Here is a 144,179-nt window from a genome sequence, read left to right on the forward strand (position 1 = left end):
AGCACCCACCTTCCTTCAGAGACTGAGTGTAGCCTCTGGAATTAAACTAAGTGGATCGAGACTGACCGCTGGGTGTCCTGGACCTGTTTCTTGGGGTCTGGTAAAGATGAAATGAGATAACACTCATAAAGTCCTTAGAACAGTACCTGGCAAGTAGAACTGATACAATAAATTTTAGAGAAAAAGTAAGAACAAGACAAAATCCAAATAAAACCCCCATGACTCTAGTGTACTGTTTGTCTCCACATTCCAGTCACAGAAACTGAAGGTCAAGGAAATCAAATAAATATGCCCTCGGTGACACAGCTGGTAAATGGCAAATCTGAGTGTTCTAGTCAGTACCAGTAGCCCCCCCACCCCCCCCCAAAAAAAAAAAAAAAAGCCAGTGTGCTTGTCCTCATTCCTCATTGCTTTATTGGGATTCCTAACATGCCTAGATCTGCTCTCAAACTCCCTACTGCTATTCATGCCTTCCTCACTCCAGTAGCCAGTGCTTGGGGTTTGCTCACTTCAGCAGCTTTCCCGAGTCCTTATAGGTTTGGTTTAGCTGTTGCTTCTCAGCTTTCCCCCATGGCCCCTTTTCAAGTGCCCTTCACCATGAAAGAGTAATAATGTTGTTCCTGCTTTTCTACACAGAGCTACATTCATACAAGTACCTCTAGCTTTTAGCACAACAAAAACCTCTACATAGGCAGAATTATTTATTTGTGCATCAAACCATAATGGGCTTTGCAAAGGAGAAACTTGTCTTTGAAAACTTAACGCTATGTCCTCCACAGCATCTAGCTCACAATGGGAGCTCAGTAAGTCTGGAGCAGGGCCTGAGCATACGTGCTGTTGAAACGGGAAAAATTCCCTTGTCCCCCTCAAAGGGCACGTGATTCGGGTGTGGCTCGCTTTTTCAGTGCCCGACTTCTCAAACCTCTAGGGGAGCACGCGGACGGGCAGGCTGTGGGGCTCCGACCCCACCGCAGTGTCTAGGGGTGCATGTTTACAGCTCCTGAAGTCAAGCCCCAGCGGGTATGTGTTACAGGGTGCTCTTTTCGTTTTGCCATCCATAGGTGGTTTGTGCTAACTAGCTCAATTAGGCCCTCTTTCTTGTCGCAAGGACAGAGGGCTTTCTGTATCCTGGGTTCTTGCCTTGGTGTACTGGAAGAATTGGATCACACCTGGGCTTGGAGAATGAGTGCAAGCTTTTATTGAGTGGAGGTAGCTTGGGGTAAGTCAGAAGGGGATGGAGTGGAGTCTGGCTACTCAGCAACCTGGGTTCTCCTCCGACTGCCCCAGCCAAACTCCACATCATTCTGCTTCTGCCAATCGATGGCTTGGTGTCCAGCCGCCTGTGTGTTCCTCCGCTGATGTGCTCCTCTAGACGTCCAGCTGCCTCTGCATCTGCCTGCTAGGGTCCTCTCCGGATTTTGTTTGTTTGCTTGCTTTCTTTTCTTTTCTTTTCTCTTCTTTTCTTTTGTCTGAGACGGAGTCTCACTCTGTCACCAGGCTGGAGTGCAGTGGTGCGATCTCGGCTCACTGCAACCTCCGCCTCCCAGGTTTAAGCGATTCTCCTGCTTCAGCCTCCCGAGTAGCTGGGACTACAGGTGCATGCCACCACGCCCAGCTAATTTTCGTATTTTTAGTAGAGACAGGGTTTCACCATGTTTGCCAAGATGGTCTCGACCTCCTACCCTTGTGATCCGCCTGACTCGGGCTCCCAAAGTGCTGGGATTACAGGCGTGAGCTACCACAGCCCGGCCAGTCTCCAGGTTTTTATAGGCACAGGATGGGGGTGTGGCAGGCCAAGGTGGTCTTGGGAAATGCAACATTTGGGCAAGAAATGCCTGTCCTCACCTAGGTACCTGGGGTTGGAGCCGTAGGCAGAGACCATGCCCTCCTCTACCCAGCACTTTCCTCCTCCACTTCCGTATCATTTAAAGGGACCATGCTTTTCCCTTCCCAGGACTTCCCTTCTGTATCACTTTGAAAGTTACCCAGGTGACATCACTATGTGCCCCTGGTGAAGACGTTCTAGATTCTAGTTCAAAACTCTCATTGTACTGTTGGGGAAACTGAGCCAAAGAGGAGCAGAAACTTACCAAAAATTGTATTCAAAGGACTGACAGCCAGGAAGCCTGATTTCAACTGCAGATCTCTTCCCTCTGACTGCCAGGCCGAAATTTGGGGAGTACCCACCTTGTTCTACTTGGATAATCCAATCTGCATCATAGCCAAGCTGTTTTTGTGAAATTATCTGCTGTCTGGTAGCCCTCTGCTCCTTTTAGAGGTATCATTTTGGAGTAATGAGCGGAGCACTCTCACAAGGAGGCGATATATTATAGTAGTTAAGAAGGTGGAATCTGTAGCCATAGCAGCGGGTTTTAAATCCTGGCTTCATCACTTCCAACTTCTAGGTTATTGGGCAAGTTTCCTAACTTCCCTGATATTCAGTATCCTCATGTGGAAAATGGGTATAATAATGGGTGATATGATGAGTAAATGAGATCGTACATACAAAGTACTTTGAACAATGCCTGACAAGTATTCGATTAATCTAATTAGCACTTTTCATTTCATAACATATTTCAACTTTCTTTATCTCATCATTTCTCAACTTCAAGAAAATGATAGTTACACTTTTCCCACCTCTACTCTTGGTAAAATCATGCAGATCTGGTTGTATATAAATTCAACTGCAACATAAAGCAGCAGTTCTCTAACTATGAGACAAAATCCCAAGTTCTTTGCCACTCAATTCTGCTCAAAAGCTGAGTTGAAATGAACATCTGCTTATGTGGAAGAATTTCTAAGAGCAGACATGGTCCATCCACTCTTCCAATATATCCCTCGATTCGGGTATGTCAGCAGATAGCTAGGCACATAGATGTAATCATACTGCCCATTCAGCAGAATGTCTTTTCCCAAATTATGCTGTGGAATGATGCTACACCTTTAACCTCTATTAAGAGTCATGGGGGCCAGCTGCTGTGGCTCAGGCCTGTAATACCAGCATTTTGAGAGGCCAAGACAGGAGGATTACTTGAGTCCAGGAGTTTGAGACCAGTGAGACAACAAAGTGAGATCGTATCACTAAAAAGAGAAAAAGAAAAGAAAAGAAAAAAATTCCTCAGGCACTGGGCATAGTGGCATGCACCTACAGTCCCAGTTACTTGGGAAGCTGAGGTGGGTCAATTGAGCCTGGGAGATAGAAGCTACAGTGAGCTATGATGGTGCCACTGCACTCCAGCTTAGGCAATAAAGTGAGTGCCTGTCCCAAAAAAAAGACCATGGTAAATAAAAACCCACTGTAACTCACTGTTACATGTAGAGATAGTGTTCGAGACTTTAGTCAGTAGATGACCAATACTACTGTTTACATGGATGCTTGGGAAAAATTCCTGTCCTTTCTCTCTACAAAGAATGATTACATATCCATTGCATAGTTAATATATTTCTACTTCATGGACATTGTGGATTTTGCAGCATATAGATCCTCTTTTTTTCCCCAATGGCTGCTTGGACTCTTGGAGACAATTTTCTGGCCATATCCTTAGTAGATACGTAGAACATCATGATCCGCAATTGTAGTTCACAGCTAGATTACTTTGGCACCAAACTTCTTTTCCCTTTCATCTTTTATCCCTTTTGATTTCAGCTACCAAGTCATAAAGTTTATACATTCTTGTTTCTTTTTCAACATTTAATATCTAACTATGTAAGAGAGGAAAGAGAAAAGAAAGAAAGAAAGGTAGATAAATACAGAAGACTTCCTCTATTATTTAAAACTGAGCCAGTTAGGTTACATACATCGGGATTTTCCCACAAGCCCAAATCCCACAACACAAGGGTGCATTTTCAAAATGCTTATGTAGGCATTCTATTTGAAAAGTCAAAAGCAATAGTATGACTTATAGGAGAGGTCAGCCAGACATCTATTGTGTTGCCTCAGACTCATGGGACCAACTCAGTTCACAGTATGTTTTCCTTCCTGGGCAGTGATGCCCTACAAAGACAGCAAACTAAGAGACATGCACCATTATGGTGATTTTCCTTTCCAGTGTCTGGAGCTGTTCATGCTTTCCAGTTTCTCTGATGAATGGAGGTTTGAGGAGAAAATAACTTAGCACAATCCCTATTGCATCACATTGTATTTGCTTACGATTGCTGATGCTCAGAAAAATATTTTGAAGATAAAATCAGAAGCGTTACGTGTCTTCCCAAATCAATAGTTTAATACCTTGGTTACAGGTACCCCTACCATTAACCTCAGTCTGCTTATAAAGCTATGGGTGATACTTGACGTAGCAAGTAATAAGCATGCTTTTCCAGTGGTTTGGGCTCAGTAAGATAAATATATATTTAGATGTACTTTATTTTAAAGAGATGAGTATCATCATCAATCAATTACATAAACCTTATTTGCTCAGAAATACTATTACATGTCACTTTTTAAAAGTAAATGAAACACTGGCAGCTAGCTTTATGGTGTGTTCAGTACATACTGACGTATGACAAATTTAAATTTAAATACATTGGCTATAGCACTATATCTCAATTCACTAGTAATTCACCTTTAAGGTTTTCAGCTGTACAAAAGAAATAGTAACCTTTTCGGGAAATTCACCAGGCTACACTTCAGAACTTATCAATGTGGAGTGGATTTTGTAAATGGCTATAAATGTTAACCATTACTTTTCTTAATGCCATGATAATCTTCAATTTAGAAACCAAGCAAGTAAAATGCTTCTTTAAAAGCTAGGTGCATGAAATCATATTCATTATGAAAATAGCTCATCTCATTTCCAGGAAGTGATTTTTTACAACATTCATCAAACTCTCTTTTCCAGAGTATAGGTCATTTTAAAAGGGAAGTAGCAATGTGGATATTGGTGTTATGTTTATTCACAGACTTTGAAGTAAAGCATGTTTGAGCCAGAAAGGGTCTTAAAGATCATTTAGTCTAATTTCTTTTTACATAGAGAGAAAATCAGGGAAAGCGAGAGGAATGCATTTGCCTAAGATTGTCCAGCTTAAGTGGAAAGCAGCGCTGTGTATATGTGTGTGTGTGTGTCTGCGTGTGTGTGTGTGTGTGTGTGTGTCTGCGTGTGTGTGTGTGTGTGTTTGTATGTAGGGAGGGAGAGAGAGAAACCAAAAGAGAGACGCACAGAGAGGAGAGACAGAGAGCGCAAAAAGGGGGTAAAAGAGAAAGAGAGGGAGGGAGAGAGACAGAAAGAGAAAGAGTTATTAAACCATGGCTTCATATAACCAGTGGCAACCCTTTCTTTCATCTGAGCAACTAGCGTTTTGGTGACTTAGGGTTTGATGAATATAACCAAATCTATTTGGCAGTAACCAAAGTCAACAGCTATTGAAAGTGTGGGAAAATGTTGTCATGTTATTTATGTTCCTGTTCGTATTAATACCAGCATGGATTTGAAATGAGCCGAATTTAAATACGCACTACACTTAAGACTATGAAGAAATAAAAAAATCTATGAGGCTCAAGTGAGAAAAGAACCCTGGAAAAGCCTTACTGAAAACATTTGCCTTTTCAGACATTATCCATAATAGAGGGGAATTTGTATCACCACTAACTGTTTGCATTATTTAGTATGGCGAATGCCTTAAAGATCCAAAACAGCAATTAATCTTCTTAAAAACAAAATAACTATTTGAAATTTCCTTCGATTAGCAAGAACATTCCATCTGTATGTTATTTGTCTCTAATAATTCATCATAACCTAACATGTTTCAGGGCAATTTTCAAGTATTCATTTGCATGGGTGAGGAAATCTAAGGATCTTTTAGCTGGCTGTCACATTCCACTCACATCTGCTCTTTCCCTTAGAGCCATCGGCAGGGCTGAAAAATGTTTATGAAGACACACAGCAGTATACATACAGCAGGCTGAGGCATGGGCAAAGCTAAGGAATACGTAAGGAAGGAAGAATAGCAAAGGTGGAAATTGACTTTGAAAGGAGAGTGAAAAATATAGATGAGAGAGAAAATAAGAAGAGGATTAAGAAAGGGCATTAGATACCAGATCATGACATAACAGCAAGTTGAAAACCCGTGAACTAGCCTGTTACGAATGCTTTCTTACATTCCAAAAGCTTCTAAAATATCTTTTTAAGACAAATGAATGTTATCTTTTAAAACATAAGCTGTTTTGGAAAGTATGAAATATGCATTTTGCTCTTAAAAAAGCACCACTTTACATCCATAATGCATCAAAAGCCTACAGGATTTTATACATCTTTATAAGGTGAACTTTCACACAATACTAAGAAATTTAGTTCATTGGACAGAAATATGAAATTATTAAATGTGTTTTGAGAGAGATTCAGTGCTTTCAGAATTTTATTTAAACTTGTGATTATCACCCTAGTAAAAAAGTATTATCAAAACCACAAGCAACCAAGCCAATGTACCAAATGGGTACTGTTTCCTTTCTTCCCACCAAACAGCGATTCAATTATGCTGTGTAGTTTTTTTGTCATTTTGGTTATTTTCTCAGAAAGCTCAACTGTCGTGAATAGGACCTTGCCGGTGTCCCAGGAACTTTTCTATATACACACTTTTGGCAACTTAGTTCTAGATAGCATCCAGGAACAATCTGGTTTTAATTCAGAAATAGTTCATTGTATCCCAAGTATCCAGCAACCAATGAAAGGGCAAATGAAAAGTGGTTTATCCATACAATGGAATATTATTATTCAGTTTTTTAAAAAAGGAAATTGGCCAGGTGCAGTGGCTCATGCCTGTAATCCCAGCACTTTTGGAGGCTGAGGCGGGCAGATCACGAGGTCAGGGGTTCGAGATCAGCCTGGCCAGCACAGTGAAACCCCATCTCTACTAAAAATACAAAAAATTAGCCGGGCGTGGTGGCACGCACCTGTAATCCCAGCTACCCAGGAGGCTGAGGCAGGAGAATTGCTTGAATCCAGGAGGCAGAGGTTGCAGTGAGCCCAGATCATGCCATTGCACTCTAGCCTAGGTGACAAGGACAAGAGACTCTGTCTCAAAAAAAAAAAAAAAAAAAAAGGAAGTTATGGCACATGCTACATGCTACAACATGGATGAACCTTGAGGACATCATGTTAAGTGAAAGAAGCCAGTAACGAAGACACATATACTGTATGATTCTACTTATTTGAGGTTCCTGGAGTCATCAAATTCATAGTGAGAGAAAGTAGAATGGTGAGTACCAGGGGCTGGGGGGAGAGGGATGGGGAAGTTAGTGTTTAATGAGTACAGAGATTCAGTTTGGGAAGCTGAAAAGAGTTCTGTGGATGGATCTTGGCACTATGAATGTACTTAACGTCATTATACACTTAAAAATGGTTAAGATGGTAAATTTTGTGTTAGTTTATTTTACAATTTTTAAAAAGAAAAAAAAAAGACAAAAAGTAATAGGCCACTGTAGCACCTCCAGGACTTGTGCCATCACATCTGTTTCCTTTAGTCATTTGCAGTCCCTTTAAGATGTTGTGGATCTTAAAGAACATCCCTTAAACTCCTCAGTCACAAGTGTTCCCCTGGCTGCTACTTCCAGAGCTCTCCTTGCCTAATGTTTTCTTCCCTGAAGAAGAATAACTAAAATTGAGCCTATTAGAGCCCTCCTCAAGTTAGCCCTCTCTCAATTAGCATTCTCTGTGTAATTACATATCCTCTCAGGTTAGAGACCTTTCTTGCTGAGGGGCTGAGGCATTAATGGATGAGGTGGGTGGAGTGGAAGTTTTCCCAACATAAGAAACAGTGTGACTCTGAGTCATCTGGTATTTGATTGCTTAATGGAGTTCAATGGATGGCATCTAACCTTTGGGAATAGTTATTCCTCTGCTTTGTTTCTCTCTGTAGAACACATTAGTCATTGTCCCTGATGTGATAGGTCAGTCCCTTGAAATTTTGTCTTTAAAGAAATAATCCATTTGCCTGCATTCTCCTCCTACCCTTCTGTGCTCCTGCAAAGATGACTGTCTTGATACCTGATCTGTCCATTGCCAAGCTGCCATGGCACATGCAGGACGGAGCCAGTACTCCTTACAGACTTGATGGGGTTACAACAGCTGGGTACTTGGAGAGGCCCATATATCAGCCTTGTCATTCAATTGTTTTCTATTTATTCAGCCCCATATGAAATCCTTAAATTTTTAATGAAAAATCTTAGTAGCATGGAAGGAAAAAAGGTGTTATTAAGCTAATAAAACAAATCTCCATTGGAATTAACTGGGAAAGTCAGATAAATTAACATGAGAAATATAAAACTAATTAATTCCTTGCTTGACACAGTTAAAGATTGTTTAGATTAGACAGAGCAAAAAGGGTGATATCTTTTTTTAATAATAAGCCTACATACCAATATACATTTAAACAAATATGACAGAATGAGGGCATTATGATTTAGATCCTTCGAGCATACTTGGAAAAATAAACTTAGTAGACATTTTTTAATGGCCTGAAGAACTCACATTGAGTGTCATACGGAAGAAGCAATAGGGGGAACCTGGCTTAAGGAACTAAGAGTGAAATGACAGTAACAAACCTGGACCCAATAAATACTATAATCCTTTCTCTTAAGAGTTTGCTCCTCTTTCTTGGACAGGAGGAAACCTTTTGAATTCAGTTGGCCAGAATGGTAGGTACTCATTTTTATAAAACTGTCACCTCCACTGTTTTGGGGGTACTCTGTAATTTTCAATAAGAAGAATAGAATGTTATTGAAACCAGATTCCTAAAGCCTTATTTATATTACAGATTAGAGTTCTGTATCCTTGTACTGAAGCAGAGCAAGTTGTCTTGTGTTATGTTCATAAAAGTGATAGGACTATAAAAACGTTAGTTTTAATTTGGGTACAAGAAAGGCCAGATATTTTATTGCCAAATCCATGCACTTAGAGAAGCAGCACTCTTTCATCTTGCTAGGGACATTGTTTCAAGAATTAAAGCAATGTAGTATTTTTCAAATTGATCGGAAGGATGAAGTGTGACTTTGCAAAGTGCCTGACATTTCCTTGAGGCACCTTTGGGTCAGTCATCACCAGGGATTAGCCCAGAACTGAGAGCTTTATACATCTAGGTTCCAGCATCCTTCTCTCTACAGAGTAGATGCACTCAGCACAGCTGGTTGGAAACCAAATAGCTTACTTACATATTCTATAAAATGAGATCACTTTTTGCCATAGGAAAAAAAAAATCACAATCTATATAGAAAATGCTTGACAAGGAAGAATTAAGATAGTGTCAGCTCTACACTCTGTATGTTACAAGGTTGTCAAAGCAGGTATAGGCCCTTAACAATTTTTTCTCAGTGGAATGGGTCCTTGTTCTCTACTTACCGAACCAGATATTTGCGTCTTTATTCACTGACACGTATCCTTTTTCATCTTTTATTCTAGATGTTTTAATTAATTTTAAATGGAGTCACAAAAATGTTGGACTGGGGAATTATAATTCACAACATAGTCCAAATCCCTCATTTTGCAGATCGCAAAATATACATTAGATGAAGTGACTTGCTTAAGGTCATGTAACTACTTAGTAGTATTACTGGGGGGTCCTTGCTCCCAGAGCTCCCAAGATGGTGGTGGGCCATTCCAAGATGGCAGCGGGCTGCTTCCAAGATGGTGGCAAGGCTCCTGTTCTGTGACTTGGGGTTCTTGGCCTCCCGCATTCCAAGGAATGGAATCTTGGGCCATGCAGTGAGTGTTACAGCTCTATTAGAAGCCATGGGGCATGGAAGAGAACCGTGGAACCCAGTGACTCGTGTTCAGCTTGATTAGGACGAACCTGGGCACTTAGCCATGTAGGAACAATGGCAATTTTAGCCTGATCGGGAGCAGCAAGGGATGCCTCACTGGATCAGGAGCACAGTGGACACCCTGCCAGATCCGGAGGGATGAAAGTCAGCAGCGGGTCTGCAACAGCGGGAAACAGCAGTGGTGGACAGGAGCGACAGCTCAGCTCCAGCCGTAACAAACATGGACCAGAAGAGTGTGCAGTTGCAAGATTTAATAGAGTGAAATAGAGTGAAAACAGAGCTCCCATACAAAGGGAGGGGACCCAAAAAGGGCAGCCATTGCTGGCTTGAATACCTGGGTTTATATCCTGATCATTGTCCCTCCCGTTGTGCTCTCAGGCAATAGATGATTGGCTATTTCTTTACCTCCTATTTTTGCTTAATTAGCATTTTAGTGAGCTCTCTTTACTACCTGATTGGTTGGGTGTGGGCTAAGTTGCAAGCCCGGTGTTTAAAGGTAGATGTGGTCACCTTCCCAGCTAGGCTTAGGGATTCTTAGTCAGCTTAGGAAAGCCAGCTAGTCCTGTTTCTCAGTAGCAGACTCTATTTTTTACTGTACTGTGATTAATCAAGGTCGGGTAAGGCACTGCTCTGTAACACAGTCAAGCAGGATTTTCCTCAAAATCACCTATGAAGGATGTTTTCTAACAGAAAATAAATGGAAAGGCTCTAGAGAAGCTTTATATGTGGCATATGCATTTCTTTTCAAGTTTTATTTCCATCTTTTCAACCCCCATTTCTCTGCCCTCTATTCAACCCCCATTTCTCTGCCCTCTGTCTTTTCAACTTTTAAAATAAAAGTAATACATAAATCTGATGATAAAAATTTAAACCATAGAGAAAGATTTAAAGTAAATCCCTATTTATCCCCCCAAATTAAAACACTTTCATGTTTTAGTCTACCCTTTCTTTGGCTAGTAATATGTATATACCTAAATTGGGTGCTTATTTTAAATTACGTTGTTGAAATTAGTTTTAAAATATATACTACAGTCCCCTTTTCAGGAAACTTATTTGATTTACAAATAAGATACTTGTCAGAAAAGTTTGAGAACCTGAAATGATAAGTTAGATCAATTATATTCTATGTTTTATTACATAAGCTGAAGAGATTGAGGGTTTTAGTAAGGTCTCTTGTTTGCTTTTAAAGATTTTTTGTAATATAAATTTATATTGGAAAACAGAAAATTCAGATTATGAATAATGAAGTAATTATTCCACCCCTAATTCCAGAGCCCTGAGATGATATCATCCATTTTGATGTCACAATTTGTATATTTCTCTAGACGTACAAAAACATGCAGTGAGGTTGTAATTACTTTAACAGCTAATGCTACAGACTGTTCTTTTTAGGAAAGGGACTGTATCTGATTAGGCAAATGCCTTAATAAGTACTTGAGGATGACAATAATGAGGTTCTATGCATGTGATTAGAGGAAGGAAATGAAATAAAATAAATAAACTATTCTGGGGGAAAAAATAAATAAAGGACAGGGATTCATTGAGAGATAAAGTGAAGAAACTGAAAGTTGAGCAGGCTGGTAGGAAGGTGGCACCTTCAAGGGAAGGGGACTGTAAGGAATTCTTTGTGAATGAATAGGCAGAGGAATTTCAAGAACAAGGATATTAAATAGATGCCCCTGAATTCACTCAAGTCATCAGCAACAGACCTACAAATGCCTTGGTTGAAAATGTAATCTCCATGAGCATGGGAAACTCCTCTTTAACAACAATCAACTGTCTTAGAATGAACGTAAAGACCCAACCATTAATAAAGTAATTTTAAAAATTCATTCAATATTTGTTGAATGAATAAAGAAATGGTTTGGGAAAATGAAATAAAGGAATAGCGACCAAGTTTCGGAAGAGGAACAGAAGCACAAGAGTTTAAAAGAAGCATAGATTTTGAATCAGAAGTGATCATGAGAATATACATTGTCAGGAATTCACAAAAATATTGGGGAAATACTAGACTTCCCACAGGACTTGGGATGGCAGATCAACACATTTTTATTTCAAATCCTAAATGCTAGAATGACTTCAACTGACAGCAAGATCTTTCTTTCTCTGCTTACATGTAATTTAATTTTATAAAATGGTCATCATGCTATCCAATAAATGTTGTAACTTTTTTTTTTTTCCACTTAGAAACAAGTGTGGATTTACATTAATTTGAATGGTCTCGTATTTAGTGGATACAAATTATTTAACTTTGTGCTAGTTTTCGAATGCTCACTATAAAAGAGCAATGCTGCACTGAACACTCCTGTTAATTAAAATAATCACATAAATATAAAAATAACTATTTAAACTATTACTGGAAAACAGAAGGATCCCATCAATAGGTAAGAATCAGAACATTCTGAAAGGTGTGGTATGGATAGGAGAAGGTCTACGGCTATATTATTCTGTTGTTCTTCCACATATGAATGAAAATCCCAGATGAGAGGTAAATAGACGGGATCCCTGAGCAGACCCTCTTCAAATTCCCATGACCCCTGTGGAAGTGAATGTAAGTAAGACCCTGGACCTGTGGGTCAGTGGGGAAGGGGACAATACAATGATCTGAGAACTACTCCAGCACCAGACCACTAAGTGACAACTGGAGTATTCACTCACCTACATAATAACCCTAGCAGGGGTGATGTGCTAAAAAGAGGGAGGCCAGTGCTGTAACAGGTCATAATGGGCAGCAATGACAATTTTCAAAGAGGTCAGTCTTCAAGCTAACTTTATGCTACCACCAGAAACGTGGAGAGAAACTGCTGCACGCAGCACTGTCTGCAGGAATTCCCTCCATGTTTATTTACAACTAACTTGATCATCAATCTAGCAAAACAAAACTTTAAAAATGTCAAACTTCACTTTTCTTTTCAAAAATAAATTATGTGTACTAACTAGCAGAACTTAGTAGCAACTGCATGGTTAGGATGTGAACACAGAACAATTCACCAGACATATGAAAAGATTCAGTAGTCCCGAAGAAAAAGACTAGTTCAAGGAATAAGGGTAGATTTCTACCACTGAAATAGACTTAGTCTATGGAACTGAAGGAAACATTAGAAAAATTATAATTTGTATTCTCCAAGAGTTTTAAGAGAACATTTTATAGATCAAAACAAAGCAACGAGAAATCATGCAAGATTGCTTTTACATATGCAATTACAGAATGAAAAAAAATATGCAATTACAGAATGAAAAAAAACAACACCATCAAGGCAATGAACAGTAGAAAGATTATTGCAGAAAATGAAATCTGTAAAATAGAATAATTTAAACATTTATCCTGAAACCCAGAGAAAAGGGTTAAGAGATAGAAACCAATATGCAAAGATGTAAAGGTCATGAAATTCTTAAGTACATAGGATTGGAATTCTTGAAACAGAAAGGAACAAATGAAGGAGAAGCAATAGAGAAATAATAGGAAAAACTCTTTGAGTTTAGGCTAATTAAGTTTTAGCTAGTTAAATCTTCTTTGGAGAAAAAAATACAGGATGTCCATTCATGCTGCTGAAAGGAATACATAGCGTAGCCAGTCTTTTTCTTTTGACATTTGCCAAATAGCAAAGAGGAAATCAGCATTTTTTCCCTTGGGCAAAGAGACAGGAAGCTGAAAATATCAGCTGGCACTTGGAAGGACAATCATAGTGATTCCTTGGATGACGTGTAAGAAGAAAGATAAAGAAAGATCTGAAAGAAGTATGAATGTCTGAATGGAAGCTTGCTGGTTTCCTGCCAAAGGTAAATGTCTCTAAAGATCACCGGTCACCTTCAGGCAGACAACTTGAATTTTAGGCCCCTCCTAAGAAATAAATAGTCCCACAAATGCCTTATTGGACAATCCAAACCTAAAACACTGACAACAGATGTCACATAATTTCTCACTATATCTATATCTATCTATATTGATTATATGTGTGATAACCACAAGCAATATATCAGACATACAATATCACACATATAATATCACACATATAACCACATTCCCACATATAAATGCTTAATTTATGTCACATGCCTCTATGGATTATATACTATTGGTCATGTAATAACGTCTAAATTCCAAATGAATTTAATTCAGTACATATTAACCATATACTACAGTGTGCCAAACATGTATATGAGTTATGTGCTTCCTATTCTTCTTTTTTCAGGTGGAAATCAATGACAGGATGATCTTAGGCAAGTGAAAAGTGTCATCCAGCACCAGCATGAAATCAGATCTTTTTTTTTTTTTTTTTTTGAGACGGAGTCTCACTCTGTCGCCCAGACTGGAGTGCAGTGGCCAGATCTCAGCTCACTGCAAGCTCTGCCTCCCAGGTTTACGCCATTCTACTGCCTCAGCCTCCCGAGTAGCTGGGACTACAGACGCCCGCCACCTCGCCCGGCTAGTTTTTTGTATTTTTAGTAGAGACGGGGTTTCACCATGTTAGCCAGGATGGTCTCGATCTCCTGACCTCGTGATCCGCCCGTCTCGGCCTCCCAAAGTGCTGGGATTACAGGCTTGAGCCACCATGCCCGGCGAAATCAGATCATTTTACTATAATTAGCACAAGGGTACCACATTAGTTCTCATTCCTGTGAAAGAGATGGAAATCGTTACTGTCAATCCTCCCCTATGTGAAAATGATGAAAAAGCATTTTTAAGTATTCTATTTGAAAGAATGATTTTGCAAATAATAATATTATATACACCTCACATACCAACTAAGGTTTTCTTTCACATTAAGAGCTGGATAAGATTGGCTTGAGATGCCATTCCACATCATGCCAAAGTCCAAAATGTTCACCCCAATTTTATGATTTTCAAGGTTATGGGTTTGGATGGGGAATAGTGGGAGTGCCACAAAATCTCATGGTGATCAAGGGTTCCCAACCCCTGCTGTATTTGACCAGTTGATGGACTGCCTCAATCTCTTAAGGACACTGTCCCTGTTAACACACAATGACAACTCACATAGACAATTAAGCCTCTTCCCTCAAAAAGAGAAAAAAACACCCACTCACACAAAGCCTACTGCAGAATCTTTCTTCCTAGAGAAACGCAGGAAAAGGGACTAGACTTTCCGGGTCCAGGCTCTTCTTAAGAACTTTCAGATCATCTTAGGCCACTTTCCCTTGCCTGTGGAAGAGGAAGTAAGAAGATGAGAGAGTGAGAGTGGTGGATAATGCACTCAGACAGAAACCCCATGGCTATTCAGTTCCATCTCTCTCAAGCCCTCATCAGCTGATATCTGCAGGTGCAACTGGGATTACACCTGAGTCAATCTTGACCATTTCTGGTACTTCCCTAAGAGCTCCATATTCCCCAGTCTTGCTGTCCTAGTTGCCCTAATCTGGCAATCATGGCTGAGTCTTGTTTAACATGCATCAATATTAAACCAAAGCATTGCCTTCACACCCTTGCTTGGAGAATCCACTTAGTTTCACTTCCACTTCATTTCTGGATAAATAATTCAGTTTTCTCATTACATTCGGAGCTTTATCATAATCCACACTTGCTGAGGACCTAAAAGAAAGCAGAGCCCGATCTCGGCTGCTTTTTCTGGAGACTGGACCCAGCTCTGTACTGTGGCCCATCAACCAGCACTATGTCCTCCAGATCTCTCCTTCCTCATCTGAAAGCCTCCAAGGGCACTAAAGAATTCTGCTTTAGACTCTGAAGGGCAGTTTGCTTGGATGGCATGAATGATCTCAAGGGTGAGACCTCACAGGCATTCCATCAGCTCACAGCAAATCTCAGACCATGTGTCATAGCCATTGTTCAAAGACTGTAATCCAATAATATTCCCCAAAAGTAATCTCAACTTTGGATAATGGTTTTTCAAAGAAGTTGGAAAATAATTTCCCCAAAAGTACATCTAAATGTTGAAACCTACTCTCCAGACTGGCTGAAATGGATTCTGACTCTGAACAATGTTCCCCCAATAAATCAGAGTGGCAGACTATAGTCAGTTTCTCTCACAAACCTCTCCCATCCCCTAATATACTTCAGACCTTACTCCAAAACTGATACCAGTTTATTGAGTGGACTGAAATTGGTAAGGCACAAATAGGAAATGACTTCATTCTTCTCCCAGCACTATTCCCTACCCTGCTCTTATGGGGCTCCCTGCCCTACCACTGAAAGCATAGCTTCCGTAGAATTGTTTTTTCCCACATAGTAACACCTACAAAAAGCCTCATGACACGTTTTCAGGGATTTGAATGTCCAGCCCAGTCCAAATCAAAACTTCAGTCTCACTTTCAATACAAAACTTGTATTTCCTGCACTCATCCCCCTCTCCAAATTCAGCCCTGACCTGTGGCTTAGGCATCTGAATTTGAGATGGAGAAGTAGCCTGAGTTAATTGCTTTTCATTTGTTATTTCCAGTTTTCCCCAGGATCAGGTTGAAAGAAGGAGGAATGACTATTTAGCTGTAAATTCCTTGTGTGGCTAGTGACCCAAATGCTAGTTCCTTTTTGTAAACATTTATAGACTGTTCAGAAAATTGACTGTGGTCTTCAGTACTACATGGTCCCTTAAAATGTGAGCAAAGTATACTCTGGCAAAAACTTTGTGAACCCGCTCAGTTCTTCCCCATGACACTATATCCCAGGTCCCATTTCCATAGAAGACTGTCATAAGAAATAAGATGGCTCAAGTCTGGCTCCCTTCTATGACATCTGCTAGTTTGGGAAGAAAACTCCAAATTCTTGAAATGCCAAGTAGGAAAAGTTAAGGCTGCCCCACTGACACTCTCTTTTCATCCTGCCACTATAAGCAGTGCCGAACAACATTCAGGTGAGAAGCAAACACAAGTGTCTATGTTCACATTTTTAAAGACATGTATCAAGTTTCCCGAGAATTATTCTATTATGTTCCACTCTGGTGTCAACGTGGGGGCAAGGGGTGGTGCTTTTTTGGAGTTTAGCAAACATCCAGCCAGGGAATCATGTATAAGCCTCCCCAGTTGCAGACAGCCCCAACTGTTCTAAGTGTTTGTCTTAGAGCCCTTTTCCTGGGCTGAGGACCGAGGACGGGAAAGTGTAAAACCATACCCCCGCACCAACAGGCCTACCTCTTCCTGCTATGAATTCTCCCCAACTTAAATGAATGCACCTAGTTTAATGAATTCAGAAATTTCTAGTCTTGTCTCTCTACAGGCTGGTAGCAATAAGCAGGCTTGCAAGACCTATTAGCCACACTTTGGTAAGCCTTATGGGAATGTGTCTAGCAAATACTCTTTAGAAGGTGGAGTTATTGATTACCCAATGTCCTCAGATTGGTAGCATTAACCATTAACCAAAACAAAAATTCTAGAGCCGTACACAAAAGAGCCATTCAACATCCTGTTGCAATAGCAAGAAATGGGAGAAGCATACATAGCAAGGATGTACCATATGTGCATTTAACTTAAATTGTAAACATGTGGGCTGGGAGGAGAGAAAGAGGGAGGGATGGTGGGTGACAGGGGAGGAGGAGAGGGAGAGGGAATGAAAGAGTGAACAGAAGAAAACAAGAATAATTAAAATGATGAAGGTAAATCTTCATAACATTTTACTTCGTAAGTAAACTTTGCAAGCCTATGTCCCCAGAATGAACTCAGTTGATGGTGCACCTGAGTCGAATATTTTCAGAATCTTAGTACTGTGACTTTTGAAACATGAGTATCTCTCTGGGCAGAGTGTGATTCAAGAGTTTAAAAGATTCCTCATTTTTACTCAACATCACCCCTGCAATACTTAATGTTATGTGTCAACTTCACTGGGCCATTGGGTGCCGGGGTATTTGGTCCAACATTATTTTGGGTGTGCCTCTTAGGGATTTTTGGATGAGATTAACATTTGAATGGCTAGGTTGATGGCCCTTCCTAATGTGGGTGGTCCTCCTGCAATCAGTTAAAGGCCTGAATAAAATAAAAGGCCAACTCTTCCTTGAGTGTCTCCTGCCTTGAGCTGGGACATCTTTGTGTCATGCCTCCAAACTTGATCTAAAACATTATTAGCTTTTTCTGGATCTCGAGCTTGCTGGCATTCAGACTGGAACTTAACCATCCACCGCCTTTCCTGTTTCTCAGGCCATTAGACTCCAACTGAATCTACGTCATTGGTTTTCGTGGGCCCCCAGATTGCTGATCGCAGCTCTTGGGACTTGTCAGTCTCTTTAATTGTATAAGCCAATTCATTAAAATGAATCACAATCTCTCTGTCTCTCTCTCTCTTTCTCTCTCTCACCATCCTATTAGTTTTGTTTATCTGGAGAACCCTGACTACTAATATAGCCCCTAAAGACGAGCCAACTAATTTATCCGATGACCAAATGAAGAAACAATCCATGTCAACACTGAAGGAAAAACTAGCTCTGCTGGAATTACTGAAAGACATTCTAAACTGTAGTTTTGGAGGCAACTTAAGGAGTTTCCAAAGATAATTTAATTCTAGACTTGCTACTTTTCCTCAAATGGTTATGTTTAATCACTTCTAAAATTTTTTGAACATACCAATCTCTCTCACACACACGTGGAGGATCTCTCTCTCTCTCTCTCTCTCTCTGTGTGTGTGTGTGTGTGTGTGTGTGTGTGTGGTGTATACATCACACACACGTATAGTCATGTGTTAGTTAACGATGGAGATATGTTCTGAGGAATGCATCCTTAGGGGAGAACATCATAAACTGTCCTTACGAAAACATATTTAAGATTGTATGAAAGCATTTTCTGAAATATGCTTAATTTCTCAAGACAAAATGTTTGATTGCATGGCCAGTTAAGTCAGTTGTTTATCAGAAAAATTTGTAATTTTTGGACCTTAGTTCTGAACACACTCTTCTGTCCCTGGGACCTTGAAAATTAATTTGGGAGGTATGTTGTAAAGCTTTAATGCTTGGGATATGTTGTTTCTAAAATAACACAGAGTAGAGATGTAGAGATAATTTCAATATTATGAGACTTTGATTTTCTTATTTAACAAAACTTTTATTTTAGGTTCAGGGGTACATGTAAAGGTTTGTTATATAGGTAAACTTGCGTCATGGGGATTTATTTTACAGATTATTTCGTCACCCAGGTATTAGCCCTAGTACCCAACAGATTTTTTTTTTTTCCTGATCCTCTCCCTCTTCCCACTCTCCACTCTCCATTAGGCCCCAGTGTGCCTTGTTCCTCTCTATGTGTCCATGTGTTCTCATCATTTAGCTCCCATTTATAAGTGAGAACATGCAGCGTTTGGTATTCTGTTTCTGCATTAGTTTGCTTAGGATGATAGCCTCCAGCTCCATTCATGTTCCCACAAAAGACATAATCTTGTTCTTTTATATGCTTGCATAATATTCCATGATATATATGTACCATGTTTTCTTTGTCTAATCTGTCATTGATGGGTATTTAGGTTGATTCCATGTGTTTGTTATTGTGAATAGTGCTGCAATGAATATATACATGCATGTGTCTTTATGGTAGAATGATTTATTTCCTTTGGATATATACCCAGTAATGGAATTGCTGGGTCAAATGGCAATTTGGTTTTTAGCTGTTTGAGGAATCATCACACTATTTTCCACAATGGTTGAACCAATTTACACTCCCAGAAACAGTGTATAAGTGTTCTTTTTTCTGCAATATCACCAGCATCTGTTATTTTTTAACTTTTTAATAATAGCCATTCTTACTGATGTGAGATGATATCTCAGTGTGGTTTCGATTTGCATTTCTCTAACAATGAGTGATACTGAGCTTTTTTCATATGCTTCTTGGCCACAGATGTCTTCTTTTGAAAAGTGTTCATGTCCTTTGCCCACTTTTTAATGGCTTTTTTTTTTTTTGGCGTTTCTGTTTAAGTATCTTAAAACGCTGCATATTCGACTTTCATCAGATGAATAGTTTGAAAAACAATTCTGCTATTCTGTAGGTTTTCTGTTTACTCTGTTGATAGTTTCTTTTGCTGTGCAGAAGCTCTTCAGTTTAACTAGATCCCACTTGTCAATTTTTGCTTTTGTTGCAATTTCTTTTGCTGTCTTTGTCATGAAATCTTTGTCAGTTCCTATGTCCAGAATGGTATTGCCTAGGATTTTTAGTTTTGGGTTTTACATGTAAGTCCTTAATTCATCTTGAGTTTATTTTTGTCTGTGTTGTAAGGAAGGGGTCCAGGTTCAATCTTCTGCATATAGCTAGCTGGTTATTCCAGCATTATTTATTGAATAGGTGGTCTTATCCCCATTGCTTGTTTTTGTCAGCTTTGTCAAAGATCAGATGGTTGTAGGTATATGGCCTTACTTCTGGGCTTTCTCTTCTAGTCTATTGGTCTATGTGTCTGTTTTTGTACCCGTACCATGCTGTTTTGATTACTGTAGCCCTGTAGTATAATTTAAAGTTGGGTAATGTGATGCCTCCAGCTTTGTTCTTTTTGCTTAGGATTGCCTTAGCTATTTGGGATCATTTTACATTCCATATGAATTTTAAAATAGTTTTTTTCTAGTTCTGTGAAGAATGTCATTGGTAATTTAATAGGAATAGCATTGAATCTGTAAATTGTTTTGGGAAGTATGGCCATTTTAACTGTATTGATTCTTGCTATCCATGAGCATGAAATGTTTTTCCATTTGTTTGTGTCATCTCTGATTTCTTTGAGCAGTATTTTGTAATTGTTATTGTAGAGATCATTTACCTCCCTAGTTAGCTGTATTCCTAGGTCTTTTATTCTTTTTGTGGCAATTGTGAATGTGACTGCATTCCTCATTTTGCTCTTGGCTTGGCTGTTGTTGGTATATGGGAATGCTAGAGATTTTTCTACATTGATTTTGTATCCTGAAACTACTGAAGTTGTTTATCAGCTTAAGAAGCTTTTGTTCTGAGACTATGGATATTTCTAGATATCAAATCATGTCATCTGCAAACAGGGAAAATTTGACTTCCTCTCTTCCTATTTGGATGTCTTTTCTTTCCTTCTCTTTTCTGAATACTCTGGCAAGGACTTTCAATATTATCTTGAATAGGCATGGTGAGTGAGGGCATCTTTATCTTGTGCTGGTTATCACAAGTAATGCTTCCAGCTTTTCCACATTCAGTAAGAAGCCGGCTGTGGGTTTGTCATCTATGGTTCTTATTATATTGAGATATATTTCTTCAATACCTAGTTTATTGAGAGCTTTTAACATGAAGGAATGTTGAATTTTATAAAAAACCTTTTGTGAATCTATTGAGATAATCATGTAGTTTTTGTCTTTAGTTCTGCTTATGTGATGAATCACATTTATTGGTTTGCATATGTTGAATCAAACTTGGATCCCAGGGATAACGCCTACTTGATTGTGCTGGATTAGCTTTTTAATGTGCTGCTGGATTCAGTTTGCTAGCATTTTGGTGAGGATTTTTGCATCAATTTTCGTCAAAGATATTCACCTGAAATTTTCTTTTTTTGTTGTTGTGTCTCTGTTAGGTTTTGGTGTCAGGATAATGCTGGCCTCATAAAATGAGATGGGGAGGAGTCCCTCTGCCTCAATTATCTGGAATGTTTCATAGGAACAGTTCTAACTCTTCTTTGTATATCTGGTAGAATTTGGGCTTTTTTGGTTGATAGGCTATTTATTACAGATTCTATTGTGAAGCTTGTTATTGGTGTGTTCAGGGATTCAAATTCACCTTGGTTCATTCTTGGGAGGGTGTGTGTACTGTTCAGGAATTTATCTATTTCTTCTAGATTTTCTAGTTTTTGTGTATAGCAGCATTCATAGTAGTCTCTGATGGTTATTTGGATTTTGGTGGGGTCAGTGGTAATATCCTCTTTGTTGCTTCTGATTGTGTTTATTTGGATTTTTTCACTTTTTTTATTAGTCTAGCTAGCTGTCTATCTTATTAATTTATTCAAAACACAAACTCCTGATTTGTTGACCTTTTGAATGATTTTTCATGTCTTAATCTCCCTCAGTTCAGCTCTGATTTTGGTCATTTTCTCTTGCTAGCTTTGGGGTTGGTTTGCTCTTGCTTCTCTAGTGTTTTTAGTTGGAATGTTAGCTTGTTAATTTGAGATCTTTCTTACATTTTCATGTGGGTGTCTTGTGGTATAAATTTTCTTTTTAACACCGACTTAGCTGTGGATGAAAGATTCTGGTATGTTGTATCTTTGTTCTCATTATTTTCAAAGAACTTGATTTCTGTCTTAATTTCATTATTTACCCAAAAGTCATTCAGGAGCACGTTAAATTCCATGTAATAATATGATTTTGAGCTATTGTCTTCATCTTGATTTTTATTTTTATTGCATTGTGGTCTCAGAGAGTGGTTGGTATGATTTTGGTTCTTTTCCATTTGCTGAGGATTGTTTTATGTCCGATTATTTAGTCTATTTTAGAGTATTTGCCATGTGGCAATGAGAAGAATGTGTCTTCAGTTGTTTTGGAGTGGAGAGACCTGTAGATGTCTATCAGGTCCATTTAATCCAGTGTTGAGTTCCAGTCCTGAATATCTTTGTTTTCTGCCTTGATGATCTCTCTGATACTGTTTGTCATGTGTGGAAGACTCCCACTATTATGGTGTGGGAGTCCAAGTCTCTTTGAAGGTCTACAAGAACTTGCTTTATCAATATGGGTGCTCCGGGTACATATTTATTTGGGATATGTATGTCTTCTTGTTAAATTGAAACTTTACCATTGTGTAATACCATTATTTGTCTTCTTTGATCTTTGTTGGTTTCAAGTCTTTTTCATATGAAATCAAGATTGCAACCCCTGCTTTGTTGTGTTCCGTTTTCTTGGTAGATTTTTCTCCACACCCTTATTTTGAGCCTATGAGTGTCATTGCATGTGAGATGGGTGAGAAAAGGCACAGAGTGACAATCTGGATAAAGAAGCCAGACCGAATGGTATGCTGGGCCTTGCTTCTTTATCCACATTGTCACTCTGTGCTTTTTAATTGGGGGCATTTAGCTCATTTACATTCAAAGTTAATATTAATATGTGTGAATTTGATCCTGTCATCATGTGGCTTGACAGTTATTATGCAGACTTGTTTTTGTGGTTGCTTTATAGTGTTACTGTTCCGTGTGTGCTTTTGTAGTGGCTGGTAATGGTCCTTCCTTTCCATATTTAGTACTTCTTTGAGGAGCTCCTGTAAAGCAGGTCTGGTGGTAATTAATCCCCCAGCATTTTCTTGTCTGTTAAGGCACTTATTTCTTCTTTGCTTCTGAAGCTTAGTTTGGCCGGACATAAAATTCTTGGCTGGAATTCCTTTTCTTTAAGAATGTTGGACATAAGCCCCCAATCTCTTCTGGCTTGCAGGGTTTCTGCTGAGTGGTCTGCTGTTAGTCCAATGGGTTTCCTTTTTTAGGTGACCCCTCCTTTCTCTCTAGATATCTTCAACATTTTCTTCTTTCATTTTTACCTTGGAGAATCTGACGATTCTGTGTCTTGGGGATCATCTTCTTGTAAAGTATCTTGCAAGGGTTCTCTGCATTTCCTGAATTTGAATGTTGGCCTCCCTTGCTAGGTTGGGGAAGTTGTCAAAGATGATATTCTGAAATGTTTTCCAAGTTGCTTCCATTCTCCCCATCTCTTTCAGGGACATCAATGAGTCATAGGTTTGCTTTCTTTACATAATCCCATATTTCTCAGAGATTTTGTTCATTCCTTTTCATTCTCTATTTTTTATTCTTGTCTGACTGTCTTATTTCAGAAAGCCAGTCTTTAAGTTCTGAGATTCTTTCCTCAGTTTGGTCTATTCTATTGTTAATATTTGTGATCGCATTTTTAAATTCTTGTAGTGTGTTTCTATTAGGGCAGTTACATTCTTTTCTGTACTGGCTATTTTGTTTGCCAGTTATTGTATCATTTTATTGTGATTCTTATCTCCCTTAGATTGCGTTTCAACCTTCTCCCGAATCTTGATGATCTTTGTTCTTATCTATTTTCTGAATTATATTTCTGTCAGTTCAGATATCTCAGCCTGGTTAGGAACTCTTGCTGGAGAACTAGTGTCATTGTTTGGAGGAAAGAAGGCACTCTGGCTTTTTGAGGTGTCAGAATTCTTGCGCTGGTTCTTTCTCATCTTTGTGGACTGATGTTCTTTCAATCTTTGAAGTTGCTCTCATTTGGATGTTTTTCTTTTTAATTCTATTTGATGACTTTGGGAGTTTGAGTGTGTTATAAGGTGGGTTTAGTTGACTGGCTTCATTTCTGGAAGTTTGTAGGGGGGCAAGCCTCAGCTCAGGATTCCTGGACCGCATACTCTATCTATGGGGGACTTGTTTTGGGCCCCGGCTTTGTTCTCTGGGTCCTCGATGTTAAGAACCTACTGTGCTTGAGGGGTCAAGGTGTTCTCGGACCACTGGTCACAATACTTCAAGTAGGTGGTGCCAGCCAAAGCACTTGGTAGGGGAGTGACAGCAGGATACATTTTTGTTTGCACATGTCAGCAGCAGTGGCAGTAGCAGTGCAGTGGGGTGCACGTTTGTCAGCAGTGGCAGGATGCCAGTGGGTGCCAGACTGGCAGCCTCTATGTGGGCATTTGCAGCAGTAACAGTGGGAGCCTGGCTCTGGGGGTTAGGGAGGCCATGGTGGCAACTATGCATGTGTTCATGCTGGTGGTGGTGTTAGCATGGGGGCAGTGCACTGGTGGGCACAGGACTGTGTGCACCCTCTGTGCACATTCATCTGGGTCATGGTGGCTGCTCAGACCGGAGGCAAGTCTGTTGTTTCCTGTGCCTAGTTTTGTACCCATGGCAGTATCAGTGCAGGAACAGGGCACCTGTGGGTTCTGTTCCCTCCAACAGTCAAACAGCAATAGCAGTGTGGTGGGGAAAGGGGAGTTGAGGTGCACTCGTGCTGGGAGCAGTGGCACATCAGGGTGTACATGAGTATGTGTGCTGGCAGGGAGGGAGGGTCAAGGTCTGCCCGTGTGCAAACGCACTGGCAAAGTGATGTGGGAGGTGGCTGTGGGAGAGTGCATGCAGGCAAAGTGGTACAGGGGAGGCTTCAGGAGGGAAGGCATGGGCAGGCTGGTACACATATGTGGGGGTTGCTCTGCGGGAGCTCTCTGCCAGTCAGGCACAGCTCAGCAGTGCAGGAGCTATGGTGCAGTCTCCCTGGCATCCAAACCTGCGTGAACAGGCTGGGGCCCCTGGAGTGGCAAGCAGACCAAAGGGTGCTCAGGTCTGACTGGCCCCATCTCATAGGCAGGACTGCCCTGCAGTATTCAGGTCTGACTGTTCCTTAAGGCTGAAATCTATAAGAGCAAGTCAAGCCTCGGGGAATCAGTGTCCCTGGCCATGCTCTACTACAGACACTACCACACTAACCTCTCTGGGCTGCGCGCCGGCTGGAGTTCTGCCCCTACCTCTTCTCTAAGCAGCTTTCCTTGCCTACTCAAATGTCTGTGGTGGTTGTGGGATCTCCTTCTGCCAGGATTAGAGAGGACTGTATCGAGAGCAGGTTGCTCCTTTCCTGTGTAACTCACCCCTTCCCCAGGAGTCATTTGGGGGCAGGAAGGAATCCTAGCACACAGCAGCCCTGTGCAAGGTTTGCAGCTTCCTCCCGTTTCAGCCCAGCTTGTGTGTCTCCCTCTGTCCACTCTCATTGCCTTCCTTCTGAAGATCCACTAGGAGTAGACCAGTCTCCCCAATGTCTCTGTCCCTCAGTGACAGAAGCTCCTCCTGACTGTGTCTAGTTAGCCATCTTCCCCTTCTACTTTGGGAATTTCAAAAAAGCATTTAAGGGCTCTATTCTGGACCACTTGATACGATTATTCAGAAACAAATCCTAGGAGTTCATACCCAATAATTGCTAAATATGTTGAGTCTCTTCCATAGTTGGGCATCTTTGCATGGATTCTTTGGTTATAATATAAAAGCAAGGAAGCCCAATGCAGACAAGTTTCCATTATCAAAGGTGGGAGACACAGTCAGGGTCAATTAAAGCACTGTTGAAACCTACCCACACTTCCACCTGCTGAAGGAAAAGGAAAACTGATCCAAGGTTAAATGCATCTTATTACCAATATTCTTCCAGATTGTTATGCCTTCATCCTCATCCATTTCAACTTATTTTTACCCTTGATACTCTCAGGACTTGAAGCCCTTTGCTTTATACTGCATTCCTCCAAGCCTATCTTAAGGTTTTCTTAATTTGCCTACTCAAACCATGCAATTCCTTCACTTGTCAGATCTCATTCAGGCCTCTGCACTCTCAACTTGGCTTCTACCCTTAGCTTAATGCTCTAGAGCTCCAGGTAGGAGATGCTATTGACACTGCTTCTAGTACCACGAGAGGGAGAAGATTTAATTAGGCTGGGTCCAGTAAAATGTAAATAATTTCGCATATTATGAAAAGCAACTTATGTCATCTTAGTGACAATCTTTCCAAGAGTTAATGCAATTGTTTTTCTCTAAACTGTGTGTATTAGTCTGTTCTCATGCTGCTAATAAAGACATGCCCGAGACTGGGTAATTTATAAAGGAAAGAAGTTTAATGAACCCACAGTTCCACATGACTGGGGAGGCCTCACAACCACGGCAGAAGATGAAGGAAGAGCACAGGGATGTCTTACATGGTAGCAGGCAAGAGAGAGAGTGTGCAAGAGTGCAGGGGAGTTCCTGTTTATAAAACCATCAGGTCTTCTGAGACTTATTCAGTGTCACGAGAACAGCACGAGAAAGACCTGCCCCCATGATTCAGCTGCCTCCCACTGGGTCCCTCCCACAACACATGGGAGTCATGAGAGCTACAATTCAAGATGAGGTTTGGGTGGAGACACAGCCAAGCCGTATCACTGTGTCTAATGATTACAGCTATCTGCATTTGTTTACCATTATTCAGAGAAACACAAACACATGTGCATGCACACGCACGCGGGTAGATGTATGGTGTCCACCACTGGTCAGCAAAATAAATAATACAGTGATGAGACAGAAATTCATAGAATTAACTTAGTGAGTGTGAACTGTTAGAACACAGAGCATGGATAATTATAACTATATATATATAATACACATGATATATGTAACTAGTTACAGTTGTATGTATATAGCTATAGATGGGTGTATGTGTGTGTGTGTGTGTGTGTGTATATACTTTTATATACAGTCTTGTGCCCCATAACAATATTTTGGTCAATGACAGATTGCATATATGATGATGGTTCTATAACATTATAATGGCACTAAAAAATTTCTGTGATCTAATGATGTCATAGCACATTCAATTATGTATAGTACATAATACTTGATAATGATAATGAATAGCTATATTACTGGTTTATATATTTACTATACTATATTTTTTATCCTTGTTTTAGAATGTACTTCTACTTATGAAAATGAAAGTTAATTGTAAAACAGCCTCAGGCCAGTCATTCAGGAATTATTCCTGAAGAAGACATTGTTATCATAGGAGGTGACAGCTCCATGCATGTTATTGGCCCCAAAGACCTTCCAGTGAGACAACGTGTGGAGGTGGAAGACAGTGACGCTGATGATCCTGACTCTACATAGGCTCAGGCTAATAGGTGTATTTGTGTCTTAGTTTTTGATACAAAAATGTAAGATATAAAAGCATTTTAAATAGAAAACGCTTATAGAATAAAAATATAAGGAAAACATTTTTGTACATTCGTATATGTTTGTGTTTTAAGCTAAGTGTTATTACAAAACCGTCAAGAACTTAAATAACGTTAAAAGGTTATAAAGTAAAATAGTTATAGTATGCTAAGATTAATTTATTGATGAAGAAAGGAATTTTTAAATCTAAATTTAGTGTTAAGTGTACAGTGTTTATAAAGTCTACACTAGGCCTTCACTGTCACTTGCCACTTACTCACAGGCTCACCCAGAGCAACTTCCAGTCCTGCAAGGTCCATTCAGATGCCCTCTGCAGGTGTACCGTATTTTATCTTCTCTAACATATCTTTTCTGTACCTTTTCTAGGCTTACCTATGTTTGGAAGCAAAAATACTTACCATCGAGTTACAGTTGCCTACGGTAGTCCATACACAAACATGCTATACAGGTTTGTAGCCTAGGTGCATTGGCTATACTATACAGCCACGGTGTGTAGCAGGCTACACCATGTAGGTCTGTGGAAGCACGCTCTATAATCTTTGCACAATGATGAAATCACCTACAGACACATTTCTCAGAATGTATCCTGCCATCAGTTGACACATAACTGTGTGTATGTATATGTGTGTGTTTGTATGTGTATGTAGTTTTGGAAAATAGGATAAATTGCCCAGCTTGACAAACATGGTTATTTTGTACAAAGAAATCCTCAGTCATTATTTTCCATTAGTAGTTCACCAGAAGAGTTGTCATCAGAAGACCAGATTGCTTATCTTTTTGAAGTATTTTTCCCCTGATGGACAGTAGGTAATACAAACTCTGTGTGTGTGTGTGTGTGTGTGTGTGTGTACTCTCAGAGTCTTATTTAAATCATAACTTCTTTTATCCTTGAAAAAAATTTATAGAGCAGACCATTAACTGTTCTTTTTACTACCTTCAGTTAAAAGTTCTTCAGCTGTACTGATGTCAGATAATGTGCATTTTTATATAGCCATAAAAAGATTTGTCAAGTAAGATGCACATGCCTCTTAAAGAACTAATTCTCTGAGCAGGGTCTCCCCACAGCCTAAGTCATTTCCTGTTGGTTAAGAAGCCATAGGAGGCCGGGTGCGGTGGCTCAAGCCTGTAATCCCAGCACTTTGGGAGGCCGAGACGGGCGGATCACGAGGTCAGGAGATCGAGAGACGATCCCGGCTAACACGGTGAAACCCCGTCTCTACTAAAAAATACAAAAAAATAGCCGGGCGAGGTGGCGGGCGCCTGTAGTCCCAGCTACTCGGGAGGCTGAGGCAGGAGAATGGCGTAAACCCGGGAGGCGGAGCTTGCAGTGAGCTGAGATCCGGCCACTGCACTCCAGCCTGGGTGACAGAGCAAGACTCCATCTCAAAAAAAAAAAAAAAAAAAAAAGAAGCCATAGGAACTCTTTCAGGTCTCTAACAAAATTACTTAGTCTATTGCCAAACTATCATTTCTTTTTTTTTTTTTTTTTTTTTTTTTTTGAGACGGAGTCTCGCTCTGTCCCCCGGGCTGGAGTGCAGTGGCCGGATCTCAGCTCACTGCAAGCTCCGCCTCCCGGGTTGACGCCATTCTCCTGCCTCAGCCTCCCGAGTAGCTGGGACTACAGGCGCCCGCCACCTCGCCCGGCTAGTTTTTTGTATTTTTTTTAGTAGAGACGGGGTTGCACCGTGTTAGCCAGGATGGTCTCGATCTCCACCGCGCCCGGCCCAAACTATCATTTCTTAGAAAAAGCAGCTAGTGGCCGGGCGCGGTGGCTCAAGCCTGTAATCCCAGCACTTTGGGAGGCCGAGACGGGCGGATCACGAGGTCAGGAGATCGAGACCATCCTGGCTAACACGGTGAAACCCCATCTCTACTAAAAAATACAAAAAAAAAAAAAAACTAGCTGGGCGAGGTGGCGGGCGCCTGTAGTCCCAGCTACTCGGGAGGCTGAGGCAGGAGAATGGGGTAAACCCGGGAGGCGGAGCTTGCAGTGAGCCGAGATCGCGCCACTGCACTCCAGCCTGGGTGACAGAGCCAGACTCCGTCTCAAAAAAAAAAAAAAGAAAAAGAAAAAGCAGCTAGTGAATGTTTCAAATAGAACACAGTTTTTAAATGAGCTCCCTGTGACACAGGCAAATAGAAGCAGTGATTTCTTAGTAAATACTGATATCTCTAGAAAATTCAGCTGCATAGACCTTGTTTTATTGATGTTTAAGGAAATTCACTCAGATAGCCTAAGCATAATGAATACGGATGATGTAAATTTAGCTGAACTCAAGTAAATGAAACCATCTACTAAAATACAGTAACTACTAGCAATGCATTTCTGTCACTGTTTGCACCAGGTTCTCCCCGCCCAGGTTGTTTGTCACACAAAATGTGACCATCTATTACCCAGCTTAAATTATTCCCAAGTCTAGGACAGCAGTCAAATGACCCTTCTAGCCATTAAAAGCATCCAGCTGCAGAATTACTTTCAAATCAGCACTATTGACTTTTGTTTAAAAGGTTGGTAAATACAGTGGACAAATGAGTGAGATGGCAGTTTTGCCCTGGATCCTGAACTGGCTGCTCAGTGGAGTTGCTTCCCATTTCAAACGTTCTCCTACAAGAAATCATGAATCTTTGCACAAGGTCAGCCACTGTCTGCTTCACTATGAAGAATGCCAGTTAAAAATTCTAAGGTTAACATGTGGGAATGAATAAGACATGAGCTAGTTTTATTTGTCCAATTCAACTTAGGCTGTTACTGTGAACTACAGTGAGCTTAATTGCCACTGGCGATAGCAGTTTGTCTAAAGGAGATAAATGGCTGCAGAGGAGCTTCAAGCTGTGAAAATGGAAAAAGAATCTCAGATAAAGTGGAAAGTTGCCTCATATTTCCAGGAAAAGTTGACTTTGTTGATAGATTTTACTTTCTTTTTTAAATTATGAAAACATATTTTGAACTCACTTAAGTTAATCGTTTCTAAACTGTGCTCAGTAGAAGCCCTCGTCAGCCACCTCATCGAAGAGGGGCCTTGGAAAGTGGGGGCACTCTCTTCCTTAGTCCCCAAGGTTGCTTTCTGTATTTTTTTACATAGTGATCTTTTCTACAATATTTCAATGAACTCTATTACTAAAAGAAATACAACAATTTTACAAATAACTTCCCTTGGTAGACCCATGATTTTAATTTACTCAAAGTTCTGCTAGCTGTGAATCATTTGTTCTCATTACGGGCTGTGTGGAAATTAGTGGACATCATTAGGATGCCTACTCTACAAAGAAGTTATTGGTTTTTGCAAAGATGAGGCTTGAATTTAGACTGAAGATTTCACTTTTGGCATTCTGCTTAATCTGTCTGAAAAGCTTCTTCTTCCTTCTTTAACTTTTAGGAGGGCATTTCCAAATGACTGGAATGCCTCAAAAGAAATTTTGGATTTAAAATGTCACCTGGGTTTCCTCTACCCATAAAGCCACCTGACAGCTGAAGAAAGATGTTTGTCTTGAATAATCAGCTATTTAATTTCAATGCTGGCAAGTCTGAGCATCTTTGTGGTTTATTGATAATCTACATGAACTATTTAAATTGCTATGACTTTAGTTTGCTCAAAACCAAGGTCCTTGCTTTTAAGTTTAAATAGATTACATAAACGAACACTTTACAGAGTGCTTGGAGCTGTAACGTACATTAATCTTTGGACCCAATGTGTTCTTTGTTCATGTAACGGTCAAAGTAAATTAAAGTAGACATTGGTTTCTTTCCACTGGGTTGGGCAAGTCCTATGGGAAGATTCTCAAAGGTTTGCTCTAAGGTAGGTGGATTCTCAAACTGAGTCAAGGCTGAAGAGGTGTTTATCCAAGTCAAACTGAGACTGTATAGCTTAGATGGAGAACCAGAATCACTGTTATTTGAAGCCAAGGTAGAATATAACACAATGGTGCTAAGCCATAATTCCAAAAGGGGAGGTGAAGACAAAAAACAAGAGACAGGAGCAGCATAGGTAACCTGGAGTGGAATGTTAGCTGCAAGATCAAATGTGAGTATTGAGTATAGTTAAGATGAAATGCAAATTTATGAAGAAGAAAGCCACACGTCCCCTTTCAAAATCATGACTCAGTCATTTACTAATGGTGTAGTTTTGGGTATAGGTTACTAACTGCTCTGAATATTGGCTTTCATATCTTTAAACTATGGATATTGATAGCTACCTTACGGATGTGTTGTAAGGGGTCAATGTGTAAAAATAACTACTAGGCCAGTTACTCAGGAGGCTGAGGCAGGAGGATCGCTTGAACCCAGGAGGCAGAGGTTGCAGTGAGCCAAGATCGCACCACAGCACTCCAGCCTGGGCAACAAGAGTGAAATGCCTGTCTCAAAAATCAATCAATCAATCAATCAATCAATACTAGGGTTTTGGCACACAGCAGGCAATCAACGGCCACTGTTATGACTATAGTAAGCTTTTTTTTTTTTTTTAAACTAAGAAAAAGACAAATAATTTTTTTCTGCCTTGAACAACATTCACTAAGGGAGCCATAGACGTCATGAGGAACTATCAAAGCAAAATGAAAGCCAAATACTATCCTTAGAGAGTGGAATAATGTTTATCAATAGTAAAAGATAACATTTATTTTGTGTGTCCTCTGTGCTAAGTTTTGTGATACTAAATGCATTGTATGCATTATCTTATGTAATCCTCACTACCGCCAGTAAGACTGGCGGTTACTGAGCTTGTTTTGCAATAAGGAAACCCGGGCCCACAGGAGTCAACTTGCCTGGGGTCCAGAGTAAGTGGCAGGCAGTTGGGATTCAAGTCCTGTGTGATCCGAAAACCTATGTTCATTGTATTACATAACACTGCCTTTCCATGATGCACATATCTATAAACCGAATATTTTTCCTACTTTAGATGTTTCAGACATGCCATTTACTCTGCCTTGAATACTCTGCCTTGAACACAATTTATATGTCCAATCTTAGGTAAAACGCTATTACTGCCTGGCCCTGCCACCTGCCCGAATTGGGTCCCCATAGGTATTATGTCATAATATGCCTTTTCCCCCTACTAATCATCTAGCAGTCTATAATCAGACATCTAACTGTGTACCATTGATCGTTCTGTCTGTTTCCACATACTGGAAGGCCCATTAGGGCACGGACTGTATGTGTTCCATTCACCACTTTTTGCCCAGCACCTGGCCTAGTGGCTGCCACAAAATGCAAAGCAGGTTTCCAGGAGTTAGGAGAGTGGTGTCAATAAATACTTGTTGAATGATTACTGATGGCTAATATTAATGGACATTAACAGAAGTGAACAGCTAAATGAAATCTCTGGGGAATATGTGTTTTATAGATAGTAGCATCCCTGTATCATGCATTTAAAATGTGTTGAGGATACGCTATGGGCCTTACATGTATTATTTAATTTAACGCTCACAACAGACTCATCAGAAAAGGGCCACTGTTATTCTCCCTTTTACAGATGCAGAAACTGGGGCAAGTAGGATTAACTAACTGTCGACAATCACATAACCAAGTAAGAAGACTCCGCACTCACAAACCAGAGAAAAAAATATAAAACAGAAAATATGTCACCAAAATATATCATCTGTTCAAGGCTCGTATGAATAAATCTAAAAACCTTTCTTGAGGAATATATTAATACATGTATACATATATATATACACACACAAATATATATACATATACACACACACACACACACACTTTACCATCTGTTCTATCTGTTTCTGGATAGGATGATTCAGTATTATAAAGTTACTAATTTTTCTGTAATTAATTTATAATTAAGGTAATTACATTAAAATCCGAATGTGACGTAGAGTTTTTTTTACAAACTGATGTTATAATCCATCTGTAGGAATAAATAGGTGAAGTATTCAGGAGAAAAGTAAAAAAATTAAGAGAAATGAGGGCATGTTTACCATAGCAGATATTAAATTGGTGTGGTAAAGTTGAAATAATTAAAATATTGTAGTATTGGTTTAAGGATAGACAGAGAGAACAATGGAGGAGGACTGATGACTGATACCTTGTTGGATAAGTTGAATATATTTGGGGGAGGGGCGTAAAGTTACACGTTTGCTTCATCTCACACACCCAAATATATTTCACATGGGTTAAAGTGTGAAATTTTAAAACATAACACCATTAAAAAGACTAGGAGAGAATGATTGTTGAAAGATCTGATGATAGAAGCTTACTATTATTTAAAAAAACACTATTTTTGACTAAATAAGAAGTAACTATTTCATAAATAAAGTAACATTGTACAGAGAAACTAATATTAGGGGGGCTAAACAGAACAAGCCTTAGATATGTGAAAGGATACACAAATTGGAGAGATTATTAATCGTCCCTGAAGTTAAGATATAAGTTTCCTCTAATTAAAAAAAAAAATCACTACTAACAAAAATGACCAATAACAGACCAGGAAAATGGTTTTAAACATGCTAGTTACAAGGGTAAATAGAAAAACATGTTACTGATTAAATGCTAAATTACTAACATCTTGTTTCAGATTGGGTTTGCCAGGAAACAGACTGAGTAGGAAAATTTTAAGTAACCAAGTTTCTTGGAAAGTGCTCTGAACATCAAGGCATGCAGGGTGTGAGGAAAGCAGGAAGAGACTGAGGGAGGAATTCTATTGCCTCCCTCCCCTCCCACAGAGCTTTTGAGCCCGGATGACTCTTTAGAGAGGCTGCTCTTTAAGGTAGAGGTCCAAAGTATTCGTCTGTTTTCACACTGCTGTACAGATACTACCTGAGACTGGGAAATTTATAAAGGAAAAAGGTTTAATTGACTCACAGTTCCACATGGCTGGGGAGGCCTCAGGAAACTTACAATCACAGTAGAAGGCGAACGGGAAGCAAGAACCTACTCCACAGGGCAGCAGGCATGAGAAGAGTGAAGAGCAAACGGGGAAGAGCCCCTTATAAAACCATCAGATCTCGTGAGAACTCACTCACTATTACGAGAACGGCATGGGGGAAACCGCCTCCACGATCCAATCACCTCCCACCTGGTCCCTCCTAGACACATGGGGATTGCAATTTGAGATGAGATTTGAATTGCCAAACCATATCAACCAAGATTTTACCCCCGCACTGACGAGGCATTAGTCACAGGTGGGAGTGGGGAAGGGGAAAAGGAGATACGATCTTTGTCAGGGATTCAACTAACAATCACTGGATACCAACACTCTTGACAGTTGGGAGAAAAAGTGCCTTGGTCTTGAAAGGGGAGTGATGATAGCATACCATGGCATTCACTACACATCCTAATGGAAATACGAATAAAGGATAGGAACAGACTCATCCCTCCAAATTAAATTCATATGACTAATACAAATAAATATGCAGCAGTATTACCATTACTTAAAGACATACAATCAAGACAAAAAGATACCTTTGTGCTATTGTTTGAATGTGTTCGCTCCAAAATTCAGGTGTTGCCAATGTGATAGTATTAAAAAGAGGAGATTTTAGGAGGTGGTTAGGCCATGAGGGCTTTGTACTTATCGCTGGGATTAAAGCCCTTATAAAAAGAGGCTTCAGGCAGTGTTGGACCCAGGTGCCCTTTTCCCACCATGTGAGGATATAGAATTCTACCGCTCTGAAGAATGCAGCAGTTACCAGACAACCAGCCCTGCCAGCACCTTTATCTTCGACTTACCAGTCTCCAGAACTGTAAGCAAAGAAACTCTGTCCTTTGTCAATTACGCAGTCTCAGGTATTCTGTTTTAGTGGCACAAACAGACTAAGACACTATATTTACTTCACTTTATTTACTTATTTCAATGAATTAGCAACAAGTTTCAAATAATGCACTGAAGAATATCAAGGATACACTGATACGGACAGAATCATACATTCTTTAGAGTGAGTATAAGTTGGTGCGATTTGAAAACATATGTTAGAAAGTATGCATTAGCTCAAATACTATAGCACATTTTAGTAGCAAACCTAAACAAAAATGTAGGTGAGGTCAAATCACCGTGCTGCGAAAGTTCCCCAATGGTACACCGGGGTACATGGAATAAATCCCAGGCTCCTAACCACGATTGATGAAGCTGTGCATGACCTGTCACTGCCTACCTCATCCCTCCCACTCTTGGCTTCACCCCTGTGCTCCAGCTCACTAGTTTTCTTTCTGTTCTTCAAATTTGCTAAGTCCCATCCCACCTCAGAGTCTTTACACTGACAAAAAGCTCAGTTCTCACTAAATGAATACATAATAAAATGAAATTCGGTCTCAGAACTCCACTGGGTTACGAGCTGGATCTGTTCCATCTGATTCTCTAGATCAGCAGTCCCCAATCATTTTGGCACCAGGGACCTGCTTTGTGGAAGACAATTCTTCCACGGATTGGGGGCATAGTGTTAGGATGAAATTGTTCCACCTCAGATCATCAGGCATTGGTTAGATTCTCCTAAGGAGCGTGAAACCTAGATCCTCCGCATGTGCCTTTCGCAATAGGGTTCTGGCTTTTATGAGAGTCTAATGCCTCCACTGATCTGACAGGAGGCGGAGCTCAGGCGGTCATGCTCGCTTTTTTGGCTGCCCATCTCCTGCTGTGCAGCCCAGTTGCTACCGGGCCACAAACCAGTACTGGTCTATGACCTGGGGTTGAAGACCCCTGCTCTACATGCACCCCTCCTTTCTCCATCCTGCTCTGTATCCCAGGAAGCTGATCTATGTGGACTGCATAAACGCCCTCTCTTTATCTCTGCTTCCCAGTTGGGTTTGGTCAATAAGGAGGCATTGGCAGGAGTTCTGGAAGTAGGAAGGGAGTGAGGTTAGGGCATTCATTTCTCTGGCTTCCTCCCAACTGTCCTGTGTGACACTTTGGTGTGCTATGCTTCCCTTTCCCCTAGAAGCAGCCTTGTTGAGGGCTGTATCTCTGGGGATTCTACAGTAGGCCATGGACAGGCCAGTCAGAGTGGGTTATGGTCCATGTTCACTGGGGATCTGGTGATGCGGTGACACGAGGGCTGGGATTCCCCCAGCAGAGTAGTAACCCACAATGGGTGCACAAACAATATGCCACTCACCGCTACATCATTTTGGGTTTACGGGGTGTGCGAGTGCACCTGCACAAGCTGGATATCAGGTGCTCTGGGCCCAGGAATTTCTGAAATGGCCATTGACAGCACTGATTGGACTTCCGGGGGCAGAGATGGTCTCCGACTATTCAGCAGACAGCAGTCTGTTGTACAGTTGAGGGGAGCAAAGATGTACCCCCACCTACCTTTTCTATGGGACTACAATCTCCTCAGTGATCAGTCTCTGCCAGAATCCTGCTGCCTTCCATTTCTGCAGCCCGGTTTCTTCCCATGGGTTCTCCAACACTCTTCCCTCAGGTTTCTACTCAAGCCATGACCTGTAACTTTAACCTTCTTTCTGAGGAGATCTGGCATCCAACACCTCTACTCAGCCTCACTGGAAAAAACAAAAACAGAAGCAACCTCTTCTTACTTTCTAAAGTGAAAACTCAAAACGGAAACATAAACAAACACATCACTGAAACATTTTATTCAGTGGCTAATAAAAGACATTTACAAATGCTTGTTCTTTTACTTAGAATCTATATTGTTACCTGTTACAATGTAAGTAATTTGAACACATTGTCCTTCTAGCTGATTTTAAGCTGTATTGTTAAATTTTTTAAAGGCCCTTGTGAATTTGAGTGACTTGTGGGACTGTGGAGAAATGGCAGCAAATTTACTCTGCAAGTTTACCTGAGGGCATGGATCTGTGTACTGCTGAGTACCATGAGATAGTGATGGAGAGTGTGAAGAGAGGAGAACCCCAGAATGAAGACTTTTTTGTGGACCTTCTCTGTACAAAAATATGGAGCCTTTATCGACTATAAGGATGTTTAATGTTTCAGTGGATCGAGTCTTATAAAATATGATGACTAATGCTGATAATCCAAAAGAATCTAGTAAAGAATGATGGAAACTCATGTCTTAGTGAGCAGATGGAAAGCAAGATAACAAAATAGTAGCTTTTTTTTTTTAATGTACCAACAATATTTAGTTTTAGAAAAATTGGTTAAAAATCCACTCAGAGAAGAAAATGTTTTTTAAAAATGAAATAACTAGGAATCAGATTGGCAAGGATTAGTCAGAATTTCTTTTAAAATACTTCCCCCCCAAAAATAAAAGAATTAAAAACTTCCCAATTGTTGTGAATGTAAAAATCAACTACAGTGAGTCAATATATATTTATTATCCTAGCAGATCTGGTACTGTAAGGAAGTTAATTATATTAAATATTCCAAAGTTACCTTTTTAATGTTAAAAAAGATATTAAGTTTCATCGAAACAACAACAAAAAATGGTAAAGAATGAAAGGAAAATCTCCAAAAATCGGAGAGGGATATTTGTCTTCAAGCTTTTTTCTAAAACTAAAATAATTAAAACAATTGTGGCATCAGCTTAAGAACTGAGACAAGACAATGAAACAGAATCAACAGCTCAAATGCTGTGGGCAAAGTTTATAATTGCAGGAAAAAAATGTTAAAACTTAATTCACTGCTTTTCACATGTGCTAAAGAGTTAATTTTAAAACATAAAACCCTAACAACCTAAATCCCTATAAGAATGTTCACAGTGTATAGTGAACTATTGAGATTATAAGAAATACTCTGGAGAATATTCTGAATATAGTTGCATTTTAATAATAAATCTCATATATTATATATATGGAAGGATATATTCAGGCTATTAATACCGTGTATGCTGGGGCTGTAGTGGGTAGGGGATGGTTGGTGATGAAGGTGGACTATGTCTTTGTCAATGTGGAAACATAACACAGAACATGTATAAATGATAGGCTTAATTGTGTAGAAACCTCAAACTCAAGAAAACAAATCAAAAGCCAATGAGCAATATGAGAAACTCTAATTATATGGGGATATGGAAAAGAAATATCTTACAATTAATAGCTTCCCAGTATAACAATAATAATTAGTTTGAACATATCATGAGAAAGTTAATTCACATTAGAAAGAAAAAATGTATCAAATATTTCTTTCCTTCTAGGGCAAACACAACTACATTTTCCATGGAGAGATCAAAGAAGGCATAACCATGTGGATAAACTCTCAATGATCTTAGATAGAAATACTCACTAATAAAATGCAGGCTCTCCAGCATAAGAATTGCTCACAAAGATTTATCACTGCATTATACTGGGAGGAGTAGAGATGGTGCAGAAAATACAATTTTCAGAACCAGTCCTTCAAAATCTGTTTGTAGTTTTGCCCAAGTTCTTCTTTAATAACTTATGAAATAGAATATGGATCAAACAGTGATGGAGGAAGTGGGAGAAAATCCAACATTATAAAGCTTAGTTAGCAGTTATAACTTTGAGAACAACCAGTTTTACAAAGATTGATAGATTGATTTCCCGAGGTTTGACATGACCTAAGTTCCATGTCATATAATGACTTGAAGAGATAGGAATTTAAAATGTGAAGCATATCAAAATTTAAAGCACTTTACAGAATTTTTGCGGGGTTTAAATTGAACCTATGCAAAACAAGAAAATAAAATATGATAAAAGAAATAACTCACTACATAAGAGCTGATACATTTCCTCAAATTCACTTATATTTTTATGTTAATTAAACACCAATGTGACGTACTTTTGGACCATCAAAACAAACTGATACTAAATTTCATTTGGAAGTGTAAATGAACTTCAATATGCAATGCCAACCTCTATTAAAAACAGCAATGAGGGACAGTTCTCATAACAGATACTAAAGATAAAATAATAATAAAGCAATTTATCATTTATTCCAAACCACAGACGTAAACTGATAGCTCAAATTATGTTGGAAAGCTTCAGCATTTGTAGATTTATAAACACTAAATTTTCACTTCACAATTGCATTTTGCATTGTCAGAGTAATAATTTTAGAATATGAAGCCCTGAAAAAACAGATTGACAGAGCTATTGTGTATAATTAGGTGAGAAATGCAGCTTATGAATAAATAGCACAAATACATAGCACAATAGCACTTTCGTGGAAACAAGCTACATTCACACACTCCCTTCTCTGATTGTCGGCAGGTTGATTATGCATTTTTCCAGCACAGAAAATTGTGGAAGTATGCTGTTTGTACATTTAACATTAAGTCAGGGCAACAGAAATAAGGAGTTGTAGGAGCATACATTTTTTACTTTTTATGACCAAATATTATATTTATAATTTAAAAGTAAAGAAAATATGTTTGAAAACCATTTAGAGCAAACACAGGCCATTTTATTGTTTTGTGACCTTAACTCCTCATGTAAATTTTCCAAACCAATGATATTGTTATCTATCTAAAGGAGATGAAAATATGAGCTTTCAGAATAAACAAGACTAATAAGAATGGTGTTTACTGAATGATTGTATCCATATTCTAAATGCCTAAACCTGGATTAGTTTATTTAATCTTAAGAATGAACCCAAGGCATGTATTATGGATTATACTCCTGCTGATCAAATGAGCTAATATATGTAAAAATTCTTGCCAAAATAAAAATGCAGAGAAAGAGGGTGCATGCTATTACAAAGAAAATTTTATATTTGGCTTGTATTTGGATAATTTATAACATGGTGAATTCTTTTAAAAATATACTTATAAACCTGCCAGAAGTTAAGTGCTCTGAGTACTCCTTAATGGCAAGAGTAATCTACAGTACTATGTTGCAGTCTTTTATAAGAAAACAATAGTGAGTTTTGTATTCACCTTATAGGGGGAGATTAATAAATTTTCTTTACCTATCTGCCTCTGTGAAAACTATCTAGTATAAGGATTATTTTTGTATACAAAAATATTTAAGAATTTTTATTTGAAGCAAATGTAGAATGCTTGGTTGTTTTGGACTTTGTCTTATCACTTAAATATTCATCACATTCAAATTTTTTTGTGTATGAAGATAGAAAAAAAAATCTGCTCTTAGCATCAATAATAATGAAAACGAGATAACCATTAACTTTCACTGTGTGCCTATTTATATGCTCAGCAGCTTGCTAGCTGCTTCCATGTATAGTATTCCATTAAATTCTGACCAAAAAAAAAAAAAAAAAAACCCTGGTGCAAAGAATATGATTACATCTGCATCACAGATTTTCCTGAGGATCGAGTAAGTCAACAAAAGGAAAAAAACTTAGGTGACCGAAAAATGGTCAAAAAACATAATCCTTTTCATTATGACAAAATTTTGTTCCATGTGTAACAAAACACAGTTCTTTACTACAAGTGTGTTGAATTATTATTCAATACCTCTACACCTACCTTGCCATGGTTTAGGTGCCTTTGGTAATCCTTCCTTGTTATGGATAATGTTTAATTTTACATGTCAGCTTGGCATGGATATGGTGCAAGGTTGTTTAGTCAAACTCCAGTCTAAATGTTGCTGTGAAGGTATTATTTTACATGTGATTAATATTTAAATGAGTCGATTTTGAGTAGTGCAAATTACTCTCCATAATGTGGGTGGGGCTCATCCAATCACTTGACTGCCTTCAGAGCGAAGACTTCAGTTTCCTGAAGAAGAATCAAATCTACCTGAAGACTGCAATAGCGACATTCTGCCTGAATTTGTAGCTTGCCTGTCCTGTCCTGCAAATTTTGAACTCAAGACTGAAATAGGCCGGGCGCGGTGGCTCAAGCCTGTAATCCCAGCACTTTGGGAGGCCGAGACGGGCGGATCACGAGGTCAGGAGATAGAGACCATCCTGGCTAACACGGTGAAACCCCGTCTCTACTAAAAAATACAAAAAAAAACTAGCCGGGCGCGGTGGCGGGCGCCTGTAGTCCCAACTACTCGGGAGGCTGAGGCAGGAGAATGGCGTGAACCCGGGAGGCGGAGCTTGCAGTGAGCTGAGATCCGGCCACTGCACTCCAGCCTGGGCAGCAGAGCGAGACTCCGTCTCAAAAAAAAAAAAAAAAAAAAAGACTGAAATAACTCTTTCTTGAGTGTCCAGCCTTCTAGCCTGTTCTAAATAATTTAGACTTAGCCTTGTAAGCCTGAACAATCATGAGTCAATTCCTCGAAAATTAATCAATCAATAATTCAGTCTCTCTTTCACTATATATGTGTGTGTGTGTGTGTGTGTGTGTGTGTTTGTAGTGTCTATAAATGTATATGCATAGTGAGCTGGTTTTCAGGAAACTGTCCAAGGAACTCTGGAACAGCAGAGAGCAAAATCAAAATCCATATAACCATGCAAATGAGGACATGGATTTCCTGGATGTTAAATAAGGGTAAACATTTCTTATCGAAATAATAAATGTTGAGGGGTAGCTAAGAGACATGGTCCCTACAGCAAGGCTATAGGATAATTTCTTATATATGGGCATGTGCAGTGCACAGGGATAATAATGAGTGTTTCAGGACTTCAGTTTACATTCATGAGTTATTAAACATGGTAAATTATCATAAACCTGGAATCAAATGATAAATAATACATTACTAGCTAAATAGAAATATTAAAAACTCCCAATGGTTAGCAGTATTTATTTCAAAATGGATATTAGGTAATGAACTAACTCATAATGGAAACAAAATGTATAATATCTCAGAGAAAAAGTTAGCAATATTTCTGGAGGACCAAAGGAAAAAAATGTAAATGATAGGGTGTAGCTCGGTGTCCCCACTCAAATCTCATCTCAAATTGTAATCCCCAGGTGTTGGGGAGAGACCTGGTGGGAGGTGATTGGATCATAGAGGTAGTTTCCCCCATGCTGTTCTCATGAGTGAGAGAGTTCTCAGGAGATCTGATGGTTTAACATTGGCAGTTTCACCTGCTCCCTCTCTCTCTCCTGCCACCTTGCGAAGAAGGTACTTGCTTCTCCTTTACCTACCGCCATGATTGTAAGTTTCCTGAAGCTTCCCCAGCTGTGTAGAAATGTGAGTCAATTAAAACTCTTTCCTTCATGAATTACCCAGTCTCAGGCAGTTCTTTATAGCAGTGTGAGAATGGACTAATACAATAAATATTTTATGAGGGATATAAAAAGCAATCCAGATAGATGAATGTATTATTATGATCCTTACTGGGATGATTAAATATTATAAATTACATTAAAATTCCTTGGGGAGGGGAGAAATCAAATAGGTTATGTTAAAATTCATCTGTATAAATAAATTGTTGAGGGTTTTTAAGAAAAGCTTCAAGGAAGGAGCACAGAAAAGGCTATGTCATAGAATATAGCATTATTTTAGTGAAATCATGATAGTTTAAACCACGGATGTGCCTCGAAAAATTGCATGAGTATTAAATGGAACAGAATTATCAACTCGAATGATAGGAACCAACATGAGCACGTGTGGAAAATACACAAATTCTTCAGTTACTTTCCATATTGTACTAAATACTTCCATGTTAAATAAAGGATTAAACATTAAATCATAAACCATGAAGTTTGATGGAGGAAAGTATATCTGTCTGTGTTAGGAAAAGGGCAGACAACATACACCTATCTGTATTGGGCAAAGCACAGAAAAATATGTAAATAGAATAATTCGAGTTTCAAACAAATGAAAATCACCAACTCTGTCATATATGTGTTTGTGCAATTATACATGTTTGATTGTGCACAGAAAATAGTGCATCAGGCATTTGCTGCTGATTAGGGGGAGATAAGAATGAAAAAGGGAAAATTAGAAGCTTTAAAAATTCATCTTTGCATTATTTCCCTATCTAGCATGACAAAATATTATTTTGATATTTTAAAATACTGATGAAAACATCTAAATAAAAATAACTTTAGCCAGGTGTGGTGGCTCACACCTGTAATACCAACATTTTGGGAGGCCAAGGCAGGAGGATCCCTTGAGCCCAGGAGTTTGAGACCAGACTGAACAACATAGGGAAAACCCATCTGTACCAAAAAAAAAAAAAAGAAAAAAGAAAAAAAGTTAGGCAGGCATGGTGGTGCATGCCCGTAGTCCCAGCTACTTGGGAGGCTGAGGTGGAAGGATCCCTTGAGCCCAGGAAGTCAAGGCTGTTGTGAGCTGTGATTATGCCACCACACTCCAGCCTGGGCAACAGAGTGAGACCCCATCTCAAACACACACACACACAAAGAAAAACAACAACAAAAATCTTTTAGTTTGGGCTGTTCACATTGTGTGGGTCTTGAAAAAATCATGAAACATTCTCAAATCTGAAGTTTCCTCACCTTTTGCAAGGATATATGATAAGGCAAAATATTAGTAATAATAATAATAACAATAACCAATGTATACTGAGGGTTTAATAATGTATCAAACATTTTGCTGAACTATTTCCTGTGCTTTATTTCATTGAACTTCATTACAATCCTACCAAATAAATACTTTTATTTCTCCTCTTTCAAGAGATTTATCTTGAGGATCAAATGAAGCAATGTAAGTAAAATTTTTTTTGTAAAGTTTAATTCCAGAAACAAGCAGAAGAGATTATATTATCAGAACTTTTGAATCTATGCCCAAGAAAACCCATTCATAGATAAGATATTGGCATCCTATTTAGAATATAGAAGCTTACATACCAGATTTTGATTCTATGAATAAATCTGCCTGCTGGCTAAGTTTGCATACATTTCTCAGCCTCCAATCATAAATCATGATTTTTGTATCCCAAGGTCAGTAATTAATTTGAGTTTTCTGTGGCTGTTATTGCATCTCTGGTTCAGGCTTTCTCTTTATGCTTTCTACCTGAGGGACCAGATCCCATAGCACAGTTGGATGTCCCAGGTCTAAAGGTTGAGATCACTGGGTAGAAGCCAAGTAGGGGCCATAGAAAAAAAAAATTGCTCTACTTGATTGGTTCCATTTGGCAGTGCATGCCACTGGTCAATACTTAATACTTCTATTTTTAACCTTGGTTTCAACGTTCCATAATTAACACAGTTAATAGGATTATACACCTAAAAGTACCTGATAAGTATTAAGACCGGAAAAGTAAGACAGGCATTCAGCAAAAATAGTATGTAAGAATTGTTAGTTTTTTTACACTATACTAGTATTAATCAGTTGAAAGACAATCCATTGACAACAAGGATAAGGATAAAATATCTAGAATAAAATGGTCAAGTTATTCTAGAAATACATAAAGTGCTTGTTATATAATCATTTCCTGAAAGGTATTAAAGAGGCTTGAATATTGGCATGTATTCCCTTCATTCTAGAAGACTAGATATTGTGAAGATGTCAGTTTTTCTCAAACTTATTTACATTTTTGCTCATTAGAAACTCCAAAGTGACATTTTTTTAAAAAGTGGAACACAGAAGCCGAATCCACATTTTAATTTTTTTAATATGGACAATTTCAAACACGTGTGAAAATAGAGTTAACAGTTTACCCGCCATCTAGCTGTAATGATACTCAACTCACGATTAAATATTTCTTTTATACTCCATCTACTCACCTTCCAGTGATCCTATTTTTGGATTTCTTTGAAACAAATCAAACCATAACATATCACATCAAATGTGACCTTTTTTGTTTGATAATTTGAAAAATGTTGTTACATTTTTCTTAAAAATAAAAAAGTTTCATTATTAAATAAATATAGTACAATAGGAAATCCATAAGGAGCATTTGTCACGTCAGGTTCTAAATGACACTGTAATTATATATCATGTTTTTAAACCTGGTATTGGCTCCAAAATTGACAGAAATTTCACTGAAACGAAATTGTGAACCTGGAAAAATTGGAGATTTGCACATTTAAAAAAATGTAACCCTAACTTCACAGCATATAACAAAATATCATTCATGGGAATTACGGGACAATATTAACAACAACAAAAAAAACCAAAGGAAATCTATTGACCTATAAGATGTCCATGATACATTGCTATGTGCTGATGGGAAGTCGTAAAACAATCTATTTTAGTAGATCTCATTGTTTATAAAAAGCAACAACCCAGGAAATGATCTTGACTTAAATATATGTGTGTTGATAAATATTTGCTTGAGCCAAAAAAAAAAAAAAAAAAGATGTTTATGTAAATGCTGTCAGCATTTTTGAGAATCCTGTCAAGGGAATGAGAAAGAAGCAATATAGGAGGAGATTGTTCAATTATTCTTTATGTATTTTTGCACTATTTGGATAATTAGGATGAGGGAGCATCACTTCTGTCATAAAAAGTTGTAGAGAAAACAATTTGATAAGAAAAGCAAATCTAGGCTACTCTTGGCCTGTGATTAAGATCATACATGTCACATCATACATGTCACTTAGCCTCTGGCAAGGTTCAAGTTTTACGATCGGAAAAAAAGGAACACATGGACATAGTGAAAGTAATAACAAAAAAAGAAAGAGAAAAAATAAACTTTCCTGATTGATTACTTCCATTTCAAGCGGTGACTAAATGCTTTATGAGCATCATCCCATCCAACCCTCACACAAAACCCTTGGCAGAGAGAGGGTGTTATTACCTCTGCCTCCCATATTTGCCAACACGTATCACAGTATTTTGGCAAATTGCAACATCAGAGCACTATAGGCCATTTATATAGCAAAAATTCAGTCTCATGCCCAATGCACATTTACTCACAACACATTAGCTTCCTATTTGATAACTACCAGTCAAAACTCCAGGAGGTAAGAGCTTTGAATAAACCCTCTTATTTGTTAAAATTAAACTCTAACTTGTAAACTGCAATTTTTATACCAGAATTTGTTCCGTGAATTTTGGGTTTCATGTTGCTTCCAGGGCAACCCTGGATGAATTTGGCTGAAAAATCCCTACAAACTGTTTTCTTTAGAGTCCAAAGCTGAAAAATGATTTTGGAATCTTGTTTCCAGCACTGTAATGGTCAAGGTAGGTACCTGCTACTCAAAGTGTGGTTCAGGGATTGGCAGCAGAGGTAACCCCCGAGAACTTGTTAGAAATCTAGAATCTTTGGTTCTATTCCAGATATGCTTAATGAGAATCTGAATTTTTAACAAGATCCCCAGGTGATTTCTATCCACATTAAAGTTTGAGAATCAGTGGTGTAGATGACTTAAAAAAGCTACCCATCTCTGATAAACTTAGAAATATGAGATAAAATAAAACTTTTCTTAATGTAGAGCTGAGCTCATAACAAAGTAGGGATACAAATTCATAAAGGAGAAATTGCCAGAGGGTAAATGGAAATGAACAGTGGGTGATGGGAGGGCCCATGCAAGACTCAGTAACCTAAAGCCTTGAGTTTTTACAATAGTGAGCAGGACAGGAACATGGCTGTAAGCCCAGGCAAGGTAGGAAATTAGAACAGAATTCTCACAATAAAGACATCTAACCAAATTCAAGATTAATTCCTAATAACACTCTTAAAAGCTAAGAATAGAAGAAAACTGACTTATAAATATATCTGCCAAAAAGCTACGGTAAATATATTTTTAATGTGAAATATTTGCTCTTAGTGATATGATTTGTCTTTGTGTTCCTAGCCAAATCTTATGTTGAATTCTAATACCGATGTTGTGGGAGGGGCCTGGTGGGAGGTAATTGGATTATGGAGGCAGATTTCCCCCTTGCTGTTCTCATGATAATGAGTGAGTTCTCATGAGATCTGGTTGTTTGAAAGTGTGTAGCATCTCTCCCCTTTATGCTCTCTGTCTCCTCCCGGCCATGTGGATATGTATTTGCTTCCCCTTTGTCTTCCACCTTGATTGTAAGTTTCCCGAGGTCTCTCCAGTTATGCCTCCTGTATAGCATGTGGAACTGTGACTCAATTAAACCATTTTTCTTGAAAAGTTACCCAGTCTCAGGTAGTTCTTCATAGCAGTGTGAGAACAAAATAATACAGTTAGTATTAATAACAAGAAAATTATGAAGAGATATTCCACATCATTAGTGACCAGATAAATGCAAATCAAGACCACTAAGAGCACATCAAGATAGGTTACAGTCTAACTCTATCTTATTGACACAAATATAAAAGACTGATGACACCTAGTGTTGGCCAAGATGTGAATGCACAACATTTTACCCACGGCTTGGTGGCGGTGTAACTCAGTGGAGTTCGTTTGGGAAATGGTTTAGTGTAGTCTCCTAAAGCTGAACTCTTGTATAAAATATGGCCCGTTGATTTCACTCATAAGAAAAAACAAGAAAGGCTCTTCATACATGGACAATAGGGAATATATGTAAGATTGCTTATATAATAATAATTATCATTATTGTATTACTATTATTGCTATTGCAGTCCTAGCTTTTGGTTTTAGTGATAGGCTTTTGAGTGTTTTTATTGATGTCCTAGATTTTGTTTTCAGTGACAGTCTTGTGAGTGTTTCTTAATTATCAAAAACAACTAATTTAATAAATAAAAGCAGAAGATTGCTTATATGTAATTATATTATTATTATTACTATTGCTTTCCTAGATTTTGTTTTCAGTGATAGACTTGTGAGTAGGTCTTAATTATTTAAAACAACTAACTAAATAAATAATTAAATAAAAGCAATATCATGGACTGATATTGAGAGCATGTCATACACAAAGAATTATGACTATTCTAATTCTCTGAACCTGAAGTGCAATAAATACTATCAATTTTTATTATACATCCAACAATAAATATAACTGTGTTTGGGTTTCAAGTGACTATACGGATAACTGAGCAGGATCAGGCAGCAAAGTCTCTTGTCAATAGTTGACCTGAAAGACCAGATTCTGGAAAAAAGAATGAGTGTCTTGGGTATAAAAGATAGGGGTTGAGTTGTTATCAGGGGTATTTAGTCTCAAAAATACTGTCGTATTCTTCATAGGTATGTTATAGCACTTACTGTTTACAATACTATTTTATCCCTAGCCGAACAATTTTGAAATGGTTTTATATATATATATACACACACATATGTGTGTTTGTGTGTGTGTATGTATGCATGTGTGTATATATATACACACTAAAAGAAGAAAATCAACCAGAACATATACTATTTTAGTTTCTCCAGCAGACAGGGCAGACAGAAAAAGACTGAAAAAAGAAGTGATGACTGCTCTATGTAACATCAATGATTCCCTTAAATAAACAATACTGGTTCTTCAGGTTACATACATTAGATAGATCACACCCCTTTGTCATAATTCCCTACTCAATAGAAACAAAAGGTAACAATGAGAAGTTTTAAAAGCATATACTTGCAAGATAAAGTAAGAGAAGGCTTAGGAATAACATTTTGGAGGTAGAAATGTTGATAAGTGACCAGGAAAAATGATTGAGCAGAGAGAGAAAGCCCTGCACAAACTTAGCAATGGGGAATCCCAGAAGCAGGCTGGTTTGGAAGTCTTTAAATATAAAAATTCCCAAGGAATTGGAAATATCAGGTACTTGTGATAATGAAAGTGAAGGTAGGGCGAAACACAAGAATACTAGCTAAATGTCCATATAGGAAGTAGTGAGGACACCATAAACCACACACCCTCATATTCTCCCATGGGCAATAAGCCCAGAGAGCAGCATACAAGGTTAGAGTACGGTGACAAAGAACCCCGAAGAGATGTTTCCCAGAACAAGTTTCACATGAAAGATGGATCCATATTTCTGAAAGTATTGTGAGGAGATTTACGTCTCTCTTGAGAATATGGGATAAATTAGTGAAAGATACGTACAAAACTATAACAGGACAGTTATTAACTGTGAGGGAGAAAACAAGTACAAGCCCTATAAAGAAGGAAATATAATCAAAGTATATTACTCGGTTTTGATTTGAACAATATTTGCCTTACTCTAATAGATTAACCACTCAGTTATTATTGTTCTAACGAAAACATATTATATTGGCTGAATGATATATTTGCTGGATGATATATAAACATGTTATACTGGCTGGATGAGATGCGAAAAAGGACATGTAGTGAGGGTTGTTTTGGTGGTGGTGGTGGTGCTGTGTGTGTGTGTGCGTGCGTGGGTGTATGTGCATGTGTGTGTGCATAGTGGGGAGAGAGAGAGAGAGAGAAACAGAGAGAGAGAGAGAGAGAGAGAGAGAGAAAGAGAAGCTTATCTTCCATAGTAGCAAAACCCAATAGTGGCCATTTAGAATTTTAAAATCAGTAATAGTATAAGCATATTTTTCTAAAATATGGACACAAATTCCCAAAGAAACAATAGAAAAGTGATTTCATCTAGAGAAGAAGGAGCAGGATTAGAGACAGTGGTTCAAAATGATACTATAATTTTTATTACAAGCCTTGTGGAATTAGTTTTTTGAAAAACATGTAATTTTGATATAAATGTTTTAAGTTGATCAAGTCAAGAATATCTTGATGACAGAAACAAGATGTAAATGGTTAGGAACAGATATATCAATAAGTTTCCAGAATATATGTGAAAGAAATGACATATCTTATGAGGCAATTTGTATAAGTGATTTAAATAATTGTGTACACATACATGAACCTAACTTTGAAGAATGACCACTACGTACAAAGTAATTATATTAAATACGAGGGATGTGAGAAAGTGATGTTAAAATACATCTATACAAATAGTTTAAAGTGATAATAGTTTCATGTCTTTACTATTATTTATTTACTTATTTAATGTTTAGAGACAGGGTCTCTGTTACCCAGGCTGGAGTGCAGTGGTATGGTTTTAGCTCACTGCAGACTTGAAATCCTGGGCTCAAGTAAACCTCCCACCTCCACCTCCCAAGTAGCTGGGACTATAGGCACGCACCACCACATTCTGCTAATGTGTTTTTATTTTGTGTAGAGATAGAGTCTTGTTATGTCTCTTTTTTAAAATTATACTTTAAGTTCTAGGGTACATGTGCACAATGTGCAGGTTTGTTACATACGTATACATGTGCCACATTGGTGTGCTGCACCCATTAACTCATCATTTACATTAGGTATATCTCCTAGCTAATGCTATCCTTACCCCCCCACGCACCCCATGACAGGCCCTGGTGTGTGATGTTCCCCTTCCTGTGTCTAAGTGTTCTCATTGTTCAGTTCCCACCTCTGAGTGAGAACATGTGGTGTTTGGTTTTTTGTCCTTGCGATAGTGTGCTGAGAATGATAGTTTCCAGCTTCATCCATGTCCCTACAAAGGACATGAACTCATCTTTTTTTTTTGGACGCATAGTATTCCATGGTGTATATGTGCCACATTTTCTTAATCCAGTCTATCATTGATGGACATTTAGGTTGGTTCCAAGTCTTTGCTATTGTGAATAGTGCCACAGTGAACATATGTGTGCATGTGTCTTTATAGCTGCATGATTTATAATCCTTTGGGTATATACCCAGTAATGGGATGGCTGGGTCAAATGGTATTTCTAGTTCTAGATCCTTGAGGAATCGCTACACTGTCTTCCACAATGGTTGAACTAGTTTACAGTCCCACCAACAGTGTAAAAGTGTTCCTATTTCTCCACATCCTCTCCAGAGCCTGTTGTTTCCTGACTTCTTAATGATCGCCATTCTAACTGGTGTGAGATGGTATCTCATTGTGGTTTGGATTTGCATTTCTCTGACAGCCAGTGATGATTAGCATTTTTTCATGTGTTTGTTGGCTGCATAAATGTCTTCTTGAGTCTTGCTATGTTTCTTAGGCTGGTCCTGGACTTCTGACCTCAAACAATCCTCCCACCTCAGCCTCCTAAAGTGTTGGGATTATAGGCATGAGCCACTGCACTTGGCCAGTTTCATGCATTTAGTATTGATAATCAAGATGATTACAATACTAATGGAATATTTAATGAGTGTTTATTTATTGTTGTGTAACTTGGTGTGGACTATCAGATTTTCTCACAAAAATCCTTATGATTATCTCATGAAATAGGTTATATATTTCTCTCTTAAAGATTTTTCATGAAACTCAAAAGGGACAACATATGTGAAAACACTTCTGCACAGTATAAAATGATATAAACAGATGAAGTTTATCATCATGGCATTTCACGTTATGTCTAACATGATAGATGGAATGGTGAATTCCCACTTAGAATATACCACCCTAATAACTGCTTGTTAGCTAGGTCTCGCATTCCAGTATTAAATAGCATTCTTTATCCCCAGATGTCATTACTGAATTTGAAATTCTTTGACAGCATAATCACTCTGGTTGAATTAACAACATAATACCTTCAACCTGATTACTTAAGGAACCAGTTTCCAGTGCAGAGATGGAAAGAGAAAGACTTAAAACAAAGAGGCAGGCATCAAGGCAAAGAAGCACAGAGCCAAACTCAAGGGTGGCTGTCAGCCTTTCCTCCTTTCCTCTCTTAAAGATAGCTAATTAAATTGATGGCTGATTATGACAATAGAATCTTTTTATTGCTTTCAATTTATTAGGCAGTAAACATAAATTATATTATTATCCAGAAAATTTAGGAATTTCCAATCTATGAGAACCTGTAGAATAGTTCAATAAGATAGGCTAACAGAAACAAACTATATAAAAATCAGTAACTTCACAAATGATCTTTGGCAATAAAACATAATGGTAAATGAACATGTTCAAAACAGAAAAAACCTGAAAAATACCTAGAAATCATACTCTAAAGATTTTTCTTGACCTTGCTTTCTTGGTTAAGAAATGTTTATATCCTGAGGGATACAAAGGAAAGATTAAATGTTACATACCAGTGATGCTCAACTAGGATAAAGATATACATAACTGCAAAAGTAAGGAAATTAAATTTAATATCCAAATTGAAGTTCTTGAGGAAATTTGATAATTTAATTTGAAAGTTTATATAAAAGAAATTACTTTGGCTATTTAAAAGATTCTTTAAAAATAGTAATAATCAAGAATATTCAACATTTAATAAATGAAATTTGAAAGCCACACATTTAAAAACAATGTGGAATGGGATTAAATACAGGCAGAAAGCTTTTGATGTTGGATAACTCCTACATGCAAGAAGTATCTTGCGTTTTTACTTCATGCTGTTTACCCATATGCATTTCATATGAGTTGAAAGCTCAAATTTTAAAATATAAAATCTTAAAAGTCTGGAAGATCTTTGCTGCACAGTTATGTGAGAAAGACCAATTTTAGAAACTCTGTATTTCATGATGCCATTTTTGGCATTAAAAGCATTCCCTATAAGTAACGAAGAGGTCAATATGCATTTATTCAAGCAAGATCATTATGCAGAAGGATATGCAACATAGTGAGGGCATTCTCAGCATAGTTAAGGTAAGAGTGGGTGAGATTGGAGGGACTGTTGAACAAAAATATTGAATTATTGAGAACTGGTACAATAATGGACAAAACCAAAATACTCAACATACAAAATCTTCTCTAAATGGCATAATAAACCATTAATATCTTTATGCCATTAAGACTGAATGAAGCGGTAATTGCAAAAACACTTTCACAATCTAAAAGGAGACATGAGACGTAAAAGATACGAAGTTTTAATTTTACTTTTGCAGTTCAATGGTGTGGATGATCCAAGTCAGTTATCCTTTCAAAAAAATTATGAGAACACATAACAAATCCCACTATATTGGGCAGAGGGAAGAAAACAGAAAATTTAGGACTTTGCCTACATAAAAACATTAAAGGTTTTAAAAAGTCAGGCAGATTTAGGATGTATCCACAATAGGGAGGAAACATATGAAACATCTATTAATAATATATTTATAAAGACTTGGTCCAGTACCATGTAAAACATCCAAGTTAAATTTAAAGAAGAGTTTGAAACAAGGCTTCAAAAAAGGTAAATACACATATCTGGAATAAAAAGTTTCAATATTGAAATATATCAATATTTCCTTGAAACATTTTAATATTTGCAGCAATTAAATGAAATGAAATTAGAAAGAATTTACTGATTATGATGAATCAATTTGTGGCTTTATTTTTCAATCTGAGTTCCTTAAAAATAAAGACATAATTCACTTTAAAATAGCTAAAATGTCATCTAGAAATTGATGACACAGAGAAAACAGATCAGTAAGATGAAGTGACAGAAAACTAACTTATAAAAATGTAACTTACCAACAGATGTAATTGACATATATAGGAAACAGATCATGGAACATTCACTAAGGTAGACAATATCTTGGGTCATAAAATAAACCTCAACACATTAAAAAAATAAAATTATACATAATATGTCCTCTGTTCACAATAGAATCAAATTAAAAACCTGTAACAAAATGATAACAGGAAAATCATCCCTAAATATGTAGAAATTAAGCAACACCCTTATATAAATCCATGGATCAAAGAGGAAGTCTCAAAGGTAATTTTAAAAAAATACCAGAAACTGAACAAAAATGGAAACACAACACTATAAAATATGTGGGACACAGATAAAGCAGTGTAAAGAGTGATATTGATAGTATTAAGTGCTTACACTACAGAAGAGAAAAGATCTCAAATATACAGAATCTAAGTTCTAATCTAGTTCTACTTCAAGAACTAGAAAAAGAACATAACAGACTCAAGAAAGGAAGTAAATAATGAAGATAAGAAAATGTATTAAGGTTATTAAAAATAGGAAAACGATAGAATGATAGAGAAAATCACTGAAAGAAAAAGCTGATGCTTGAAGAAACCAGTTCAGTTGACAAACTTATTACACCTGACAAAATTCAAAAGAGAGAAGACAAAACTCATTAATATCAGAAGTAAAATGAGGGTCATCACTAAAGATATTTCAGTGATAATAAGAGAATACTATGAACAAATTTAAACTCATATATTTGACAACTTAGAAGAAATGGACCAGCCACAAACTAATAAAATTTTACTAAGATGAAATAGATAATCTAAATATTTTTATAACCATTAGAGAAATTGAATATGTAACCAAAATGATTCTGTAAAAGAAATCTCCAAGCCCAGAGAATATCACTAAAAATTTTACCAACCACTTAAACATTTAATACCAGTTCTACATAATCTCTTTCAAAAAATAAACTTCGTGGGAACACTTTCCACCTAATTCTATGAACCTAGTCCCCTGTTATCAAAACTATGCAAAGAAAGCACAAAAATATTAAAACTAATATCTCTCCTGAACTTAGATACAAAACCCTCAAAAATATTAGCAAATAGTATCCAACAAAATATAAAACTAATGTTACATCATGACAAGTACAGTTTATTCCATCTATGCAAGGCTAGATCATACTAGAAAATCAATCAATGTAATCTACCATATAAATGACATAATTGATATTGATGATGAAATGATATAATTGATATAATCATATCAATTGATGCAAAAATCAGTTGACTATATCTAACACTTATTCATGAAAAAATCTCAGACAACTAAAAGCAGAAAAAAGTCTCAACTTGATAAAGCTCATTTACAAAAAATCTGCAGCTAACATCATACTTAATGGTAAAAGATTTACTATTGTTTCTCTAATATCAGGAAGAAAGAAACAATGTGTACTCTCATCTCTCTTATTTGATGTAGTACTAGAAGTTATATATACATATACACACAAACACACATATGTCTATGTGTGTGTACATATATATGTACACACACAGAGAGAGATGATTATTTTAAAATTTATATGGAAAGGCGTAAGTACTAAAATACCTTAATTTTTTTTTTGAGACCAAGGACAATGGCTTATGCGTGTAGTCCCAGCACTTTGGAAGGCCAAGGTGGGAGGGTCACTTGAACCCAGGAGTTCAAGACCATCCTGGGCAAGATTGTGAGAGCCTGCTTCTGAAAAAAAAAAAAGAATTTGAAAAAGAATACAGTTGGAGGAATCTCTTAATCCAATATTGACTTATTATATAACTAGTACAAGTAAGACAGCATGGTATTGCTAGATGGATAGACACATGGGTCAATAAAATGGAATAGAGAACACAAAAATAGAACAAAATATGCTCAACTAATATTTTGACAAAACTGCAAAAGCAATTAAATGGAAGAAGGATAGGCTTTTCAACAAATGGTGTTGAATAAATTGAACATTTATAGCAAAAAAAAAAAGGTTTTGACCTAATCCTCACTTCTTATACACAAATTAACTCAAAATCTATCACAAAATTATATGTCAAATGTAAAAGTTTAGGAAAATAAAACATAGAAGAAAATCTTTGGGATCCAGGACTAGGCAAATAATTCTTAGACTCAACATTGCAAACAAGATCCATAAAAATAAAATTGATAAATAAAACCTCATCAAAATTATAAACCTCTGTTCTGTGAAAGAATCTATCAGAAGGGCAAAAAGACAAGCTACAGTTACAAACCTTATATTCAACAAAGGTCTACTAGTATCTAGAATGTATAAAGGACCCTTAAAACTCATCAGTATAAAAATCAACAATCCAATTATAATATAGGCAGAGGACATGAAAAGACAGTCTACTGAAGAAGATAGATAAGTGTTAAAAATATACATGAAAACATATTTAAGATTATTAGCCATCAGGGGAAATACATATTAAAATCACAATGAGATATTACTACACACCTATTGGAATGACTAATGTAAAAATACAGTCATAGCAGCAAATACTGGCAAGGATGTGAAGAAACCAAAACACTCATGCATTGATTGGCTTGTGGGTGTTAAAAGGGTATAGCCACTATAGTAAAGATAGTGGTCATTTCTTGTTGCAGGAAGTCAGGGACCCCAAACAGAGGGACCGGCTGAAGCCATGGCAGAAGAACATAAATTGTGAAGATTTCATGGACATTTATTAGTTCCCCAAATTAATAATTTTATAATTTCTTATGCCTGTCTTTACTGCAGTCTCTGAACATAAATTGTGAAGATTTCATGGACACTTATCACTTCCCCAATTAATACCCTTGTGATTTCCTATGCCTGTCTTTACTTTAATCTCTTAATCCCATCATCTTCATAAACTGAGGAGCATGTATGTCACCTCAAGACCCTGTGACGATTGCGTTAGCTGCACAAATTGTTTGTAGAACATGTGTGTTTGAACAATATGAAATCTCGGCACCTTGAAAAAAGAACAGGATAACTAACAGCAATGTTCAAGAAACAAGGGAGATAACCCTAAACTCTGACTTCCAGTGAGCCAGGCAGAACAGAGTCATATTTCTCTTCTTTCAAAAGCAATTAGGAGAAATACCACTGAATTTTTTTTCTCAGCAAGGAACGTCCCTGAGAAAGAGAATGCACCCCTGAAGGTAGGCCTCTAAAATGGCCGCTTTGGGGGTGGCTGTCTTTTACAGTTGAAAACAAAGGGATGAAATAAGCCCTGGTCTCATGTAGTGCTCCCAGGCTTATTAGGACGAGGAAATTCCTGCCTAATAAATTTTGGTCAGAGCGGTTGTCTGCTCTCAAACCCTGTCTCCTGATAAGATGTTATCAATGACAATGTGTGCCCGAAACTTCATTAGCAATTTTAATTTCGCCCTATCCTGTGGTCCCGTGATCTCACCCTGCCTCCATTTGCTTTGTGATATTTTATTACCTTGTGAAGCATATGATCTCTGTGACCCACACCCTATTTGTACACTCCCTCCCCTTTTGAAAATCGCTAATAAAAACTTGCTGGTTTTATGGCTCAAGGAGCATCACAGAACGTGCCGACATGTGATGTCTTTCCCGGACACCCAGCTTTAAAATTTCTCTCTTTTGTACTCCTTCCCTTTATTTCTCAGAACAGCCAATGCTTAAGGAAATAGAAAAGAACCCATGTTGAATATCGGCAGTGAGGTTTCCCCTGATAATTTCTTAAAAAACTAAACATGTACTTACCATATGAACAAACTATTGCATTCTTAGGCTTTTATCGCAGGAAACTGAAAATTTGTATTCACACAAAAACCTGGATATAAATGTGCATAGCAGTATTTTTTGTAATAGCCAAAAAGTGGAAATAACCCAAAAGTCCTTCAATGGGCAAATCTATAAAGAAGTCATGGTACATTCATACCATGGAATACTCTCAGCAATAAAAAAAATGACAACAAATACAAAAATCTACTCAAAAAGATTAAAGATCTAAAGGTAAGTCCTGAAACTGTAAAATAACTAGATGAAAACAGGGAAAAAGCTTCCTGACATTGATTTGAGCAAAGATTTTTTGTTAAAAATAGAACTACCAAATGATCCAGCCATCCCACTTCTGGGTATTTTTCCAAAGGAAATGAGATCGGTATGTTGAAGAGATACCTACAATCCCATGTTCATGCAGTAGCTCTTTTACTAAGGACCTGCCAATGTGGGCTGCCATTTGCACCATGAAGAAGGCAGCCTGGGTCGTTACTGAGTAGTACTGCACCTGCCTGGGCATTGACTTCCACATGAATAAGTGCATGTGTGAGGAGATTGACATTATTCTAAAGGAATAGGACTGCAACATAATAGCAGGCTATGTCACACATTTGGTGAAGAGGATTGAGAGAGGCCTGGTGAGAGGTATTTCCATTAAGCTGTGGGAGAAAGAGAAAACAAGAAGAGATAATTTTGTTCCCAAGGTCTTAGTCCTGGATCAGAAGATCACTGTAGTTGTAGTATGAGGAGTCCCCCACCAAGTTACTTAAGGGTATATGCCTGCTGCCTGAACCCTGAAGGCTGGGTGGTGAGTTAAGGGCACGGGGCCCAGCAGAGGAGCAGGTGTCCCAGAGAATCCTAAATTCCTAAAGAGTGTCTAAGAACCTACCACAAAAACAGTCTCGTCGCTCAAACACAGAAGGCAAAGAGCCAGAAAATTAGCTTAAAAGCAGTTAAGAAATGAGGGGTGGCCCATATCTCTAAAACTGTCCTGCTGCTGCCCAGGAGTGCTCTGTATGCAAGTCTTAAGCTCCTCTACTTGCCCAGCTAGATTTGTCTATCATTATTTTCTTTCTTGGCACCTTCACAGCTTGGAGCTGGGGGAGTGCTAGGGTCTAAAGTTTTTCTCATAACAATTGGCATCATGAACAGGATCTGAGAGACCAAAGGATGAGTCAGGAAGGGGCATCTGCAGGGAAAAATCCCAGAGTGGTCAGCCACATACATATGGGGTGGAGTTGCCTAACTGCTCAACCTTTGTGGGCCACTGCATGAGTACGGGGATGCTCGGAAAACACTGCTGGCAACTGAGCACATATTGCAGTAAGATATTAAAGTATGATAAGGATAGCAAATGCACTGTTACTGCAATAAGGCTGTTTACTGAGAAATCATTAGCACAGGAAAGGAAGAAAGGCTGGAAACTCCCGCAGCAGGTAAAAGGTATGCTAAGTTTTCTAAGACTTTATGGACCATTCTTGTGCACATTTTAAAACTGATGGTCAAATTACGACAAGAAAAATTCAGAGCTCAAATTGTTAACCTGCAACTATAGAGTTAAGTAGAATTTTCTAAAGCTCTCTATCTATGTCTCTGTTTTCTTTTTCTGCCTACTTTGAATCTGCCGTTATTAAGCTACTGGTGTTGAGATAAAATTCAGTGTTTATGATCTTGCCAATTAAAGGATACTTGAAGATTTTTTTTCTGTTAAACAGTTCAGTCAGTTCTAACTACAATGTAAACATTGATAACTCATTTGTACCTGAGGGAAAGAAAAGGAAAAAGAGGTTTTGTAAATAATTAAATTGCTATGGAAACTGGTTAGGCCAAATTTTGATCCACAGACTTCATCGGATTACCTATCAGGGAAAACAAAGTTTAGTCATGTGAACAGGTCTAAATTTTGTAAGAAATTACTTAAATGCATTTAACTTTCATAAAATAATGAGTTTGTAATGCCATCTCATGGCTAGAGTTCTGAGGCAAAACCTATTGGATCTTTGTTTCTGTGTGTATATACATGTTTAAAAGTGTTTATGTGTATGCACATGTATAATGTTATGGAGTGTCTAGCATGGTACCAAATTAGCTTATAAATAAATGAATAGTCATAAATTAAATAATTTCAAATGATTTTCAAGTTCATATTAATTTAGTAATTTTTAGTACATAAACTGGATCAAAAATTATTGGTAAAATAAAAATAGAAATACTGCCAGCATTGTCAGTCTACATTTTTGTATAGGTTTGCTAATTAGACAAGTTTTAGATTTGCCTCTGCTAGATATTTTAAGGTGTCAGGGTTTTACCTGAAGGATTTAAGACCATAAGACGAGCCAAAAACAGAGGAATCTTTGTGTGATTTTTTGATAGTCAAGACCAATTTGATATTGTTAATTTAATGAAAACAGCTGAATTTTCTGAGTTATCAGCAAAAATGCCAATGTGCTCAACTTTAAGGTTCTTGCTTAGGTTAACATCTGATATTCTCAGGCTATGAAAATGGTTAAAAAAAGATAAAAGTTGGAATAATGGTAAGCTTTATTTAATGTCTTGGCACTCATAAGTGAACTCGATAAACTGCTAAAAATAAATAAAGTAAAGGTAAATGATATAAATACTTGTAGGTAAAACTTTTGTGTATTTTAAAAATCTTAAAATTATTTGAGGTACTGATCAAATGTCTGGGTCATTTCCACTTTAAGAAGGGTTATGATATGGGGCATTGGTCACACTTCTGAACCTCTTAATGGGAAATATAATTTATGATATGGGGGAAACATTGATGGACATCAGTGAGCTGCTGGATAAAAACAAGGACCAAGTCCAGAAAGTAACCAAGGAATGAAAGGAAGATGTGTCAAATGGGTGCCTGTAATATGTAATATGGTTTGCCTCTGTTTCCCCACCCAAATCTCATGTTGAATTGTAGTTCCCAATGTTGGGGGAGGAACCTGGTGGGAAGTCATTGGAACATGTGGGCAGATTTCCTCCTTGCTGTTCTTGTGATAGTGAGTTTTACGAGATATGGTGGTTTTAAAGTGTGTGGTACTTCCCCCTTCACTCTGTCTCTCCTGTTCTGCCATGTGAAGATTGTGCATGCTTTCCCTTTGGCTTCTACCATAATTGTAAGTTTCCTGAGGCCTCCCCAGCCATGCTTCTTGGGCAGCCTGTGGAACCATGAGCCAATTAAACCTCCTCTTTATAAATTACCCACTCTCAGATAGTTCTTTATAGCAATGTGAGAATGGGTGAATACACTCTCAAACCACCCAACCAATCGATAAATTATATAAGGTACAAATAGTCAGGTTGGCAAAGAGTCCCTGTAATAGCTCTTTGTGACCTGTGAAGAAGCCAACTGGCACCTGGAGAATGATGAGAGACTACTGTGAGCTAAACAAAGTGGTGCCCTGTACATGCAGCTGTACCCAATATTGCTGAACTGCTAAATCAAGTGGTCCTTAATCTGTGAAATATTCGTGCTATGACTGACTTGGCTAATGCCTTTTCCAGTATTCCTTTAGCTGAAGATTCACTGGAGCAGCTTGGCTTCACTTAGGAGGGCCAACAATGGACTTCCCAGGTGCTACCATAAAGATAGCTGCACAGCTCCACCATCTGTCACAGTTTGGGTACACAGGACCTGTCTAGATTTTGCCTGCCTCAGTCTCCCTGTTTTACTATATTAATGATAACACACTAACCCTAGAGTTTCTTACAGATCTGGAGACTGCCTTAGAAGCCATCTTGGATGCCCTAAGGGACAGAGAATGGAAAGTCAACCCCAAAAAGACATAGGGGCAGAGGCGCCTAGTGTAGCTGTCCAACTTCTGAGTTACCTAATTGGGGAAGACATGAAACCTACTCAGAGCTGTCAGTGATAACATAGCACAGCAACCTATTCCCCAGCCAGTAAAGCAACTCCAAGTTTTCCTAGGTTTACTAGGCTATTGAAGGATATTCATTCCCCATTTTGCACAAACCCTCTGCCCATTACATATCCTAATAAAGGCAGGTAAAAAATGGATGAGACACATATTGAATAAGAGCATTTGGCAAAGCAAAAACATTAGTGAAACAAGCCCAAGCAAGAGGAGCCCATTCTAGCACTCTTTTGTATTATAAGTCACTGGAGATAGTACAATGATGAATCGAAGATTATGGCAAAAGCAACCAAAGGGAATGGTATCTGTAGGATTTTTGTCTCAATTATGGAAGGGGACAGGATCCTGCTGTACAGTTCTAGAACAACAGCTATTTAGCATGTATATAGGGCATTGGAACAATTGGAGGCCATCACCAGAAAGCAGGCCATCACAGTAAAAACTGTCTATTCCATAAAAGGGGGAATAGAATATCTTCTAGACAAGCTCATCCTCAGAGTAGGACAATCACACACCCTGCAGAAATGGCATGCCTATCTACAACAAAGAAGTGTCCTGTCCACTAGTCCTTTAAGCCAGGCACTACAGAAGGTGCTTGGACCCATCCACTTTGATCAAGTGGAGGAGTTCAACATGGGAGTAGAGCCACCATATATGAGGGGACCCTAATGATACCTTCTAGGGCCTGGTACACTGATGGATCTAAGCAAAGGCACTCAACACCAATGGTCAACAGTCATTGTGCAAATGGATACCAACATCATGTGGATAGAATGGGGGTTAGCACCAAACAGTCAATGGGACAAGCTATGGGCAATTTGGATACTCATTACCCATGAGTCCTGGACAGTAGTCATTTGCAAAGATAGTTAGGGTACATACAGAGGCACATAGCTCCAAAGTCCCCTCCTAGAAATTAAGAGGTAGACGCCCTTACTCATGTTTGGGCAATTTGCCCTGAGCCCATTGGAAGAGGCTGTTATATGGGGCCATCATAAGAGTAGACACCGTGGGGCAGCCATAGGTGAGCCATAGCAAAAACAGCAGTCATTCCTATCTGCAATGCAAATGTTTTTCTAGCTGTTCAAAACTGTAAACCTGTTCATGGCCTCAACCTAGAAATGTTCCCTTCACACTAGGTCACAAACGTGGAGCCATATAACCTGTGTGGAACTGGCAAGTCAATTATTGGTCCCCTGACCCAACGGGGATGGAAAAGGTGTGTCTTAACCTGTGTGGACACAACAACATGGGTACTACAGGCCTTCCCAGTAAAACATGTCACTCAACTGGAAATGATCAAATGTCTCACCACTGTTAGTGTCATGTATGGAATGTCAAAAAGGATAGATAGTAATCAGGTACCCCATTTCACGGACCATGATGTCCAACACTGGACATCAGGACAAAAAATAGATTGGAGGCTCCACTTACCATATGACCCAACAGGGACAGGCCTCATAGTTAAAAGTAAATAAATAAATAAATAAAATAAAAGGGCCTGTTAAAAAAACACAATTATGTGTATCGTCTCAGGATGGTTCTTAAAGGTCCTGACCTAAGACTCTCCCTGAAGGTGTCCAAATTTTAAATGTCACCGACTATCACAGATGGTATCACTTCTTGTAAAGCAGGCCCCATCAGCTCTCATGGTTGCTTCTGAGACTCTGAGCCATGCTCCTGAACCTGGTGGCCAGATTGTGCTCCTGAGAGCGTGAGAGAATCTGCCAAGTGGCGATGGCTACTTGGACCTAAAGTTGAGCTGGAAAATGCCCCCATATTGGGTCAGTTTTATGGCACCAGAGGGCACTATGAAGACTGCCAGAAGGGAGGTGGTCCCAGTTATGCTCCTGGATGGAGGTCTGAGAGGCTTGTCATATCAACGCATAGCAGCACCATTACCTGCTGGAGCAGTCATACTGCAGATAGCATGAGCAAGGCCAGAAGCTTGCCAATGGGTTATTATGCCTGCTCCTGGGGAGGGAAGCCAGGTGTGAAGCCCATGGCAGCCTCCCTAATAAGGCCAATGGGAGAAAATACAGCAATAATAATGTTACAAGGAGTGGATGCACCCATGAGAGTTCCTACTACACACCTGTGCTTATACCCATGGGCTGGTGTTCCTGCTACCCATGACAACTGGCAATGTCTTCCTGGACTGGGCTGCAATAACAGCAGCAGTTAGCAACCAATCAGATACTTGCGTATGTGGATACTTTCTCCTGTCACGTAGTAGGGGTATACCTTGGAATATTTTGCCTTTCTTCCAACAGAACTGGAGTGACTGGTTGGTTCAATGACACTGATAAGGCAACCCATGATCACTGGGGATTGCTTCCACCCAGAAGCCTAATCACCAACACAATGGAGACGCAACAACATGTGCCTTTATATGTGCTACCTGTTGTACCTATATCCCTGATAAAAAGAGTAATGTTACAGATACTTTAAATCATTTGTCAATTCAGATCCATGAGATAGCCCAATTACCATGATATAGCCCAATTTTACTCATTCTCAGATTGGTTGCACACCTTGCCTACTCATTGGATTTATGTTTTACTAATAAGCATTATAATTGTAGTTAGCTCCTGCTTTTTATGCTGTTATACGTACCGTAGAAGTGGCCTGTACACACAAGCCATGACTATACATTATAAGCTTGTATAGTTTTTTCCCTTGTACCTCACTCAGAGATTCTCATGCAAGATTGGCAGAGAGAATGTAAGAGCTAGGAGATGAGGTGGATTGTAGTGTGATGGGTCCCCCACCAAGCTACTTAAGGGTGTATGTCCACTGCCTGAACCCTTAAGGCTGGGCAGTAAGCCAAGGCCATGGGGCCTAACCAAGGAGTTGGTGTCCTTGAGAATCCAAACATCCTAAGGAGTGTCTGAGAACTCATCAAGGAAAACAGTCTCATTACTCAAATACAGTAGACAAAGAGCCAGAAAATTCGCTTAAAAGCAGTATAGAGACAGAAGGCAGAGTGGATCTCTAGAGCTGTTCTGCTGTTTGTTGCCCAGGAGCACCCTGTATGCAAGTCCTAATAACCTCATCGTCTCACCAAGTTGGACCTGTCAAAGAAGTTCTTTGGTCACTTTGCACTTTCCCATTTTGGTGGAGAGTGAGTCAGACGTTACAGTCTCAAGCTTTTCTCTTAACGGAAGTAGATGTGTACAATAAGTAAATGTTGAGGGTTTTGGACTTTGGCAGTCTGTCCAAACTGTAGGTCAGTCAACCTATAGTTGGGATGAATTTTAAAACACCACATGAAGCTGTTAGAATCTTTCTGCTATGCTGTAAGGCTATCAATTAACTTGAGACATCATGTTCATTGCAACTATAGAAGACATAGAATCAACCTAACTGTTCAACAGATGAATGAATAAAGAAAATGTGACACACACACACACACAAATATAATACTATTTAGCCTTAAAAATGTAAGAAGTCCTGTCATTTGCCATAACATGGATAAAACTGAGGGATATTACATTAAACAAAATATCCCAGGTATAGAAAGACAAATACTGTATGAGCTCACAAACATGTAGAGTCTTAAAAGGTTGAACTCACAGAAGTAGAGAGTAGAACAGCAGTTACCAGGGGCTGGGAGGAGAGAAGGAGCTGTTGGTTAAATTATGCAAAATTTCAGTTGGGAGGAATAAGCTCAAGAGGTCTATTGTACAGCATGGTGACTATAGTTAATAAAAACATTGTACTCTTGGAAATCACAGAAGGAGGCAGAGCAAGATGGCAGAATAGAAGTTTCCACTGACTATTCCCTCCACAAGGACACCAGTTTTACAACTATCTAAACCAGAAAAACACCTTCAGGAGAACCAAAAATCAGGTGAGAAGTCATGGTACCTGGTTTTCACTTATTATCACTGCAAGAGGTGCTGAATAGGTAGAAAAAACAGTCTTGAAGCACCAACACCACCCCTTCCCAACCCTTCTCCCACCACTGGCAGTGGCAGCATGGTGTGGAGAGTGTTTCTCTGTGCTGGGGGAGGGAGAGCGCAGTAATTGTGAGGCATTGAACTCACCTCACTGCTTTCTTGGTAGAGTAGAAAGGAAAACTGGAACAAACTCAGTTGACACCTGCCCATGGAGGGAGTATTTAAATGAGCCCTAGCCAGAGGGAGATCAGTGATCCCAGTGGTCAAAACTTGAGTTTCCTGAAGCCTCGCCACCACAAGCTAAAGTGCTCTGGGGTTCTAAGTAGACGTGGGGGGAAGTTTAGAACACAAGGACTGCAAAATTTACACAAATCATGATGCTGAACTGGGCCCAGAACCAGTAGACTGGGGGTGGGGTACAGCACACAATATATTGAGACACCAGCTAGGACAGCTAGGGGAGTGCTGGCATTATCCTTTCCCCAACCGCAGTCTGAACAGCACATGGCTCCAAAAGAGGTTCCTTCCTTCTCTTTGAGAAGAGAGAGGAAAGACTGGGGAGGACTTTGTCTTGCATCTTGGATACCAGTGCAGCTACAGCACCACAGGGCACTGGTCAGACTCACGAAGCCCCCCTTCTAGTTCTAGCCCCTGGATAACATTTCCAGACAAGCCCTGGACCAGAAGGGAACCTGCTGCCTTGAAGGTAAGGACCCAGTTCTTGCAGGATTCATCATCTGTTAACTGAAGAGCTTTTAGGCCCTGAATAACCAGCACTGATAGCCAAGTATTACATTGAGGGCCTTGGGTGAGCCTCTGAGACTTGCTGGCTTTAGGTGAGACTCAGCACATTCCCAGCTGTGGTGGCAGTGGAGTGAGATTCCTTCTGCTTGAGAAAAGCAAAGGAAAAAGAAAAGAGGACTTTATCATGCACCTTAGGCACCACCTCAGCCACAGGGAAGTAGAGAGCCAAGCAGGGCCTTGAGGTCAATGTTTCCTGGAATTGGCTCTGAGCAACATTTCCAGACATGCCCTGAGCCAGAGGAGAGCCCACTGCTCTGAAGGGTGAGTCCCAGGTAAAGCAGTATTCACCACAAGTTGACTGAAGAGCCCTTGGCACTTAAGGGAATATTGGCAGTAGTCTGGCAGTACTACCCATGGACCTGTGGTGGTAGTGGTTACAGGTTGAGGCTCCTCTGCCTTTGGAAAGGGGAGAGAACAGAGGGAAGGGCTGTGTCTTGTGCTTTCAGTGCCACCTCAACCGCAGTACAATTAGCATACCAGGTAAGTTCTAAGGTTTTTGACTAAAGTTCCTGGCTCCGTGATTGACCCTCTTGACCCACTCAGGGACTGGGGTAACTCATTGCCCTGAAGGAAAAAACACAAATCTGGCTGTCTTTACCACCTGCTGATTGTAGAGCCATAGGGCCTTGAGTTAAAATAGGCCATAGACAGAGAATGGTTAGAGCAGGCCTTAGGAGAGACCAAGTATTGAGCTGGCTTCAGGTCTGATCCAACACAGTCATAGTGGTAGTGGTTACAGGGGTGCTTGAGTAACTCCACCCCCAGCATCAGGTGTCTCAGAACAGAGAGAATGAGACTCTATTTGTTTGGGAGAAATAAGGGGAGAGAACAAAAGTCTCAACCTGGTAATCCATCGGGTTCTCCTGGATCATGTCCAAGAACATTAAGGTGATAACTCTATGAGTCTGCGAGAATCACAGCATTACAGGTCTTGGGGTGACCCTAAAGCAGACACAACTGTGATGACAACATCCAAGTCCTTTCAAACATATGCAAAGCCTTCCCAAGAAGGAAGTCTACAAATAAGCCCAGAGACTGAAGCCCACAATAAGTACTCAACTCTTCAATGTCCAGACACAGATGAATATCTGTAAGTATCAAGACATTCCAGGAAAACATGACTGCACCAAATGAACTAAATAAGGCACCAGGGATACATCCTGGAGAAGCAGATGTATGTGACCTTTCAGGCAGAGAACTCAAAATAGCCATGTTGAGGAAACTGAAAGAAATTCAAGATAACACAGGGAAAAAAATCAGAATTCTATCAGATAAATTTAACAAAGGAATTGAAGTAAAAAGAATCAAACAGAAATTCTGCAGATGAAAAAATGCAATTGGCTTACTGAAGAACACGTCAGAGTCTTTTAGTAGAAGAATTGATCAAGCAAAAGAAAAAAATTAGTGAGCTTGAAGACAGGCTATTTGAAAACACACAGTCAGAGGAGACAAGGACAAATCTAAGTGTTACTGGCCTTAAAGAGGAGTTAGAGAAAAATACAGGAGTAAAAATTTATTGAAAGGGATAATAACAGACCTTCTAAAACCTAGAGAAAGATACCAAAATCCAAGTACAAGAAGGTTATAGAACATAAAAGCAGATAACTTTGGCATAATTCATTTAAAAGGCATCTGATAACTTGAGTCTCAGATTATATAGTAGAGAATGAAAACAGGGTCCTTTGAACTAGCATGCAATTTCTAACATCATTAGAAACAATTTAGTATGTACTATCTTTTTTTTTTTTTGACGGAGTCTCGCTCTGTCACCCAGGCTGGAGTACAGTGGCAGGATCTCGGTTCACTGCAAGCTCCGCCTCCCAGGTTCATGCCATTCTCCTGCCTCAGCCTCCCAAGAAGCTGGGACTACAGGCACCTGCCACCACGTCTGGCTATTTTTTTTTATTTTTTTGTATTTTTAGTAGAGACGGAGTTTCACCATATTAGCCAGGATGGTCTTGATCTCCTGACCTCGTGATCCGCCTGCCTTGGCCTCCAGTATGTACTGTCTTACAGAAAGTATTTTATAAGTATACATGGGACTGAAATCTGTATCTCAAATAAAAATATTTAGATATCAAAAGAGGTATTTGAATTTATTGCCCACACAAAAATAAGTACATGAGAATTATCTAGAAATAATCTTACTAAGATTATTTAAGGCATACTTGAAGAATTCTGGAAAACTTCCTGAGGCTTATTCTAAGTGACTTGTATAAAACTATGCACACATAATTTAATAGTGAAAAGTTATATGTTTTAAATATATCCTTTTCAAAAGTAATTTTTAATTTTTTAAATTTTTATTGACATATTATAGTTCTACATATTGGGGGTACATGTGATGTTCTGATACATGTATACAACATGTAATGATCAAATCAGGCTAATTTGGATATTTATCACCTCAAATATTTATCATTTCTTGGTGTTGGAAAAATTACAATTGTTTTTTTTCAGTGATTTTGAAATACACAATAAATTATTATTAACTATAATTTCCTACTATATTTTCAACTACTGTATTTTTGTATCCAGTAACCAACTTCCCTTCCCAGTGTCTGGTAATCACCACTTTACTCTCTACCTCCATGAGATCCACTATTGTAGCTCCCACAAATAAGTGAGAACATGTGAGGTTTGTCTTTCTTTGTCAGACTTATTTCGCTTAATGACATATAATTTCATCCATGTTGCTGCAAATGACAGAATCTCATTCTTTTTTATGGCTGAATATTTCATTGTGTATGTATACATTTTCTTTGTTCATCTGTTGATAGACACTTTCTCCATCACCCCTGGATAAGGTGACTAGGTGGAGGTTCTGGACCCCTGAGTGGATGAGCAGGTTGTGTCATGGCCTCCGTGTCTGATTGCCACCCTCGCTCCCAAAGCAACTCTGTGATTTTGTTGATCTGCACTATGGGGGTTTTTCTTTTTCTTTTCTTTCTTTTCTTTTCTTTTTTTTTCTTTTTTGTGGGATTCTATATCTTCATGATTGTGACTAGTGCTTCAGTAAACACGGAAATGCAGATATCCCTTCAAAACACTGATTTACTTTCACTGGGATATATTCCCAGTAGTGGCACTGCTGGATCATATGGCAATTCTGTATTAAGCGTTTTGATAAGCCTCCATCCTGTTTTCCATAGTGGCTGTTCTACTTCATATTCCCACCAACACTACATGAGTGTTCCCCTTTCTCTGCATTCTCACCAGCATTTGTTATTTTTTGTCTTTTTCACAACAGCCATTCTAACTGGGATGAGATAATGTCCCACTGTAGTTTTGATTTGAATTTCCCTGATGATTAGTAATGTTGAATATATATTTTCTTCATATACCCATTGGTCATTTGTATGTCTTCTTTTGAGAAATGTCTATTCAGGTCTTTTGCCCATTCTTAATCAGATTAGTAAATTGCTATTAAGTTCATTATATTTCTCATACTTAATCCCTTTTTGGATACTGCAAAGCTACTGTAAACAAGGGTATGCTACTTGCATAAAAACAGACAGCTAGACCAATGGAACAAAACGAAGAACCCATAAAAAAAATCCCACACACTTACACGCAAAGCATTTTTGAACATAAGAACCAAGAACATACACTGGGGAAAAGAACAGCCTCTTTAATAAATGGCGATGGGAAAACTGGATATCCATGTGCAGAATAACAAAACTAGATCCTCATATTTTACCAAAACAAAAATCAACTCAAAATGGATCAAAGACTTAAAAGTAAGACCTAAAACTATGAAACTACAAGAAGAAATAATTGGAGAAACACGACAGGACATTGGTCTGGGCAAAGAATTTTTGAGGGTAAGACCTCAAAAGGACAGTCAACAAAAGCAAAAATAGGTAAATGGGATTATATCAAACTAAAAAGCTACTGCACAGCAAAAGAAATAATTCTACAAAATGCTAGAGAATATTTGCAAATTATCAAATGTATTCTTAAGATTAAAGTAAATAAAATTTCTCACGTGCCTTTTCTGGCTATTTGAAGCACTGAGGCTAGAGTCAAGCTGTAAGAAAATGTTGTACATCAGGATATGCAACAGAAACCTCAAAAACAAAGATTAGCTGAGAGATATATTCATACTAGTTATTAAGTATAAAGGTACACTAATTAAAATGAGAGATTGACTTAATAATTGATGAGGGAATAGTTGAAAAAAGAATGCATTCTTAAATAATATTGGACATATTCGCCATTTGCTGTAAGTCAGCACATACCTCCGAATGCTGACAATCTATTTTAGTAATTACAATATTAACTCTTAAATTCAAAAAATTCCATTGTCCATTTGGAATGTTTGCATTGCATCCCCAGCATCCTAGGAAAAATAAGATATTGAAAAATTTTTAAAGAAAATCTCAAATTCCTGGTACTTATTTTTACAATCAGTAACCAGAAATACCTTATTATACATATGCGATTAATTTGTAAGAAATTGATCATGGAATGTGGCGGGGAAGTCTATGCCCCATGCTGTTAGCATTGCTTAAGGCAAGAGAAAGAATGGATATCATGTGGAGCGAATCATGCCATTTTCCTTCACCGTTCTTTGAAATGTTTCACTTCAATGAGCTGGCATCATTTTCAATGAAATAAAATTAACAAACAGAATAACATTAAAAAAATAAAAGCAAATGCTGTGCAGTGCTAACTAAGTCACTTAGTGTAACAAATCATCAATTTTCTCTGTCTATAAACAGGATATAATGCCTGCCCTGGGCGTTATTGAAAGCAACAGTAAACATAAGAAAAATAATTACAAAGGTAAACATTTGCCAAGTGTTAATGTACTTTTCAGAAACTGTACTAAACTTGAATTATATCCTCAAATATTCTCAACAGACCCAGGAACTGTACTGTTACTTCAGAGAGGGTCAAATGAAACAGAAGAGATGGCAATCTTTGTCAACTGAAAAGCCACATAGGAAAATATGTGTTTAAGTAAGTGCAACATGACTTCATGTCTGACTAAATCCATTTGTATCAATCATACTCATTTTTTAAACTTCTTAACCAAACATCCTGTATAAATTATTTGAATAATTTGTTTTAATAACAAAAACTACTATTATAATTGTCATTATTTATAGCAAAATGTTTCTAGTGAACTCACGTTTCAGGGCTGGAGCAGCTTTGGATGATCCTAGAGTAAAATTCACAGAAGGGTCTAACTGGGTCCCAGAGCACTGGGAAATAAGCTACTTCTAACAGGCTAGGCTGTATAAGGGTGGATTAAAACAAAAGCAGTCAATGCAGCATTCTGTTGAACTTGGTCTGTATTGTAATGTCCAGGAAGTATTTCTTATGACAACTTAAAAATGTGGGATGATTCTAATGTTTGTGCTTCAAAACATAGATTATATAATTAATCACTTGGAAAATCCTAGAGAAGAAAAATAAATGATGTAACTGGTAAGATTGTTTAAAAAGTTAAGAACAGGGGAAAAAACAAGTATACAACAGGATTATTTGGTTTCCTATGCATAAGTAGTAATTAGAAAAGACAATGGAAAAGTAACCTATGTACAAAAAAGGGGGAAAAATTGTAATACCAAGAAATAAATGTCTTATAAATGTTTTTGGATCTATATAAGGAAAATACAAACTCCTCCAACAGGTAAATAACAGGCTTCTTCACCTACAAATATATTTATGGTTTTGGATGAGAAGAATCAATATTGCAAAATGCTAACATTTGAACATTTATTATAGTTATAATATAATTTAAATGTCTCATTTTGCAGTATACCAGATTAATATGAAAGTTTATTTGCCAGAATAAATAAGTGAAATTAGCCAAACAGTATATCTATTTTAATAAAAGGTATCATGTGAGAAATGGGAGAGTTATGAGCAGAATGTTTAATTATTAAGTGTAAATGAAAGCATACAGCTACAGTCATTAAAACAATAGCTATTCCCCGGACGTGGTGGCTCAGACCTGTAATGCCAGCACTTTGGGAGGCTGAGACGGGTGGATCACAAGGTCAGGAGATCAAGACCATCCTGTCTAACATGGTGAAACCCCATCTCTACTAAAAAATACAAAAAATTAGATGGGCGTGGTGACGGGTGCCTGTAGTCCCAGTTACTTGGGAGGCTGAGGCAGGAGAATGGCGTGAACCTGGGAGGTGGAGCTTGCAGTGAGCTGAGATCATGCCACTGCACTCCAGCCTGGGCAACGGAGCAAGACTCCGTCTCAAAAGAAAAAAAAACAAACCAAAAACCAAATTAAAAAAAAAAACCCAATAGCTATTGGTTTAATAACTGGAGGAAAGATACAAAGGACAAGCTTAACAGAAAAAATCCTTTGGGGAAAATAGGAAAGAGAATATAAAATCAGATTCTCACATTATACCTACCCACAAAACACATTTCATGATGGATGAAGGGTTAAACTTTAAAACATGATAATGCAAAACTACAATTTTTGACATTCTTTATTGTGAAAGAGAAAAGCGATTTGCAGGGCAATGTGCATAAGATATTCCAGTTTTTGTCAACATAATTAACGACATATATATATAATATATACATACATACATACATATATATATATATATATATATATATATATATATATAAAACTACATTTCTATGTAAAAGGACAATCATAAGTCTACAGTTTTCTCAAGGGGGAAAACTATGGGACCAGACAGCAAAGGGGTGTGTACATGGATCCTTTACCTTCACATAATCTCTTCAGCTACAATAAAGAAAATTTTGTTGGCCGGGCGCGGTGGCTCAAGCCTGTAATCCCAGCACTTTGGGAGGCCGAGACGGGCGGATCACGAGGTCAGGAGATCGAGACCATCCTGGCTAACACGGTGAAACCCCGTCTCTACTAAAAAATACAAAAAACTAGCCGGGCGAGGTGGCGGGCGCCTGTAGTCCCAGCTACTCGGGAGGCTGAGGCAGGAGAATGGTCTAAACCCGGGAGGCGGAGCTTGCAGTGAGCTGAGATCCGGCCACTGCACCCCAGCCTGGGCGACAGAGCGAGACTCTGTCTCAAAAAAAAAAAAAAAAAAGAAAATTTTGTTAAGCCACAATAAATTACAAAGATGAACAAAACTGAGAACTCAAAACTATTGTTTGAATGAGATATTCTCAGGAACATTTCTCAAGTGAGCATTCACTTGAGAGTATTATCAATGAATGAAACATTACTTTAAAAATAATTAAAAAATGAATATAAGGAAAGGTCCTCACTCATCAATACTGTTAAGAAAAAAAGCAATTTCTATAATGTTACATTTAATGTGTTCCAGTATTTATTAAAATGATGCATGCTTATATGTCTCTTTAAGGTTGGAAAAGCCAATGGAGAAACATCTACATAGCTGTGATAGTGGAAGGGAAAAGCAATGAATATCATTAAATTTTCTCTCTAAAAAATCTTTGTACTATTTCTCTAGATTAAATTATGAAGCATTAAATTTATAATTAAAAGAAATTAGAGATTAAAATGCCTTACCTATAGAGGAGCAAGAAAAAGAATTAGATTGGATTTCTCATCAGAAACCATATAAACAAGAAAAATAGTAGTGAAATATTTAAAGTATTTAAAGAATCTCTCTCCCACAAACTTAGCATTCCGTACTCAGATAAATTATACTTCAAAAGTGAAAAATAAATACTTTATTCAAAAACGAATATTGAAAGAATTTGATTCCAAAAGACCTCTCTTGCAAGATATCTCAAAAGAAGTTATTCAGATAAAATGAAGATAATGTAGGTCAGAAATTCAGATCACCATAAAGAAAGGAAGAACATCACAAAAGGAGTAAATGAGGTAACACATTTTACTGTTCTTATTCTTTTTTAAAAATTTTTCTAAATGCCAAATTTATATGATTAAAAAAATTCTGAGATCATCTTTTCTATTCCTTTTTAAATTCAATTCACATTTACATATTTGCATTAAATTTACATCACATTTAAATGATAAGCATAGTGATTGGTAATTTTTTCAGCTTAAGGTATAACTGACAAATAAAAACTATATATTTATGATGTACAACATGTGTTGATATGTGTATCTATTGTGAAATGATTAAATCAAACTAATTAAATACTCATAGACCTATATACATTTTTGTGTGTGTGTTGAGGGCATTTAAAATCTAACCTCTTAGCAATTTTCAAGTACAAATAACACTTGAACACAGGGGTTAGAAGTGCCCACCCTCCACGCAATCAAAAACCTGCATATAACTTTTGACTTTGGCAAAACTTCATTACTAACAGCTTACTGTTGACCAGAATCTTTATCAATCACATAAACAGTCAATTAACACATATTTTTTGTGTTATATGTATTACATACTGCATTTTTACAATAAACAAATGTTATGAAGAAAATCATAAGGGAGAGAAATATATACTGCTCCATAAGTTGTAGTGGATCATCATGAAAGTCTTCATCCTCATCATCTTCACTTTGGGCAGAGGAGGAGAAATAAGCAGGGGGAACTGGTCTTGCTGTCTCAAGGTTGGCAGAAGCAGAAGAGGTGGATGAGAGGGAGGAGGAGGCAGGAGAGGCAAATGCACTAGGAATAACTTGACAGAAATACATTGTAATTTCTGTTTATTTTGATTTTTCATTTCTCTAGAAATGTTTCTATGTGGCATCCATTCTTCCACCATTTGCTTTAGTTTTAGTGCTTATATTATAGATGGGTCCATGTTATATAACAAGTCGAAAACAGTCTTGAATAATCCCAACCCTTCTACCAGCTTGTCTAGTGTCAACTTGCTTTCTGGCATTGCTTCTTCTATGTCTTCTTTCTCATCATCTGGCACTGGTTCAGAAGCACTCACCTCCATTAAGTTGCCTTCTGTTCATTTTCAGGTAGAGTGCTTATTATCTATTTGATTTCTCCAAGGCACATATCTTGAAATCCTTTACTTCCCACTTTTTTTTTTGGCCATATCCACAATCTCTTTCATGATTTCCTTGAGTGGCTCTGTCATAAATCCTGTGAAGTCATATATAACATTTGGACACAGTTTTCTCCAGCAGAACAGAATTTTAAGGATGGAGTTCTTTAGTTGGTTTCGGGGTTTCTGGAGTTGGCTGCTTAATATGATTAGACCACAAAATGCTGAGGACTCTACTTTTAATTGTATGCAGGACACTGATCATCCATGGCATAAACTGTTTAAAGAGTTATGCAAAATAAATGCATTTGATACTTCTAATTCACTGCTTGTGAGAGGCAAGGAATTTAGTGACTATACATAATGCCTTTGACCATATGTGGAGAACCAAGGAATAAAATGAAGTTGGTTGGTTGCTCCTAAGTTCACTAGACAGTGACGAAAGAAAATGATGAACTCAGGGATTCTATGTCTTAGCTCCAGAAGACTATATTCTGCTTTAAGTAATCTCTAGTTTACTTATAATATCTACTAAAATGTAAATGAGCCTCAAATCTTCTAAGATATGCCCTGAGTGAGAGTCTTATCTCCTGTAGAGAAAGGGCTGAAATTGTGGAAAATCAGACACAAGCTTTTACCATGCGAGTGGCTGACCTTCAACGAAAGGTGCACACACAGCCTCGCCAGGTGTCTAAAGTGAGGGACATTGATTGGCAAAGAATGAGACCCTGATATTTGGAATGGGGATATGTGAAAGGACCCTGATGAGTCTGGGGGCACTGAACTCCTAAATTCTGATGAGCCATTTTCACCAGAGAATACAGCTTCCACACTCTCAGTAGTGACAAAATCCCCTCCCCCACCCATGCTGCCATCAGCCTTTCCACTTTTGTCTGAGGAGATTAACCATGCCTGAGGCAACAGTGATGGCCTCCCCTGAGGCAATTGCCAGCAAGAGAATGTTGATTCTACTCAGCACCCACCCCCAACACCCCGGTTTTTTTCTAGTCCTATAGCTAAAGTCCTGACAAGCCCCTAGAGGTGAGGTTCAGAGCGTGAGCCATGAGGAAGTGTACTACGCTCCAAAAGAACTGCTTGAGTTTTCTAATATATATAATCAGAAATCTGGGGAACAGGCATGGGAATGGATATTAAGGATCTGAGATAATGGCGGAAGAAACAAAGTTGGATCAGGCTGAATTTATTCATTGGGCCCACTATAAGGGTGTTCTGCATTTAATGTTGTAGCTTAGGGAGCTAAAAAGGGTTCTAACAGTTTATTTGCTCAGTTAGCTAAAATATGGATCAAAAGATGGCCCACTGTGAGCGAGCTGGAAATGCCTGCTCTCCCTTGGTTTAATGTAGAGGAAGGGATCCAAAGGCTTAGGGAGATTGAGATGCTACAAACTAGCCTTGTAGTATAGTTTGAAGTTGGGTAACATGATACCTCCAACTTTACCCTTGCTTAGAATTGCCTTGACTTACTCAGTATATTTTTGGGTTCCATTGAAATATTAGGCTAGTTTTTTCTAATTCTATGAAGAATGCCATTGGTACTATGAGGAATAGCATTGAATCTATACGTTGCTTTCAGAAGTATGACAGTTTAAAAAATATTGAGTCTTCTTACGCCATGAGCGTGTAGTCTTTTCCTAGGTATTTTACTATTTTTGTGGCTATTGTGAATGGGATCATGTTCTTGATTTGGTTCTCAGCTTGCATGTTGTTGGTGTATAGAAATGCTACTCATTTTTGTATATTCGTTTTATATGTTGAAATTTCATCAATGTTGTTTATCATATCAAGGAACTTTTGGGCAGAGACCATGGGGTTTTCTAGGTAAAGAATTATATTGATAGGGTTTGGCCATTTCCCCACCCAAATCTCACCTTGAATTGTAATAGTCTCCACGTGTCAAAGGTGGGGCCAGGTGGAGATAATTGAGTCATGGGGTTGGTTTTCCCCATATTGTTCTCGTGGTAGTAAATAAATCTCACAAGATCTGAAGGTTTTATAAATGGGAGCTCACCTGCACAAGCTCTCTTGCCTGCCACCATATAAGATGTGACTTCGCTCCTTCTTTGCCTTCTGCCATAATTGTGAGGCCTCTCCAGTCATGTGGAACTGTGAGTCAATTAAACCTCTTTTGTTTATACATTACCCAGTCTTGAGTATGTCTTATTAGCAGTATGAGAATAGACTAATACACATGTTATTTGTAAACAGGGATATTTTCACTTTCTCTCTTCCTATTTGGATGCCTTTAATTTCTTTCTCTTGCCTGACTGATCTGGTCAGGACTTCCAGTCCTATGTTGAATAGGAGTGGTGAGAAAGGGCATACTTGTCTTGTTCCAGTTTTCGAGGGGAATGCTTCTACATTTTGACCATTCAGTATGATTTTGGCTGTGGGTTTGTCATAGATAGCTTTTATTATTTTGAAGTGTGTTCCTTCGATGCCTAGTTTATTGAGGTTTTTTTTTTTTTTTTTTTTTTTTTTAACATGAAGGAATGTTTCGTTTATTTGGAAGTCTTTTCTGCATCTATTCAGATAACCATATGGTTTTGTTTTTAGCTCTATTTGTGAGATAAATCACATCTATTGATTTGTGTATGGTGACTCAACCTTGCACTCCATGGATAACGCCTACTTGAACATGGTTGATTAGCTTTTTGATGTGCTACTGAATTCACTTTGCTAGTATTTTATTGAAAATTTTTACATCTATGTTAATCAAGGATAAAGATATTGGCCTGAAGTGTGTGGGTGTTTTTTTTTTTTTTTTTTTTTTTTTTTTTTTTCTGTGTCTCTGCTAGGTTTTTGTATCAGGATGATGCAGTCCTCCAAGAATGAGTTAGGAAGAAGTTCCTCCTCCTCAATTTTTTTTTGGAATAATTTCAGTAGGAATGTTACCAGCTCTTCTTTATGCATATGGCAGAATTCAGCTGTGAATCCGTCTGGTCCTGTTTTTTTTTTTTTTTTTTTTTTTGTTAACAGGCTTTTTATTACTGATTGAATTTCAGAGCTCTTTATTAGTCTGTTTAGGAAATCAGTTTCTTCCTGGTTCAATTTTGGGAGGTTTTATGTGTCCAGAAATTTATTCATTTATTCTAGGTTTTCTAGTTTGTGTGCATAGCGGTGTTCATAATAGTATCTGAGGACTTTTTGTATTTCTATGGGGTAAGGGTTAATGTCCCCTTTTTCATTTCTGATAGTGTTTATTTGAATATTCTCTATTTTCCTATATGCCTAGCTAGTGGTGTATCTATTTTATTATTATTTTTTAAAATAATCAACTTCTCGATTCTTTTATCTTTTCTATGGTTTTCCACATCTCAGTTTCCTTTAGTTCAGCTTTGATATTTGTTATTTCTCGTCCTTCGCTAGCTTTGGGAATAGTTTGCTCTTGTTTCTCTAGTTCTTCTAGTTGTGATGTTATGTTGTTAATTTGAGTTTTTTCTAACTTTATATGTGGGTGTTTCGTGCTATAAGCTTCCCTCTTAACATTTCCTTGGCTGTGTCCCAGAGATTATGGTATGTTGTATCTTTGTTCTCATGAGTTTCAAAGAATTTCTTGATTTCCCCCTTAGTTTCATTATTTACCCAAAAATCGTTTGGGAGGAGGTTGTTTAATTTCCATGTAACCATACAGTTTTGAGCAATTTTCTTAGTATTGATTTCTATTTTTATTGTGCATTGATATGAGAATGTGGATGGTATAATTTCTATTTTTTAAAATTATCTGAGGATTCTTTTATGTCTGATAATGTTTTCAATTTTACAGTATGTACCATGTGAAGATGAGAGGAATGTATATTCTGTTCTGTTGGGTATAGTGTTCTGTAGATGTCTATGAGGTCTGTTTGGTAAAATGTTGAGTTCACATCTAGAGTATCTTTGTTAGTTTTCTGCATTAATTACATATCTAATGTGTCACTGGGTTGCTGAAGCCTCCCAGCATTATTGTGTGGTTATCTAAGTCTTTTTGTAGGTCTCTAAGAAGTTGATTTATCAATCTGGGTGCTCCTGTGTTGGATGCATCCGTATCTAAGATAGTATCTAAGTCTTCTTGTTGAATTGAGCTCTTTACCATTGAGTAATACTCTTCATTCTCTTTTGTAATCTTTGTTGTGTTGAAGTCTCTTTTGTTTGAAATTATAATAGCAACCCTGCTTTTTACTGTTTTGCATTTTCTTGGTACATTTTTCTCTATCACTGTAGTTTGAGTCTGTGCAAGTCATTGCACCTCTCATTGCATCTCTCATTGCATCATGAGCCATGAAGATAACATATGGTTTGGTCTTGCTTCTTTATCCAACTTGCCATACTATGCCTTTTAATTGGAGTATTTGGCCCATTTACATTCAAGGTTAGTATAGATATGTGCGGATTTCTTTCTGTCATAATATTGTTAGCTGTTTATTATGCAGACTTGTTTTTGTGGCTGCCATACAATGTCACTAGTCTACATACTTAAGTGTGTTTTTGTAGCGGTTGGTAACAGTCTTTTGTTTACATGTTAACGCTCTTTTCAGAACCTTTTTAAGGCCAGTATGGTGGTAATGAAATCCCTTAGTATTTGCTTGTCTGAAAAGGATCTTATTTCTCCTTTGCTTATAAGGCTTAGTTTGGCTGGATATGAAATTCTTGGTTAGAAACTCATTTCTTTAAGAATGCTGAGTATAGGCCCTAATTCTCTTCTGGCTTGTAGGGTTTCTGCTGAAAGGTCAGCTGTTTGACTGATAGAATTCTTTTTCTAGGTGATCTGCCCCTTCTCTCTACCTATCTTTAATATTTTTTTCTATTTTTTTGACCTTGGAGAATGTGGTGACTATGTGTCTTGGGGGTGGTCTTCTTGTGTAGGATTTTATAAAGTTTTTCTTCATTTCCTGAATTTGAATGTTGACCTCTCTAGCAAGATTGGGGAAATTTTCAAGGGTGTTATCCTGAAATATGTTTTCAAGCTGCTTACTTTCTCTCCATCTTAGATTTGATCTCTTTACATAATCCCATATTTCTCAGAGGTTTTGTTCATTCTTCTTTATTGTTTTTTATTTACTTTTGTCTAACAGTTATTTTAGAGAGCAGGTTATCAGCTGGTTGCTGTCCTTTGTATCATTTATTTTATTTTTTTATTTTTTGCTTTTATCTCATTTGATGTCCTTGGGGTTTTATTGTAGTATAACATGGGTTCAGTTGACTGGCTTCATTTCTAGTAGATTTTTGAAGGGCCAAGGATCAGCTCTGTGCTCCTCACCTGTGTGCTGTAAAGGTGGGGGGCTGGTATCTGGCCCCCAGTTTTGTTGTTTTGCCTATTGAGGTTGGGAACCTGCTGTGCTAGAGGAGTTGAGGTGTAGTGTCAGCTACAGTGCTTTGTCAGTTAGTGGTAGTGGATTCGTGCTTGTTCACATGTGCCAGAAGCAGTGGCAGTGTGCTGGGGTACATGTTGGTTGGCTTGGGTGGAGTACTAGCAGGACTGGTACTGACAGTCTCCATGCAAACCTTGGCAGCGATGGCTTTTGTGGAATGGTGGGTGGGAGGGATGGAGAGGGGAATGGAGATCTTGGGATCTGTGTGCACTTTGCATCCACAGTGGTATTGGCATTCATGCAAGGCACTAGCAGGCACAGGGTTAGCTATCTATATGCGTGCATTCATGCCAGCAGCAGGGGTGATGTAGGATGGGGGTGGGGCTCCTGGTGTCCCTGCATGCACTCACTATGGTGGCAGTGGCAGCATGGGGTGGAGGTCAGGGCTGCTGGTGTCAATGCTGATGATCACACCTGCAGTGGCAGTACAGCAGTGTGGTGTTGGGCCAGGTGGGTGTGCTCTTGCCAGCAGCAATGGCATGGCAGGGTGCACATGCACCCACACACCGGTGGGAAAGGGAAGGTGAGGTCTGCCCATGCACCCATGTTCTGACAAAGTGATGGTGGGGGGTGACCATGGGTGAGTGTGTTCTGACAAAGTGGCATGGGGGAGGCTGTGGATGGGAAAGGGTGGGGGTGAGGTTGTTCTGCTGGAGTTCTCTGATGGCCAAGCATAATCTGCTATTGCAGAGGCTATGATGCAGGTCACTGGAAGGCACCCTGGTTGAGCATGTGAGGCTGTACCATAAGCAGACATGGCCAGGCTGGAACCCCCGTAGAAGTCAGCAGAGAGAAGGATGCTTAGATCAGACTGACTTCATCCCATGGGCAAGACTGCTCTGCCCTGTTCAGGTCTGACAGTTCCCCTAAGGTTAGAGTCTCATAGAGAAACATGGTGAGACTTGGTGGATGCATGTCCCTGGCTCTGCTCCCCTGTAGACGTTCCTGCACCAAACCCTCTAGGCTGCATACAGTCTGGAGTCCTGCCCATAACACCTGTCTAAGCAGCTCTCCCTGTCAGTTCAATTGTCCCTGGGGATTGTGGGATCTCCTGCTGTCAGGATTCCAGAAGTCCATGGTGAGAGTGGGCTGCTCCTCACTTGCTGAACTCAAGCCTTCCCCAGGAGTGTTTGAGGCCAGGAACAAGTCCTTATGTACAGTAACCCCATGCAGGATTCCCAGCTTCCTCCCTCTGCAGCTCAGCATCTGTGTCTCTTCATTCACTGTCAATGACTTCTTTCCAAAGGTCTGCTCAGAGCGCGCCAGTCTTGCAAGTCCCTCAGTGGCAGATATCCCTCTTAGCTGTAGCTAGTCAGCCATCTTGCCTTCATCACCTTTTGTATTTTTAATAAAAGCCATCCTAACAGGTGTGAGGTAACATCTGATTGTAGTTTCAATTTGCATTTGCATGATGATTAATGATATTGAGAATGTTTTCATATACCCGTTGGCCGCATGTATGTACCCCTTTGCAATATATCTGAGTCCTTTGCTCATTTTTAAATTGGGTTATTTTCCTGCTATTGAGTAGTTTGATTGCCTTACACAATTTGGATATTACCCACTTATTAGATGTACAGTTTACAGACATTTTCTCCCATTCTCTAGGTGTCTTCTCATTCTGATAATTGAATATTATGCAGTGCAGAAGCTTTTTAAAGTAGTCTCACTTGTTTATTTTTGCCTTTGTTTTCTGTTTTGGGGATTGTTTCCATAAAAAAGAACATTGCCCAGACTAATGTCAAGTAGTCTTTCCCCTGTGTTTTCTTCTGGGTGTTTTATAGTCTCAGATCTTACATTAAGTCTGTAATACATTTTGAATTGATTTTTATAGGTTGTGAGATAAGAGTCCAATTTCATTCTTCTGCATGTTAATATCTTGTTTTTCTATCACCATTTATTGAAGGGACTGACTTCTTCCCATTGTGTATTATTGACTCTCTTGTAAAATATCAGTTGACTGTAAATACATGACTTTATGTATGTGCTCTCTATTCTGTTCCATTGGTCTATGTGTCCATACCATGCTGTTTTGGTTATTGTAGCTTTGGAGTATACTTTGAAGTCAGTATAAATGAAGTAATTTAATTTCTCCAACTTTGTTCTTTTTTGCTCAAGATTGCTTTGGCTATTCAGGGTATTTCACAATTCTATGTGAATTTAGAAATTGTTGCAAAAATGCCATTGTATTTGTTTTCTGTGAAGAATGCAATTGGAATTTTGTTAGAGATTGTGTTGCATCTGGCTTTGATAGTATGGAGATTTAAAAAATGTGTTCATTTAGTTTATTTTGCATGTGCAGTAAAATGGTTGCTCAACCCTCAAGAAAGTAAAACCAGTTTTATGTGTGTGAATATCTGCTCCCATCTGAAATCACCCCAAACCACTTCCTTTTGTAACTAGCTTTTCCCAGTGGTGAGTTTGTTAACTGACTTCCCAGAAATAAGAACAGCCAAGGATGTCAGAGGTCCAGAATGGTCAAAGTAATCAGCATCTGAGGAAGTCTGAGCTGGAGCCAGAAAAAGGCAGAGTCGTCTAGTTGGAAACCCCTGATGAAGAGATGAGAGGCCAACCCTGAGTCAGGGTTTCATATAATCATCTGTGCATGATCTTTGGCAAGCTATGGGCTACCTACCATCCTTAGTTTCCTACCTTTTACATGAAGAGGGAAAATTTTATGTCTTTTTGAGAGCCCATCAGAATCACCTGGTGTACCACCTTCACACATAAATTAGCCCTTGAATTAGAATTGCCAACACTGAGGCCTAGAAACTGTTTTTTAATACTCATAGTTGACATTTATTAGTTATATTTTTCTGCTATTTTGAAAAAAACTAAGAAGCTTAGCAACTATAGTTTCTAACAAGTTTTCTAGCCCACATTAGGCTAAAATACTTAACAAAGGTCAGATGCTTGAGGCAGATATTATTTGAATTACAAGAAAATAAAATCAATAGCATGTAAAGTGGTATAAATAAAGATTAAACATGGAAGAGAGGGTTAGCATGCTTCTTACTGTGTTCTTTGTATCTCTGGCTTCCATAGAAGTGCCTAAGTCTCTTTCAGGTGCATAGGGGAAGCCAATCAACAGAACGCTGGAGACTCCACTCAGCTTCAAGCTAAGTAGTTTTTAATTTCAGCTTTTATTTTCAATTCAGGGGTACATGTATAAAATTGTTACAAGGGACCCAAGCAGTGAGCATAGTACCCAATAGGTAGTTTTCAACCCAGACTCCCTTTCCACTTCTTCCTCTAGTAGTCTGCAGTGTCAATTATTCCCATGATTAGGACCATGTGTGCTTGATATTTAGCTCTTACTTATAAGTGAGAGCATGCTGTATTTGGTTTTCTGTTCCTTTGTTAATTTGTTTAGGATTATGGCCTTTAGCTCCATCCCTCGTGCTGCAAAGGGCATAATCTTATTTTTTTTTAATTACTGTGTATTATTCTATACTGTATATGTACCACATTTTCTTTATTGAATCTACCATTGATGAGCACCTAGGTTGTTTCCATGTTTTTGCTATTGTGAATAGTGTGGCAATGAACATACTAGTGCATGAGCCTTGTTGGTATAATAATCTATTTTCCTTTGGGTACATAGCCAATAATGAGATTGCTGGGTCTAAGAACAGCTTTGTTCTAAGTTCTTTGAGAAATCTCCAAACTGCTTTCCACAGTGGCTGACCTAATTTACCTTCTCATCAACAGTATATGTGTTCCTTTTTCTCTGCAACCTCCCCAGCATCTATTGTTTTTTGACTTGTTAATAATAGTCATTCTGACTGGTCTGAGATAGTATCTCATTGTGCTTTTGATTTGCAAGTCTCTGATGATTAGTGATGTTGAGCATTTTGCCATATCTTCGTTAGCTGCATGTATGTCTTCTTTTCGGAAGTGTCCATGTCCTTTGTCCATTTTTCAATTTTTTTTCCCTGTTGTTTGGTTTATGTTTCTTACAAGTTCTGGATATTAGCTGTTTGTTGGATGCATAGTTTGTGACTATTTTCTCCTATTCTATAGGTTGCCTGTATACTCTGTTGATATTTTATTTTGCTGTGTAGAAGCTCTTTAGTTTAATTAGGTCCCACTTGTCAATTTACAGTTTTGTTGCAATTGCTTTTGGGGACTTAGCCAAAAATTCTTTCCCAGGGTCAATGTCAGGAAGAGTATTTCCTGTTTCCTTGTAGAATTTTTATAGTTTGAGGTCTTATATATACATCTTTAATCCATCTTGAGTTAATTTTTGTAAATGATGAAAGGTAAGAGTATAATTTCATTCTTCTGCATATGGTCAGCCAGTTATCCCAGCACCATTTCTTGAATAGAAGGTCCTTTCCCCATTTTCTTTCTTTGTTATGACTGTCAAATTATGGTTAGGATGAAGCTGGCTTCATAGAATGAGTTATGGAGGTCTTCTACTTCAATTTTTGGGAACATTTTCAGTGGAATTTGGTACCCATTCTTCTTTGTACATATAGTAGAATCCAGCCGTAAATCCATTTGGTCTAGAGTTTCATTTTTTCGGTAGGTTTGAAACTTATTATTATTACTGATACAATTTCAGAGCTCAGTATTGGTCTATTCAGGGTATCAATCTCTTCCTGTTTCAATCTTGAGAGTTTGTATATTTCCAGTAGTGTATCCATTTCCTCTAATTATCTAATTTGCGTGTATAGTCTTGTTCATAGTATCTCTGAGGATCTTGTTTATTTCTGTGGTGTCAATTTTAATGTCATCTTTATTATTTCTTACTATATTTATTTGGATCCTCTCTTTTTTTTGTTTGTTAATCTAGCTAGTGTTCTATCAATATTATTCACGTTTGGGAAGAACCAACACTTGGATTTATTGATCTTTTGTATGAATTTTTGCATCACAATTTCACTAAGTTTTCTTTAATTTTAGTTATTTCTTTTCTTTTGCTGGCTTTAGAGTTTTTCTTTTTTTCTAGTTCCTTTAGGTGCAAAGATAGATTGTTAATTTGAAATCTTCCTAGTTTCTTAATGAAGATGTTTAGGGCTATAAACTTTCCTCTTAACACTGCTTTGGCTACATCCCCAGTATTTTGGTATGCTGTCTCCTTATTTGCATTAATTCCAAATAAATTTTCATTTTTGCTTTCACTTCTGTGTTCACCAAGGAATTATTAAGAAGCATTTTGTTTAATTTCCATGTGTTCATATAGTTTTGAGAGATCTTCTTGATATTAATTTTCATTGTTATTGCACTGTGGTCTGAAAGTGTACTTGATATGATTTCAGTGTTTTTGAATTTTGTGAGAATCGCTTTATGACAAAGCATGTGATTGAACATAGAATGTGTTCCATGTGCAGATGAGAAGAATGTGTATTCTATGGTTATTGGGTGGACTGTTATGTAGATGTCTATTATGTTCAATTGGTCACGTGTCAAGTTAAAGTCCAGAGTTTGTTAGTTTTCTGCCTTGATCATCTCTCTAATGCTGTCAGTAGGATGTCGGAGTCTCCCGCTCTTATTTTGTGATTGTCTAAGTCTTTTTATAGCTCCAAAACAACTTGCTTTGTAAATCTCAGTGCTCTAATGTTGAGCGCATAAATATTTAGGATAGTCAAGTCTTCTTGTTGCATTGCACCATTTATCATTATGTAATGTCCTTCATTGTCCTTCTTAATTTTTATTTATTTAAAGTCTGTTTTATCTGATTTAAGAATAGAGACTCAGACTCCTCCTATTTTTTGTTTCCCATTTGTATGGTACATCTTTCTGCATCCTTTCACTTTGAGCCTGTGTGTCAATACGTGTCAGATGGCTCTCCTGAAGACAACAGATGATTTGGTCTTGTCTTTCTATCCAGCTTGTCACCCTGTGTCTTTCACATGGGGTGTTTAGCCCAGTTAATTTTTGTATATGGTGAAAAGTAAAGATATAATTTCATGCTTCTGTAGATGGCTAGCCAGTTATTCCAGCACCATTTATTGAATAGAGAGTCATTTCCTAATTGCTTGTTTTTGTCAGTTTTGTTGAAGATCGGATGGTTGTAGGTTTGTATTCAAAGTTATATTGATTGTGTGACTTTGATCCTGTCAATGTGTTGCTAGCTGTTTGCTATGTGCACTTCATTGTGTCACTGCTTATAGTGCCTGTGGGCTATGTGCTTAAGTGTGTTTTTGTGGTAACAGATGTCATTCTTCCAATTCCATGTTTAGCACTCTGTTAAGGACCTCTTGCAAGGCTGGCCTAGTTGAAACATATCTTCTCCGTATTTGCTTGCCTTAGGATTTTACTTCTTCTTCACTTACGAAGCTTAGTTTGGCGAGATAGGAAATTCTTTCTTTGGAAATTCTTTTCTTTAAGGATGCTAAAAATAGGCCAAAAATCTCTTTGGGCTTGTAAGGCTTCTGCTGAGAGGTCTGTCGCTAGCCTGATAGGGCTTCATCTACATGTAACTTGACCCTTCTCTCTAGCTACCTTTATGATTTTCTCATTTGTGTTTACCTTGGTGAATCTGATGACTATATGCCTCGTGGGTGGTCATCTTGTATAGTACCTAGCCAGGGTTCTCTGCATTCCTCAGACCTGCATGCCAAACTCTAACAAGATAAGGGACATTTTCATGGACTATATCCTCAAATATATTTTCCAAGTTGCTTGTTCTGTCTCCTTTTCTCTCAGGAATGTCAATGAGGCATAGATTTGGTCTCTTTACATAGGTATGGACATTGTAATATTAATTCTTCTATAAGCATGAAAGCTCTTTTCATTTATTTGTTTCATCTTCGCTTTCTTTCATCAAGGTGTTATACTTTTCAGTTTACATATTTTCATCTCTGATTTTTTTCTAAGCATTTTATTTTTTTCTTGATGCTATTATAAATGGGATTGTTTTCTTGCTTCCTTTTTCAGATGATCAGTTGTTAGTGTGTAGAGACACTACTGATTTTTGTACGTCGATTTCATACCCTGCAAGTTTTCTGAAGTTGTTTGTTAGTTCTAACAGTGTTTTGTGGAAACTTTAGGTTTTGCATATACAAGATCATTTCTCCTGCAGGCAGAGACATTTTTGCCTCTTTTCCAATGGATGCCTTTTCTTTTTCTTGTCTAACTTTTTTGGCTAGGACTTCCATTACTATTTTAAGTAGAAGTGGTGACAGTGTGTTAGGGGACCACAAATATCCAAATTGCCAACTGGTCTGCAGCAACCTCAATTCTTGCCTCCTCGGATGAGAGAATTCAACTGAGCAGCATAAGTCAGAAAAAGAGACCAAGGCAAGTTTCAGAGCAGGACTGGAAGTTTACTAAAAAGTTTTAGAGCAGAAAAGAAAGGAAAGTACACTTGAAAGACATGCAAGAGGGCACTTTGGAGGTCAACCACCCCATTTAACCTTATCCTAGGACATTATATGCTGGCTTACTTCTGGCGTCTTGCACCCCTTTCCCTTCGTTCTTCTCTAAGGGTGAGCTGCCGCATGTGTGGTGCCCTCTTTACTCTTGGGAGGCGAGCATGTGCAGAGTGTTTAGGAAGTTGTATGCATGCCCACTTGAGGCTTTCTTCCCTTTTCCAGTGGAATGACCCCGGAAGATTATGCTTTGCCATTTTGTCTCTTAATGTGCATGCTCAAGCTCACTTACTGAATTTCTGAGATTTTATTGAAAACTGATTACCAGTTTCAAGTGTTTTTATCTGTTTGAGAAATTGCCTTTCCCTGGTGCCTGTGATCAATTATCACTTTAGTGTGACAACTGTAGACCATCAGGAAATTGCCTTCCTCTGGTACTGACTGCCAATTTTTTTTTTTTTTTTTTTTTTTTTTTTTTTTTTTTTTTACAGAGGCAGTGTGATAACTGCCAAGCCATCACCTTATGGTCCTGTGACATTCCTGGTGGGTGTAGGAGGGACCTCTCACCTACTTCACTCATGCCTGGCTAGCTATCCATTGTAACAAGTGGGCATTCTTGTCTTTCCTAATCTTAAAAAAAGGCTTTCAACTTTCTGCAATTGAATATGATGTTGTTGGCTTGTGATATATGACCTTTATTTGCTGAGTGTCATCATAAAAGTATGTTGAATTTTGTCCAATGATTTCTCCTCATCTGTTGAGATGATCGTATATTTTTTTGCTTTCATTTTGTTAATATGATGCATCACATTTACTGATTCGTGTATTGTATTAATACGATTGCATTACCATAAAGGAATATCTGAGACTGGGTAATTTATAAAGAAAAGTCCATTTGGCTCATTGCTCTGTGGGTTCTACAAGAAGCTTGCTGCTGGCAGCTATTTGTGGTGAGAGAGGAGGAAGTGTCCAGCTCTTTTCAGCGGCCATTTCTCATGGAAACCTATAGTGAGCACTCACTCACTCACTCCCTTGAGAACAGCACCAAGCCATTCTTGAGGGATCTGTCCCCAGGATCCAAACATCTCCCAGCAGGCCCCACTTCCAACATTTGGAATCAAATCTCAGTAGGAGACTTGGTGGTACTCAACAAAGCATATTCAAACCATAGCACATGTATCAAACCAATTTTGCATTCCAGGACATGAAATTCAATAGAAACATATTAAGCAAACAAGAACTACTATAAAATACCTAGGGATTAATTTTAAATAAGTATTCAAAAAATTCACACACAAATGATATTTTTTTGCCAGGAAAAGATAAATATTGCCAATGTACTGCTATTTGACCTCAAACAAGACAGATTAGGAGTCTCCTCAAACAAGGAAACTTTTGACTTGGAGAAGTTAACTGTTGCTTTTAGTTTATGATTGAGACAGATATATGAAGATGCCTTGGCAAATGAAAACAAACATGAAATCCTAATCAATACCTTATATCATAAGATTCCAATTCAAGTAATTTCAAATTTCTAAATGTATCATGCTGTTTTCCTATTCAAAAACAACTCACTTATCAAACAACATGTAAGAATTTGAGCAAGCATTTTTTTTTCTTATTTTATTTATTGTTTTCTTTTATTATACTGTAAGTTCCAGGATACATGTGCAGAATGTGCAGGTTTGTTACATAGGTATAGACATGCCATGGTGGTTTGCTGCTCCCATCAGCCTATAAGCATTCTTAATAGAATTGACTCACATTATTAAATTACTGTTCTTGATAACAAATGATATGTTTAGACTTGTAGTAAAAGCTAATGAAACTCATGGATAAAATGGTAATATAGTCTATTCGAACTCCGCATGGGGTACTCACATACCTGAATACGCATGAGCATCATAGGTCTAAAGGACTACGTCTCAATGAGAAGGGAAGGACATAATCCCTACAACAGCCTGGAGTAGTGCTGACTGGCTGGTTTTGGTCTGCAATAAAAAGCACTTAACTGATGATAATAAAATGTTAAGTGGTTTCATTTTTACATCTCCATACATTGAGATCAGGTATTAATCATTTTGAGAAAACTAAAAAGTCTTTGGGAAATAAGGGAGTCATTAGGTTGAGACAGAAAATACCTATAAATAACTTAAGAAATTTATGATAGGTAGTGATAGTCAAAAAATCAATTTTTACTCAATTCTACTTACCATAAAAATTGTATAAATCTCATGCACAAATTGATTAGGTAATGTTCAATACAGAAAGGAAGAAGAGTAAAAACTATTTGGAGAATTATGAAACAGTACATATATTTGGAGTTATGTACATGTTGGTGGAAGAGAAAGCCCTGCTGCAAAAATGATTTTATTCAAATTCTTTGTAGTATTGACATGATGGAAACCCCAGTGAGATATTTAGTTAAATTTAAGAAACTATTGCTAACACTGATCTCAGCATAATGAGATGAGAGTATTCAAGGAATGAAAGAAGGACTTCTGCAAGAAAAGAGTCTAAATTGTAGTTTCAAGCTATAATAATTAAGATATCATGTAATGCTCTCTGGTAAGTCTCTGTAGAGCTCAGGAACACAACTAATAGCACCAATAATATTAAATAATTTTGATATCAGAGAGAGGAAAAATTGGAAATCAGAACATGTACTAACATTCATCCCTAATAGTTTAAAATGCTGGATTTCAAGACACATGAATATAAGCCATGAATATAAACACATGAATATAAACTCTATAGGTATCTATAATGTATTGCCATGTGAGAAAATCAAATTGCAGAATGCATATTATAAGATCCAGCTTTGTAAAATGCAATTCTAAACACTATGTCAGTATACATTTATGTTTATGTGTTTATTTAAACACAGAAAAGTCATTCATCATCTACGAAGTTTACTCCTCCTAGCTTCAGATTTCCCAGGCAATAAAAACCCCTATTCTGAGAAATGGTAATAGTATTAAGAGTAATGAAACCAATACAACTAGAATTGACTGAGAGTGACAATGAGTCAGACAATGTGCTGAGTGCTTTTATCTGGTAATTGTCTTAATCATCCCATCAATCTTATGGAAGAGATTCTCCCATTATTGCTAATTTAGAAGTTTGTCTCAAGGATCACAGGTGCCAATACATTTGTATAGACACATAATAAATGATAATACACATTTTTTTCACATAACAATGCACAATTAGGAATTATATTTTTGTATTTTAAAACTAAAATATGGACATATTTACGTATACATATGCATGTGCACATACCTGAGGCTGTACAGGTTGTGAGGAAGTCTAGTTAATGTCAAGGTTGAAATTTAATTTCTGAATTACATTTAAACCAAAAGTTTTCTGGTGATTTGGGATTTCACATGGGTACCTGGTCAGCTCTGGAACATTTGGTGTCAAATTTCCTCTAACCTTGTATCCTGAGAACCTAGATTTCAGAATGAAACTCAAGTACCCCAATGCCCAAAGGACAAGCTACTCACAGATGTGTGCTGCTTGGCATGATATAGTGGCTATCTTTTTATGATAATATAATATATCCAAACTATAAAGGATATTATTTACATGGAAAGTACAATAGTCAAATGAGAAACCTTGAGAATACAAAATATATATTTTTAGGATAATGAACCAAAAGTATAAATTGAAGCATATCTATGTAATCCTTACATTACAGAAATACTTAGAAAGGAAAAAGAAATACAACAAGAAAGAAAGAAATGTAAGGAACTAAGAGTATGCATATCAAGAAAATTTTAGGGTCTATAATTAACACATAAACCTTTATTATGTAGTATAAAAGAAGGGTTTAAATGATAAACACATACCCATACTCTGAATATGAACTTGATATTGTAAAGATGCTGAATGTTCTCAATTTCTTTTATATTTGTAAGGCACTCAGATTAAAATTCCCATGGGAAGTTCTTAGTAATTGAAAAAATAAATGTTAAAACTCTGCAAAATTATACAGGACTAGTGAGAATTAACAAGCTAAGAAAAACACTGAAGGCAAGGGTTTCAGTATCATAAGGTTGTCATTATAAACTGCAACAGACTTGGGTAACTCAAAACAGCACAAATGTATTGTTTCATTTTGTGGATACCACAAATCCAAAATCAAGGTGTTGGCAAGGCCATGCTCCCTCTGACGCCTCTATGGGAGGATCCTTCTTTGCCTCTTCCCGTTTCTCTTAGTCTAGGTATCCTTTGGCTTGTGACTGCAGAACTCCAGTTGCTACCTTCATCTTCCTATCGCTGTCTTCACACTATCTGTGTCTCTGTCAAAATTTTCCTCTTCTTACAAGGACATCAGTCATATTAAATTGTTTTCCAAAATCATGTTATCTGATGAACTCCACTTGAGTTTGAGAGTTGAAGTTTAGAACATAAAATGCCCTAAAGGAATGTCCAAACAATTTTTCCAAGAAGAAAACCAATTTTCAGAGAGACATGTTGGATAATAGTAACACAATTTGTATAAAATGATCCTATTCTTATAAAATAAATTAAAACTAAAGACACATTATGGCATTTTCTATGTATGTATATGAATTACCATCTGTTTTTATTCATGGAGGGAGATTGAGTGGAAGTTTAATATAGATCATGGAAAAGATGTGGAATGAATTAATTGTTGGAATACGTTACTAATTTTTTTTATATTTCTAAATTATTTCCTTAGGTAAACTGTGAAATGATTACTTCTAATACTAACAATAGTGACAAATACTCAGATTTTTTAAAATGAAGGAAAACAGCCATTCACTTGCTTTGTATGCTTATCATTTACACTCCTGAAACACATACTTCCCTTTTAGAATCAAGAAGGAAATAACTATTTTTAGTAACGATAGTTTTAATAACAAGGTAATGAAATAATTAATACTCATTGAAGGCTTACTCTCAGGCCAAGGAGTGTGCAAATACTTTTGTGTCTATTGTAACAAATCTACAAGTCAAACATGATCATTAATTCCATGTCATGGAGTTGATGTTAGGATTGAATTATTCAATGTATGGAAAATATTTCCATAAATTAAAAAGCTACTTAGATGCAGAAAACTTTGTATTAATCATCGCAATTGATCTTATAATTTTGTATTTTAAAATTAAAATATGGATATATTTACATATGCATATGCATGTGCACATACCCAAGGCTGTACAAATTGTGAGGAAGTCTAGTTAATATGAAGGCTGAAATTTAATTTCTGAATTACCTTTCTTTAAACCAGAAGTTTAATGACTCAATGACCATGGAAATATTTAAAAATTAATATGTAGCAGTCTTATTTAGAATTTAGGTGTCACAAACCAAGATATGAATACTGTGCACAATCATTCTCACTAGTTAATTTTGTCTGTGTTGTTATATTATTTCTTTATTCTTATGTTTTCACTTTTTCCAGCTTTAAGGTATAATTAAAAAATGAAAATTGTGTACACTTACAGAGTACATGTTTTGATATATATGTACGTGTTGTAAAACAAGAAATAGAGTTAACATAATCCTCTCACATACTTATCTTTTTGTACTATGCACATTTAAGATCTAGCTTCTTAGCAATTTTCAAATACACAATATATTATTAACAATAGTCATTTTACTATATGATAGTTCTCCAGAATGCATTCCTCCTATTTAATGGAAATATTGTACCCTACAACCAGTATCTCCCTATTCCTCCCACGACAGCCACTGGTAACCACCATTCTACTCTCTGCTTCTATGAGTTCATTTTTATTCTTTATTCTTTTAACTTTTATTTTAGGTTCAGGGGTGCTTGTGAAGGTTACAAAGATAAAACTCGTGTCATAGGGGTTTGCTGTACAGATTATTTCATCACTCAGATATTAAGCCCCGTGCCTAATAGTTATCTTTTCTGCTTCTCTCCCTCCTACCACCCTCCACCCTCAAGCAGACCCCAGTGTCTTTTGTTTCATTCTTTGTGTTGAAGAGTTCTCATCATTTAGCTTCCACCTATAAGTGAGAACCTGTGGTAGTTTGTTTTCTGTTTCTGGATTAGTTCACTAAGGATAATAGCCTCCAGCTCCATCAATGTTCCTGCAAAAGACATGCTTTTTCTTTTTTATGACTGCATAGTATTCCGTGGTATATATGATTTTCTTTATGTAATCTGATAGTGTCAGGCATTTAGGTTGATTCCATGTCTTTGCTATTGTAAATAGTGCTGCAATCAACATTCGTGTGCATGTGTTTTTATGGAAGAATGAGTTATGTTGCTCTGGGCATATACCCAGTAATGGGATTGCAGGGTCAAATGGTAGTTCTGCTTTTATCTCTTTGAGGAACTGCCATACTGATTTCCACAATGGTTGATCTAATTTACACTCCCACCGACAGTGTATGAGTGTTCCCCTTTCTCTGCAACCTCACTAGCATCTGTTATTTTTTGACTTTTTAATAATAGGCTTTCTGATTGGCATTGTAGTTTTGCATTTCTCTAACGATGAGTGATATTGAGCTTTTTCTCATATGCTTGTTGGCCGCATGTGTGTCTTCTAGTGCTCATTTCCTTTGCCCACTTTTTAATGGGTTTTTCTCTTGTAAATATGTTTAAAGTCCTTAGAGATCCTGGATTTTAGATCTTTGTCAGATGTATAGTTAGCAAACATTTTCTGCCATTCTGTAGGTTCTCTGTTTACTTTGTTGATAGTTTCTTTTGCTATGCAGAAGTTCTTAAGTTTAATTAGATTCCACTTGTCAATGTTTCCTTTTGTTGCTTTTGGCACCTTTGTCATAAAATCTAGGCTTGTTCCTATATCTAGGATGGTATTGTCTTTTAGGAGGTTTATAGTTTTGGGTTTTACATGTAAGTCTTTAATCCATCCTGAGTTGATTTTTGTATATAGTGTAAGGAAGGGGTCCAGATGAAATCTGCATATGGTTAGCCAGTTATCCCAGCACCATTTATTGAACAGGGAGTCGTTTCCCCATTGCTTGTTTTTGTCAGCTTTTTCAAATATCAGATGATTGTAGGTGTGCGGCCTTATATCTGGACTCTCTATTCAATTCCATTGATCTATGTGTCTGTTTTTATACCCATACCATGTGATTTTGGTTACTGTAGCCCTGTAGCATTATTTGAAGTCAGGTACCATGATGCCTCTAGCTTTTTCCTTTTTGTTTAGGATTGCCTTGTCTATTTGGGCTCTTTTTTGGTTTCATATGAATTTTAAAATAGTTTTTTCATAGTTCTGTGAAGAAAATCATTAGTAGTTTGATAGGAATAGCATTGAATCTGTAAAGTGCTTTGGGCGGTATAGCCATTTTAATGATATTGATTCTTTCTGTCCATGAGCATGGCATATTTTTCCATTTGTTTGTGTCTTCTCTGATTTATTTGAGCAGTGTTTTGAAATTCTTATTGTAGAGATCTTTCACCTCCCTGGTTAGTGTATTCCTAGGTATATTATTCTTTGGCAATTGTGAATTAGATTGCCTTTCTTATTTGGCTTTCAACTTGGCTGTTGTTGATGTATAGGAATGCTAGTGACTTTTGTACGTTGATTTTGTGTCCTGAAAATGTGCTGAAATTGTTTATCAGCTGAAGGAGCTTTTGGGCCAAGACTGTGGGGTTTTCCAGTACACAATCATGTCGTCTGCAAACAGAAATAGTTTGACTTCCTGTCTTTTTATTTGAATGCCCTTTGTTTCTTTCTCTTGCCTGATTGCTCTGGGTAGAACTTTCAATACTACATTGAATAGGAGTGGTGAGAGAGGGCATCCTTGTATTGTGGCATTTTTCAAGGGGACTGCTTTTAGGTTTTGCCCATTCAGTATGATTTGGTTGTGGGTTTGTCATAGACAGCTCTTATTATTTTGAGGTATGTTCCCGAAATACCTAGTTTATTGAGAGTTTTCGATGTGAGGGATGTTGAATTTCATTGAAAACCATTTCTGAATCTATTGAGATAATCATGTGGATTTTGTCTTTAGTTCTCTTTATGTGAATAATATTTACTGATTTGCATATGTTGAACTAACCTTGCATCCCTGGGATGAAGTCTACTTGATCATGTGGATTATCTTTTTGATGTGCTGCTGGATTCATTTTGCCAGTATTTTGTTCAGGATTTTTCAATCAGTGTTCATAAAGAACTGGCCTGAAGTTTTTTGTTGTATCTCTACCACATTCGGGTATCAAGATGACATCGGCTTCATAGAATGAGCTGGGAAGGACATCCTTCTCAGTTTTTTGATTAGCTTCTGTGAGAGTGGTACCAGCTCTTTGTACATCTGGTAAAATTCTACCGTGAATCCATAAGTTACTGGGCTTTTTTTTTTTTTTTTTTGATTGGTCAGCTATTTATTACTGACTTAATTGTAGAACTCATTATTGGTCTGTTCAGGGAATGGATTGGAATTCTTCCTGGATGAGTCTTGGGAATGTGTATGTGTCCAGGAATTTATCCATCTCCTGTAGGTTTTCTAGTTTGTGTGCATAGAGGTGTTCATAGTAGTTTCTGATTTTTTGGGGGGGTGGGGGGGGGTCAATGTTAACATTACCTTTGTCATTTCTCAGTGTGCTTATTTGGATCTTCTCGTTTTTCTTATTAGTCTAGGTAGAGGCTTATATATCTTACTAATTTTATAAAAAAGAAAAAACCAATGATGGTATTTGTTGATCTTTTGAATTTTTTTTGGGGGGGGGGTGGTTCTCGATTTTCATCAGTTCAGCTCTGATCTTGGTTATTTCTTCTGTTAGCTTTGGGGTTTGTTTGCTCTTGGTTCCCTAGTTCTTTTAGTTGTGATATTAGGTTGTGAACTTGAGATCTTTCTAGCTTTTTGATGTGGGAATTTAGTGCCATAAATTTCCCTCTAAACACTGATTTGATTGTGTCCCAGAGATTCTGGTATGTTGTGTCTTTGTTCTCATTAGTTTCAAAAAAGCTTCTTGATTTCTACCTTAATATTATTATTTACTCAAAAGTCATTAAAGAGGATGTTCTTCAATTTGCATGTAATTTTATGGTTTATGCGATTTTCTTAGTATTCACTTCTATTTTTATTGCACGGAGGTCCAAGAGTGTATTTGGTATGATTTTGGTTCTTTTGCATTTGCTGAGGATTTATGTTCAATTATGTGGTCAATTTTAAATTATGTGCCATGTGGCCATGAGAAGAATGTATATTCTGTTGTTTTTGGTGGAGAGTTTTGTAGAGGTTTATTAGATCCATTTGGTCAAGTGTTACATTCAAGTCTTAAATATCTTTGTGAATTTTCTGCCTTGATGATCTGATACTGTCAGTGGAGTGTTGAAGTCTCCCACTTTTATTGTGTGGGAGTCTAAGTCTGTTTGAAGGTCTTCAAGAAGTTGCATTTATGAATGTGGATACTCCTGTATTGGGTTTATATATATTTAGGATTGTTAGGTCTTCTTGCTGAATTGAACCCTTTATTATTATGTAATGCCCTTGTCTTTTTTGATATTTGAATTTTTTTTTTTTTGTCTGAAATTAGGATGGCAACCCCTGTCATTTTCTGTTTTCCATTTGCTTGGCATGTTTTCCTCCATCTCTTTGAGCCTATGAGTGACATTATTTGTGAGATGGGTCTCTTGAAGATAGCATGTCATTGGGTCTTGCTGTACTATCCAGTTTGCCACTCTGTGCCTTTTAAGTGGGGCATTTAGCCCGTTTACATTCAAGATTTGTATTGATATGGGTAGATTTGATCCTGTAACTGTGCTGTTAGCTTGTTAGCTGGTTATTCTGTTGGCTTGTTGACATTCGTCTGTGGTTTTTTTTTTTTTTTTTAAATTAAGGTTAGCAGTGTTTCCTTTTTATATTTAGTGCTCCTTCTATAATCTCTTGTAAAGCAGGTATGGCAGCAATGAGTTCCCTCAACATTTGATTATGTGAAAAGGATCTTATTTCTCCTTCACTTAGGAAGTTTAGTTTGGCTTGACATAAAAATATTTGTTGAAGATTTTTTTCTTTAAGAATGTTGAATATTGGTCCCCGATCTCTTCTAGCTTCTAGGATTTCAGCTGATAGGTCTGCTGTTAGCCTGATTAGGTTCCTTTTGTAGGTGACCTGCCTTTCTCTCTAGCTGCCTTTAACTTTCTTTCATTTCAACCTTGAAAAATCTGACAACAATGTGTCTTGGGAATGATCTTGTGTAGAATCTTGCAGGAATTCTCTGTATTTCCTGAATTGGACTGTTGGCCTGTCTAGCCAGGTTTAGGAAGTTTTCATGCATGATATACTGAAAGATGTTTTCCGAGTTGTTTTCTTTCTCTCCTTCCCTTTCAGGAATGCCATGATTCATAGTTTTGGCCTCTTCACATAATCCCATACTTCTTGGAGGTTTTGTTCATTCCTTTTTATTCATTGTTCTCTGTTTTGTCCCTCTGTCTCATCTCTGACTACCAGTCTTCGACCTCTGAGATTCTTTCCTCGGCTTGGTTTATTCTGCTGTTAATACTTATGATTGCATTGTGAAATTCTTGTAGTGTGTTATTCATCTCGGTCAGACCTGTTAGATTCTTATACTGGCTATTTTGCCCTCTGGCTCCTGTATCACTTTATTTTGATTTTTATTTTCCTTGGATTGGGTTTTGCCATCCTCCTGAATCTCAATGGTCTTTGTTCTTATCCATATTCCGAATTCTATTTCTGTCATTCCAGCCAGTTTGCTCTGGATAAAAACTCTTGTTGGAGAACTAGTGTGGTTGTCTGGAGGACATAGGAGACCCTGGCAATTTGATTTACCAAAGTTCTTGCATTGGTTCTCTCTCATCTCTGCATTGGGTGATATTTTACAGTGTAGATTGAGTACAGTCCATAGACTTCTTTTCTGGATGTTTTCACTGGACCGAGGCTTAGTGCAGGATTTTTACTTGAAGCTGACTTCTTGTCTCTGGTTTTGGTTGGGGGCATGTTAGCAAGGTACTTTTGGTGTTGAAGCTTTGGGGTGTGATCCAGCATGCGGCACTTAACATTAGTCAGTTGGCAGACCCTTGCTCAGTTGTGTCACTGCTCTGTTTCCTCACAGTTGCAGCTGTGTTGCCTCTTAATTCTCTGAAAGTGTAGGTTCCTCTTTCCCTCCAGTGCCAGCTGTAGGTTGTGACTTGTCTCTCCTGGGCTTCCAACTGAAGCTCTGGACTGATCTCAGTGTTTATGTTCCTTCCCCTACTTAGAGGCAGCAGGAGAAGGGACCTCAGTCGTGGTTGTGGCTGAGGGTCTTTTGCTTGCCTGTTGGTGTTCCACCCCAGGGAGGTGCAGATTAGCCAACACTCAGTGCAATCAGCCCAGAATGGAGGTTCTGTGCTGTGGTCCAAAGCCAGGGGTTTCCTGTCTGGTGATGAGCAGTGGGAGATAAACTGGCCTCCTCTCTTTGGATTGACGATAGCTCGTTGGAGGTGTGGATAAAGCACTTAGGGGCTTTGCTCCTTTGTTAGTCTGAGGATAGTAAGGATGGTTACACTGCAGAGGCATTGGCAGAGGTGATTTCAGTTGCTCCTGAAGGCTCTGTATGGGGAGTTGCTGAGTTGTTACTGGCTTTATACCTCTGGCAAGGGGTGGCTAGAGGCCCAGTCCTGGAGGACCCGCCCTGTGAGGAGATGTGGGAACGGGCACTCATGTAACAGTCTGGCCACTTTTCTGTAGGGCTGCTGTGGTATGCTGGAGGTCCACTCCAGTCCCTAGTTGCCTCAAATTTTCCAGTACCTGGAGGTTTCACCAGTGAAGGCTTCAAGTAGCAAAGATAATAGCCTGGCCCTCCCTCTGGGAGTTTCATCACAGAGAGGTACAAACCTGTTGCTGGCCCAAACACACCTGTAAGAGGTGGATGGAGACCCCAGTTTGGAGGTCCTGCCCAGTGAGGACAAATGGAATCAGGGAACTTCTTAAAAAAGCAGTCTGATGTCTAGGTGTGGTAGCTCATGCCTGTAATCTCAGTATTTGGGGAGGCTGAGTTGGGCGGATTGCTTGAGCTCAGGAGTTCGAGACCAGCATGAGCAACATGCTGAAACCCCATCTCTACCAAAAATACAAAAAAATTAGCCAGGCATGGTGGTGCGTGGCTGTAGGCCCAGCTACTCGGGAGGCTGCAGTGGAAGGATTACTTCAGTCCAGGAGGCAGAGGCTCCAGTGAGCCAAGATCACGTCCCTGCACTGCACTCCAGCCTGGATGACAAGAGCATGACTTTGTCTCAAAAAAAAAAAAAAAAAAAAAAAAAAGCAGTCTCTCCACAGTTTCATAGAGCAGCTGTATCATGCTGGGGGTCTATATTTATTTTTTCATTCACCAATTATTTAATGAGTACCTACTATGTGCCAGGTGCTGTAGTTCACACACAGAATACTATCTGTAAACAGTAAAGAATACTTTTCTCTTGGACCTTATTCTCTATTTGGGGGTGGGAGGGTAGAGACAATAAATAAACAACAACAACAACAACAAAACAAAGCCAAATTAGTTTAGAAGATAAGTGTGATATAAAAACCTAAGGAGTCAATCAGAATAAAGAGAATAAGATTGGCATGAGGATGGTGGAAAGGTAGGCTCATAGGTTCTTTAGGACGGCTATATGTGACAACACCTCAAAGAAAGTAATGAAGTTATCAATGACACAGAATTGATTCCCAAAGGTCTGCAAGGTACATTAGCTATTTTGGAGGAAAATATGACATTTAATTTCATTTTTAAAAACGTAAATGAATAGGTTAATAAGGTATGCTTTAAAAGACCATACTGGTATACATTTTAAAGTGTGAAATATATGTTTATCCTTGTTTGATTTATAGATCCACTGAACGACTGATGAACTATACCATTCACCTATTCTAAAAAATATATTTATGTTCAAACAACATTTTGTTTTATAAGGTTCATAAATCTACTAAATCTCATCCATGAACTCTCTGGAATTTTTGCATGATGTATAGAATTTGCCTACTCAGACAATGTGAAATGATGTTTAATTTTAAGTTTGCGGTGTAAACTCATGAATATATTTTATGTTTTATAATGGCATGTGAAAATCATGCCTCTAAAACTTTAAGCAGTGTTAAATACTTTAGTGAGTTGGGTACAAAGAACTAAAGAAAAACTACTGTTTTGAGTTTATACTAACACTTTATAAAGGTAATCCAATTTAGAACTCACAATAGCAATAAAAGATCACTAAGTCATATACTCGTGAAGACTAATTCAGTCTAAATATTTTGAATATGACAAAACTTTACAAGGCATCTACAGGGCAGCTTTGGAGGAGAACACTACATATACACACACACACGACCTGAGACTGAAGAGTCAGTATCAAATGTTTATTTTCTAAAAAAAATTAATGTCATAACAAATAAGTTTAAAAGCCAAATAAGCTTTTATTAGAAATTTGAAATATGAGCTTAATTTGTAGCTTTCAGTGAGATTGTACAAGGAAACCTCCCCAAATTAAGGTCATTATTATAGACATTGGAACACTAATTTTAAAAAGATAACAGTAAATCAAAATTGATGTATTAATGATGCCAGGCAAATATGGTATTCCTGGTGTGTCAGAAAGGCTGGGGAAATGGATTAAAATTACACTAAGTACAATGCACTAAGATGCATGTTGCATGCAGCTGAATTTAAATATATAATAGAGTATTTTAAACCTACATGTATGGCTTTGATGTACTGTTAAGAAACTAAAGAAACCTGCAGGTAATGTGTCAACTATGATCCCAATTTTTGTACAAACAATGATAAAAAATAACCTACCTGACTAGACAGATGCAGGGACATGCATCAGACTATTAATATTGATTACAAAAAGCATGTTGAATGAAACTGATGTGTAGTGGAGAGGGGTTAGTTGCTAAGTTTTTTTTTTCATGTTGCAGCTTAGAAATCTTTCTTTGGTTACACTAAGAAAAAGTGACATTGTATTGAACAAATTGACAAAATCTTTAAAAATATTAGCACCAGCTACTCACTTGTTTTCTGACTTGAAACAAGTCATTAATCTTAAGTCTCAAACTTCCCATTCCGTAAAAGAAGGCAATGACTATCTTGTCATAATAAAAGAACAATAATGATAGCAATCATAATGTAGTTAGAAACATTCACTGAACGCTTACTCAAGTGTCACGGAGTGTGGAAATGCCTTAATGGGAATAACCTCTTTTTACCCTCAAAAACATCTGATGCCATAGATATTATTATTCATTCTATGCTGCAGGATTGCCACTAGAATTAAATGAGGCAGGATATGGGGTAAATCATATGTTTGTGAACTAAATAAGTGACTCAGAAACCTAAGTAATTATATTATTTTAGTAAATTTGATTATGTTCTCCAAAAATAACATATAGCAGACCCATTTAGAAGTTACATGCCTAGCTACAAAGATGTAAGCATTGTAATTCTTATTATGTCTTCCTTCCGTCATTCAGAAAAAAAAATATTAACTGTCTATGTGTGAGGCACTGTTTATGTGTGGGATAAATCCCTGAACAAACCAGAGATCTCCACAGTCATGATGGTTTCATTCTGCTGGGAGGAGAAAGACGAGGAAACAAGTTAGACAACTCATCCCAGTTTGCATGGGACTTCTCTGGTTTTAAAACTGAAAAGTTCCACAACCTGGGAAACCCTTACTTCCAAGCAAGCCTAGACGATTGTTCATTCTACAGAAAACATAATGAATAAATGAAAAACCATGCTAGAATGTGATACGTGATATGAGATAAAGAAGCAGGTGAATAAAGCACGGTGGGAGATTGGGAAAGTTAAAGACAAAGATGAGAATACTGTATTAATTGGAGAGGGCATAATAGGCATGATTGAGTAGTGGACATTGGACCAAAGATCCTTGAGTTTTAAGAGTCAACCCAACTGATAGCTGGGAGGAAGACTCTTCAGAAAGAGCAAGCAGTCATTTCAAAAATCTGAGGGAGACTGTAACGGGGGTGTTTGAGGAACAGCAAAGAGGCCAAGGTGGCCGGAGACCTAAATATCTCTTATGTGTTGTGGTTTCAGGTGACTGACTATGGAAATCTGGAGAATCTGGCAAAAATTCCTCTCTAAAGAGATTAACTGAGGGCCCAGATTTCACAGCAGAGTTCTAGCAGGCAGAGTATGAGGGGTGGGGAGGAAAGTCTAGATGCAAATCAAGTCTATTATCTCCGTTGGTTTTAAAACTACCTGTTGTGACTATGTAAAGTGAGGACTAACGTTAATTTTGCAGTACAAACACATGAGTGATATTATCAAAGCATACAGCCCATGAATCTCCCCTTCTCCTCTAAAACAGTCTTAAGCAGGTTGGGCAGACTGAAAATAAAACTAGATAAAGTATTATTTCATCAGTATTATACCACCATTAATTATTTTGAAAAGTTAACCAAATTTAGTATGAATTTACAATTCACAACATTTGAAAGTTTAGAATTATATTTATTAAGAATTACTCAAGTTCTATACAAAAAACCACAAACTTTTTCTAAACAACTAAAAGTAGTTCACAAAAATATATATGTATATCAAAATTTGTTATATTTTCTCAAAATATCTTTGATTTTTCACAAGAGTTAAAGTAAAAACAAAAATGTAATGTTATCTTATTAGGAATTTTTTAAATATAAATTTCAACTGGAAAAGTAGGTAACTCTTAGGTGAGATGATCTAGACTATATTACTCGAGAACTAAAAAAAGGTAATGGAGCATATTTACCACTATAGATACTGATCCCACATTAATTACAACAATGAGTATTATATAAGAATTGACAAAGAATTCTTAAACAGAATTAATCATCTAATAGTGTTGAGTACAGTCATGATTATAAAGCAAAATATAATTAAACACCCAGGCAATGCAAACTAATGCATTTTGCATGGGCAACAAAAAATGAATTTAAAGATATAACACAATAGAATCATACTGAAAAGGAGGATAACCATGATTTAGTGTTAAGTAGGAATGTAAAATCCTAAAATAAATTAAGCTACATGGACATCCATTATGCACTTTTAAATTTGAAAAGAGTCATATTGTGGAATGAGTATTTTAAGATCCCCTTTTTAATATATATTAATAACTCTTATTTGAAAATTATGTACACTATAAAGATTAAACAGAAGGTTTGAAGAATACTGAAGAGTTTAAACAAATACCAACCCATGCCACAGAATATGAAAATCTGATATTATAAAGCTGTTAAATTGTTAAAGATTGCATATATTTTCTATATATAAGAAGCTTGAAAGCCCTATTAAATGTTTTTGAGAATTCGGTAAATTATTATTAAAACTCCATTTGTGATAATGTACTTCTGAGAGTAATCAAGGTAAACCTAAAAAGAAGTTGTAGAAAGGATATTCACTATACAAGGAATTGAATTTGTGATTAATTGCCATAAGTATAACAATGTGTTTTGAGCTCAAAAATTGACAGACACCAATAAAATGAAATTGGTTCATTATATTCTGTTTTGTTCATTAGATATTTGGGAAAAACTGTCAGACTATAATCTCATTTGAAATGATACACTCCAGTGCAATCCATCAAGGATTGAAAGTTGAGTTTTCCATCATTAAGCAAAAATATATATGAGATATCCATGATAATATTCTTAAGATCAAAAATATTTGCTGAATAGTGATTCTTCACCATCTGGTTTGGGTGGAAGAGACAAGAATGGCATAAAAATAAAATCTGTGTGTATACATGCTTAATTATTTAGTATATTTTATCTATTATTGTCTGAATGTTTGCATACCTCCCCCAAATCTATATATTGAAATCATAACCCCCAATTTGATGGTTTTTGGCAGTGGGAACAACTTTGGAAGGTAACTTAGGTAATGAAGGTGAAACTTTCATGAATAAGATTAGTGCCCTTTTAGTAAGTCAGAAAGCTAGATAGCTCTTTCTGCCATGTGAGAATTCAAGAAGTTGGCAGTCTGCAACATGGAAAAGGGCCCTTAGCAAAATGAGATCATGCCAGCATCATGATCTCAGACTTCCATCCTCCAGAGGCATAAGAAGTAAGCCACCCAGTCTATGGTACTTTATTATAGTAGCCTAAACTAAGACTCATGTGTCTACCAAAATTAAACTTTGAGATTTTACAGAAAAATTGACGACTATTAAATTGTTCAATTTTTACACCAAAAGTTTCTAGTGAATTTGGTTTTTGGATGGCTTCCAGGATAGCCCTGGAGGAGTTGGCTGTCAAAACCCATCAAACTTGGTACCCAAGGGCTCAATTGCAAAGAGGGGAAAAATACAGGAATAAATCTTAGGGTAGGGGGATGTTAGATTTGGGTAGGAGTTAGTGTTAGGTGGAGAGTGGGGTTAGACCAGAAAATAATCCATGAAGCAGAGGAGCTTCCTCATTTATATTATGGGGGAGGCAATTATAGCATATATTCATTAGGATGATTTGTTGTGTGATTTAGTGGGCTCACTTTCTTGTGCCACACAAAACAATATGTACGAAACTGAATCAAGCAATATACAAACAAGATTACACACTAGGACCAAGTGGAATTTTTTTCCAGGAATGCAAAGATGGGTTAACATCTGAAAATAAAACAAAAATAATACAACACATCAATAGAAGAAATGAGAAAGACCATTCATTTCTCAATACACACACACACACACACACACACACACACAAACACTAGACAAAACCTACCACTCTTTCATGATAAAAATGCCCCCAAAACTAAGAATAGAATAAAACTTACTAAACCAAATAAGGGCCATATATAAAAAACCCACAACTAACATCATACATAATGGTTGAAGACTGAATGCTTTCCCTCAAGTATCAATAGCAAAGCAAAGATATTCACTTTAATAATTTCTATTAAACATTGTACAGGTAGTTCTAGCTAGGATGATCAGGAAAAATGAATAAATATAAAGGGTCTACATTGTTAAATAATAAATACAACTATATCTATTCATGAATGAAATAATTGTGAAGTCATCAAAATCCACAAACTTTATTAGAATTAATAAGTAAATTCAGCAGAGTTGCTGGATATAAAAATATCAATATACAAAAATAAATGTTATTTCCTTATGGTTGCAATGAACAATCCAAAGTAAATTTAAGGATATATAATTCAATCATAATCACATAAAAAAAGAATGAAATACATAGGAATAAATATAAAAAAGAAGTGCAAGATTTATTGACTGAAAATTCCAAAGCATCACTGAAAAAAATTGAAGAAGACCTAAAGGCATAAAAAAATATACCTCTCCTGTTCATGAATCAGAAAATTTAATAATGTTAAGATAGACTACTTCCCAAATTAATTTACAGATTCAATGCAATCTCTATCAAAATTCCAACTGCTTGTATTCAAAAATGAAACAGATGATCTTAAAATACATATGGAAGTACAAGGGATGAAGAATAACCAAAACAACCTTGAATAAGAAATATAGAAGAGTCAGACTTTCTGGTTACAAAATTCACTAAAAAGCTATAATAACCAAGACAGGGTGGTGCTGCAGAGAGCTATTCATCGATCTACCAATGAGATAGAATTCAGTGTCCAGAAAGGAAGCCCTACATTGGTAATCAATTGATATTTAACAAGGTAGTATAAAAATTTAATGAGGAAAAAGATATGCTTTCAAACATAGTATGCTGACAAAATTCCATATCAACATACCAAAGAAATATTGGACACTATATCACACCATATATAAAAATTAACTGAAAATGCATTTAAAACTTAAATGTAAGAGCTGAAACTAAAACAGTCTTAGAAAAAGGTGTTGGTATTAACCTTCATGACTATGGTGTAGGCTAGGGTTTCTCTATTTTTTATCTTTTAACTTTTGTGAGTACACAGTAGGAGTATATATTTATGGGGTACATGAGATGATTTGATACAGGCATGAATAGGTAATAATCACATCATGTAAAATGGGGAATCCATTTCCTCAAGCCTTTATCTCATGTTACAAACAATTCAATTATAGCTTTTGTATTATTTTTAAATGGGCAATTATATTATTATTGATTATGGTGACCCTTTTGTGCTATCAAATAGGTTTTATTCATTCTTCCCAACTACCTTTTTTTTGTGCTTATTAACCATCCCCACCTTTCTCCCCACACCCTACTACCCTTCCCAGCCTCTAGTAACCATCCTTCTACTCTCTATCTCCATGAGTTAAATTGTTTAGATTTTCAGATCCCACAAATAAGCGAGAACAAGCAATGTTTGTCTTTATGTGCCTGACTTATTGCACTTAGAGTAATGACTTCAAGTTCCACCTATGTTGTTGCAAATAACAGGATTTCATTATTTTTTATGACTGAATAGCACTCCCTAGTGTATGATTACCACATTTTCTTTATTCATCCATCTGTTGGACATTTGGGTTGCCTTCCAAATGTTAGCTATTGTAAACAGTGCTGCAACAAACACAGGAGTGGAGACATCTCTTCAATATACTAGTTCCCTTTTCTCCATATCCTTGCCAGCATTTGTTATTGCCCGTCTTTTGAATATAAGCCATTTTAACTGGGGTGAGATGATATTTCATTGTACTTTTGATTTGCATTTCTCTGATCATCAATGATATTGTGCACCTTTTCACATTCCGATTTGTATGTCTTCTTTTGACAAATGTCTATTCAAATATTTTAACCATTTTTTATGAGATTATTAGATCTTTTTCTACAGGGTTGTTTGAGCTCTTTATATATTCTGGTTATTAATCCCTTGTCAGATGGGTAATTTGCAAATATATTCACCCATTCTGTGGGTTTTCTCTACATTTTCTTGATTTTATCCTTTGCTATGCAAAAGCTTTTAAACTTGATTTGATCCTATTTGTCCACCTTTGCTTTGGTTACCTGTGCTTGTGGGATATTACTCAAGAAATCTTTGCCATGACCAATGTAATGGAGAGTTTTTCTGATGTTGTCTTGTAGTTTCACAGTTTGAGGTCTTAGATTTAAGTCTTTAATCCATTTTGATTTTATTTTTGCATGCGGTGAGAGATAGGTGTCTTTTTTCGTTCTTAAACATATGGATATCCAGTTTTCCCTGAACCATTTATTGAAGAGACCATCTTTTCCCCAGTGAATGTTCTGGGAACCTTCATTGAAAATGAGTTCATTGTAGGTGTGTGGATTTGTTTCTGGGTTTTCTATTCTGTTTTACTGGTCTATGTGTTTGTTTTTGTGCAGGTACCATGCTGTTCGGTTGCTATTGCTCTGTAGTGTGGTTTGAAGTCAGGTAATGTAATTCTGCCAGTTTTGTTCTTGTTGCTTGGGATAGCTTTCACTACTCTGGGTCTTTTATGGTTCCATACAAATTTTAGAACTGATTTTTCCATTTCTCTAAAGAGTTCTTTGATACTTTGAGAGGGATTGTATTTAACTGTAGATGGTTTTGTGCCGTATGGATATTTTAACAATACTGATTCTTCTAATCTATGACCATGGAATATTTTCCCATTTTTCCTGTCAACTTCAATTTATTTCATCAACTTCTAATAGTTTTTATTGAGATCTTTCCTTTCTTTGGTTTAATTAATTCCTAGGTATTTAATTTTATTTGTTGCTATTATGAATGGAATCACTTTATTTCCTTTCACACCGCTCACCATTGTGATATAGAAATGCTATTGTTTTTTGTATGTTGATCTTGTGTCTGGCTACTTTTGTTTATCAGTTCTAATAGTTGTTTGGAGCAGTCCTTAGGTTTTTTTCAGTATATAAGATGATATCATCTACAAACAAGGATAATTTGACTTTTTTTCCAACTTGAATGCCCCTTATTTCTTTCTCTTGTCTTATTCCTCTAGCTAAGACTTCCAGTACTATGTTGAATAACAGTGGTGAAAGTGGGCATACTTGTCATGTTCCAGATATTAGAGGAAAGGCTTTCAGTTTTTCCCCATTCAGTGTGATATTAGCTGTTTGGCTGTCATGCATGGCTGGAGATAATCATGTAAGTAAAATAATCCAGACCAAAAAAAAAAAGCAACATTGCATGTTCTTACTTATTTGTGTGATCTACAAAAGAAACGAATTGCATTCATGGACATAGAGAGTAGAAGTCTGATTACTAGAGGCTGGGAAGAATAGTAGGGTCTGGGGCAGGAGTTGAGGATAGTTATTGAGTACAAAAAGTAGTTAGAATAAATAAGACCTATGATTTGATAGCACAATAGGGTAAGTATAGTCAATAACTTAATTCTATATTTTAAAATGACTTTAAGAGTATAATTGAATTGTTTGTAAATCAAAGCAGAAATTCTTGAGGGGATTGGTACCTTACTCTCCATCATATGATTATTTCACATTGCATGCCTGTATCAGAACATGCTATGTACCCCACAAATATATACACCTACTATGTATGCAGAAATAAAAAATAAAGAATATTGTTAATATGTCCATACTATACCAAGAAATCCACAGATACAATGCCATCCTTACCAAAATTCTAATGACATTTTTTATAAACATTAAAAAATCCTAAAATTTGTATGGAAACACAAAGGCTCTGAAGAGCCAATGCAATTTTGAGTAAGAAGAACAAACCCTTGGTGTATCACATTTCTTAAACTATATTACAATGTTACAGTTATAAAAACAGTATTGTACTATCATAAAAATAGACCTATGGAACAGAAGAGATTACAGAAATAAACCCACATATACATACTCACTGACAAAGGCACCAAGAATACATAAGGAGGAGTGAATACATTCTTTAATAATAGTGTTGGGAAAACTGAATATCTACATGCTGAAGAATTAAACTGAACTCTTATCTTATACCACACACAAACATCAATTCAAAATGGATTAAATACTTAAACATAAGACAAAATACCTTAAAACTGCTGCTGGAATAAAACATAGAAAAACATTCTTTTACATTGTTCTTGGCAATGAATTTTTTTAGAAAGACCCTAAAGGCACAAGCAATAAAAGTAAAAGTAAAAAGTGAGATTACATCAAACTGCAAAGCTTCTGCACAGCAAAGGAGATCCACTCACTGAAAATCCACTGACTGAAAAGACAAATTATAGAATAATTGTAAACCATATATCTGATAATGAGTTAATATCAAAAATATATAATGAACTTATCTAACACAATAGCACACACAAAAAAACCAGATTAAACAATGGGCAAATAATCTGGGGAGACAATTTTCCAAAGGAGGCATTCAGGTGGCTAAAAAGATAAGTGAAAAGATGCTCAACATCATGACTCATGAGGGAAATGAAGACTAAAACCACAATGAGATATCACCTCATACATGCTCAGACGGCTATTATCAAAAAGACAAAAGATACGTGTTGGTGAGGGTATCAAGTGAAGCATTTTACAATATTGGTGGGAATGCAAATTGGTACAGACACTATAGAAAAGAATATGTAGGGGCCGGGCGCGGTGGCTCAAGCCTGTAATCCCAGCACTTTGGGAGGCCGAGATGGGCGGATCACGAGGTCAGGAGATCAAGACCATCCTGGCTAACACGGTGAAACCCCGTCTCTACTAAAAAATACAAAAAACTAGCCGGGCGAGGTGGCGGGCGCCTGTAGTCCCAGCTACTCGGGAGGCTGAGGCAGGAGAATGGCATAAACTCGGGCGGCGGAGCTTGCAGTGAGCTGAGATCCGGCCACTGCACTCTAGCTTGGGCGACAGAGCGAGACTCCGTCTCAAAAAAAAAAAAAAAAAAAAAAAGAAAAGAGAAGAATATGTAGATGTATCAAAAAATAGAAACAGAATTACCTATGTCCAGCAATCCCACTTCTGGGCACATATTTGTTGGAAATAAAATCATTGTCCTGAAGTGATATCCGCACCCCCATGTTCATTGCAGCATTATTCCTAACAGCTAAGATATGAAAACAATGTTATCTAGCTAGCTAGTTAATGGAATGCAACTCAGCCATAATAAGAAAAAAAATACTGCCATTTACAACAACATAGTTAAAACTGGAGTACATTATGCTAAGTAAAAAAGCTAGCCACAGAAAGACAAGTACTATGTAATCTCACTTATGATGTGAATCCTTCAACAGTTAACATCATAGAAGGTGAGAGTAAAATGGTGGTTAGGAGAGTCTGGAGGTGAGGACGAAAAAGAGAGGATGTTCGTCAAAGTGTAGAAACTTTCAGTTGCAAGATGAATTAATTCTGGAGATCTAATGTACAGCATTGTAATAACAGTTAATACTGTATTGCATACTTGAAATTTGCTAACATAGTAAATGTTAATACCTTCACCATATACACACAAAATCATAACTATGTGAGGTTATGTGTTAGCTTGTTTTCAGTTAACGTATCACAATGTCTACATATATCAAATTATCAAGTTGTACACCTTCAATATATACAATTTTTTGTCAATTATACCTCAAAAAGCTGAACAAATATAAGAGCAAAAGGATCATATTACAGGAAGGTTTTTAATGTAATAGAACAGATATAATCTCATCTTAAACAAGTATACTCTTCTGTTAAAGATCCTTTGGAATGATCGAGGAAAACACAACACAACACACACACACACACACACACACACACACACACACACACAAACAGACAAGATCATCATACGTACAAAACAAAGCTTAATTTAAAAATATAAACCATGGTGGGTGGGAGGAAGGGTAAGGGGAGGAGAGAATGGAAGGGAAGGAGGAGAGAGAGAAGCACCCCTAATGAAATGATATTGGGGTATTCCTAAGAGATAATACACGATCTAGTTCTAATGTGACTAGCAAACAACTCCATTCTGAAGATATCCAGGAGCAACTTTCACTGCAGTTTAATATGCTATTAAATTATATCAATGAAGCAGGTAACATTTCTTAAAAATGAATGAGAATTGAATAATTTGTGGGAGAAGATTAGTTTTTCATTTTTCACCATATATGGTTACTTTGTATCACCTATGAGGTTGAAAAAATGTTATGTGTATTATTAGAAAATAAATAAATTTCACTTAAAACCTCAAGAGTTACTTAGAGTTCTCTCTTGCTATGGAATGCTTAATAAGTGATCTAACAAAAGCCTCAAATTTTCTATCCTGGGGAAAAATACCTGATATTAATATCTCTAATTATAATAATTTACACCCATTTGATGCTTATTTACATGACAGATGGAGTACTTGCAGCATGTGCATTATCTTATTAATTCACTACAAGATATTTGAGCTATGCATTCTCCTTGTAATTCTACATCTTGGCATTGTCATGAGGTATAAAGAAGTCAGTGCATATGGAAATACTCGGAGAAACTCAAGAGCCACAGAGAAACACATAACTATATCATTACAGTGTTTTTTCCATCCTTGACAAAACACATTCTTTCATACCATATTGATTTCCTATTTAGAAGACATATACCTACCTAACAGCATGGAAGTACTTTGAGCAATTCTTCTAGTATCCTTAGATTAATACCTCTATTCAACTATCAATTTGCTACATGATAGGTATACTGTGATACTGTTTTGTTAGTTAAAAAATAAAGAAAAGAAAAATATTGATGTCAAGAATCCTGGTTATCTATATATCTATCAGAATATATACATGTACATACATGTATATCATTGATTCCATACATACCTACTTGGTCCCTAACCTGTGCAATATTCTAGATTTGTATATATGTTTAAGCATGAAGAATAATGTGAAAATAGAAGGGACAGACACTTAACATTGGTTAAAACAAAGATATGGAAGCAAACATTTTTGGGGGAGGTCATTAATTTATTTTTAACTTTTTTTACTTAATTTGACTAGTTAGGCTAAAAAAACACTAATTATAGTTTATATTAGAAAATATACATATCTCAGGTAAGAAGGAAGCTAGGCCAATCATTTGCTTTAGGATTTTAAACAAGTAATTGATACTGTAAAAGCTGTGAGATTCATTCATACGCAAAAGAAGATAATACACATATTCTTCATTAAAGCTAATAATAACAATAACTAATGACAGTGGTTATACTTGTTTAATTAGGGTTTACTTATACTGACAAGACAAGCAAGTTACATAAAATTATTAAAAGATAGGAATCAACTATTTCAATATTTATTAAAAAAAACAAGAAATATTTACCAATAAAGAAAAAGTCTTTATAACCTACTATATATCCATGTAGGAGATGGGTGGACTATATATTATAAAGTGGCTGAGTTTTCTAAACTTTATAATCTAGCTATAATCATTACTAAATACAAATACAATACTGTAGTAAATTGGAGAAAGCAAAATTACTGTTAGTTGCTACTTATATAGGGCTGAAAAAAGTAACTCTGGGATAATAAAGAGTAAGAACTGGTATCTGGCCTACTAAACTCAGGTGATTACTGTGTTTTTGTGGAATGGTGTTTGTTTTATTTCTGTCAAGGCATAACATACACACAGAAAAGTACACAAACCATGTGTGTAGCTCCATGAATCTTTACAAAGTAAGTACACCCTAAGTGAAATTTTAAAACGAAAATTATTTAAACTGTACAATTCAAGCATTTATAATGAGGTGTTGCTGAACAAACTTAATGTTAACTTGAAATAGTCAGCACATATACTCTTAATTTACAACATATCGGCACAATTCCTTACATGAGCTCACCATTTGAAAAAGCATGAATATTTAGGTCATTTAAATAAGACGATACTTCATATGTAAAAAGGAGAATATATTTACCTGATAGTAACAAAAACAATAGGACTTAAAACAGAAAAAATTATAAGAATTCCTATATTTGCATTGCTTGCCATGGGTCAGTCATCGCACTCTAGACTTTCATTTTGTCTCACTTAATCCCTACCAGAAGTATTTACTACTCACAGTATATATTCGTATTTCCCATTTATCTAATGCATCAAAAGTGCCAAAAATGAAAAACTGTTATTACCTTTTAACCAGCATATACATATTAATACTATCAGAACACTAGAATCCAGGTTCAAGTAATACATTTTGGGTTGCCAGCACTTACCTATCATTATATTGGAGCACAGTCAGCACTCTCATTTAAAATCTATGGTTAATAATCTGTATTAAGACAAATGGCATCAAGGTCCATCAAAAAAGTTTTAATGTAAATTCCCACTAAAGCAGAAATGAACAACCTTGGCCTCAAATACAAGGACGGGGAGGTGAGGGATGAAGTGAGGATTCGTAAGCAATCTGTTGCTATTGTGCTAATTTGCATCACAATGTGGATGTGGTAAATATTTGGTGAGATTATTTCGAGGCACCTGTAATAAAAATACTATTATCCATAGAGACAATTCAAAATAATACAACTTAAAATAAATGGAAGCCAACAATTTAGAAATATATGCAAAAAAGACACAGGTCACAAAAATAGTTTCTATGTAATCTAATCAAATAGAACACACAATTGCAAAAAAAAAAAAAAAAACCGATGGACAACAGAAAACTTAGAAGGTAAGTTAGTAAGCACTAACATTGTAAAAAATACTTTAGCAAGCATATTAAGTGAATTTAAAACTTTATAGTATAAAATAATGGATCACTGGACACATACCTGTAATCATGTATTGGAAGATTCAACACTGTAAAAAATGTCCATTTGCCTGAAAATACTTTACAATTTTAGGTCAAGAATATAGGTGGAGGAAAAAATTGTAATTTATTACTACTGGTATTTGGCAAAATATTATTGTAGGTTATGAGCAAAGATAAGATGGTAAAATTAATCAAGCTGATCTCAAAACTAAAGTAATATGTAAAAATTCTTATACCATCACTAAGGAATAAAGGGGCCTTGTCATAACAGTAAAAATAATTTTAAAGGTGGGCCAAAGGAACAAATTTGTAAAGAATATTTTTTTTTGGTGGGGGCGGATAATTCTGTATTTGAGGGAATAAGTGGTTAAATATTAGCTTACATGAGACACAAAATTTGAGTTGGAAGGATATACATAAAGTTTTTGAGTAGAAAAGCAATTTACTGAATAATATACATATATACATATATAAACATACATACATATATACATATACACATATATACATATATGTATATATATACTATAACATTGTTTTCCTAAGGTGAATAAAAGTGAAAACAAATTCCCCTTGTGTCTATATAAGACTACAGTACATGAAAATGCATAGTAACAAAAAGTATATGTCTGCTTGAACAACAGGAGAATGTGGATACCTATATAAGTGGTTGCTCCTAAAGGATACCTGGAAGTGAGGCTGGAAGTATATTCAGAAGGGGAATGGTGACAAAAATTATCACTTTCTCTGTATCTATTTTAGCAATAACAATTATCTTTTCTTTTTTCTACCAAATATTTAAAAGAGAAAATACATGCAAAAATGTGGGCTGGACACAGTGGCTCACACCTGTAATCCCAGCACTTTGGGAGGCAAAAGTGGGTGGATCACCTGAGGTTGAGACCAGCCTGGCCAATGTGGCAAAACCGCATCTCTACTAGTAATACAAAAAATCAGTTGGGCATGGTGGTGCACGCCTGTAATCTCAGCTACTGGGGAGGCTGAGGCAGGAGAATCGCTCGAACCTGGGTAGGCGGAGGTTGCAGTGAGCCAAGATCGCATCACTGCACTCCAGCCTGGGTGACAGAGCAAGACTCTGTCTCACACATGCAAATAAAAGAAAAAAAAAGTGGAAAAAAAAATACTTGGGCAAGGACTTTTTTGTGACATACCAAATGGTATCTAATCACACCAAGTTCAAGTTCACCTCTGTGATGGTTAATACTGAGTGTCAACTTGATTTGATTAAATATACAAATTATTGATCGCAGGCATATCTGTGAGGGTATTGTCAAAAGAGACTAACATCTGAGTCAGTGGGCTGGGGAAGGCAGATCCACCCTTCGTCTGGTGGGCACAATCTAATCAGCTGCCGACGAATATAAAGCAGGCAGAAAAACTTGAAAAAGAGAGACTGGCCTAGCCTCCCAGCCTACATCTTTCTCCCACGCTGGACACTTCCTGTCCTCGAACATCCAACTCCAGGTTCTTCAGTTTTGGGACTCAGACTGGCTCTCCTTGCTCCTCAGCTTACAGACAGCCTATTGTGGGACCTCACGATCGTGTTAGGTAATACTTTATAAACTCCCCTTTATATTCATAAAGATATCCTTCCTGTTAATTCTGTCCCTCTAGAGAACCCTGAGTAATACAACCTCATATGTATACACAAATGAATATTCACTTAATAAGAACAAAAGCAGCATATCATAATTATATATTGCTTATATAAGGTCAGGCGCTTTGTCTATTTACATAAGTTTTCAAATTTTCTATTAACAAAAGTCATGAAATAGTAATATTAAGTAGGACTACTTTTACTACATTAAAATTTTTGCAGAAATAAGGTGAGGCAGCTGATATCACAAATACAATGAATTATAATAGACAAATTTGATGGATTACACAGATAATAGCTTAACAGCTAAGAATTCACATTAATTAATAACAAGATTGGCTCTACATTAATCCATTTTCACACTGCTATAAAGAACTACCTGAGACTGGGTAATTTATGAATCAAAGAGTTTTGATGGGCTCACAGTTCCCCAGGCTTAACAGGAAGCCCGTCTGGGAGGCCTTAGAAAACTTACAATCATGGCAGAAGAAGAACAGGAATCAAGCACTTTCTTCACATGGTTGGAGGACAGAGAGAGAGGGGGCAAGTGCCACAAACTTTGATACCAGATCTCATGAAAACTCACTATCATGAGAACTGCAAGGGGGAAGTCCGAACCCATGATTCAATCACCTCCCACCTGGCCCTTCCCCCAACTCATGGGGATTGTAATTCTAGATGATATTTGGGTGGGGACAAAGAGGCAAACTATATGAGGCTGCCAACTAGAGCCCAAATACTCAGCAGGAGCTGGATGTTAGAATTCTCTCTGATAATGAGTAATTACCTTTTAATATGGCTATACATTTTTAACACAATAAAGTCCCTAAACAATTTATGCTTTCAATGACTACACGCACAACAGTGAAAGAGCTAGCCTCAAATTGTATACCAACATACTGACCTATGCATCAGATTTCAGACAGTATTAAACAAGACAGTGCTGTCTGACTTCTGAGACATGGCAAAAAAATTAGCACTCATAACAAAATAAATCAAGATGACATTCTTTTAATATCACCATGTATCAAACATGTATTTTAATACTCTCTGTAGAAACCTAGAGAATTAGAGAAAGTTAGGTTAATGTTGAACTCCAGAAGTAACAGCTCAGGTTAATAAACAGAATCCCAGATAATCAAAAGTAGTGAGAAATTTTCAATTCTGGATGGTAACAATAAGCAGTTTTGCAAATTCACTCTCTAGGGCGTGGTCAAAACCAAGAGTGGATAGCAGAGCAAGATGGTGAAATAGAAGCGTACACTCTTTGTAACCCTCCAGAAACACCAAGTTTTAACAACTATCTGCACCCAAAAAACGACTATCACAAGAACCTGAGCAATTGTGAGCAATCACAATCACAGTACCTAGTTTTAACTTCATATAATTTAAAAAGGCATTGAAGAGGGTCAGAGAGACTGTCTTGAATCAGTGATACCCCCCTCCCCCATGCCCTTGGCAGCAACCCTGCAGTCTGGAGAGTCTGTGCATTTGGAGGAGGGACAGCGTAGTCACTGAGGGGATTTAGCATTGAAATGAGTGCTACCCTGTCATAGCAGAGAACAAAGCCGTAGCAGGGCTCAGCCACTGACCACATCCAGAAGCAACATTTGGACTAGACCTAGCCAGAGGGGAATTGCCCATCCCATTGGTCCAAACTTGAGTTTCTTGGCAAGCCTTGCCACTGCAGACCAAAGTGCTCTGGGGTCCTATGTACACTTGAAGGGCAGTCTAGGACACAGGGACTGCAATTCCTGGGCAACTCCTAGTGCTGGGATGGACTTAGAGCCAGAGGATGAGGACTGGGGTGGCAAGTAACCTAGGGAGACACTAGCCAGGGCAGCTAAAGCAGTGCTTGCACCAATCCTCCCTCAACTCCAGGCAGTGCCGCTCACAGCAGTGGAAGTGTCTCCTTCTTTCTGCTTAATGGGAGGAGGGAAAAGGGTAAAGAGAACTATGTCTTGCATCTTGGATACCAGCTCAGGCACAGTAAGATAGGGCACCAGGCACAGTCATGAGGCCCCCATTTTAGGACCTAGCTCTGAGATGACATTTCTAGACACATTTTGGGCCCAAAAGGAATGACTCAGTACGGGCAGGATTCATCACCTGCTGACTAAAGAGCCCCTGGGTCCTATATAAGCAGCAGTGATATCTCGGGAGTATGCCATGGATAATGGGCTCTGAGATGTGCTGACTCTAAGTGTGACTCAGCACATTCCCAGCTATGGTGGCTACAGGGAAAGACCCCTTCTGTTTTAGAAAAGCAGAGGGAAAAGTAAAGGGGACTTTGTCTTTCACCTTAGGTTCCAGCTTGGCTGCAGTGCTGTAGAGCAACAAGCAGGCCCTTGGGATCCCCAAGTTGAGGCCTAAGCTCTTGGACAGCATTCCTGGACATGCCCTGGGCCAGAAGAGAGCCCACTTCCCTGAAGGGTGAGTCTCAGACCTGGGAGAATTCACACAAGTTGACCAAAGAGCCCTTAGGTTTTAAGTGAACATGAGAGATGGCTCAGCAGAATTCCCCCATGGGCCAGTGGTGGTGGTGCCCACAGGGACAGGCTCCTCTGCTTGTGAAAAGGGGAAAGAAGAATGGGAAGGACTTTATACTGTGCTTTGCTTGCCAGTGTAGCTGTAGCAGAGTAGGATATCAGGCAAATTTCTAAGTTTTTGACTCTAAACCCTGTTTCCCAGACAGCATCTCTCGACCTGCCCAGGGCCTGGGAGAACTCACTGCCCTAAAGGGAAGGACACCAACATGGGTGACTTTGCCACCTACCGATTTGAGAGCCCTATAACCTTGAGTAAACATAAGTCAATGGACCTTGGGCAAGATAGTGCTGTGCTGGCTTCAGTTCTAACCCAGTGAAGTCCCAGTAGAGGGAAACACAGGAGTACTTGTGTCACTGCATCCTCAGTTCCAGATGGCTCAGCAGAGAGAGAGAGAGAGAGAGAGAGAGAGAGAGAGAGAGAGAGAGAGACTCTGTTACAGAGAAAGTAAGGGACAATAATAAGAGTCTCTGTCTGGGTATTCAAAGAATTGTTGCAGATCATATAAAAGGCCACCAAGGTTATGTCTCTATGAGTCTGCAAAAAATACTGTAATATTGGACTTGGGATCCAATTGTCTTCAAATGTATATTTACCTGGCCCTGGAGCACATAGCTATATAAGCCAAATATTGTTAGAGATAAAGAGAGAGATAGACCACAATACAAAAATAGCTGGAGACTGTAAACCAAACTTTCAGAAATGGACAGATCTCCCAAACAGAATCTCAACAAAGAAACATCAGACTTTATCTGCACTATAGAACAAATGGACCTAGTAGATATTTACAGAACATTTCACCCAATGACTGTAGAATACACATTCATTTCTTCAACACAATGATCATTCTCAAGGACAGATCATATGTTAGGTCATAAAACAAATCTGAAAGCATTCGAAAGAATTAAAATAATATCAATCATCTTCTCTGAACACAACAGATTAAAACTAAAAATGCAAAGAGAAGTTTTTGAAACTATACAAATACATAGAAATTAAAAAATATGCACCGGAATGACCAGTGAGTCAATGAAGAGATTAAGAGAAAAATTGAAAAATGTATATAGAGACACAACATATCAAATCCTATGGTATTCAATGAAAACAGTAGTAAAAGGGAATTTTATAGATATAAGAGCCTATGTGAAAAAATAACAAAAACTTTAAACAAAAAAAACTGACAATGCACCTTAAAGAATCAGAAAAGTAAGAACAAACAAAACCCGAAATCAGTTAAAAAAAAGAAATACTATCAAAGCATAAATCAATAAAATGGAAATGAAAAAATACAATACAAAAGATAAATGAAAACTAAAGTTGGTTTTTTGAAAAGTTAAACAACACTAACAAACTTTTAGCCAGACTAAGAAAAAAAGAGAGAAGGTCCAAGTAAATACAGTCAGACATAAAAAAAATGAGCCATTGCAACTGATAGTGCAGAAATTCAAAAGATAGTTAGTGGCTACTATGAGCAACTATGTGCTAATAAATTGGAAAATCCAGAGGAAATGGATAAATTCCTAGACACATAAAGCCTACCCAGACTGAAACAGGAAGAAATACAAAACCTGAACAGACCAATAGCAGGTAATGAAATTGAAACCATCATAAAAAGTCTCCCAGTAAATGAAAGCCTGGGACCCGAGGCTTAACTGCTAAATTCTACCAAGCCTTTAAAGAAGTATTGATATCAATCCTCCTTAATCTAGTAGAAACAATAGAAGAAAAAAATACCTCTGAATTTATTCTATGAAGTCAGAATTATCCTGATAAGAAAGCCAAAGACACATTAATAAAAAAGAACACTACAGGCCAGTATCTTTAATAAATATTTATGCAAAAATCCTCAACAAAATACTAGCAAACCAAATTAAAAAATACATTACAAAGATCATTCATCACGACCAACTGAGATTTATCCCAGGGATGTAAGGATGGTTCCAAATATGCAAATCAATGTCATAGATTATATCAAGAGAATGAAGGACAAAAACCATATGATCATTCCAATTAATGTTGAAAAAGCATTTAATAAAATTCAACATCCCTTCACACACAAAAAAATGGATATGGAAGGAATATATATCAAAATAACAAAAACCATATATGACAGGCTCCCTATTAGTAGTATGCTGAATGGGAAAATTGAAAGGCTTTCCTCCAAGACCTGGAACATGACAAACATGCCAACTTTCATGTATTCCACATAGTACTGGAAGTGGTGACTAGAGCAATCAGACAAGAGAAAGATATAATGGGTATTTAAATTGAAAGGGAAGAAGTCAATTTATCCTTGTTAGCAAGTGATATGATTTTGTATTTGGAAAAATCTAAAAACTCTTAAAAAAAAAAAAAAAACCTATTACAACTGTTAAATAAATTCAACAAAGTTGCCAGATTCAAGATCAACATACAAAAATCAGTAGCATTTCTACATGCCAACAGTGAAGAATCTGAAAAAGAAATAAGAAAGTAATCCCATTTACAATAGTCACACACAATATGATATTCCTAGAAATTAACCCAAAAAGTGAAAGATCCTCATAATGAAAACTATAAATCACTGATAAAAGAAATTTAAGAGGACACCAAAAAAAAAAAAAAAAAACACAAGAAACAAAAAACAGACAAATATTCCATGGTCATGGATTAGAATAATAGTGTTAAAATGTTGATACTACCGAAAGCAATCTACAGATTCAATGCAATCTGTATCAAAATACCAATGACATTCTGCACAGCAATTTAAAAACCAATTCTAAAATTTATATGGAATCACAAAAGACCCAGAAAGGTCAAAGCTATCTTAAGCAAAAAGAACTGGAAAAATCATATTACCTGACTTCAAATTATACTACAAAACTATAGTAATCAAAACTGCATGGCAGTGACATAAAAATAGACAAATAGACCAATGGCAAATGAACAACCCAGAAACAAATCCACCCACCCTCAGTGACCTCATTTTTAACCAAGTTGCCAAGAACATACCTTGGAGAAAGAACAGTCTCCTCAATAAATAGTGCTGAGAAAACTGGATCCATATGCAGAAGAATGAGGCTAGAATCAATCTCTTACCATATACAAAAATCAAATCAAAATTTATTAAAGACTTAAATTTAAGATCTCAAACTATGAGTCTACTAGAAGAAAACATTGGGAAAACTCTCTAGGACATTGATCTGAGCAAAAATTTCTTAAGTCATAACTCCCAAGCATAGAAAGCCAAAGAAAAAGCTGGACAAGTGAGATTACATAGAGTTAGAAGGTTTCTGCACAGTGAAGAAAACATTCAACAAAGTGATGATACAACCCGCCGAATCAGGGAAAATATTTATAAACTACCAATTTGACAAGGGATTAATAACCAGAATATATAAGGAGCTCAAACAATTCTATAGGAAAAGATCTAAATGGACAAAAGATTTAAAAAGACATTTCTCAAAAGTAGACATACAAATGACAAACAGGTATATGAAAAGGCACTCAAAATCACTGATCTTCAGAGAAATGCAAATCTAAGCTATAGTGAGATATCATCTCACCTCAGTTAAAATGGCTTATATACAAAAGGCAGGCAATAAAAATGCTGACGAGGATATGAAGAAAATGAACCCTCATATACTGTTGATAAGAATGTAAATTAATACAACCATTATGAAGAACTGTCTGGAGCATCCTTAAATACCTAAAAATAGAGCTACCTTATGATCTGTCAATCCTACTGCTGGGTATATGCTCCAAAGAAGGGAATATAATATACCAAAGATCTATCTGAACTCCTACGTTTCTTGTGGCACTGTTTAGAATAGTCAAGATTTGGAAGCAACCTAAATGTCTGATATAGTTTGGCTGTGTCCCCACACAAATTTCATCTTGAATTCCCATATGTTGTGGAAGGAACCCAGTGGGAGGTAATTGAATCATGGGGCAAGTCTTTCCCATGCTGTTCTCATGACAGTGAATAAGTCTCATGAGATCTGATGGCTTTAAACAAAGGAGTTCCCTACCAAGCTCTCTTTCTTTGCCTGCCACCATTCATGTAAGATGTGACTTGCTCCTCCATGCCTTCCACCATGACTATGAGGCTTCCCCAGCCACGTGGAACTGTAAGTCAATTTCTGTTTCTTCTGTAAACTTTCCAATCTCAGGTATGTCTTTTCCAGCAGTGGGAAAATAGACTCATATGTAAATTGGCACCAGTAGAGCAAAGCATTGCTGAAAACATACGCAAAAATGCGGAAGTGACTTTGGAACTGGGTAACAGGGAGAGGTTGGAACAGTTTGGAGGGCTCAGAAGACAGGAAAATGTGGGAAAGTTTGGAACTTCCCAGAGACTTGTTGAATGACTTTGACAAAAACACTGATAGCGATATAAACAATAAAGTCCAGGCCGAGGTAGTCTCAGAGATGAGGAACGTGTTGAGAACTGGAGCAAAGGTGACTTGTGTTATATTTTAGCAAAGAGACTGACGGCATTTTGCCCCTGCCCTAGAGATTTGTGGAACTTTGAACTTGAAAAAGATTATTTAGGGTATCTTGCAGAAGAAATTTCTAAGCAGCAAAGCATTCAAGAGGTAACTTGGGTGCTGTTATGGGTGCTGAAAAAAGCATTCAGTTTTATAAGGGAAGCAGAGCATAAAGGTACAGAAAATTTGCAGCCTGACAATGTGATAGAAAAGAAAATCCCATTTTCTGAGGAGAAATTTGCATAAGTAGCAAGGGCTGAATATTAATCCCCAAGACAATGGGGAAAATGTCTCCAGGACATTTCAGAGATCTTCAGGGCAGCCCCCTGCTCCCTCTGCCATCACAGGCCTAGAGGCCTAGGAATAAAAAGTGGTTTTTGTGAGCCAGGCCAAGAGTCCCCATGCTATGTGCAGCCTAGGGACTCAGTGCCCTAAGTCTTAGCTGCTCCAGCCATGACTAAAAGGGGCCAATATAGAGCTCAGGCTGTGGCTTCGGAGGCTGCAAGCCTCAAGCCTTGGCAGCTTTCATGTGGTGCTGAGCCTGCGAATGGACTAAAGTCAAGAATTGATGTTTGGGAAACGGGGGTTGCAAGCCTCAAGCCTTGGCAGCTTTCATGTGGTGCTGAGCCTGCGAATGGACTGAAGTCAAGAATTGATGTTTGGGAAACGGGGGTTGCAAGCCTCAAGCCTTGGCAGATTTCATGTGGTGTTGAGCCTGCAAATGCACTAAAGTCAAGAATTGATGTTTGGGAACCTCTGCCTAGATTTCAGAAGATGTATGGAAATGCTTGAATATCTAGGCAGAAGTTTGCCGAAGGGGCAAGGTTCTCATAGAGGAACTCTGCTGAGCAGTGCAGAAGGGAAATGTGGGGTTGGAGCACCCACATAGAGTCTGTACTGGGGAGCTGCCTAATGGAGCTGTGAGTATGGCCACCATACTCCAGACCCATAATGATAGATCCACTGACAGCTTGCACTATGTACCTGGAAAAGTGGCAGACGGTTAATGCCAGCCTGTGAAAGCAGCCAGAAAGAAGGCTGTAGCCTGCAAAGTCGCAGGGGCAGAGCTGCCAAAGACCATGGAAACACCTCCTTCATCACCGTGACCTACACATTAGACATGGAGTTAAAGGAGATCATTTTGGAGCTTTAAGATTTGACTGCCTCACTGGATTTCAGACTTGCATGGGCCCTGTAGCTCCTCTGTTTTATTAGATATGAGTTCTAAATTTCTCTTCAAAGAATCAATATGTCAGTATGTTCAATTCTTTGCCTTCTGCTTTTAAACTTAACTTCCTCATAAAGCAACCTTTTTTGATCACCTGCTCCACCCTTACCTGCTCCACCCTGACTTCCACCAAACCACTCACTCCGTCACCTTTTAAATTAGCCAATCAGAATTAGTTTAGCCTGTGTGGTCTAACCCTAGCTAATAGGGGAATGACAGAGCAGCAGGGGGCCCATGCCTCAGGGATAAGAACTCCTCCCCCTCCTTTGTCCAAGTGTGCACTCACCATCGCTCCATCTATAAGGCGCACCCTTCTATAGAAGTACATTGCCTTGCTGAGAATTAGAAAGAAAATTTTACATTCGTGTACTATTTCTTTTGCAGCACTGAAACTTTATAGCAATTTAGGGGGCTCACCCATGATGACATTCCCCTCCAAGGGCGGTCTCTGGTTCTCTCTTGTGGGGAGGTGTGCCCCGCCTCCTTATGGCAGCCTCTAGGGTGAGAAATCACGACCCACCCAGTGCGAGGAATAACCCGAACTCTCAGCAATGTGAAAAGAAACTGGCCAGCAAACTAGGGTAAAGGATCCTCCCGTACTGCGGCGACAACTCTGTGCACAGACCAAGGAAGGAGAAGCCGCGGGAGCCAGTGAAGTACTTCCTTGGTGGTCAGATTCTGAAGGGCTGAATGTGTGTGTGCATGAATGATCACAAACAAGCCGGCTTGCGGTGTTGTTCATGTGGGTGGTGACAAGTCCTACTGCTGGACGGAGAGAATGGGTCCTCTCTGTGAATGGGCAGTGTGCAAAGGACTCTCAGAGGGGGAAAGGGGGGAAACAGGTCAACCTTCCAGGACAGGCAAGGCAAGACACCCCTGGTTTTGGGGGGTTGAGCCTTCCGCTAATTTCAAGGGTTGAACTTCACACAAATCCCCCCTTTTCTTTCTTCTTGGGAGTAGCTCAACTCCTGCCGGTCCCAACTCTAGGGAAAGGTGAAGGAGAGGGGAGAACAAGCAGCATAAGTGGCTGGCAGAGGCAGGGAAAGACCAGCAGAGAGGAAGAAGGCAGAGGGAGGGGAGAGGAGGGAGAGGGAGAGAGAGAGAGACAGAGAGAGAGAGAGCGAGCGAGCAAGAGAGAGAGATACAGAGACACAAAGAGGGAGTCAGAGAGAGATAGAAAGTCAAAGAGAGAAAGAGAGAGAAGTAATAAAGACAAAATGGTGTACCCCATTCCTTTAAAAGCCAGGGTAAATTTAAAACTTATAATTGATTATTGAAGGTCTTCTCCATGAGCCTGTAACACTCCAATACCACCCTGTTGTCAGCGTAAACAAGGGCATAGCCCAAGAGCACTGAGGCCACTGACAACCCATAGCCTTCCTAATCAAAAATCCTTAACCCAGTAACCTGTGGCTGGCCCAAATACATTCAATCTGTAATGACAACTGCTTTGCCAACAGAAGAAAGTATGAGGCGATTTTGTTAAAAAAAAAGATGATTCAACATTAACCACTCAAAATTCCCTTAACCCAGCAGGTTTCCTAACAGGGGATCTAAATCTTAATTAATTACTATACAAAGGTCCCACCATACCTAGGAGGAACTCCCTTCAGGACAGGACAATAGATTGTTCCTCCTGGGTGATTGAGGAAAAAGGCACAATGGGTATTCAGTAACTGATAGGGAAACTCTTGTAGAAACAGAGTTAGGAAAATTGCCTAATAATTGGTCTGCTCAAATGGGGGAGCTCAGGCAAGCTTTAAGTATTTACACAACCAGGAGGGAACCATCTATACCAATTCTAAGTTAATTTGGACTAAAGAATGTCTCATTAATAGCAAAGGATAATTGAAATCCCAAACTTACAAGGTTTTCAACAAAAGTAAAGTTTGCTAAAAGTGAACAGTGTAACATGTATTATCCTAACTTCTAATCTTGTGGCCTTAGGCAGTCTAGCCCACAGACATGAAGGAAGTTCGCTTTGGAGAAGAATGGACAAAAAAGGCAGGGGGAGGGGAAGAATGTATATAAAAAGAATGTTATATGGTAAATTCTTGTCCTAAAATATATTAACTGGTTGTTTAAAGAAAGGGATGTTTGCACCAAGTCAGAAGGTTGACGTATGTCAAAGATTGTGAAAGTCGTAGAAAAAAAAAAGTAATCAAAGGGAATTTATGCAAGAAATATTGTATAATTTAAAAGGAATTAGGCCTCCTGAATGTAAAACTGTTGAAGAAACAGTTTATGTGCAAGGTGTGCAAGGAAAGTAAAATATACTTTTGGTAAAAGGATTATAAGGCAGCATAAAAATGTGAATTTTTTACCTACATCAAAAGTTAAAAAATTTGTTTTAAAGGTTAAAGCAAGTTTTAAAATGTTAATTGTAAAAGAAATTCTGTGTGTAAACATGTTGTTAAAGGGGTGTCATCCAGTCTTTCTGTGAACTGGACATTAAAATAAAAGCACAACAGGTTTCTCTTAAAGCACTATCCTGCTCTTTAACAAAAATTATAAAACGTTAAAAAGTGTCTATAAAAATCTTACCTTATGGTCACACGTTAAAATTGGATAAATATGTCTACAAGGTTTTATTAAAATTGAGTTTAACATTAATAACATACTCATATAAAGGTGAAATTTAGCTTCTCTGGTATAAAAATCATACAGGAAACACTGTCAAATATGAAATGGTGTTTGGCTTTCTTTGGTCTAAAAACTGATAAAAATAGGTGCTAAACGAAATTTCTCAGTAAGAAGGCACCAAGGACTATAGAGTTGACTGCTGATGTCCCCACATTTAAAACAAAAGATCAATTTCTTAGAAATTATATACTTGGTTTATCTTCTACTTTTCTTTCCCTCAAAACTAAAAGTCTTTTAGCACATGTACCACCCCTAGAATTTCTGGTAAACCAGCACCAGCCTGAAGATCACGTTCTCATCAAAGGGTGGAAAGAAGGAAAACTCAAGCCAGCCTGGGAAGGACCCTACTTTGTGCTGCTAACCACCACTGTTCATACCGTGGAAAGGGAATGGACCCATCACACCTGAGTCAAGAAAGCACCACCCCCTCCAGAGTCGTGGGCCATAGTCCCAGGGAAAAACCCCACCAAACTAAAGCTGAGAAAATTTTAACTCTCTTTCATCTATTCTATTACTCTTTCTTCTTTCCTTGCTCTATTGCTGACCATCTAGTTATTAACATAACCAAGTCAATTTCACCTCAAACTATTGGATTTGATGCTTGCCTTGTTATTGTCATGCGCGTCCGTGTGAAGACACAAAACCAAACAGGCTTTGTGTGAGCAACATGGCTGTTTATTTCACCTGGGTGCAGGCGGGCTGAGTCCGAAAAGAGAGTCAGCGAAGGGAGATAAGGGTGGGGCCGTTTTATAGGGTTTGGGTAGGTAAAGGAAAATTACAGTCAAAGGAGGATTGTTCTCTGGCGGGCAGGAGTGGGGGTCACAAGGTGCTCAGTGGGGGAGCTTTTTGAGCCAAGATGAGCCAGGAAAAGGAATTTCACAAGATAATATCATTGCTTAAGACAAGGACCAGCCATTTTCACTTCTTTTGTGGTAGAAGGTCATCAGTTAATGCGAGGCAGTGCATTTGCACTTCTTTTGTGATTCTTCAGTTACTTCAGGCCATCTGGGCATATACATGCCAGTCACAGGGGATGCAATGGCTTGGCTTGGGCTCAGAGGCCTTACAGTTATACCCTGTGGGGACTTGCCAAGTCAAAGACAGCTCTCTACTTCAGAAAAGTACCTCTGTCCCTCCTGACTCTCCTCAGATTGGGCATTAGTAAATTGGGACCATTTAATCCAGAGAGATTTCAATAAAGACTCCAGTGTCAACCAGGAGTCTTGTCCCCCAGTGCAGAGCTTTTATGCTGTAGTTGGTCCAACATTCTGTGGACCACAAAAGAGCAAGGATGGACTGCCCCGATCGGTTTTTGTAATTTCCTAAAACCATACATTCATTTTACTAGAGGGACAGATGCGCCCCAACTCCCCCCCCCCCACACACACACAAAGAACTGTCAGCTAAACCAGTGCAATCCTATACAGGTTATTATCTCGAATCCTCAAAGTTCTTCTCCTTTTCTTCCCTTCTTTAAGCTGGTTTTATGATATGGGGGCTGAGGTTTCAGGGACAGACCCTATTAGATTCTTTGAAATGCATTTCTTTGATCCCCTGCCACCTCCGCCTTCCTCTAAGCCTTCTTCTAAAACCTCTCACAATGGAATAACTGCTCCTCCTCCATCTAACCACAAGAACGAGATAGCTATCACAGAAGTTAAAGACTTAAAACAAACTTTGGCAATTAAGACAGGATACCAAGATACAAATGCCTGGTTGGAATGGATCAAATATTCCATCTGCATGTTAAACAAAAGCAATTGTTATGCTTGTGTGCACGGCAGGCCAGAGGCCCAGACTGTCTCCTTTCCACTAGGGTGGTCCTCCAGTTGACTGGGCGTGAGCTGCATAGTAGCTCTTTTCCAGGATTCTACAGCCTAGAGTAACAAGTGGTGTCATGCACTCTCTCTGCTATAGCCTGAAATCTGGCACCCTGTGGGTCAGCCCCAGAGGGCCATCCAGCTTCTGTCTCTCAACACTAAGTTCACTTCCAATCTCTCATGACAGGGAGGAAACTTAGCATTCCTTGGAGACCTGAAGGGATGCAATGAGCTTAAGAATTTTCAAGAGCTTATCAATCAGTCAGTCCTTGTTCATCCCTGAGTGGATGTGTGGTGGTATTGTGGTGGACCTTTACTGGACACTCTGCTGAATAACTGGAGTGGCACTTGTTCTTTAGTCCAATTGGCTATCCCTTTCATCGTGGCATTTCATCAACCAGACGAAGGAAAAATAAGACGTCGTAAAGCCAGAGAAGTCCCTTATGGGTCTTTTGACTCTCACGTCTATATAACACAATTGGAGTCCCAAGGGGAATACCAGATCAATTTAAAGTCCGAAATCAAATAGTCGCAGCATTTGAGTCAATATTTTGGTGGGTAACAACTAATAAAAATGTAGATTGGATAAACTACATCTACTACAACCAACAGCAATCTATTAACTACACTAGAGATGCTGTTAAAGGAATAGTTGAGCAATTAGGGGCTACTGGCCAGATGGCTTGGGAAAATAGATAGCCTTAGACACGATACTAGCAGAAAGAGGAGGAATTTGTGTTATGATTAAAACTCAGTGTTGTACCTTTTTCCCAAACAACATCGCCCCTGAAGTATAACAAAGGCATTGCAAGGTCTGACTGCTCTGTCCAATGAGTTAGCCAACAACTCAGGGGTAAATGACCCCTTTACAGGATGACTAGAAAAGTGGTTCGGTAAATGGAAAGGAATAACAGCCTCAATTCTTACTTCCCTCACAGCCGTAATGGGTGTACTTATTCTTGTTGGATGCTGTGTCATACCATGCATCCGTGGGTTGGTGCAGAGGCTCATAGAAACAGCACTTACTAAAACCTCTCTTAATTATCCTTCACCTTATCCAGATAAGCTTCTTCTTTTGGAAAATCAAGCAGAACAACTAAGCCAAGACATGTTAAAGAAGTTTGAAGAGAAAGCTGTAAGGAAAATGCAAGAGGAGGGAATTATTAGATATGAGTTCTAAATTTCTCTTCAAAGAAGCAATATGTCAGTATGTTCCATTCTTTGCTTTCTACTTTTAAACTTAAATTCCTCGAAAAGCAACCTTTTACAATCGCCTGCTCCACCCTGACTCATTCCAATTACCTGCTCCACCCTTACCTGTTCCACCCTGACTCCCCAAACCACTCACCCAGTCACTCTCTTTAAATTAGCCAATTGGAATTAGTTTAGCCTGTGCTGTCTAACCCTAGCCAATAAGGGAACAACAGAGCAGCAGAAGCCATGTGCATCAGGGATAAGAACCCCTTTCCCTCCTTTGTCCAAGTGTGTGCTCACCATTGCTCTATCTGTAAGGGTGCACCCTTCTATAGAACTACATTGCCTTGCTGAGAATTAAAAATAAAATTTTATATTCATGTGTTATTTATTTTGTGGCACTGAAACTTTATTTATAACAGTTTTGACCAATTTCTCCCATTTGGAATGGCAGTATTTACCCAGTGCTTATATCCCCACTATATCTAGGAAGTAACTAACCTGCTTTTGATTTTACAGGCTCATAGGTGAAAGGGACTTGCTTTGTCTCAGATAAGACTTTGGACTGTGGACTTTTGAATTAGTGCTGAAGTGAATTAAAACTCTGTGGGACTGTTGGGAAGCCATGATTGGATTTAAGATGTGAGGGCATGAGATTTGGGAGGGGCCAGGGGCAGAATGGTATGGTTTGGCTGTGTCCAACTGTGTCCCCACCCAAATCTCATCTTGAATTCCCACACGTTGTGGGAGGGATCTGGTGGGAGGTAACTGAAATGAGGGCAAGTCTTCTCTGTGCTGTTCTCATGGTAGTGAATAAGTCTCATGAGATCCATGGTTTTAAAAAGAGGAGTTCCCCTGCACAAGCTCTCCCTCTTTGCCTGCTGCCATCCATGTAAGATGAGACTTGCTCCTCTTTGCCTTCCACCATGATTGTGAGGCTTCCCTACCCATGTGGAACTATAAGTCAGTTAAATCTCTTTCTTTCAGCAGCATGAAAATGTAGCAGGACAAGCCGTAGACAAAACTCAGACAATGAGTGAAAGAAGGAAGGAGCTTATTCAGCCGGGGACATTGGCCAGACTCCTGTCTCAAGTGCCAAGCTCCCCAAGTGAGCAATTCCTGTCCCTTTTAAGGGCTCACAACTCTAAGGGGGTGCATGTGAGAGGGTCGTGATTGATTGAGCAAGCAGGGGCTACGTGACTGGGGGCTGCATGCACCAGTAATTAGATTGGAACAAAACAAGATAGGGATTTTCACAGTGCATTTCTATATAATGTCTGTAATTTATAGATAACAGAACCAATTAGGTTAGGGGTCGATCTTTTAACTACCAGTCCCAGGGTGTGGCGCCGGGCTGTCTGCCTGTGGATTTCATTTCTGCCTTTTAGTTTTTACTTCTTCTTTCTTTGGAGGCAGAAATTGGGCATAAGACGATATGAGGGGTGGTCTCCTCCTTTAAAAATAGGCAAAACAGCATGAAAATCTCTTTCTTTCAGCAGCATGAAAGCAGACTAAAACAATGTCCATCAACAGATGAATGGATAAAGAAAATGTTATACTGATACATAATGAAGTACATAGAAGAGACATAAAACAATGAGATTCTGTCATTTGCAACAACATGGACAAAACTTGAGGTCATTATGTTAAGTGAAATCAACCAGGCATGGAAAAACAAACATCACATCTTTTCACTTATTGTCATATGTAAAAACCAAAACAATTGAACACATGAAGATAATGAATAGAAAGTTCATTACCAGAGGCTGCTAAGTTTTTTAGGGTTCTTTTGTTTGGTGGGGATGGTTGATGGGTACAAAAATAAGAAGAATAAATTATACCTAATATTGATAGCACAACATGATAACTATAGTCAAAATAATTCAATTATACATTTTAATTAACTAAAAGAGTATATTTGAATTCTTTGTAATGAAAAGGATAAGTGCTTCAGGAGATAGAAAACCCATTTTTTATGATGTGATTATTACACATTTCATGCCTGTATCAAAATATCTCATGTACTCCATAAATACATGCATCTACTATGTACCCATGAAAATTAAAAATGAAAAATTTAGAAAGAAAAACCAAAAACTACAGAACAAACAGCTGGCAGTTAATAAAACCTAACAATTTGGTGTGACACCAAATGAGACAGACAGCTTAACTGAGAAATCAGGGAAATTGACAAATACATCTCTGCTAAAGCTACTGTTATCCCATGGTACCTTTGTGTACCCAAAAATCTGCATCCTCTGAGAAAAAAACATCAGAAGAGTTACATTAAGGAAGAAGAATACTTACAATAGTTCAAGCAAGTCACTAAACAAATAAACAAGAACAAAAACAAGATACAGGGAGTAAATTTCCAGAGTTAATGAATATATTACCTCAATTTTTGAGTTTTCGAGAAAAAAGTTTCATGACATGCAACAAAACAAAGTTTGACATATACACAAGAATAAAATGAGGGAACAGAAGCTATGTCTGAGAAAGCCCAGTGTCAGTTTTAAAAATTAATACTTCAAGGAAACAATTACAAATATGTCCAAAGGAAAAACAGAAAACCATAATTAATAAGGTAAAGGAAGCTTTCATGGCAATAGATACTATCAATAATGAAAGAGAAATTATTAAAAAGAGCCAAATAACATTCTGGAATTGAAAATGACAGAGACTGAAATATACATTTTGCTAGAAAAGGTTAACAGCAGACTTCAACTGGCAGACAAACCAAAGATTACAAACTTGAAGAAAGAGAGACAAAGATTTTTTTTTTTTTTTTTTGAGACGGAGTCTCACCCTGTCGCCCAGGCTGGAGCGCAGCGGCGGGATCTCAGCTCACTGCAAGCTCCGCCTCCCGGGTTTACGCCATTCTCCTGCCTCAGCCTCCCGAGTAGCCGGGACTACAGGCGCCCGCCACCTCGCCTGGCTAGTTTTTTTGTATTTTTTTAGTAGAGACGGGGTTTCACCGTGTTAGCCAGGATGGTCTCGATTTCCTGACCTCGTGATCCGCCCGTCTCGGCCTCCCAAAGTGCTGGGATTACAGGCTTGAGCCACCGCGCCCGGCCCAAAGATTTTTTTAATATGAAAAACAAGAAAAAAAATATGAAGAAAATTCAACAGGACTTCAGACAAGCATAAGACACCATTTACCACAGCAACATATGTTTAACAGGAAATCAAGAAGAGGATATAGAGAACAGAGCAGAAAAAATTCAAAGAAAATAGTTGAACATTTTCTAAATTTGATTAAAAGCATAATTTTAAACATCTAAAAATTCAACAAATTCTAAGTAATATAAATGCAAAGAGATGCATACCAAGTCATCATAGCAAAAACGCTGAAATACGACAAAAAGAAAATCATGAAAACAGCAAGAGAAAAATGACTTGTCATGCATAAAAGAAACTCTAAGAATAAGATTTGACTTCTCATCAGAAACCAAGGAGGCCAGAAAGAAATAAGAATACCTATTACGGCACTGATAGAAAAAACAACAGCAACAACAAAACTGTTAACCAAGCATCATAGACCCAGGAGTAAAGATGAAGGCAAAATTAAGGCATTCCCAATTAAAACAAACTGAATTTGTTACTAGTGAACCAAGCTGATGAGATACTTAATAAAGGGAGTTTTTGAAAATGAAAAGAAAGTGATACCATATGCTAATTCAAACCCACATGAAACAACAAAGAGCTATGATAAAGGCAATTTTGTAACATTAAAAGACAGTATAAATACATATTTCCTCTCTTGAGGACTAAGCTCTGATTTTGTTTTATCTTGCCCAAATTTCTATCTAAGGTGTCTGGGGAGTCATGCTCTATAAACCATAAATTCTCATCAGATGGATATTATTTAACCCTATATACTGTGACTTTCTTTCCAATCTGACTCTGGCATAACATTATGTGATTAAGAAAATCAAAAGATTTTACCCCAAAACATTTTTTTCTCCCCCATATTTTGAAATGGCCCTGCAAAGCTGGCCTAACTTTGTGGGTGAAAATTTGCATCTGTAAAGAATCTCTATTAACGTAGCTAGATCTTTTTCTTCCTGGTCCTCCCAATCCTGAAGAGATTAACTGAGAGTTTAGCACCTTTTAAAGGTCTGAATAGGATATATTTGTCATCTATTGTCTTTAAGGGCAGCTACTATGAGATTTCAAAAGAAACTTGATATCCACAATCTTATCTTTACCTGAACATTTCCTTTCTATTAATACCAGACCTTCAGACAAACTCAACCAATTGTCAACCAGAAAATGTTTAAATTTACCTATAGCATGGAAGCCCCCCACTTCAAAATGTCTTGCATTTCTGAACCAAACCAATGTATTTCTCGAGTGTATTTGGTTGATGTCTCAGGCCTCACTAAAATGTATAAAACCGAGTTGCACACCCACCACCTTGGACACATGTTCTCAAGACCTCCTGAAGGCTGTCATGGGCCATGGTCACTCATATTTGGCTCAGGATAAATCTCTTCAAGTATGTCACAGAGATTACACTCTCCTCCTCTAAACTGACTTAAAAACTATTGTATAGCTGGGTGCGGTGGCTCACGCCTGTAATCGCAGCACTTTGGGAGGCCGAGGTGGGTGGATCACGAGGTCAGGAGTTCAAGGGCAGCCTGGCCAAGATGGTGAAACCCCGTCTCTACTAAAAATACAAAAATTAGCTGGGTGTGGTGACAGGCACCTATAATCCCAGCTACTCAGGAGAATTGCTTGAACCTGGGGGACTGAGGTTGCAATGAGCCAAGATCATGGCATTGCACTCTAGCCTGGGCAACAGAGCAAGACCCTATCTCAAAACAAAACAAAACAAACAAACAAACAAACAAACAAACAAACAAAAGAAATTATTGTATAGGCCTGAGTGCAATGGCTCATGCCTGTAATCCCAGCACTTTGGGAGGCCGAGGTGGTTGGATCACTTGAAGTTAGGAGTTCAAGACCAGCCTGGCCAACATGGTGAAACCCTGTCTCTACTAAAAATACAAAAATTAAACAGGTGTGGTGGTGGGCGCCTATAATCCCAGCTACTCAGGAGGCTGAGGCAGGAGAATTGCTTGAGCCCAGGAGGCAGAGATTGCAGTGAACCGAGATCACGCCACTGTAGTCTAATAGTCCAGCCTTGGTGACAGAGTGAGACTCTGTCTTTAAAAAAAAAAAAAAAAAAAAAAAAAAAAAAAAAAAAAAAAAAAAAAAACCTATTGTATAAAGCAATATATATTGTATTTGGAGAATATAACATACAGAAAAGAAAGATATTTGAAAATAACAGCAAAAATTTGAGTTGAGTGAGGGCAAAGTTCTATTGGAATAAGTCAATTACACCATATGGTAACTCAAATACAAAGGAACGAATAAAGATAACCAGAAATAGTAAGTAAGCAGGTTAATGTAACAAACTTTGTAAGCATAGACTTGCTGTCTTTTCTAAGCTTCTTTGACAGTCATAAAATTAAACAATCATTATAGCAATGCATTGTTGGAGTTGAAGTATATGTAGATGTATTTCGTATAACTATAATAGCACAAAAAGGAGGAAGAGGAAATAGATACAGAGGAATGATATTTCTGTATCTCACAAGATCGATTTAACATTCTAAAATCAGTCAATGTATTGTACCATATTAAGAGATTAAAGGAAAAAAGAATATGATCATTTCGACAGATGCTGAAAAAGCAGTTGGCAAAGTTGCACATCCTTACATGATAAAAATAAACTCTTGGAAAAGACAGAAACTTACTCAGTCTAATTATGGACATCTATGAAAAACCTACAACCAACAACATATTAAATAGTGAAAGTCTCTTTCTATGTAAGATTGAGAACAAATCTAGAACATTGGCACTTAGGGTATTTATTTATCATTGCACTTTGACAAATTTCCTGAGTTGTTAATAAAGGAAGAAGAAAGAATAAAATAATACATGTTTGGAAGAATGGAGTAAAACTATTTACAGATGACACAATCATGTATTTAGATAACTCTAAGACTACTAGAACTAACAAATGAATATAGCAGAGTTGCAGGATATAAGGTCACTAAATAAAAATCAATTCCATGTTCATATAATTACAACCAACAGTGAAAACATAAAATTAAATGTTTCATTCACAATAGCATAACAAATATTTAGAAATAAATCAAATAAAAACATGGAAAACTTATAAACTAGAAACTGCAAAACATTGCAAAGAAAAAAGTACTAAATAAATGGAGGTACATATCATATTCTTGGATTAGAAGACTCAATGTAATTAAAAGATTAACTCACCCACCTCAATTGATAAAGAGATTCAATGCCACCCCAATCGAAATCCAAAACAGTTTTTTTTAGAATAAACTGGAAGGTTCAATTTAAAAGTTATGTAGACACGACCTGGCAATTCCTTTGCAGAGTATACACTGAAAGACAAATCAGCATTTTGTAGTTGTATCTGTTTTTTCATGTTCATTTCAGCATTATTCAAAATTGCCAAGATGTAGAAACAAAGAGTATATCTACAGATGAATGAATAAAGAAATTCAACTTTCTAATCCATGTAGTATACCTTTGGTTTTGTTACATGAAATAAGTGTGCAAATCTTTTAAAGTAATTGAGTATAATACATCAGCTCCCAGTTCTATTCGGCACTTCTCCATATGATTTCTTAAGCCACTATCACACTTAGTAATTACTATAACTTTTTGTAGTCATAGTAATTTCCCTCCCCGGAAAGAGTATTCTGTATCTTCAATATTATTTTAGTTTTCTTAGCAGTATCTTTCAAATATCATTTCTGTAATCTTGAAAAAGTCCATCTAATCAAATTGTTATCTTATTATTTTTGCTTTTGATATTCTATTAAGAATTTTTGACCTAATATCACAAAGAATTTATTGTATATTTTCTGGTAGAAATGTAATAATATTCCTTCTTACAGTTAGCACTATAATCCATTTTGAAACTTTTAGGTATGGTTTGAGTTAAAGATAATCTTTTCCATACAGATGTCTAATTTTTGCAGCACACCATTTGTTGAAAAGTCTGTCTTATCTCTGCTGAATGTTGTTGAAAAATTTATCAATGATGAATTGATCTAATTGGTTTGAGTTTATGTTGGCACTCTCTTTTCCATCTCATTGATCAATATGTTTGTTCTTACCAAAAAAAACCACACTGTCTTTAATCCTGTAGCCTCACAGAAAGTCTTTATAACAGTCTTTAGAATATGTATTATAAATCATTTAACTTTGTTCTTTTTTGAAGTTGTTCAGATATTCTGTCTTTTGACTTTCTATATAACATTTTTTATTTATGTTCTTTTTCATATTTATTGTATATATTTGAGATATACAACATAATGTTTTTATATACATAGTGAAATGGTTACGATAGTCAAGCACATTAACATGCCCATCGTCTTGCATAGTTACCTTTTATGTATGTATGTGTTAAGAGCACTAAAAGTCTACTCTCAGCAAATATCCAGTATACAACACAATATTATAACTATAGCCCTTATTTTGTTTATTGGATCTCAAGACTTATCCATCCTACATATATGCAAGTTTGCACCCTTTGACCTACATCTCCTGACTTTTCCTTCTGCCCCTGCCATGTCTGGTAACCACCATTTTATTGTGTCTATATATTTGACTTTTTAAAGATTCTATATATAAATTACATCTTGCAGTATTTTTCTGTAGGTGGTTTATTTCACATAGCATGATTTCCTCCAGGTTCATCCATATTGTTGTAAATGGCAGGATTTTTAAAATATATAAATACAATTCGTGGGTTGATTCTTAAGAACCAATGTGATGGCCTTAAGAGGCGGAGTTATTACGCAAATTATTGGGTCATAAAGGTGGACCCTGCATGAATAGGATAAGTGCCCTTATAAAAGAAGCCCCAGAGAACAGCCTTGTCCCTTCTGCCATGTGAAGTTATAGCAAGAAGATGGGCTCTTGACAGACCACAAATCTGCTGGTGTCTTGATCCTGGACTTCCCAGACTCTAGAACTGTAAGAAATAGATATCTGTTTATAAACTTCCTGGTGTATGGTATTTGTTTATAGAAGGAAGAATGGATTAAGTCATGGAGTTACTTCCCAAAAAACTCAAAAAGATTGCTAGGAAAGAGAATTATGTGTTTCCATGATATATGGGAAAACACATAAATAGTTAAAAATATCTATCCTTAGTTTATATCACTAACCCTAAATTAGACCCCACTAATTAAGTGGTGAAATTTTGAAACATAAGTTAGAAAAAGCAATTCATGAGGAAAGATGTCCATTTTTTCACATTCATTATGATATGATATATATGTAGACATATTTCATATCATGCAGAACTCAGTGAATGTTCCCGTTTGTTGGACAACGAAGGCATATTACATATATCAGCTTCTCTTATAGTGAATTAGTGTAGATATTACACTATGGTTTCAGAAAACAGAACCAATCAGTGGTGCGTGTATGAAGAGAGAAGGTGGAAAGAAAGAGAGAAAGGGAAAGCGGCGAAGGAGAGGGGAGGGGAGAGAAAGAGAGAGAGACTTAGAGAGACAAGGGGTTTATTCTAAGGAACTGGCTCACAACATTGTGGGAGCTAGCAAGTTCAGTTTCTACAGAAAAGGTTGGCAGGCTGAAGACCACAGAAGGCTTGATTTGGCAATTCAAGTCCAAAAGGCAGCCTGGTAGTAGAATTCCTTCTTCCTTTGGGGACCTCAGATTTTTCCTCTTAAGGCCTTCAACTCACTGGATGAGGCCCATCTGTATTTAAATGATAATCTGCTTTATTTGAAGTCTACTTATTTAAATATTAATCTCACCTAAAATGTACCTTCACAACAACATGACTGGTATTTGATCAAAACCGGCATCATAGCTTAGCCAAGTTGACACATACAATTAAGCATCACATACACGTTTGTTTAAAATGAGAAATTGGATTTGAATATTAAGGTACCATTGAGTGAAAGCTGTTAAAAATATATATGGAATATAAAAATTTTTCTGTATATATATCTTGGATTCACTGGTTATTATAAGGAAAAACTAAATTTACAATTAAAAACTAATTAAAAAAATTAATATCCCAAATTCTTTCTCTGAGGTCACAACTAAGTCTCTTAACCACACTCTCACCAGTGCTTCCCACCTGTATGAAAATGATTATCAATTTTAATTGAGTAAAGCCATAATTATTAAGCATTAATAATGACTTGATGCTAACTTATCTGCCAGTCTGGGTACTTATATTCAAGGATTAAATTCATCTTCAATATACTAGGTCATATAAAATTGTTAGTATCTATATATGATAGACTTAGTATTAATATAGGCTATTTTTTTATGTTATATGTTAATTTTTTTTGTAACCTAGATGCTGACAGACACATTAGTGATTATATTAACATACCACTTATATCCACTGCTGTACAGGCAAATTCCTCACAAGCAAATGAAGCCCTGCATTTAAGTAAAAATTAATTTCATTCATGCCAGGGTGTCTGGGATCTAGGTAATTAGGAGACTCAACCATATCAACTTGAAGCAACCTTATTCCATGTGATGCAAACAGAACGTTGCTTATTTTACAACTTTGAATTCACAACATCACATGCATTCCCGAACGAGTGAAATTCAACAGAGTGACCTTATAAAAGGGGATAATGAATTTTTGGAATACTAGAAACCAAACTGTATGGTCACCATAAAAAGCAATTATTCAAACAGTATCATCGTGTATGACAAAGAGATTGTGAGTTCAAAACAACTGAATGAGCTGATGAAACCCTGCAGTATAATTTGAAATTGCAGCTGAACTATTAGAAGCCATTAACCTCTGCATTCCCCAGTATATCTTCTTAGAACTTCAAGACTTCAATGGAATGAAAACAAACATGTCTATCTAAGCAGGGATATACATAAAATGTCATATAGAACAAGTAAATTAAAAAATAAAGACAATACATATTCAATAAGTATATGAAACAAAAATGAATCACCACACCCTGGAAATTACATTTGAACATGAATTTCTATATATTCTTGCGACATGACAAATAAAGCTGTGTGTTAAACATTAAGCATATGGAATTGGTTAAAAATCTGCTCTAAGGAAGCATGTTTCTTGTGGGATATTATAAAATTATAAATTTATTTCCTCACTTCACGCAATTTTCAGCACATTTTAAAAATACCCATAAAAATCAATAGAAAAATACATGTAGTAGCAAAATTATGTCGTCTGTGGTATTACCAAGTCCTACAGCTGATACAATTACCAGGAATTCTATCCTATTAAAAGGTGACCATTTCAAGTGTTATTTGTGCTAACAAACATATTACTAGTAGTATTAATAGTAGTAGTGATAGTAGTAGTAGCTTTAATGGTAGTGTTGGTAGTAGGAGCAATATTAATTATAAGTCACACTTGCTGAATGCACAATTGGGAGGTAATTACTGTAGAATTTCATGTGTATTTTCTCATTTGATCATCATCATCACAAAAAACAGGTACAGACCAAAATCTTAATAATTGCATATCTCAAATTTGTTATGACTAAATGAGGTAGCATGTAAAAATAAATTTGGAAACTGAACATTTGCAAAAATGCAAATGCAATCATATTACCACAACATTTCTACCAAATATATTTAAAGATCACAAGATGCATTGCTATTTACAATCTACTTACCTTAGTGCTAATGTGTAACACTGCCAGAAATTCTTAACATTAGTTAAACTGCCCTTTTCTCATTTCCAAATTTCTCCAGAAATTAGTACCTGAGAAAGCTTGCAGCAAATCAGAATGAGGATATGAAGGTTTATCAAATCATTATGTTAGAGCTCAGTTCTCTGAATAAACTAAAGCCACAGGTGTCATTATACAACTACAGTGGTTCTTAGTGTCAAGAAGTGAGGTGGATGGGAAAAAGTAAGCAACAATTAGTACTATTGTTGTCCAAAACAAAAATCGCTCAAAAAGCACGATGATTATAAATTAAAAAACATTTTTCAGTGAAATCCCCAAATACAATAGCTAGGCAAAAACTTATCATATCCTTTCCAGATATCTACAAGGAAAGATGGAAATTTTTCCTGCAAAACCCCAAATCTGGATTGGTCATCTAATTCTATTATTAGAAGAGGAAGAAGTTCATTTAGGGAAATTATTTTCTTTCAGTTGAGATTAACCCCCAGTGGTCCACTGGCTACCCTTAGAGCCTAAAGGTCTTGAGGACACCTTAGGTCCAGATGGCTCTCAGGACTCTGCTGGGTCTAAGAAAGGCAATTCAAGGGTGATTACAGTTCCACATCCATCACCAGTCTGAAGGCTATCACAAACTTGTATTTACTGTACCCAGAAAGGACCCAGTGACATATAATCTAAGTGACTGGCACATTTCTGAGTAGGGAACTTCCCACAGCATGGCTAATTGTGGAGGTGCTGCCCATCTTGCATGTTCTCTCCCTGTAGCTTTCATCACTCCTCTGAGCATAGCATGATGCCCGAACCCTGAACTTATTTATTCATTAGTCCTAGAGAATGTCCAAGTCCACTACCCTCCAACTTGCATGTATGCCTCATTGAGGACCCTCTCACCTGCTCTATGTTTATGTGGATGATTTCCAGGACCAGGAGAGAACAAGTTGTTCCTGATTTCGCTTCTTCTTTTGGGAAATATCTTTATCTCTTCTATCTTTATCTTCTCTATCCTGTAGGTGTTCACATTGTAGCAAATGACCATGAAACTTATCTTGAGAATGATTGAGGTCTAACTAACCACCAAGGATCTCCTGAGATCAATGAGGACATCTCAAGGTGCCTACAACTCTATACCCTCACCAGTCTGAGGGCCACCACAAACTTGTACTTTGTGACTCTTACTCCACTCAGAGAAAAAACTAGTTACATGTAATCTAAGTTACTGGCACTCTTTTAGTCAATTGTCATGCTGCTAATGAAGACATACCAAAGACTGGGTAATTTATATATAAAAAAAGAGGTTTAATTGACTCACAGTTCACCACGGCTGGGGAAGCCTCGGGAAACTTGCAGTTATGGTGGAAGGCAAAGCAAACACGTCCTTCTTCACATGGCGGCAGGAATGAGAAGTGTTGAGCAAAGTGGGTGAAATCCCCTTATAAAACTATCAGATCTCGTGAGAACTCACTCTCATGAGATCAGCAGCATGGGAGTAACTGCCCCCATGATTCAATTACCTCCCACCAGGTCCCTCCTATGACACATGGGGATTATGGGAACTATGATTCAAGATGAGATTTGGGTGGGGACACAGCCAAACCATATCAGGCACCTTTCTGGGAATAGCCCTGAACACAGCATAGTTGAAAGGGGAAGTGGTGCCCTATCTTACATTTTCATACCATGTAGCTTTCATCACTCCTCTGAGCGCAGCATGATGTCTGAATCCTGAACTTATTTATTCATCAGTTCAAATTAATGCCCAGCCCACAAGCCCCCACCTTGCATGTCTCCCTCAGTGAGTGTCCTTTCACCTGCTCTATGTTTACTTGGATGATTGCCAAGACCAGGAGAAAACAAGCTTGTTCCCGGGTTCTATTCTTCAACTAGGAAGTATCTTCATCTCTTCTATCACTTTCTCCTCTAACATGATGGACTCCACATTGTTAGGAATGCACCAGTAACATTATCTTGAGGATGCCTGAGGTCCATGTGGCCAACTAGGATCTCCTGGCATCAGGGAAGGCAGCTCAAGGCCCTTGCAACTCCACATCAGGGATCCATAGGCACTATATACTTGTACTCGGTAAGCCTTAATCCACTCAGAGAAGAACCAGTTACATATAATCTAAGTGACTGGCACCTTTCTGGAACATATTGTGGATGAATGGGGAGGTGCTGCTCCATTGTGCAATGTGAATCCCCATCCTAGAGAATGTCCAGCCCACTGCCCTCCAGCATGTATGTTTCCCTCAGTGAGAGCACTCTCACTTGGCTTCATGTTTACCCAGATGGTTGCCAGGACCACAAGAGAACAAGCTTGTTTTTCTGTCCTTCTATTAGGAAGTATCTTCATGTCTTCTATCCTTCTCTTCTCTATCACATAGGCATTCTCATTATTAGGAATGAACCACTGAAATCATCTAGAGGATGTCTGAGGTTCAGGTGACCAGCTAGGATCTCCTGGCATAACTGAAGACAACATAAGGCTCCAGCAACTCCACCTCATCGCCTCTCTGAAGACCACCACACACTTGTACTTGGTAAGCCTTACTCCACTCAGAAAGGAAACAGTGACATGTAATCTAAGTGACTGGCACCTTTCTGAATAGAGCACTGCCCACAGCACGACTGATTGTGGAGGTGTTGCCCCATCACCCAACATCATGTACTGCAGCTTTCATCACTCCCCTCAACACAGCAGGAGGCCTGAACCCTGAACATAATTATTAAGTCCTAGAGAATTTCCAGCCCACTGTCCTCCAACTTGGCATGCCTGGCTCGATGAGGACCTTCTCATCTGATTTATGTTTACCTGGATGATAGCCAAGATGAGAAGAAAAAATCTTGTTCCCGTTTTGTCTTCTTTTAGGAAGTATCTTTATCTCTTGTATTATTACCTTCTCTAACCTGTAGGTGCTCACATGGTTAGAAATGGACCATTAAAATCATCTTGAGGATCTCTGAGTTCCAGGTGGCTTCCAAATCTCTCCTGGGATCAATGAGGGCAGTTGAAGGTACTTGCAGGTCTGTCTCCTCACCAATCTGAAGGGCACCATAAAATTGTACCTGAAGAATCTTGCTCTACCCAGAAAGGAGCTGGAAACATGTAATCTAAGTGACCAACACGTTTTTGAGTAGGGCATTGCCCACAATATGGTTAGCTGTGGAGGTCCTGTCCCATCTTGCATGGTTCTCCCCCTGTAGCTTCCATCACTCCTCTGAGCACAGCATGATGCCTGAACCCTGAACTTATTCATTCAACAGTTCCAGAATAATGTTTAGCCTACTGCCCTCCAGTGTACATGCCTCCCTAAATGAGGAACCCTTCACCTCCTCTATGTTTATCTGTGTGATTGCCAAGACCAGGATAAAGCAAGATTGATCCCATTTTCTATTTTTCTAGCAGGAATTATCTTCATCTTGTGTTTCTCATCTGTAACCTGCATGTGTTCATGTTGTTAGGGACAGATGATTTAGAATATCCTGAGGATGCCTGAGGTCCACATGGCCAACTAAGGTCTCCTGGTATCAGTAAAGGTACCTCAAGGCTCTTGAAACTCCACCCTATCATGGGTCCAAAGGCCACTACAAACTTATACTTGCTGAACCTTACACTACCAAGAAAGAAATCAGTGACGTATAATCTAGGAAACTGGCACATCTCTAAGTAGGGCACTGCACACAACATGTCTAATAGTGGAGGTGCTGCCCCGTCTTGCAAGGTCAACGCCTGTCCAGCAGAATGTCCAGCCCACTGCCCTCCATATTTACTCTTTACTCACATGGTTGCCAGGACCACGAGAGAACAAGCTTGTTTTCTGTTCTTCTATTAGGAAGTATCTTCATGTCTTCTATCTTTCTATTCTCTAAAAAATAGGTATTTCCATTGTTAGAAATACATCATTGAAATCATCTTGAGAACATCTGAGGTTCAATTGGCCAGCTAGGATCTCCTGGCATCACTGAAGACAAGTAAAGGCTCCAGCAACTCCACTGCATCACCTGTCTGAAGGCCACCATGAACTTGTACTTGGTAAGCCTTACTCTACTCAGAAAGGGAACAGTTACGTGTAATCTAAGTAACTGGTGCCTTTCCAAGTAGGGCATTGCCCACAGCATGACTGATTGTAGAGGTGTTGTCCCATCACCCACCATCGTGCACTGCAGCTTTCATCACCCTGCTCAACACAGCA

The sequence above is a fragment of the Macaca fascicularis genome, chromosome X (genome assembly GCF_037993035.2).
Source record: "Macaca fascicularis isolate 582-1 chromosome X, T2T-MFA8v1.1".
Lineage (NCBI taxonomy): Eukaryota > Metazoa > Chordata > Mammalia > Primates > Cercopithecidae > Macaca > Macaca fascicularis.